Here is a 144,179-nt window from a genome sequence, read left to right as displayed (position 1 = left end):
GTCCCATTTTCCCTTTTGTGAGAGCTTTAGGTAATTAAAATAAATTTTTAAACTCTCATTGGACCTTTTAGTCTTCTGGGCAATAGAAACCAAGCAAGTCATTGGGATGTTGGATGCTCAATAGACCCCTTGGTAGACTGTCCAATAGTCTTCTAGGGAGCTTAATTTCTATTGGTTCTTTTATCAAGAATTTTTAAATGGATTAGATTAATTTTACTCTAGCCTAATTCTCATTGGTCCACCTTTATGGCCATCCAATAGGATTTGAGGGGAGATTGGGGGCAACTGGGTTAGGAGCCTGCCATATGTCTATTCTTTTCTTTGTGTAAAGGGAGAGCTTGGGAGTGTGTGTGTGTGTGTGTTTCTCTCTCTTCCCCTACCTTTAGGGCTCGCCCCCTCCTTCCTAGGGTTGATGTGAAGAGAAGGAAGGGATTTCCTCCTTGGAAGGCTGAAATTATCTTATTAATAGTCCCAAAAAAGAGAACTTAATTGACATTCAAATCCAAAGAAAATGTGAGACTTACAAGTAATATTAAGGAGGATTTACTTTCAAGCATTTGTAAATACACAATAGGAACTTCTAGGACTTGTCCCTAAACACAAGGCATTTTTAGTGAGCTTAAAGCTCTTATTTGTGGAAACAATTGCACATCGGATATCACATTCATAAGAGACACTTACAACATGCAAACATGACACCTGCATAATGCTTCCAGGAATGTAACATCCATGTGCATCTTGGTTGATAGATTCTATTTTCACCTTCCACTTTGCATAGGTATTTCCATCGTAGGACTTTGAAAAGATTGTAAAAATGGCACTCTCCTTGGTATCTCCATCTAAGAAAGAATTAAAGACATACTATTGTTGCACACCTTGAGGAAACAAGCCATATCTATAGATGGTGTTCTCATGCGAGAGGATTCGAGATGAGCCCATGATGGAGACTTTTAAGAGGGCTCACACTCCGTTGGTATTCCTTATGATTATCCACAAGGCTTCTTAGTGCTTCTCTGCTATCTAGGCTATCTTGAGTTTTATTTTTTGTTGTCCTCCAAATAAATGGTTAGAGAAGGATACCCTCTGCTCTTTTCAGTAGAGAATGGCATAGATTTCAATAACAAATAGCTTCTATGCTGATTTAGCTTTCAAAGATCACTTTCTTCGACATGTACTCACCATCTTTGTCCCTAGTGCCTCCAAAAGATATCAATGTCTTCCTTTTGTGCCTTATAAATTCTTCAATTTGTTCTCTTATGTCCTTGTCTTTACTTAGGTAAGCATTTATGAACTTTTCTATAGTGAAGAGACCCAAGCCATTCTCAACCCATTTTCGAATCTTCTCGAGATTTTTGTTACATGTGTTGTGTTATCAATTATTGGAGGATGAGAGAGAGAAACTTGTTACTTGGTTGGTGGCTTGCTTTGTATAAGAAATTGTTTATCTTGCAAATTTAATGTTGAAGAGGTCACCTTGTCATTATCATGGACATGCTTCTCTTGAAGTAAGAAAATCTTCGAGGTCAACAATTTCTCTTGTGTCCAACTATACAGTGCAACTAGGTGTCCGGGTATGTCCACTCCCAAAGCTTCCCATGAAGGCATGAACATATATAGAAGACTGCTTTCGTTGATGCTACTCTTGAGTATTGTGCATGTGTATCGATCGAAACCTAAGTAGCCTTCAAAAAATTGAGTAACTTCCCTTGCATTCCAAGGAGTGATGCCTTCTAAGCACTCCTTCTCCATGTTTTGATGAAAGAGCACGAGGTTTGTAAGAGAAAATTACTAGTTACGCACACTTCTATTGGAGGCATGTGAACAATTGTAATAACTATGGCATCTCTCTCTCTCTCTCTCTAGTAAAAGGTGAAGACAAAGGCCTTGATTCAGAATACCTTAATCTATTTAGGGAAGAAGTTGGGCTGCTATCTATCCTTTAACACTAGTTCTATAATTCGACACTTAAGTGTCCTGAGACACTAAAGTGTCTCGTTTTCCTACCAAGTTTTGGCAATTTATTTGTCAAGCTAGAAAGAAGTTTTTCACACCTTGCTTCTACCATAGGTTGGTTATGAGGGAAAGAGAACACTGGATTTTTCTCCATGTCAAAATACAATATGTATGGAGAGAATTCTGGTAAGTTCCAAGTCATAAATTTTAGTAAAATTTCAAGCTGTTTTGCTTAAAAAATCATAAATTATTATATATTTTTGTAGAGATGGCCTTTTTTATGTTTTAGTGTTACAAAACGATGGAATGCACTTCAAAGTCAAGTTTCCAAGTCACATGCAAGTTATAGACATAATTTCATACTTGAGCACGTGCTGAATAAGAGCATAATTTTGGTCTTCCAAAGGTCCCTTCATGAAATTGGTACTATTCTAGTGCAGTTTGACAACTACAAATGACTTTATATGTTTAAGCCAAGAAACTACATATTTTTTGGGCTCCCTAACTCAATCAAATCTCGTTGCTTGTACTCTATTTTGAATTTGTTATCGTGCAAAAACTCTTGTAAGTCTTGAGTTCTCCATAATAACATTGAAACCAAGGTTTTAGGCACCCCAATTGTGTATGTACCACGTACTTTGATACATTTAGTTGATCTATGTGGAAAGTTTGATATAGTTTGAAGTTTTGAATGCTTATGTCTCAAGAATGAAAATATCAAAGTTTTCTCTAATGCAATTTTGAATATTTAAAAGTATCCAATTATTGTTGCATACCAAAGCCCTTCTACTTGACACCTTGAGTCCTCAATGGAAAGGGCAAGCAATGTATCACTTTCTAAAACTCACAAATACATCAGAAATATATTTTTCTTTTTATACAACGATATGCTTGAAATGACCATCTCATATACATGGAAATTTCCATTATTTTATATACTCCAAAGTTATTTTTTTGCACATGAAACTTTCAATTATCTATAGAAAAATTGTAGAAAAGTCACCTAAAATTTTCTACAAGGCCGCTTCAATTTTTCTTGAGCTTATAAAGTCGATTTCTTCAAAGCATCAATCGTAGTCTTACGAGGGTTAACTTGATGAGTATAGTTCTATATCATGGTAGGTTCTAAAATGCAAGGTTATATTTTAAAAATACCCTCTAGCTAGCATATCAAGAGGGTTTTCTTAAATAAACCGTATAATGCAAGTAGCATTTAATTTAGATTTGTAAAAAAAGGACAATTAAAACTCTTGTGTTGGTACCAAACTAGTGTTGTATGTGAACCCGTGAGGCTCTTGATACCCACCCTTTATATATATATATATATATATATATATATATATATATATATATGTGTGTGTGTGTGTGTGTGTGTGTGTGTGTGTGTGTGTGTGTAGTGGATTGGTCTCATAGGTCATTTTGGCCTTTTGAAGGTATTAATATATTATTTTATTTCATCTCCCCCCAAGTGCCCATCCTTGTTTATATACCTCAACTATGTTTAGTAGAGTCGACTTGTATGTCTTTTTGGCCTATGGAAGATGTTAATATATCATTTCATTTCATCTCTCTCTCTCTCTCTCTCTCTCTCTCTCTCTCTCTCTCTCTCTCTCTCTCTCTCAGTTATGGAATTTTCCTCTTATAGTTTATCGAGTAGCTTCGTCTTTTATGTTAGAGCAAGGAGTTTTGTTATGATTTTCTTACAATGTGGCGGGCAAGAAGTAGTTGGCAAGCATACAGCTAAACCTCTACCAATGTTATCAACGATTATTGGGATTCGAAAAAAATAAGAATGTGCAAAGACTTTTGGAACCCACAGAAAGAGTGGGAGATTCCAGTTAAATGCCCCAATAGTTTTTGTGCCATGTATTATCGGACTTTTCGAGCCTCCTTGCATAGTCAAGAGCAAAACAAAAATTGGAATGAGATTACCAAGGAATATCTGTTCTTATGCTCACATTGTGCAACAAATATCAAAGTGCCAAGTAGAATGGTCAAAGTGAGACAACATTGCAATCAATTTGAATAGGCTTCATCTTAGCAATGTTTATTATGCCCGTAACTTTCATGTTTTTTAAAGGGGATCCTCGAAACTTTGTACTAATGTGCCATTGGGATGGATTTCAAACTGCTTCAACCAAGCCAACATATAGTGAGGTTGTTGAAGTGGTGGTCCTTAACGGTGGCAAGAACTCAATTATTGGACCTTTGCCAGTGCTATTTTTGCCACTCAGCTTAATGAAGTTAGAAAAGAAACATGGCGATATTCTTCCATACCTTTTAGAGCCTTCATTATGTGAGATTGAGTTGGCTTTTGTTGATGGGTTCTCCATCAACTTTAATTATCCACCAATTGCCATATTTAACAAACCTTTGGACATAGCATATCATTCTTGAAATCTAAGGGCAATTCTCATGTCATGGACAAGCGATCACCCCACCCAATGTAAACTACGGTGTTTGAAGGATGGGGGCAAGACCAAGTGTAGACGGGATAAGCCTCCCATGAAGAAAATCACTAAAGGGGTGTGCATTCCAAAGTACGTATACACAAAGAATATATATATTGCCCGCTATCCACCAGAAAAGAGGACTGCAATAGAGATTTTTGAAGCTATAAGACTTTCAAGACAAAAAAAAACAAAGGAGGAGTATAACACTACTCCAATGCAGGGTTAACAGGAGAATCACCACTCTGGAGGTTTTACCATCTCTATGGCTTTGCCATTAGTTTGGATCTTGTATGTGATGTGATGCACATTCTTGCATTGGACATTTTCAAGAAGTATACAAAACAAATATTTTTAAAGGCTAGCAATGGCATGAAAACACCCATCACTTATGAAATAAATGAAGCTACTGCTTAAATTTCTCGAGCAATTTGTAGAAGTGGACGATGGCTGTTGCATGCTACTAGACACCACAATAATTTTATTGCAGAGCATAAAAAATTTATTAAATGGTGTTTACCACACATTTTAAATAATGTTCCAAAGATTGAGAATACATTGAGAGATGTGGGAATGATTTTGGTTGACATAGCTCATATCTTCTACAACTACACACGTACTCATGGTTGGACTTTGTATACCCTCAATGCTACACAAAAACTACTTTCAACATGGAGAATTATTATGGATGAAGAGGGAGGAGAGATTGTTTCTCCTCTAGAGCATGTGGTAGGTGTGTATGCTTCTATTGACCACAAATATAATAAGCACTCCTTATATTACATGGAGACCTAAAATAACGTCAATCTTTGTATATAGGTTTTGGGGAGTTGTTTGATGACATAATACGCCGTAGTAGCCATGATGGACTTTGGTGCTACCATTTTGAGAGAAATGTGTTCGGGATTGTAGAGATTCCAACAAATAACAGGTTCAATGAGTTAACATACACTCATTATCACACTTGAGTGCTTTTATCACGAACCTCACAACATCTAGATATTGAGAAGGATGGATTTTCAACTTCAGAGAGGATACTCTCATGCATACATGAGACTCTTTTATTGCCGTAAGGTTTTTCTAACGCTGGCATGGAACTAAGAACTTGTCATTAGGAAGTGAATGGGGTATAGGAGGGCCTCTTTATTTGGCAGTTTAAGGAAATGCTTAAAGCTTAAGCCAAGTTTGACCAAGCCTAAAAGAGAGGGCAAAAAGGCCTATGCTGAGATTCTTAAAAATGCCATTTGTATATTTTGTATTTTGAAAATAGGCTATTTTAACCCAAAAGAGAGGTGGGTAACTGAATTTTAAAATGTCTTTTTCCCATCTCTCTCCTCTCTCTCTAACATATAAAACACTCTCTCACTTAGTTCTCATTAAAAGAAGCACTTTTCAGCTCCCCCTTGCCAAAAAAGCAAATTTTTCATATTCTCTCACTACATTCTCTCTCTAAAATGTGAGCCAACTCTTTCTCTTTCCCCCCTTTTCTCTCTTGTCACTTCCACCTCCCAATCATTAAGAGGACATTCTATGCTACCTACATCTGATAGAAAGTGCAGATCCTCCAAGGTTTCCGATCTACTCTCTCTCCCACTCTCTTCCTTTAATGTATTTCTCTCTCTCTCTCTCTCTCTCTCTCTCTCTCTCTCTCTCTCTCTCTCTCTCTCTCTCTCTCTCTCTCTCTCTCTCTCTCTCTCTCGCTTCTCCCACTCCAACTCTAGGTGAGAGCAATGGAGAACTCCATTACCTCTGTGTGCAGTAGCATTTCTCTCTCTAAAGCTCTCATGATCAAAATTTTGAATAAAGCTCTCATGATCAAAATTCTGAATTCAAAGGAGATTGAGCTACATTCCCTCTCTTTCTTCCCTCCACAACATAATCCTTTTCTACTATCTTTGAGTACTCTCCACTTTTTCCCTCCATAGCTAGCTTTTCCTGCTTGCAGCGGTCACCATTACACATTCTCTATCTATTTAGCTTGATTAGCTAACAAAAATGTCATTCAATCTCCCTCCACTGCAAGACATTACTAATAGGCCAAAACGATATCAATTAAATGTTGATTTGGAGCAGGAGTACGCTATTGTGCAACTTGGCACATCGAATCCCAATTGTGCAAATCAGCTACAAAGCATTGGGTGTGAGGCAATCAACTTATGGGTTGATGGACACATTTACCCTGGTGATCCAACGACTAATGCACCACTACCCTTTTGTAATGTCACTGAGCTTCTGCGTTATATTGGAGATGGAAGAGACAGACTGTTTGGCTATTGCTAGAGATTGTATTCAACTTTTGTCAATGAATGGGAAGCAAATAAACATCTCTTGGCTGCCTATTCATCATTGGAGCATCATTGCAAGAGAAGTCTGTGAAAGATCTACAGGAAGTTAGAGAGGAAGCCAATAAGAAGATGAAGCAACTGAACGATGAGATGGCAAATCTCAATGAAAAATTACAGCAACAAAAAAAGAGCAGGAGTGTCGACTAGACAATTATGTTCAACTACAACACACTTCATGGAATATGTGTCGGCAAATCGATCATCTCACACACATTCCCCTTGGCTACCACATTCATAAGTGCAAGAGACAAGAAATATCCTTGCTATCCTCAAGTGGTGGAGCTCAAAAGAAACATGTTCGTCAAACTCGATAAGAATACGGATGCAAAATTTTGATTTCCTACATGTTCTGCAGGTTGGTGTAACGCTAATTCAATATGCAGAAACTTGACTTGAATGATGATGGGAATCGATCCGATGCTCAAACAATTGGATGTGCTTTGCTGCATCATATCATCAAGACAAAGGAGTTGGTTGAGATACTAGATGATCCATCAAACGCTTGCATTGCTAATGTTTTGTGGCAGAAGTATTTTAGTGAGCTAAAGAGCATTGTGTCGCCTCAAGAGATGATCGAGGTGTGTGACAACACAAGAATAACTTTCAAGGCCTATGAAGCTTTGTATAGAAGTGTCACACTCGGTCATCGGACAAAAGGTTTGTTTTGGTTTTTTCCAACGCCTTACAGTGTCAGTGTTGCAAAAAAGTGCACCAATAATGATGTTGCAAGCTTGTTGGGCGGATTTTAGTATGTGAAGGATGACATGCCATTAGAAGACAATAAATTATTCCACTACAACGTGTTCAACAATGTGTATGTTGACTTGTTGAAGCTCCAAGAGTCAATGATAAGATTTTATGGGTTGACACAAGAAGAGAGTGATGGGAAAATGATATTTGTTATGAAGTTGGATGAGTGCCAAGTTGTTAAAGGTCAATGGTTCGAAAGGGTAAGCATTACGTTGATGAGCAGGGCCTTGGTGGGTGTCAATGTGGAGCTAAATGCCAATGAGAAGGGAAACACTTGTTTAGGTGTTCAGTCAGAGAAAAATATTTGGTGGCTGGCAGCTTTTCATCTCCCACATGAGACACATGAGACTCTAAAATGGTATTTCAATCACACCGCAATCATTGATATCATTTGGCAATAGCAAGAACGACAGAGATTGCATGTTTCAAGTCTTGGAACGTTCCAAGTTGAGTGGCATTTGGTAGGAGACTTGAAAACACTCAAGTATATGTTAGGGTGCAAGCAAGGTGTAATGACCCTCTTTCCATGCATTTATTGTTTCCACAGTAAAATCTCAATAGGAACTGAGGGCACAGGTGCAAAGGTCAGCAAGTCAAAAGGTGCTAGGGGTAAGGGAGGCAAAGTTACAATCAACTCTGCAAAAGGTGTACCCACTACACAAGCAGTGGGTAAAGCACTACAACAATGGTTTCAAGGTATCCTCAGTTGTCACCAGCAAGTACCCCCTAATCAAAACATGGATGATCCAAATTGGGATCTTATTCTTCCAATACCACTGATAAATGTGTGTGTGTGCACCCTTCATGCCCGTTTACAAATTCTTGATAAGTTGATTATGCTCCATATTAATTATTCTTGGAATATGGAGCCTGCAGAAAGAAGAGAAAAGTGTATACAAGAACTCGAATCTATTCAATTGAGCGTTGGTCTACATGGGGGTGTAGTTGAGCTATCAAAGGACAAGAAGGCATCTAGAAGTACACAAGATCGCCCTAAGAAAGTATGTATGGGTGGTAGTAAATCTAGGCATTTGCTTTCAAACTATTCTGACTCCTAAAGTCCCAATGAGTTTCAGTTGTGAAAAAAGGTGTGTGACATTACCACCTACAAAGGTAATGAAACAGCCATAGGAATTAAGCATGCTCGTTTGTGCCAGTCTACTGATGATATTTTTTTGTCTTCTCAAAAAGGCAAAGCTAACCAATGATGATATATCCATCCTAAAGTTTGTAATTAATAGTTTTACAGCACAAATGGTGGATGCTTGGGGGGAGACAAACATAACACATTACATGGTGTGTTGAGCATTTGATTTTTTCAATCGAAATACATTTGTACGCGAAACTAAAGTTTGTTTTTTTTTCATCACATTCTTTTTACACATAGTGCATTTTTTCTAGACACTTACGGTTTATTAGGCATTTGGAGAAGCCAAGGAATGGAGCGCTCACACTATCAAGCAAAAGCAGTGTATTTTAAAAGTACACAACATGGAGGTGGAAGAAAAAAGAGCAATTCCCTTCACGAGATGTTCAATTGGTTCTATAGAGCTTTAGCAGGGAGAGAGAGAAATAAGACTAGAGAACAAAGAAGTTTGAAATATAGAATAGGAAAAGTGGTTAGCTTGAGGCGATCACAATCATATCATGCTTCGAGTGCAAAAGATCGATTCTAACGCTGATTGGAGATAAGGCAGCGTGATGGCAGGCATTGGGTGGAATTTTATTATTTTTTTGACACTAATAATTTCTATTGTAAACATGTATTGTCATGCAAAGTGATTTGTAAAGGCAGCAATTATTAATCCTATGGGTCAAGTTTTGTCTATTTTGGAGTCTTTTTTAATTTTGAGTGATTTTATTGAGTTTTTTTTTATTTTTAACAAGTTTAAGTACTATATAAGTCAAAACTCACAACTTAAAGTTCATTTCTTGTTTGCACATTTTAGAAGATTCTCTCGAGCCCAAACATATATGCACTCATATCTTGCACAACATGGACGATACACAAGAGCACACCACCATGCACAGCCATGACCCCACCACCACTGACAACATTGAAAATCCGCAACCAGCACCTCATACAAAATCTATCACTTCAAATCCACATCCTCAACCACAAGTGGATAACCCAACACAACAACCAGCTCCAAACACCCAACCGCTCTCGCAACCTTTGACTACAGAGGATCAGAACAGCATGGTGATCTCCAGTCACTACATCATGCGAATCGCACACCTCTGCCCGATCTTGGACTATTCGTAGATCTAAACATACCAATACAAGAAACAAGACCTACAGCTCAAGCAACGGCAGTGCCTGAAGCTCAAGCAACAACTACTACACCGTAAAAAATTTCCCCGCAGATCAAACAAAGGGTGATCAAAGTAAACCAGGTGATCATGCTCCAATAGCACGAGATATCAAGAGAAGGAAGAGAATGAGAGAGTTAGAAAAGGAAGAGGCAGCTGATAGAGAAGCACAGAGATTGCATGAAGAACAAAGAAGGTAGAGAGAGAAGGAAGAATGGTAGAGAACCGAGGCTGAGAGAGCCCACTTGGCTAATTTACAAGCACGAGCAGAGGCGAAGAGGAGAGCGTAAGAGGATAGAGCTCAGGCCGCCCAACAAGCAAAGGTGGGAGCTCCAGACCTTCAAAAATTCCTCAGAGAGCAAAACAATGCGCGAAATAGAAAAAAAACAAGCTCACACGATAAGAGCAACAAGCCCAAGAAGAGAGGAGGACAAAGTACAAAAATGACCCTCCTCAATGGGCTAGACAAGCAGCTCCTCCACCACCACCAATAGTGCAGAAGAAATGGTGATGGAAGCCTGGCACGGTTGCTCTACGTGAGATCCAAAAATATCAAAAGAGCATCGAGCCAATAATACCAAAGGCAACTTTCTCTCGGGTGGTAAGAGAAATAATGGACTAATATTCGGATTCTGCTACATGTATCCAGTGTGTAGCTCTATTGGCCTTACAGGATGCCGTTGAGGACATTTTTGTGCAGTTGTTCCAAGATGGCGTATCTTGTATGGTGCACGCTAAGCGAGTTACTCTAAAAAATACAGATCTAGCTCTATCGATCAATCTGAGGAATGAAGGGTGCCTCCATCAGAATTAGTTTCCCCATGTAACCTCTGTTTATGAGATTTGAAATTTTTCCATATAATATGAATGAATTGATTTTCTACCATTCGGTGTAACTGTAATAGCTAATTGTATACTTTCTGTTGTTGAAGTATTTGAATTAATCAAGTTGTTAGATTTCACCTCCTCGATCATCCAAGCACCCGCCGGATGTGGGACGGCAATCGGTGAACATTTTGCAAAACGGAGCCATTTTTGGTGCATACGGAGCCTCCATACGCACCCGAAATGGCTCTGTTTCGCAAAAATGTTTACCGATTGCCATCCCACGTCTGGCGGGTGCTTGGATGGTCGAGGAGGTGTGAACGAATTGAAAAAAGAAGATTTATTGGCCAATATGTGCTATAGAAAAAAAAAAAGAATAGGAAGTAACAAAAAAAAAAACAAAGGACAAAATTATTGTATATTGCTTTGGATATTACATCATGGCTGCTTGGTTTTTTTGTAAATTACATCTGTAGGTATAGGGCGAATGACAGACTTGACATAAAAGATTTTGATAATATCCTCTGGGTTTGTCACCCCTTGACCTAGGCTTAAGGCACAATGGGAGAGGATTGACCCAGGGTGCTTTCGTGTAAAGGCATACAATGCCGCCTCCCGGTCCACCAAGATACACTTGTGAGCATTAAGGGTAAGGGAACCTTTAGCAAGGATGGCACTTAATGCTTTGCACTTGAATAGCTTCGCAAAACCATACTTGGAAAACTCTTTGTGAGCAACTCGAAGAACGGATGGCCCCAGATGGCCAAGGTAGTGCTACAGGGAGCTATCTCTACTCACAGGAACGTTGTGTGAACCTCCAGTACACATTGCAAACTTATCAACATGGTATGCATTCTGCAAAACATTTTAAACAACTTCAACACTTGCTATAGGGTACAATAGACTATCAATAAGGTTAGAAAGTGGCTACCTCAGTTTATTCATCCATCTCTTCAAGAGTTTTTCTTGTGATTTCGATGCTAGAGCAATCTTCTCCACCCATAATGATCAACGGTTTGTGTGGATGAAAAGCGATTTTTGGGACGCTTTCATAAAATGAGGCACATGATTTGATTTCCATACGTGTATTTGCCACAATTTGTACCAAATTGTTTTCGTTTTCACTAGGGAGGAATGGGAGGCTTGGTGGGAGACCTTGGTCTTCAAAGTCAATTTGAAAGTTGACCTTCTTGCTTTCCACAGGGATCTTTCATGCCCGCATAGATAGCAAGCACTGAGAGCAACTCATCTTCTCTGAGTCCCAGTGTCTTTGCAATGTCATCAAGGAACAAGAAGTGACAACCATCCACCACCACTGCATGCAAAGTGAGAATTTGGAGGTCAGGAACTTCCTCCAAGATCTTGTCTCCCTCCATCATCCGATCTTCCTCCCTAGTGGAGTTGGGATCTTGCAGGAGAAACAAGTGCCATAGATGCTTCAGCCTAATCATCAACCTCTTCAATAAATTCATTTGATTCCTCCACAATAGTTACAAGAGGTTTTTGGTTGGCCTTTTTGTTTGATTTTCCCTTCTCCGTGTCCTCAAGCACAAGCAAGACCAGAACCATGTCCCAAGATATGAATTGGGTGCCTGTGCACCCCATGCCCAAGTCTATGAGGTCATCCTCATCCTCTGTCCTATAGTCCTGCTCAGTAATCCCTTTTATAAACCTCAACAAGCAATAGTGAAAGTTTTTGTCGGCCGCATAGAGGTGTCTTAGAAAATCCACTGGCAATCATGCCATGTCGGATCCCTCGAAGACTATTGCATATTCTTCCATGTGCTCCAGCATGTAGTCAAGAAATATTTGGAATCCCTCTACATGAAGGTTAGCAGTGGCATAAATGTCAATCGTCCCCTCAAAAAACGCTGACTAGTTCATGTGCACGATCTTCAAGTCCTATCTTCTGTAGTTGTGTGAGAAGTGCATCAGAAGATATTGCCATGGGTCTGTTTGGGAAGAGAGCTGAAACCTAGTGTTTTGTGAATGTGCGAAATGAAGTTTAAAACCTAAAAAGTCACTTTTATACTCAATATCACTTTTTTAAAGCACTTAATTAACGTCAAATTAACTTAAAACTATAATTATAAACAAAATCACGTGACAAGCCATTAATTGAAAGACACCAACATTGAAAGTATTCATGCTCCAAATTAAAAAACTTGCACATTTCAAACAAAATCTTGAACAAATTAAAAATAAAAAAGAGATTCAAAACGCCATATGTATTAATGGGAGAAAAATTGCTTCAATTACAAGCTTTACATTAATACATCATGGAATCCAATGTTTTCACATAAAAAGCTCTTCTCTTTTTTGGAACGAACAACCTTTTCATTGACTACAAAAACATACTGATTGGGCAAGGTATATCTAAGATTAAGATACTCACGAAGCTGACTGAGATTCCAGTTGTTATTCACCGAGATGTCGTACACTACATTGTGGTGGAGGCATATTTGCATATCAAGTGATTCTCTAGGAGCAACATCAGAGTCTAGTGCCTCCCATTCTCCCTTTGTCAGCTTTCATCTTCTGTAGGGAAAGACAATTGACAAGCTTTTCTTTGCAATATGGTATTTGCACACCACATTCTCAACAACTACAGAGCACTTGATTGTATCTCCTTGGTGGTTGACCACCTTTGTCTCCCATCCAAGTGCAAGGAAGCCATTGATCACACTTTCTCATTTCCAAGTCCACATTGTGGGTGTCCTGTGAACACTCTATAGTTTAAAGATAAACACGAACACATGAAGGGACATAAACCAAGTTAGGAAAGCTTTGTGGGAACTATAGGTGCACTTCATTGTTGAATGCACATTTGTCTCAATTCTCCTTTTGGTTGTTGTGGTCAATGCACTATCAGGCTTAGGCCATTCCATACTCTGCAAGGTTGGGTAGATGAACTAGAGAATTACCATACCCAGTTTTCCTAGGTGTTACATAAGTATGGTTATAAAAAAAATGACCTGTGAGACAAACTCCACGGATGGACAACCAGCGTAGAGCAGCTTGCCAAGGTCAACATGGATGGCCTCAAAAGTTCCTGTGAAGGACTCTATTGGCTCTCACTCTATAAAATCGGATGGGAATACATATACAAACTTGAACAAGCAATGAAAACCTTATAGATATCAAAGCAATATATACAGTATAAATAAAAAATATGCAATCTAAAAACTTGACAAAGGAGTGAAATTATAGTTGCAAGAAACGTCAATGGAGCCATTGCTGTCTCTAGCTTCAATTATGAAGCAACATACACATGTTGCACCTTTGCAAGTCGCTTGCCGTCATGGGTTTGCTTGAACATCATGATCCTTCCCTTCCAATGGTGTGCTCAAAAAGCCATGTGTCTCCTTGAGACCTTGTGTGCACCTCTTGAGCTGGGCTGCATTGTCACCTACATCAATTGTTTGAACTCCATCGTCACCCCGCTATCGTCTTGTACATCGCTGCATGAATGGAGTCAATGACACTCCTAGGTTGTCGAGTACCTAATGATGCCATGGGGAATAGTGGCACAACCTGCAGACAAACACTTATGATTAGACATTGCACATCCATGCTCTCAGCTGTATAGAGCAAGATTCTTGACGGTACACAAAGATGAAGGATGCAACTTACTGCTATACTATTCCACCTACTTGTTGGCTTAATGGGGAAGATAATGTTGTAAATCTTGCGAGGAAAGTAGATCCTCTCTAGAGAGAACAATGGAGAAGGACCAGGATACCTGTTGAGGAAAGAAAGAGGGATGATCTAGCAAAAGGATATCTTGCAGATCTTCAGATTTAAGTAGATGTGTTTAGTGAGGGTCATGGAGAAATGGAGAACTTCTGCTTGAGGAGAATCCAGCAAACTTGAGGAGAATGCAGCAAGCTTGAGAAGGGAAAGGAGGCTCAAACTTCTGCTGCAAAGCTTTTGGGAGGAAAAACTGAAAGGAAGGAAAGAGACGCAACTCTTGCAAGGTGAAGTGAAGAGAAGTGAGAGATGATACAGTAGAGAGAGAGGGAGGGAATGATCAACATGTTTTTGGAGGGTCCCCTTTTTAGGAGAGAGGGGGGAAGAAACTGACAACCACTAGCGAGAGAAAGGATTGATTTTTACTCAACTATTTAGAGAAAGGTTCAATTTTTTGAATTTATAAGAGATTTTCACTTTATATTTTATAAAGAGTACAAGTTTGACCACTTACTTTTAGGCCCTGTCATACCCACCTTTTTAGTCCCCATGGCATCCACTCATTTTCCCCTTCCATAATCTCCTTTTTAATCCCATGGCAAATAAAGAGCCCCCCTTAGGCCCCATTCCCTTCCTAATGTGAGAGATGGCATCTGTATGTTGTGCTTACCAATTGCATCCTCTGAAGGTCAAGCAACACAATTATACAAGAGTGCTCAAAGGATTGGCCAATGTCATTGCTTGAGCATGATTTAGAGAAAAGGAATTGCTCTACATTGTTTGAAAGCAACAAAAAGGGCTCTTGAAGGCTCAAAGATCATTTCTTTGAAGATTTATTGGGGCCAACAATATATTCATCTAGAGGGATTTTCTTACTCAAAAGTATCCATATGCAACGAGAGACATGAAGAGAAAGACAATGTGGTGATTACTTTAAGCAAAAATACAAATTTAGGACATCAAAATAAAGCAAGGGGTGTATGCAAGATCATAGGTTTCTTGTCGCAAAAGCACAAAAGAGGCATTGAGTTGTTCTTGATTGGGGAGTTTATCAAGGAAGCAATGGAATTGGTGCTCTTCAACTTGATAAGGTCACTAGAATGAGAGTGATCAGTGATGTAGATTTTGCTCGCAAAAAGAAGTGTCTTTAATAACCAACATATGCCATACTACACAAGTGCTTCTTCCTACCCTTGTGCAATACCCAAAACAAGGTGATATATGAAATGAGCGACACCATCTTTTGAACTTGCTTGCTACAACCTGACAAGTTTGGATGTCCATGGTCATGGGTGGAAATAGGGGATGTAGTATTGGTTGTAAGAAGCTCCTCCATGTCTACTCCATCTTTTGAACTTGGTTGCTACAACCTGACAAGATTGGATGTCCATGGCCATGGGTGGAAATAGGGGATGTAGTATTGGTTGTAAGCAGCTCCTCCATGTCTACTCCATCTTTCAAGCTTGCAGTCATGTTTAATATAAGTGCATAACAAAAAGCAACCGAGCTAGGGTTTTTGAGGAGATATCCAACCACATATTATTGGAATGCTCAAGGAGAAAACAAGTTGCAGGACTTGGAAACATGTTTGGAGGGGCTTCATGGATGGTCTCAATTCAAAATGCCAATGATGCAAATGCCATGCCTACTTGTCTCAATATAAGTGCAAAATTAAAAAAAGTCAAGCTAGGGTTTTTTAGGAGAGATCCCCAACCACAGGTTATTGGAAATTTCAAGGAGAAAACAAGTGGAAGGACTTGGAAACTAGTTTGGAGGCGCTTCATGGATGGTCTCCAATTCAAAATGCTAATGATGAAAATGCCATGCCTACTTGTTTTAAGAAAGTAACAAGAAATTCTTGATAGGGACACTCATTGGAGTGCTCAAAATTTTGACCTTTAAAGACTTTGTCACTTTAGAAACCTCAGTTCAACGAGTGCTTTTGTAGATAGAAAATGGATCATGCTCATCTAGTTGAAAGCGGCCCACATTTTGTTTGACTTGTATTTCTCATGTTATGTTTATAATGGGGAGCCATTTCTTGAAGCATAAAATTAAGTAGCCATGCTTATAGCTTTGGTGTCACATGAGCCTTTTAATTGTACTCTCTCTCTCTCTCCCCCCCCCCCCCGCGAGAGAGAGAGAGAGAGAGAGAGAGAGAGAGAGAGAGAGAGAGAGAGAGAGAGAGAGAGAGAGAGAGAGAGAGAGAATGGTATACTACATATGGGATTTTGGTGCTATATTACAATTAAAAGGCTCATGTGACACCAAAGCTATAAGCATGGAGTAGACATGGAGGAGCTGCTTACAACCAAGTTACCATACCATGATTTCCATACCATCATTGCAAAACCATAACCATAACTTGATTGCTAAACCATGACCAAAACCTTTGTGCCATACCATAACCATAACCTCTGTGCCATACCATAATTGCAAAACAAATCATAATCACAAACGGAATGAAAAACCATAAATATAAGCACTACAAAACTGTACATGCAAACAATCATTGAGTAAGATTGTATAAAAAAGACCACAGCTACAAAAAAGACTGTATGAAGATGACTAAGTAACACTGTATCAAGACGACCGTCATGGTAATGCCTTGTAGTCGATGTCCTCTCCCTCCTCCTGCAATTGGGTCAAAAGGGCCACAAGTCCATGCTTGTACCCATACTTCTCCTCTCGGCGTGTCGGAAGGCGCTTCACGATAACTTCCTACAAAATTATGGTCTAATCATGAGATAGATATTCAAACTTTATATATATATTCAACAATGCAAAGCATATGTATAATACTTACAAACTCATGTCGAAGTGTGTCGTAGCCTCTACTCCCAAGATCTGACGCTCCAACAGACTCCAAACGTGCTTTGGTTGCATCTCTCTGCTGCTGAAATCTTTCTAGATTGTCTTGTGTCTCTCGTGCAATCCCCTCCCACTCCTCTATGTCCAACCATACCGGATTCGGACTGTGGGTGTTGTACCTGCCTCTCGCCTCTGACTGACAGTGTGACATTGTGGCTTTCACCACACCCAAAATCCAACCATTCAAGACTTGATCGTACCCCTCCATCGGCATGTACTCTCTGTGAATGGCCTCGATGATGTAACTCTTTCTTCCATCGTCAAGATTATCCCAAACCTCCATCACACAGTGACTAAACTGAACTGTACAGAGCTATCGAATCCTCTATCGCATGGCCTTTCTGACCCTATCCACCACAATAGTCTCATCCCTCCTCTTGTACATCTTGCTAGGATCATGCTCGTGTGATCTCCAAGGTGTATGTGGTGTGCCAATCAGTGAACTATCTATTGAAGAGAGTGGGGGACACTCTCTTGGTGGTGTGGATGCATCAGTAGAACCACTATCATAGAAACCACCACCTCTAGAAGGACGCCTACCTCGTCTCGAGGATGAACCACCCATCCGTGTAGGGGGCACACTCAACTGAGGTGCGGGGCCAGTCGGTGTAGGGGCCACACTAGTCCTCGGTGTAGGGTCGGTTGTAGTAGGTCTAGAGGAACCTGTTGCCCAAAGGTTCCGTGCCATTGCGATCTGCTTTGGAGTGAATTGTGTCAAAAAGAGATCCATCTACTCAGGTGACATGCCAGTAGAAGTGATAGGAAAACTAAAACTAGGAGAGTATGGCTCATCGTCATCGGCCATGGCTACAGATACACAAATAACACCCACAAAATACGTTAGTCTACAAGAGAAACACTTAATCGATACAAATAACAAATAAACAAATCGCCAACACAAATGAATGAATCTAAAGTGTATTGTAGACTAATAAAAAAAGTTTTACAAAAGAGTTCCTAAAAAAAATCATTAGTTAATCTCTCGTCTTCTATGAGATTTGATGCACCAAAGATGCCTATCTCAATCTGTACTTGTGCATCTTCGTATTCAAACCCTAGTTCTTTGTTGCTCTCTGCATCAGCTTCAGTATTTGACACTTCATCTCTAGGTTTAGGCATATGCTCATCACTGATCTCCAGCTCAAAATCCAAACGTATATCATCCGTCGGCCCTGCACTTTGTTCATGAATCACCTCTTCGACCTCAACATCCAATCCTTCACACACTTGCTTGCTCCGTGGATCAACTTGAACAACATAGAGCCAACGCGGTTTAGGCAGATCATTTTCATCATTTTCTCTCCATAGTGGATCTAGTGTGAACACAACTTGTTCACAATGCTCCAGAAGTACAAATGTATCCCGCCCATTTGTCCACACCCGCCTAGAGTTCACTTGAACCAATCCACTCTTGTCTTTGCGCACGGTTGCATTAGGGCCGCTGGTAATAACTCTGCATCACTTGATATCAAAGATAAACATATCAAACTTTCTAAAGCTAATCTTCAAGATGTCTTGGATGTAGCCAAAGTATTCAAGTTGGCTAGTCTCTGTCTTCTCATCTCTCACACTACTCCTACTTTCTTGGATGAAGCTTGCCCTAACACCATTGTCGAAAGTGACCCTTTGTTCATCAATCCATTGTACTCTGAAGTGTTTCCTATGCGACCAAAAAGCTCCATATTTGTGGTACTGCAGCCACAAAATTGAAACAGGCTTAAAGTTATTAAAGTAATGTTATCATGTGGAGCTCAAAAAGGAAGTTGTGAAAATATACATGCCAATCGTAACCCCTTGACATCTCCTCTTTCTCTTCAATAATCAACACTCCATTCCTCTTTGCCTCTAAGATTTTTGCATCTAACCACTGCCCAATTGGAAAGTCAGGCAATTTCTGAAGATGATATAGAAAAGGAAGGTTTCTAGTGGCACGGCTGCACTTGAATTGCTTGAATTGCAAGCGATCTGTCAAGTGTTGTTGCTTTTCCCCTTCGTACCTCTCTAGACACTTTTGCATGATGTCTGAGTTGAGATGGAAAAATCTCATAACCTTTTCTCACATTGTGATATCCATCTTTCTAACAATGCCTTGTCCCTGCAGCTCGTCCCCTGTCACCTTTGCGTTGACCTCAGTAGTCCACATTCGGGGCATCTCTGGATCAATTGAGACCAAAAAATCACTGATGAGGACAAGAGACTCTTGTATAAGCCATCCTTTGGCCATGCTACCCTCGGGGCAAGCCCTTTGATGAACGAACCCCTTTAAGGTCTTCATAAATCTCTCCAAGAAGAACATCCACCTGCTATGGACTACCCCAGCAAATGCAACTTCATCAACCACATGCACAAGTACATGCATTTAGATGGTAAGAATGTTTGTTGGAAAGTACTTCTGCACTGTGCACAGTGCTTCAAAAGCATTTAAGCATGTTGAATCGATGTTGTCTTCTCTTATCTCTTTTGAACTGATCCAACGTACCAACTCACTGATTTTGTAGATTTTTCTTCTAATGTCATCTGTCAAACAATCCTTTATGGAAATTGGTGAGATAAACTGTAAAAAATTGTGTCAATCGTGGGACTTAAGACCACTAAAATTGTTCTCGTAAAAGCCGTTTCAAATATCGCATGCACCCAGTGGGAGTCTTGAACAAAGATACAGTCTTCTTCACTTGTTGCTCTTCTGTCCGCTCAAAACCCATGGTCCTTTTGGTATAGAAAACTTCCCATTGGGTTTAAGTTGAGGCCACATCTTTGGCATTCAACCCACAGCCTATAGGTCATCTCTTTGGGCCTTGCTCTCCCTTTTTCTACTGATGGTTTTCCATATGATCTCCCCCACATTCTTGAAGATGTGCATTGGGTCAAGAAGATGATTAATCAGCAGGTCACTCCAGTACGGGAGTTCATGGAAAATAGAAAGTCTTTTCATTCCAGGTGGCATGAAATCTCCCCTCTCTAGCCACATGTTTTTTCAATCGCTTGCTTTCAGTGGATGTATGTCATGTTTGCATATGTTTGGTCCACGTAGCTCATGTCCTTCAGGCAAAATCTACCATGCTCCTAGTAAACTGTCTTGCTCAAATGCTCAGAGTAGCGGAAGCCAAGTCGAGGACCACATTTCGTACATGCATGATTGCTCGAGTAACTTAAGCCTGAAAAAGCACAAATTTAAAGTGTTGGCATAGCCAGGAATAACATGACCTGTGTAAGGGTTTCAAAGTAGCTTATCTGAATACTCACCAAAGCCTAGCCAATTGTGCATGGTCCACATAAGAATGCCTTGCACATGTACATTCCGTCGTCCGGTTGGTTGGGACATATCAACCACATCGATTCCTGTCCACAAGATTTGGAGCTCCTCTATACGTGGTGCTAGATAGACATCCATGTTCTTTGCTTTGTACTTTCCTAGGACAATCAATGACAACAATTGATGGCCCTTCTTGATAGCTAGCCATGGTGGAAGATTATAATAAACCAAACAAATAGGCCACGTGCTCCATGACGAACTCCGTAATCCGATTGGGTTTACTCTGTCCATTGCCAGACCAAAGCGGATACATTGAGGCTCATTCTTAATTGTAGGCCAGCTTTCATCTATGTGCTTCCATGCACAAGAGTCAGCATGTACCCGCATCACATTATCTGTCGATCTAGAATTTGAGTGTCATGTCATCAAAGTGGCTATAGACTTGCACATGAACATGCTCTTTATTCTTGGAATGATAGGAAAGTGTCGAAGGACCTTTGCAGGGATAAATTTTCCTTGTGTGTCCTCTCTATACCTGTTTGATCCACAATTCGGACACTGTTCCAAATTTGCATACTCATTTTTACACAAAAGTATACAATCATTAGGACATGCATGTATTTTGTGATAATCCAAGCCCAAATTAGTAAGAAGCTTTTTAGCTACTGGACGGGTAGGGGGCATGTGATTCCCTTCTTGCAAGCTTTTCTCGTTGAGTAACCTATCGTTATATGAACATGTCAGCCCCTTGATCAAATTATTGAACCTCTAGCTTACAATTGATCATGCTTAGGATACAATGTATTTACATGAAAAGCTCTAAGACAGAGGTGTCGGACCACACATAGACAAACTGCAAATTAAGCATTGCCAAAGTGATACAGAGAATTAAGATTTTGCACCATTGTAAAGAGGCATCCGTGCAAGAGTTTGCATCATCCCACCCTCTTTATCGTTGCTATCATGTCGTTGATATGGGACGGGATGGATGAGGTTGGTTGACAATATTGCCTTGAATGATGTTGTCTTCTATGTTTTCAATGATGGGATCCATGTCAAAGAACACATCTGACATCTATTCCATCTCTGCTTGCCACATCAGGTATTGGTTGGGAGGACTCAAGATGAGTATTCATTTAAAAATCATCTTCTTTGGGATGAAGTTGGAGCAATATCTACTTGCGGAGTTTGATCTATTGTCTCCGAACCATGAGATCAATACGTAGGTCTTGTAGTTGCTCTATCGAAAAGAGACTGTTATTGCGTATATGTTGGTCGCATATTTTTCATTTTCGAAAGATCTAATGCTTACAATGCGCACAAGGACACACCATCCTATCATCCATAGTTTATCTACCAATGATGCAACAAATAATTAAAACACTCTAGTTGTTATAACTACACACTACTAACTACATGATAATACATGAAAACCTAACGTTCTCTATCTAGGGTCGATCCCTGCACACCTCAGTTTAGAGGTGCACGAACATTAGGACCATAGGGTAATAATCTTGTCTTTATTGGTCAGTGACTATATATTAAGTTTTTTTAAGTCTGTGTGCGCTTTTGAAGTCCGATTGCGTTATTTTTCTTCATTTATCCATTTCCATTTGCGATTTGAAGTAGACAAGACATTTCCAAAGTCCGTTTGTGTTTTTTCAACTATTTGCCGCTAGCTCTAACAACCTCACATTCTCTAGCCATGCCCGATCCCCGCAAACCTCAGTCTAGAGGTGCATGGAGATTAGGAGCACAGGGTCAATGACTATATATTAGTGTTTTTGAAGTCTATGTGTGTTTTTTAAGTTCAATTGCGCTTTTGAAACCTATAACCTATAACCTAAACCTAACCTATGACCTATAACCTATAACCTATAACCTAACCTAACCTATAACTTAATTTAACCTAGCCTATAACCTAACCTATAACCAAATTAAACCTAACTTATGACCTCACTTATAACATGACCTAACTGAAGTCCGTTTGTGTTTTTTGAAGTATACGAGTCAGTTTTGAAATTTGTTTGGTTTTTTCTACTATTTGCCGCTAGCTCTAACCTAACCTATAATCTAACCTAACATAATCTATAATCTATAACCTAACTATAACATGAACCTAACCTTTAACCTAAACCTAACCTATAACCTAATCTAACCGAAGTCCGTTTGCATTTTTTGAAGTACAGAAGTCATCTTCGAAGTCCGTTTGCGTTTTTTATTTATACTATTAATTTGTCGCTAGCTCTAACCTAACCTATAACCTAAACCTAAACTAACCTAACCTAACTTAACCTAACTTATAACCTATACCCTAAAACTAACATATAACCTAACCTAACCGAAGTCCGTTTGCATTTTTTAAAATACGCGAGTCATCTTCGAAGTTTGTTTGTGTTTTTTTTACTATCAATTTGCCACTACCTCTAACCTTACTTATAATCTAACCTAATCTATAACCTAAACCTAACCTAACATAACCTATAACCTAACCTAACCGAAGTTCGTTTGCGTTTTTTCTACTATTAATTTGCCACTAGCTCTAACCTAACATATAATCTAACCTAACCTATAACCTAAACCCAATCTAACCTAACCTATAGCCTATAACCTAACCTATAATCTAAATATGACCAATAACCTAAACCTAACCTATAACCTACCCTATTCGAACTCCGTTTGTGTTTTTTGAAGTACACGAGTCATCTTCGAAGTTCATTTGCGTTTTTTCTACTATTAATTTGTCGCTAGCTCTAACCTAACCTGTAACCTAAACCTAATCTAACATAACCTACAACATAACCTAATTTATAACCTTTAACCTAACCTATAACCTAACCTAATCAAAGTCCATTTGCGTTTTTTGAAGTACAAGAGTCATTTTTGAAGTTAGTTTGCGTTTTTTCTACTATTTGTCGCTAACTATAATCTAACTTATAATCGTCACAATCTTGCATGGTGAATGGTGTGTATTCTAATCCAACCATTGCTGTCAAGGTGTTATCTTAAATAGACCTTCCTTTGATGAAACCTTGTTGGCGAGGAGTGACACCCTTATCCAAAGTGGGATAAAGTCTTAGGGCAATTGACTTGGCAATAGTTTTATAAGCTACTGACATCATGGTTATGGACCGCCAATGTTTCAGTTGGGAGCATCAGATTTTTTTTCAAACCCCGACAGAGGCTCCTCAACATCATGTAAGCTAGACACAGCCAAAGCATAACAATCTGATGCATAAGATGCATGGTGAGAGCCTGAACGAGTACGACTAGACAGAGGTTCATCCAATTTACTATCACGCAAAGTGTGCACCAACCATTTTGGCATACCTCTAGCCTGCTCATTTTCAACCCTTTCCTCATCAAGTACATCATGTACATCTGCATCAATAATAGGCTAATCTGTAACATTTTTAGAAACCCCCATAGGCTGTACATTTGCCTCATTGGAACTTACATTCGTATTTCCACCACTGAAAGGAGGCAATAGAGTGTCATAAATGTCCTCTGAGCTTACATTACTGTCTCTAGTACATGACAGCAAGGACTGAAGAGAATCTTCCACAAACACTACATCCCATGAAACCAAAATACGTTTTGTTTGCGGATGATACAACCTATAACCTTTGCTTTCAGCACTATAACCAACAAAAATACATTTGACAGCCTTATCATCCAATTTTCTGCGTTGCACTTGTGGCACCAAAGCATATGCCAAACAGCCAAAAACACGCATGTGCTCAATAAAAGGCTTTCTATCATGCCATGCTTCATATGGAGTAATAGGCTGCTTTTCGTAGGACACCTGTTAAGTACATAAGTGGCACACATAATGGCCTCAAGCCAAAAAGTATGCGGCAAAGCTTGACTTTTGACCATACATCGTGCCATTTCCGTCAGTGACCTATTTTTCCTCTTAGCAACACCACTTTGCTAAGGTGTATAAGGCACTGTACATTGGTGTTTTATCCCACGACTAGCCAGAAATGCATTAAATTCATGAGACATATACTCCCGCCCTCGATCAGAATGGAGGGTGCCCATAGTACATTTGGAGACATTTTCAACCATAGCCAGAAATTGTTTGAAGCAGATAAAAACTTCGGACTTTGCTTTAAGCGGAAATACCCATGCATGCCTGGAGTAATCATCAATGAAAGTCACGAAGTAAAGGTAATTGCCCAAGGATGGAGTTTGCATGGACCCACAAACATCACTATGCACAAGCTGCAATCTGCATGTGGCCCGAACTGAACCATCCTTTGGAAACTTAGAACGCTGCATCTTACCCAAAATACAGCCTTCACAAACATGTTTGACAGGTGCTTCAAGAGGCGGCAAAGAAGCAACCATATCAGATTTCTGCAAACACAGCAAACTGGCAAAATTCAGATGACCAAAACGTGTATGCCAAAGTTTTGCATCTAAAATAGCCCTTGAATCTGCAAGAGCATTTGCAAAATTTTGTCCACACTTGTCATACAAAGTGAGCTTATAGAGCCCACGACACAAAAGGCCAGAGGCAACAATTTCATCACCAAAACTGAGATCATGAACTGTACATCTGTCATCCACAAATTTGACTACAAGTCCAAGTCTAGCGAGTGTGGATATAGACAAGAGATTCTTCTTGATCCTAGGTACATAAAGTGTATCAACAAGTGTGAAGGAACTGCCATTAGCAGCAGTAAGCACTGTTGGGGTATAAAGCCCAATGTGGTCGCCCAGGTAAGTGGGCGGGCCACCAGGTATGTACACATATTCTTTTGTAAAAACCTAATAAGAACTCACTATGATCTACACATTTCAGTAGAGCAAGTTCACCATATCGTCGTTCTCTTCTTCTCGCACTCTCTCTCGCGTCGCACTTCCGCTCGTACTCCTTCAACTAGTATCAGAGCTCAGATCGAGGCTCGGGGCAGCACTGCAGGAGGCTAGAGTCACCAACTCAGATTGGAGTGAAATTCGACAGGCAAAGACACGGCCCCAAATCTCGTGAGATGGCCCGAAGGCCTCGGTGTCGTCAGAATTTCATTCTGAGGTCATCTCGGCCACCGTTCGGCTTCGACAAAGGTCTGCGCAGGCCATTTTCGACTATGTGGTCTCGACGGGTGCAGATCCGGCTCTGCAAATTTGGGGTTTTCGGCCTACGACTGCAGGTGCTGAGGATATCGACACTCCTAGAGTGTTGATTTGTGGCTGTCTACACATCGAAGGACGGCTCACAGTTCTTGGAGGCGTGTCACATACGACACGGGCGCATCTACACACAGACTGTAGGTGACATCCACTGGTTCATCAGGTAGCTTGTGTTTGCTGCTTGATATTCCAGATTTCATCCTGACATTGCAGGTACTTCCACATGGGATGTATTGTCAAAGATGATGTATGTCTGTTGAGGGTTTGCTGGCTGTGAGTCACGCAGCAAACAACCGCCGCAGCGATTACAGCATACAGTGGGAAATTTGTGGATGTATGACTTTGTGGGAAGTCTATGTACTGTCAGGTTTACTGCAGCCTTTGTTGAGGGTCGAGTGAGGTTTTATTGAGCTGGGGGATTCTCGAATGTTGAGATCCTTTCGGTAATACAGGTCTTGGAGCGATCCCTCGAGCACCCTTAGATAGGCAGCTAGGATGTATTGACTGAGAGTTAGACAGTTGGGATTGCATCTTTGCTTTACTGCCGTTGAGGCATTGTCGCAGTCTATGATTATAGGACAGTGACAGGACAGTGAGAGACAGTACAGGTGCAGGACAGGTTTACCCGCAGCTTACAGCGTCAGAGAGACAGTGTTTTTTGAGCTGTTTTTTGGTCTTTTTTTAGTACACCAGAGCCATTTTACAAAGGAGACTCTGCCAAAATTTCTGCAGAATCTGAAGCTTTCTTGGTTCATTTGACAGGTTGATATTGGTTCAGAGGTCAGTTTACAGGGGAAACTCTACCGAATTTTTCCCAGAAAAGTAAACTACTGTGAAGCGTAGCTATGGCTGGATCACAAGAAACTGCTCTTTACAATATCAAGAAGCTGGATGGAACAAAGGTGGAAAGAGGAATTAGTCTCGTAGCAAGTCCTGCAGTGCTAAAAGCAAGAGTGACATAGAATGCTACCATTGTGGCAAGAAGGGTCACATGAAAAGAGACTGCAGAGAATGGAAAGCAGAAAAAGGCAAAGAGAAAGTTGAAGACCATGGTGAGAAGAACAAGTCCTCAGTGAAGATTCAAGAAATAAATGTGACAAACACTGTTGCAGAGGATGACAGTCTAGTGTCAAGAGACATCTACTTCTTGAAGAATACAATGGACTCAGCTCTTCTTACAACATCTGATGGAAATGCACTGAGTGACTGGATTATAGACTCAGGGGCATCACTTCATGTGTCTCCAAACAAGGAGTGGTTTACCTCTTATGTGACCACTAAAGATCATGTTCGGCTAGGCAATGGGCAGACATGTGAGATCTTAGGTGTTGGAGATGTTCAATTGAAGTTTCAGAATGGCTCTTCTTTCACGCTGAAGAATGTGAGACATGTTCCCTCAATTACAAAGAGCTTGATCAACACAGGTTTACTTGATGATGCTGGCTACGTCACCACTTTTGGACAAAACATGTGGAAGATATCCAAGGGTTCTATGACAGTAGCACATGGAGTAAAGTCTGGAGGACTTTACATGATTTATGTATCAAATGTCTCTAAAAATGTAATCAATGTAACCGAGCAGCCGAACGTTTCTTTGTGGCATAGCCGGTTAGGACATATGTCCAAGAAGGGAATGGAAATCTTGTCTCGTTCTGGTTATTTGCCTGGATTTTCATTTAATGATTTTGAATTCTGTGAACATTGTCTGTATGGTAAGCAAACACAGCAGCCACATAAGCATAGAAGCAGTAGAAGAGATACACAGTTGGCACTTGTTCATAGTGATTTGTGTGGACCTATGCCTAACCTATCTCTAGGGGGAGCTTCTTACTTTATGACATTTATAGATGATTACTCGAGGAAAGTATGGGTTTACTTTCTCAAGCACAAGGATGAAGCGTTTAGTGTTTTCAAGATGTTTGTGACACTTGTGGAGAATCAGAGTGGCAAGAAGCTTAAATGCTTATGCACTGACAATGGTGGAGAGTATGTTTCAAAGGCCTTTCAGGACTTTTGTGAGTCAAAAGGTATAAAACGTGAACCTACTGCTCCTTACAATCCTCCTCAAAATGGTGTTGCTGAGAGGATGAATAGGACCATACAAGAGAAGGTCAAAAGTATGTTGTCTAATGCACAACTGCCAAATGGGTTTTGGGCTGAAGCTGTATCAACAGCTGTTCATCTTGTAAATAGATCTCCTAGCAAGGTTTTGCAGAAGGATTCAGTGCCAGAGATGGTATGGTTAGGCAAAATGCCCTCATACAAGCATCTCAGAGTCTTTGGCTGTGAGGCATATACTCACGTTCCAAAGGAATTTAGGAACAAACTTGAGCCAAAGAGTAGAAAGTGCATCTTTCTAGGCTATGGTAATTCTGGTGAGATGGGGTACAGACTTTGGGATCCCGAATCCAGAAAGGTTTTCCTCAACAATGATTTTCACTTTAATGAATCCAAATATCATTCTAAACCAGAGAGGGTTGAGGAGATTAGAAGAGTTGTCTTCCAAGAAGATGGACCTGCACGTGCAAGACAAAATGTCAGGGCTCAAGAGGAGCAAGGACAGGATAGAGTGGAACCACAGGTTGTGGCTAAGCCTGAGCCACCTATTGTGCGTAGATCTGGACGTGTCACGCGACCTCCTGATAGGTTTGTTCCATCTATGAACTATGTCATGTTGACTGATTGCAATGAGCCTTCATGTTACAAGGAAGCAGTGCAAATGAAGGACTCCAGGAATTGGCAATTGGCCATGCAATCAGAGATGACAGCTCTGCATAAAAACCAGACATGGAAGCTAGTTAAATTACCACGGGGCAAAAAGGCTATACCCTGTAAATGGGTTTACAGGTATAAGATCACCGCTCATGATAGTCAGCCAAAGTACAAAGCAAGGCTTGTTGCCAAGGGCTTTAAGCAAGAACAAGGCATTGACTTTGATGAAGTCTTCTCTCCGGTGGTCAAGATGACTACATTGAGATGCTTTCTTGCATTGGTTGCCATATTAGATTTGGTGTTGCACCAAATGGATGTCAAGACAGCGTTCTTGCACGGTGATTTAGATGTGGAAATTTACATGCAGCAGCCAGAAGGGTTTGTTGAGAAAGGCAAGGAAGATTGGGTATGCCAGTTGTTAAAGAGTCTTTATGGCTTAAAACAATCACCGAGGGCATGGTACCATAAATTCCACAAGTTTATGCTTTCTCAAGGCTACAAACGTAGTGAGTTCGATCACTGTCTATATACAAAGAAGGCTAAGGATGGTAGTTGGCTGATCCTTATTTTGTATGTGGATGACATGTTGATTGCTGGCAAGCACTTGGAAGAAATTTCAGCTTTGAAGTCAAAGATGGCAAAATCGTTTGACATGAAAGACATGGGTGAGGCAAGTCATATACTTGGTATGCACATTGAGAGAGATAGATCAAAGAAGTTGATTTGGTTATCTCAAACAGAGTATATTGACAAGGTTTTGCAACGTTTCAATATGGAGAAGGGAAAGGCACTGAGTGTTCCATTGCCACCATATGTGAAACTTAGCAAACAAGATTGTCCTTTGTCTGAGGAAGAACAGGCTGAAATGGATAAGATTCCATATGCGTCTGCAGTGGGTAGTTTGATGTATGCAATGATTGCTACTCGCCCAGACATTGCATTTGCAGTGGGAGTAGTAAGTCGATACATGTCAAACCCAGGCAAGAAACATTGGGAGGCAGTGAAAGGAATATTGAGATACTTGAAAGCTACAAAGAGTATGCGTATATGCTATGGGAGTCAGGAGCTAAGTGTAAAGGGTTTTACAGACTCAGATTATGCAGGTGACTTAGACAACCGAAGGTCTACGTCAGGGTATGTCTTTACATTGGCTGGTGGAGCAGTATCATGGCGTTCTAGATTACAAGATTGTGTTACTCAGTCTACTACAGAGGCTGAATATGTTGCAGCATCAGAGGCATGCAAAGAATCAATTTGGCTTAATCGACTAGTAACAGACTTGGGAATCAAAGAAGAGATGACTGTGTTATATTGTGATAGTCAAAGTGCTATACAATTGGCTCGCAATCCAGTTTATCACTCAAAGACAAAGCATGTGGATGTGAAGTATCATTTCATCAGGGAAATGCTCGAGGATACGCAACTTCAGCTTGTCAAAGTTCACACCACAGAAAATCCTGCTGATCTACTTACAAAAGGACTTCCCTCAGAGAGCTTTGCGCATTTTCGCAAGCAGTTAGGTGTAGGGTAGTACATCACTTCTCTACATCTCTTGTATATTAGCTTGTATAGTAGCTTCTCTCACACTTAAAGTACCACATTGGACTTTAAGTGGGAGGTTGTTGGGGTATAAAGCCCAATGTGGTCGCCCAGGTAAGTGGGCGGGCCGCCAGGTATGTACACATATTCTTTTGTAAAAACCTAATAAGAACTCACTATGCTCTACACATTTCAGTAGAGCAAGTTCACCATATCGTCGTGCTCTTCTTCTCGCACTCTCTCTCGCGTCGCACTTCCGCTCGTACTCCTTCAAGCACAATCGTTCCAACTCCCTGAACCGGATAAGAGGCATTGTTGGCACAAGTGACTGAATTTCCATGAGGGACAGACTTGAGAGAGGTAAACAATTCACGATGTGAGGTAATGTACTTTGTAGCACCACTGTCGAAATACCACACATGTGAATATGCAGCAACTGACAAGCATGCATTATGGACAGCAGGATTGTAAGTTCACTCTGCGCTAAAAGCCCATTCTACATCAACATCAGCATCACAGTCTCCTTTCACAGAAGACTCAACAATGGCTGCATTTGTAGTGGAACCAGCATTTGTAGTGGAACCGCCCTCTTTCTTCTTAGCCTCTTTGGCCTTCAACTTAGGACACGACTTGATCAAGTGATCATTAGCTTTACAATAATGACAATGCATCTTCTTTTTGCCCTTATCACCAGAATTGCAAGACGAAGTGCTGCCAGCAGAAGCATTAGGAACAGAAGTTTTGTCACTCGCAACAGAACCATAAGAAGTGGCTGCATTGCTATTACCACCCTTTCTTTGAGAAGCAATAAAAGCATGTTCAACTGCACGCTGTCTTGTCCTGTTTTATCTGGAAAGCGACTCTTGCAACAGCAATGTGCATAATGCACCAAACTTGACAACTTCTGGATTTCCTTGGGTCATAAGTCTCCAAGTACTAGTAAAAGTCTAGTAAGAATTTGGTAATTAGGCATCAAGAATAGTCTGCACAAGGAAACTGTCTGAAATGACCCCACCTGCAGAAATAAGCTGCTCATTGATATCCTTGACACCAGCAAGAAAAGTGTCCATATCATCTTCCTCATGCATAATCTTCGACTCCAGCTCTTTACGTAGCAATGCAATTTTAGCCCCATTGCGGCTTGCATAAAGATCTGCTAGAATATCCCAAGCCTGTTTTGCAGATTCTGCTGAACGAATGTGAGGAACAATGGTGCGCTTCACTGACAACACAATCAATGCATGAGCCTACGCATCCTTTACATCTGCCGTAGGCAAAAAAACTCTAACAGCAGCAATCCTTGCAGCAAGACCTGCAACATCCTCAACATCGCCTACTTCCTCAAAACCAGGACGTACATCAATGTCCTGCACAATGTTCCAGACGTCCTTTGACACAAGAACATGTTGCATCATATAAGCCCACATAGGGTAGTTGTCCCCATCCAACCTGTCCTCAGCAACAAACATCTTGAACACATCCGTGTTGTTGTTGTCAGCCATGGTAAATGTTGCACCTGATGTGAAAACTGCCCTAAAATAGGAAAAACGGAGCGGAAACAACACATGCTATATAGCACATGCAAACCGTAGAAGACTGTAAGGCACCTGTTATGCAGAAAACGGCAATGACAGAAACTCTGCACAAAATGACAAAATAGCCCGTGCATCACTACCTGTAGTGGAAACGGAGGCCGAAATGAGCCCAAAGCAAAAACCTGCTAACCCTCACCAAAGCTCACTGAAATCGGAGAAAGTGAGCAGGCGTGTACTGGAGCAGCTGGCGACTAAGCCCGGGAGGACACAACCTGCTCTGATACCAATTGTTGAAATTAGGGTTGCAGAGAAATGCACACAGCTTGGAGAAGAAGAAGGAAGCTCAAGGTACACAATAGAGAGTGTGTTACTTAGTGTGCAATGGAAAGATAGATAGCCCTAGAGTGATGGGTGTATATACAATGCTCAGGGGAAAAAACCTCCTAAAGAGGGAAAAAATGTCCCGGTGGTCCTGTGTGTTCACACACATCACTACCACATGTATATGGTAACAATCTATATGCAAATGAATTGAAATTTTCATTTTATTTGTAATTTGTTTAGTTTATTGGTTTTTTACATTTCAAATTGTCAAAGTAAGATTTATGTAAACTCTAGTGTTTATTTTTAATGTTTTAATAAAAAAATAATTGATGCTTTATATGTTTTGTGCAGGTCAAACATAAAGGTGCTCATTTGGGTGGCCCAAATGAGCACCTTTATTTTTTATTAGACGCATAACGGTAATGACAGTGGTAATAGCAGCGGCAATAATAGCAATAATAGTAACAGTAATATCCGCGACAATATACGCGGTAATTATATGTGTGGATATATACCCGCATCTATTACCATGTGTGTTACTGCCAAACCATTGCCGTGGATATTGCCTCTGATATTACCGCCTATGCAATTTTTTCTCTCTTTTTCTATTTGTTATGTCGCGGCAAATATAGTGGCGGTTCTTGAGTTTTCCTCTTATAGCGTGATTCTTGTTTTTGGAGTTTTGTTTTCAAGAAACCTCCTACATTGCTATTAGGGAGGGAAAGCTCTTACCCTATTTACAAGGGGGTCTATTCCGTAGATCAAGTTGTGGACTCTAACGGCAATCTGGTTGACTTTTTGTTGCTAGGAGAATATACAGGTTGGGCAATGGATTTAAAGTGCTATGAGGCTTGCTATCAGCATGTGTTTATAACATACAGATTCCATGTAATAATAATAAAGATACTACCCAAAGATTTAGAGATTGGGAGCTGCCCAACTCATCGGCTAATTAGTGGACCTCTCCTTCTATCAAATGCTCCTTCGAGAAATCTCTATCCATACTAGATGGAACAAGATATGGGGACTGACAAATAGGCGTAATCAATGGTGATGCAAAGAATCAGCTATACTTGGAGTGATGAGTGTGCATTCAAGCATAAAGCCTTTTTGTGGAGAATCTTGACTGGAGCTCTTCTCATAGGAAAATTTTAGCTAGAAAAAATGTAATGAATGGGCTTTGCATCAGGTCTAAGAAATTGGGAGCTATGAAACACTCTCCTAGACTACTGCATGCTATGGTGGCAAGTTGTCTAAACAACTAGATTCAAACTGCTCTTTGATCTCGTCCAATCAGAGGAATTGGTCTGCATTTATGCTTATTGCATGATAGAATCTGGATTATCTCTTTTATTTGGCAAGCTAGAAATGCTGCAGTGTTTGATAAGCATGATGATTCCTCTCAGATACCTTGGGGCATGTTAAAGCAAAAGTTGATGGAGGATTTTGTTTCATTGCCAAAATTTCTACAAAGGCAGATGAAACAGTATATAGTACAAGATTGTAATATAAAAAGAGATTTCCAAGAGAGAGAGAGAGAGAGGAAACAAGACACTCTCTCAAAAGCTGATTCATATTGAAGAGAATAGAAGTTACATATATAACTGATTCATATTGACACCAAGTTAGTAAAGTGGACAATATATAGCTTCAAAAGATTCATGATTTTCATCTAAGCTGGCACGTAATGCAGCAAGTTTCGATCTTGTACAGCACGCTCCAAGTAGCCACGCTCCATTAATGCATCAATACGCTGCTTTACAAAACGGTTGTCTTCCTTCAACTTACCGCCAAGCTGTTGCAAACACTCCCCCACCAACTGTTGGTGTGCTACGACCTTACCTTTTTTCATGATTCGCACCAGACACGCGTCAACGGCATATGGTCTCTCCTTGAATTGATCCACATGATGCCCTCAGAGTATCTTCTTCTCTGCATCTAAAGCTGGAAGCGGAGGAACCCTGATTATGGTTTGCCTCTGCGCCACGGGGCCATCATGAGTACAAAACTCGGCATTGAAGTGGAAGCAGTCCTCAGGCCGCCCCAAGATATCGCTACAATTGGAGCTTATACATGCACTAGGGCCGGCTGGATGTTTGGTGAGGATCTCTAGCTTGGGACACGACAATGACTGCAGTAAGCTCTTGAGTGTCTGCTCGTCATCGCCATCGGCCAGATTTAACTTTCTCTTGATTTGCGAGTACGTCAGCTTTTCTGCCGAATTGAAAAGCAGCAAAACAGCGACCTGGAGCGTACTAACTACAAGCTCGACCCTCCTATCTGTGAAGTTTCTCACAACGTGGCACGAGCCCAAGGAGTGAACCCAGCTGGTGAGCTTGCGGCGCTGTACTTGCGTATTGGTCTGGTAGAATTCGTGAAAGATTTGAGTTGCCCTGGCCATTTCGGGAGGCAGGCGCAGGCTATTGAAGCATTTGTATTGAGGCCAATGTCTCGCAGACAGGATATTTACCCGCAGGTCCAATATATTATAATTATCACTATTCGGGCCGAGTGGTGAGGAGATAAGTAGGTCCTTTTCCTGCTGTCCCCTGTGGTAATGCCGAAACCAAGCCTCATTCTCGATGGCCGAGGCCAAATCAGAAAGCATGCGCTCCATCTTGAAAGTTAAGTGTGCCCCAAACCGTTTCCTTATTTCCATGACAAACTTGAGCTCCTCATCTAACACTGACTTGATCTTCGTACTCTTCGACTGAGGGGACAACACCTGGAGCAGGAGCCTTCGGGCCAATTTTGTTCTGTACGAGGCTGAGAACAACTCCAACTCGTCGCAGAAGGACCTCCTGCAGGCCAGGAGCTCTAGCATTCCCTCCGTCCATTCATTGCTAGTACGTCGCTTGAAGATAATGTCGCAGTAGGTAGCCAGGAGCTCGGCTGCGCCGGCCGTAAAAGGATGACTACCTGTGTTAATCACCCCTTTGTTGCAAACGACGTCTTCAAAGGCTTCCTGGAGGGCCTTAAGAAGGAGTTCGCTATAGATTGGTTCTACGTCCAAGCAACCATAATTAGCGATTTGCTTGCGACACTTCTGCTGCAGGTCCAATAGGTCGTGCACAAAGATGAAATTCTGGGATGTTGGTGACGAAGTGCTAGGAGACGCTCCAACTGCATTAAATTTCTCGAGCAGCGCAGAGGTGGCATTGGCGACTTGCTCTCGGAAGGCGCACACTATTGGGGCAAACACCGCAGACTGAATACTCCGCATCAGTTGGCTGATAAGGCCGTCGATACTGTCGGCTGCGATTTCCTGCATGTGAAGGTATGCAGACAGACAAATATCTCTCTCTCTCCTAGCGCATTCCTCTGCCTTGTGCGCATACGGTTCCCATGTAGCGCTGATCATTTCTAGCTCAGCAAAGAATATAGACGTGTCCTTGACAGATTTTTTATGGAGAGCTAAATATAGCTGCTCTTGTGTAGCGCCACGATAGTGCTCCACAGCATCCGCCAGGAAGCCCTCGAAGGTGATGCCGGGAACGTCAGGAGCAGACTGCTGCAGCTCAACAAAGATATTCAAGGCCTCCTTCAGAAGCGCACCTTCAATGTGCTCCCCGCTGCGCGCTCTGCAGACAAGCGAAAGAACTGCTCTCCTTACGCAACGTAGGGTTTGCTTGTCCCGCAGCAGCACGTTGTCGAAGCAGAGCATCGCGGCTTCGGCCACATTGGGCTGGTTCACATTCTGCTCGACATATATTAAGAGCCCGTCAAGATAGGCGAAAACTTTTGCTATTGCCCTCGCAATGCACTGTTGGTGAGTGTTGCGGAGCTTGACTAGCTCCCTGAGCAGTAGCTCTTCATCATGTAGTGAGGCGTTTATGGCAGGCAGGACGACGTTCGTCATGTAGTCCTCCAGAAACTCTTGAGACCTGCGGTAGAGCTGGCTTGTAGCCAATATTGCATCGGTGCAAATGTTGTAGACGGCTGTATACAAATGCATCAGTAGCGCCGGGTACTCATCTGGGGGCTGATGATTCTTTCCCAGGAACATGAGGAGCTTCGGCACCTCTTCTTCGAGCATACCCCACGCCTCCTGCACACGCGGTGGCGTCCTGCACTGATCCATCTACCTGCACTGCACCGCGTGGTCGAGACGATTGAACTCTTCCTAGTTCTTTTTCTCTGTCATCTACGTGGACAATCTGACCGTCGTTAAACATTGCCTTCACAGATGTGGCCGACGTTGCCTCTCAAATTTAGAATTTCCCAAAATGCCACTCGTACATACTAGTAGGTTATACAACCTTTGGAAAAGAAAAGAAGAGGCGAATCAAGAGAGATGCTTTTGAGGAGGCGATTTCAGTAGCGCGGAGAGAGAGAGAGAGAGAGAGAGAGAGAGAGAGAGAGAGAGCGCATGCACTTCCCTTGGAGTTCATGGCAGGCTGAAGCGCAGAAGGGAGGTATACGGATGCAACATGTGGAGATCATATCGAAGCAGCCCTTTGGAGCAAGTAAGCCGGGCGCTGAAGTGGTTACGGGAGTAGCAGTATGGTATTTGTTATATTGGAGAAGGTTTGAAACCGAAAAACCCTTTTGTAAGGGTAGGGAAGCATTCACTTGAGAGGAGCGAAGGAATCTGAGAGACAGCATCACAGCAATAATGAATAAAATAAAGGATGAGCCAGTAGGATTAGTAGGTGGTACGCATTTTCAAAAGGAAAACATAGGGCGAATCTTGGAAGATCCTTTGACAGGAAAACATAGGGCGAATCTTGGGAGATCCTTTGACGATTAAGCAAGGAAGGAAAAAATAACGAGGCCACGTGGCATGCGAGCCAGGTAGGGAATGTGGACTCAGAGAGTCAGACAAGGGGGGTGGACGACGACGGAGCACGGCAGCAAGTCACCGGAGCTGATAGCTGGCATTGTAGGTGGCAGGGGACAACATCAAGCAGTGGGGTTGAATGGCGGCAGTGCAAGTCAACGGAGCTGATAGCTAGCATTGTAGGTGGCAGGGGACAACATCAAGCAGTGGGGTTGGATGGCGGCAGTGCAAGGAGATGGGCGAATGGCAGGTGGCAGCAAGGCGACGGGAGGGCGTGGGACAATTCTTTTTTTTATAATTCTAAGGTATTGCGTCAAACAACATGGGCCTACGGCTTGTTGGTTTAGCTTAACGTCTTAAGGTCTAACGACATTACGCACTGCGTTCAAAACCTCGTTAAGGCTTTTAGAAGGTGAAGAGGCCTTCGACTAAAGCTGGAAGCGGAAGCATCTCGTTAATGAATGAATAAAATAAAAGAAGAGCGAATAGGAAGAGCGAGTAGTAGTAGTGATGTTTTAAGATTTTAATAAGCAAGAAGATTCCCATCGTCCCCTTGCAGGCTCCCTATATTCCCCCCCGTCGCCTGCATCGTCAGTCCTCCCCTCATCGTGAGCACGCACCCATCTGCATCCACTTCCTATCCTTTCCCTTTCTTCCCCTTGATGTCTAGCTTTGCCACCAAACCTGACAAGCTTGCTGCCTTGTTTCTAGCATGGGGTTCCCCTCTAGGAGAGTCTTGTATTATATATCTACCTTAAAAAATGTAAAAACTTGTCTTTTTTTAGTTAAAAGACTTAGAGTTTACTCTTCTCAATGAGCCTTCAATGAGCCTTGAGGTTAATAGGTCGTGACTTTAGCTTAACATGCTTACTTCAATGAGCCTTGAGGTTAATAGGTCGTGACTTTAGCTTAACATGCTTACTTGACTACTAAGATCAAGCTGAAGTTTTTGGAAAGCCTCAAACTCATAAATGCTTATCTCTACCAATCTACCAAGGTGTATAGATGAAGCAATGAGAGATATAAGCAAAAACAATATTACTACCACAAGTGTAAAGCTTAAGCTAAGAGGGAAATCCCAGCTTGGATTTTGTACTTCAATATCATGTATTGCCTACGGTACTAGAGTCCTAGAGGTTCCTTGTGTAGGCACTTCTCTTTGAGAAGCAAAAAATATTGGACATACAAAATAAGCACACACGCCAAATGATTTCATAAATTTATGTCAAAAAAAAAAAGGAAAGATGAAATAAAGAATAATTCTATGGAGCTTCAAGAAAACAAACTTAAGCTTTTGGTTGGAGGTATAAGATTTAGTTAGCTAATCAATCTTGAAAGACACAATTAGAGAATCTTGAATTTAAATAATTTTCACAACTTAGCTAGTACTACTAGAATAACTTTTTCAACCCTTAGTCATAACCAACTAACTTACAGACTCATCTATAAGTTCAAAACTCTTTGAATAATTAATTTTTCAAAGTGTAATCTATTTGTATTTATTAGTAGTGTAACATTCTATAATTATTTTCACTTAGTCATTACCACAAATGTTCCTTGCCTTCCACTTATACTTGAACGCCACATGATAATTGAGATTGCTACCTCATCAATTTAATTTAACCCCATGAGATTCTGCGAGCTTGTGTTCATATTGTGCCCATAAGGATTAGTAGGGAATGCAACAAAAAGCATTGCATGATTAAAATAAGGATTACCATATGTGACCACTTATCCCTTTTATTAGTTCTCTCTTCTTCCTATCCTAGATGAACTCTTATGATTTTTTCAGTACTCTTTCCAACTCGTAGCTCTCACACATTCACTCATGTGTGATTTTTTTTGCCCTAGCCGGGCAGGTACCATCTCTAGATTAGGGACAAGGAATGCCCCACCCTCTGAAATTTGAGCATATCTGTCTCTTAAAAATTGTTGACGTGTCAAGCCACTAAATAACGGAGCCAACATGCAAATCTGGGTCGAGGGGCATAAACCCTAAGAAGAAGCAGCAAAAGAAGTAGAAGCAGCACAAGGAGTTTTACCAGCTTACAAAGTCTTAGTGGCCTATTTTTAAAGAGGAGTTCCCACAAAGAAACACAAGCACCTACACTCTCTCTCTCTCTCTCTCTCTCTCTCTCTCTCTCTCTCTCTCTCTCTCTCTCTCTCTCTCTCATGTTGCTATTTTGTTCGTGAGCCAACTCGGTAGTACCCAAATGAGGGTGAGGCTCAAATTCAAGTTGGAACCTCAAGTTACAAACCATTGCGGATGGATCACGGATCATTTTGGACCCTTGCGGACCAATTTTCAACAATACAAACGGGTGCAGATCGATTGTAAATTGTCACAAATTGGTTATGGACCTCTAGTGGCCATGGACCCAATGTGGAATGGTTGTGAATTGATTGCAAAAAGTTGTGGATGGTTTTCAACAAATTGTGGACCCTTTGCAGATCCTTGTAGATCGACTTTTAACAATCTGGATTGTTGTGGATCAATTTTTGATTGCACCAAACCCTTACAAAAGGATCAGAATTTGTTCTAGACCATGACACATTAATCTAGACTAGTCTTACAAATTTCGATCGACGAATCGGGACGGATTGGTTTTTAATGATTCGAATTGTTGCGGATGGATAAAAGTCAAGACAAATAAAATTTGGGATCGGAATGCAAAAAAGATTTGAGACAAATAAAACATTAGGACCGAAATGCATTAAAAAGGGGATTAAAAAAAACATCATCAGGACACATTAAGACAGGTTTTTAACTAGAGTGGTCGGTGTATAGAGAAAATATTTAAAAAGAAAATTTGTTAGAGAATCTAAAAAAAAATCTCTATTTTTTTTAATACAACAACTTGCCCTTTAAGGGTAAGTTAATTAAATAACATTTCAATGCTAGCACTTTCTCCCTATCTCGCTAATGAGTTTATGTGTGTGTGTGTGTGTGTGATCCTTGTGTAATCAGTCCTCTTGATTAATCTCTTCACCCTCACTTTCTAATCTCTCATAAGCATTCACTAATCTTAAGTTGTGTGTCTGTGTATTCCACCCTCTCTCTCTCTCTCTCATGTTGCAATATCATGTATTGGTCTCTAATTTTTCATTAGTCTCACCCTAATAGATGTAATCATTTCAATCCTCTCCATCCATTCATTATGACTCTATTCAATAAAGTAACATTCTCTTTAATCACATGCTAATTGCGCAATTGGTCATTAATCACTTATTTATTACATCTTAATTATTGCTTATTCACATCTTAATAATCACTTATTTCTTCAATCTTGTAGTGATTGCTCTTTAATCTCCCCTAAGCACTACTCAACATTCAGACATTCACGGTTCTTGGTTCAAGCAAGGTACCAAATACTAGAGTAGCGATTCTCTAATCATTATTGCAATTTACAATATAAATCAATGAACAAAAAGGCTATTAGATTACTTAAAAAACTAATAAAGATTGAAAGGTTGCAAATACTTACTTGGTTAGTTGTTAGGTGTGCCATTGGTAGTATGAAAAAGCTTGTTTTCTTTCAATGATACTCTAGCTAACAATCAACACTAGACCATTAACATTGCTGTTTTGATACTCTAGCTAACAATCAACACTAGACCATTAACATTGCTTAGGATAACACTTAGCTCTTTCCTTTGAGCTATCAAAAGAGGCTCAAACGCAAGTGCAAGCCTCACCTCTCACTCTTATCAATACACATGGAAGTAAGCCACAAGGATTTATGAAGCAATGTAGATCTCTTTTTCATGAATCATATGTTTTGGATGTTGGCACACGTAGAATTATGAGGTGTAGATGAGGCTCATAGTTAAGTTGGAGCCTCGTTTTTTCCTATGAAAACCACACCTACGAACTACAAACTACGTAAGTCAAGTTTCTATAGATGTTGATGTGCACATACAAACTAGTCCACCAAGGTGGCAAGCACTTGCATGTGGTTGCCTTACTTTAATTTTCACGAGTCTTGGTTTGAACTTTGGTGGAAGGTTTAAAAGTCTTAATTGTTGGTTGGCTAAAGTTTAAGTTTGGAGTTGTTAGGGGTTTGAATTTTGAAAGTGCTTTGACATGATTTGCAACAAATTGGGAAAGTAGAATTTAATTGTTAAAAGTTGATAACTTGCAAATTCAGAGGAACCTGAGATTGAGAGTCTTCAATATTTGGTCAAGGTTGTGCAATAGTCAGGCTTTCAGTCCATAGAAGAATGCCTTGCTGGGAAAGAGGACGGCTACCAGTAGATGATGAAGACGAGATAGAAGCCTCCACATCTAACGTCGTTGCAACAAAGATATTAAAGAAACAAAATATGATACTCACAAACGATGGAGATGTAGACAATGAGTTTTTGGATGATGATGACCTAGTACAGGTTGAAGCTCCAATATGAGACATTCAGGCTAAGATTGTAGGTATGGAGGTTACAATTAAAGCAAAAAAGGCTTTGAAATTCTTTGAGATTAAGAAGAAATATTATACTTTTGGGGTGGATGTTACCTTCAGCATTGATACCATACGCTGGTTTCCTACTTTGTTAAACTATGTGTATAGAAAGCTCAATGCCAATTGGATCAAGATTTTAACTCATGATTTTATTGAGGACAAAAATCAAGAGGAGATATTGGATATAGTGATGGCCATTATTCAAAAAGATCACTTACCAAGGTGTTCAAAGAAGCTCTTGACAAAGTTCAATATTCAATCATTTCTAGCCAACACTCCATTAGTGTTGTGAAGCGCTTGCAAAACTAAAGTTTTGTAATCCAAAGGTGACTCCTCTTTTGTGATAACAATTCAAATTGACAATGACGGGAGCAAAGCGAACCCCGACGGTCTCTAAAACACCGGGGACCGAATGGTGCGCCTCGAGCCTGTCATAGTAAAGCAAACATGGGGCACCACCTAGCTTCAGCGGCTAGAACGCAAACAACACACCACCATAACAAATTTTTCATCCAAGAGAGATGGATGCTTGGGAGTATTGATGAAGAGGAAAGGGAATGCGATCGAGAGAGAGAGAGAGAGAGAGAGAGAGAGAGTGAGGGAGGGAGGGGGTATAGCGGCTTAGTACTTAGGCACCACAAAATGATGGAGAATCCACACACCCTTTACACATACACAAGCTCACTCCAAACACAAGACTAGGTGGCGATTCCGCAAGAAAACATACTCACAAAATCTCAAGCTTTATTTAGAGAATAAGGCGATGAAATGGGGAGCATAGGGTAGGGGAATGAGAAGGGAGAGAGTGGTAGAGCACATGGAGGATAGGTGGGAATTGATGGCGAAGATTCGCACGAGAATTATGGCCATCATCCTTCATGTAGTTGCCCTTCATCTTCCATAGCCCAAGGGTGTAGAGGTCATACTCAAGACGAGCATGGTGATTGTGATTGCGGTGATGGTGATGGTGTGGGTGTGTGTGTGTGCACTAGGCACACACAGTGCCTAGTGTACTCTTTGGTGATGTTGTGTGTGTGTTTAGTGTGATGGTGACCCCTCTTTATATAGGGGAGGAGGGGGGAGAAATTCTAGAATTTAGAAATGAAAAAATCATTATCTACATAGGCCATGTGACTGTGGGCCCCACTTGTTTGGCTGTGTGTATATGTGCCAGAACAGTAGTCTCATGAGAGAGAGACTAAGAGAGAGAGATGGGTTGATGAAAAAAAGTGAGAGGTGACATGGAGAATAAAGTAATTACAAGAGGGGAGAGAGGGGAGTGTGTTTAGAGGTGAATCTGTGTGCAAATGTGTGTGAACACAAGAAAAATCAGGTAACCACCGGGTGGGGATGGGTCTGTGGGCACCTTTTTTCAGTGAAACTGAGTGTGTGTGAGTGTGGGGGAGGTTATTTAGCTACAGGAGAAGAGACATGGCGCCGTTTAGAGAGAGAGGGGGGTATTTGGGTCATGGGATATGATAGGAGAGAGAAAGGGGGTGTGGGGTATACTATTTTGGAAGATAGGATAAGTTGCATGTGAGTTAGGGTGCATTATTGGTGATTTAGAATGCATTATTGGTGAGAGGTGGGGTAGCTTGAGGGAAGAGAGAAAGGAGAAAGGACAAGGGGAAGAGAGAGGGGGTTGACCTTTTGGGTGGAGGAGAGGAAAAGGGACACACGGTGGGGCAACAGTGAAGAAAAAGGAGGCAAGGTGGGGATCGGCTGCCCCGTAGGCATGAGGTGGCCTATTTTACCTTTCTCATATATTTACATGATCGTACTTTATTTTTTTTCTTTATTTTTCAATGCCTTTTATCACTCCCTCCCTAAGAGGAGGTTTCCATGGGGTGGGGACAAGAGAAGAGGGGTATGGGAGGTTGGCTTGTGAAAAGCCCCCATCATTAGCCCTCCCCTTTTGGTTAGAGGCATTCATGCCTCTAGCTCATCTGTTTCTTCTTCGGCTTAGCTGTAGGATCTGATATCGAGTTGCCTTTTGAACTAGCCATTCCATTTGGCCATTGGTGAGATTTCTGGGATATTCATGAATCTGTAACAGGTCCGGGTGATAGCTTGTTCCTTGGAATAGTGTCGGTTGATTAAAGGGGAAGCCCATGGCTTCCAGAACTTTGTACCAGTGTCCTCCTGGATCCCAAGTGAAAAATAGGATCAATGTCTGCAGTGTCCGAACAATAAAATTTGCATGCCAAATTGGACCAAATTTGTAACCACCAGTAGCGAGAGGGGAAATGAGCATCTTGGCTCCTGCAAAGACAGAACTGAAAATTATGATTCCCAAGAGTGTACCAAGAATCCACCATATATGGCCGCCTTGTTGGTGTGGTGAGCTCAAGTTGTCTTCAGAATCCTGCTTACTGCCATGACTAGAAAAAACTGCAAGCTTATCATGCTTCTTTTGGGTGTGCTCAAACATGTCAGCTTCCTTTACTGATGCTAATAGCAAGCCACCTACCTTGCGGCTTAAATACAAGTGTAAACCACTTACCTTTCTCCAAAGAGAGGATGCAGTATTTGTAAAAAATTGTACCAAATTGCGAATGAGGTCTTCATTTTTGCATTCCATCAGGCTTTTGTCTATCCATGGCTCCTTTGCTCTTATCTCCATGCTGATCTTCTCTCTATATGTTAGAGCGGCTAGCCATAGCCATAGGTCTGATGCATCCCATGCAAACACAATGCTGTGTTGTGGAGGAGTTTGGAACATCCTTAAAAGGTTGGCGGCATATTGATCATCAAACTTACTCTGAACACCCTCACATAAACTGGAGGCATTACCCATCTCCAAGTTTATAACACCCTTCAGTAGACTAGAGGCATTACCCATCTCTAAGTCTATAACACTACACAATAAAGTCTTGCTCGGCTGCCAAGCCTCTGGAGCAATAGCCAACTCCAAACCTTCAGTCATACTTACCTCTTCGTTATGGTCCTTAAGTGAAACTGCCTTGATGCAAGATTCCTTTAGCTTGCTACACTGTCCTGGGTCCATGGTGGTGCACAGGCTTCCGTTTTCAAAGCCCTCCCCGTTGCTTGATATGTTGTCCATCTTCTGCAAAGCCTTGCTAGCAGGCTGGTTTTCCTCTTCTCTTGTATCTTTCATGACCTTTGCATTCCTCTTACTCTGACGAGGCCTAATCAACACTTTACACCTTCTTACCCTTACTGCCCAATGTTGTCGATTCATGCTTTGGTGCCTATTTCATTCAAGGTTAAAGATGTACTCACATTTGTAACACAATTTTCTTGACTTTCCTCCCCCACCTGGGTAGCATCTTTTGATTCTTTAACCTCTTGTTCCACTGCATGAGTTCTTTGAATAGTTTTCTTACTTGATCCTTCTTCTGTTACACTCATCTTGACCTCTTCTACAAGACCAATGATACTTGGTGTGCGGGTACCAATTGGTGGTGGGCGTAGGATGATTGTAAGTGGTGATTGTGGCAGACGTAGAATTTGTGTTGGTGGGGCTGGTGCTCGGGGTGGGGGTGTTCTTTCTCTAGGGGGTGACAATTGGTTCCTCCTACCTCCTCTATTATAGTTTTGTCGTGGTTTGGGACAGTAGTACATACCGTGACCGTCTTCTCCGCAGTTGTAGCAATGATACTCCCTGTTTTGTCATCGTGCTCTTCCAGGGTCTTAATATCTTTCTTGACTCCTCCCTTGCTGTATTAAGTGGACATACAAATTCTCCAGTTGGTCAATAATATGGGCCAACATATCTTGTTGGTCATCTCTTACCCCAAGAGCCGGTGGTGGTGGTGGAATGGTGGTTGTCATAGTTGCTGGTCGACGCGATGTTCCTGCTTCTATTGACTCGGTTTCTTTGGCTTTCATTCGCAGCTTCTTGTCCTTAAGGCGAGCAATCTCAACGGTTAACTCGTACGTAGCCGGGAATCTACCTTTCACCTTCTCCTTGAGAAGCGGCCATAAGCCATGCGTGAACCTATCTTTTTTTAGGAAATCGGGTGAAGCTTTCCCCTTTGCTAGTGACTCAACCCACCGTTCCCACAAATCCACAAATTTGGACTCATAGGTGGCATATTCTAAAAGACCCTCCTGCTTCAAGTCTCTCAACTTATCCCACAACTTTTCTGAAGTGGTACCTCCCCCAAAGCGCCTCTTAAAAGAGGTTTTTAAGGGTTCCCAATCATCATTGGTTTCTTGTGGAAGTGCATTGTACCATGATCTAGCTTCTAGATTCATGAGATGCTTAAAGATTGTAACCCGGGATTCATCCGTATCTTTGTTGCTCACTATACATGCTACTTCAAAGTCATCTAGGAAGTATGTTACCAAATCCTCCCCCTTCTTTCCTGTAAATGTTGGAAAAGCTACACTTGCCATGATTACTGAGAGAGAGCTAGAAAGACACACTGCTTAGCTTGCAAAAGTTTTTTTCTTCTCTACAAGGATGCGTGTATACCCTCTTATACTAGGACATAGATTAAAACTTCAAACGGTACATTGCCTTGTACCAAAGGTAAGACAAATGGTTGATCTGATGCCAGAACCTCAAAAAACCGCTCCCCACCCGGCATGGTGTCAATGACGTGCTGGTAGTGAGCCTTCAAGTCCAGTTTTACCTTGATTGAGCGTACACGTGTTGGTATGTGTGATTTGTCTTGAGGTAGGTTGTACTGATTCATGTGAAGCTTAGACGTGCTTAGTCACTGTCCAAGCTTGTGGGAGAGGGTGGTGTTCTTTCCTGAAACAAACTCAGTAGATCCCTAGTTTCTCTAGTGAGAGTGTGAGCCAATGCTTCCGTTATCTGTGCTGCAGCATCAGGTGCGACTTGAAAACTGACTGTGATAATTACCTCGGTGACTTGAGTTACCCGATTCTCAAAGTAGAAAAGTGTTGATTCTCTATTGTGCAGAGATCCTTCCATTTTGTTGTTGTTGGTTGGTTGTAGGTTGTGGAACTGGTTTCAACCTTCTCCATCTTCTTCTTGGCACTTGGCCTATGTATATCCACTTGGTTTGGCGTGTTGGTTGACTCTCCCACTGCAAATCGATTATCGTTACGCCTGGCACTCGAGCTTCGATGGAGATGTGGAGTTCATCTAGTTGTGCTTGGAGCTCTTCTTCTTCTGTCGTCCAGTTAGCAAATCCTGCTAGCCATTCATCCATTCACAATAGTTTAGGGGTTTTCGTCTTGTAAACTGAAGGGTTTCATGAAAAGATCCTCGATGGGCGCACCAAATGACGGGAGCAAAGCAAACCCTGAACCCCGACGGCCTCTAAAACACCGGGGACCGAATGGCGCGCCTCGAGCTTGTCATAGTAAAGCAAACAGGGGGCACCACCTAGCTTCAGCGGCTAGGACGCAAACAACACACCACCATAACAAAGTTTTCATCCAAGAGAGATGGATGCTTGGGAGTAATGATGAAGAGGAAAGGGAATGAGATCGAGTGAGAGAGAGAGAGAGAGAGAGAGAGAGAGAGAGAGAGAGAGAGAGAGAGAGAGAGTGAGGGAGGGGGTATAGCGGCTTAGTACTTAGGCACCACAAAAGGATGGAGAATCCACACACCCTTCACACATACACAAGCTCACTCCAAACACAAGACTAGGTGGCGATTCCGCACACCTCACATGGGCAAAACATTGCAAGAAAACATACTCACAAAACCTCAAGCTTTATTTAGAGAATAAGGCGATGAAATGGGGAGCATAAGGTAGGGGAATGAGAAGGGAGAGAGTGGTAGAGCACATGGCGGATAGGTGGGAGTTGATGGCGAAGACTCGCACGAGGGTTATGGCCATCATCCTTCATTTAGTTGCCCTTCATCTTCCATAGCCCAAGGGTGTAGAGGTCATGCTCAAGACAAGCATGGTGATTGCGGTGATGGTGATGGTGTGGGTGTGTGTGTGTGCACTAGGCACACACAATGCATAGTGTACTCTTTGGTGATGTTGTGTGTGTGTTTAGTGTGATGGTGACCCCTCTTTATATAGGGGAGGAGGGGGGAGACATTCTAGAATTTAGAAATGAAGAAATCATTATCTACATAGGCCATGTGACTGTGGGCACCACTTGTCTGGCTGTGTGTATATGTGCCAGAACAGCAGTCTCATGAGAGAGAGACTAAGAGAGAGAGATGGGTTGATGAAAAAAAGTGAGAGGTGACATGGATAATAAAGTAATTACAAAAGGGGATAGAGGGGAGTGTGTTCAGAGGTGAATCTGTGTGCAGATGTGTGTGAACACAAGAAAAATCAGGTAACCACCGGGTGGGGATGGGTCTGTGGGCACCTTTTTTCAGTGAAACTGAGTGTGTGTGAGTGTGGGGGAGGTTATTTAGCTACAAGACAAGAGACATGGCGCCCTTTAGAGAGAGAGGGGGGTATTTGGGTCATGGGATATGATAGGAGAGAGAAAGGGGGAGTGGGATATACTATTTTGGAAGATAGGATAAGTTGCATGTGAGTTAGGGTGCATTATTGGTGAGTTAGAATGCATTATTGGTGAGATGTGGGGTAGCTTAAGGGAAGAGAGAAAGGAGAAAGGACAAGGGGAAGAGAGAGCGGGTTGACCTTTTGGGTGGAGGAGAGGAAAAGGGACACACGGCGGGGCAACAGTGAAGAAAAAGGAGACAAGGTGGGGATGGGCTGCCCCGTAGGCATGAGATGGCCTATTTTACCTTTCTCATATATTTACATAATCGTACTTTATTTTTTTTCTTACTTTTCCAATGCCTTTTATCACTCCCTCGCTAAGAGGAGGTTTCCATGGGGTGGGGACAAGAGAAGAGGGGTATGGGAGCTTGGCTTGTGAAAAGCCCCCATCAACAAGATCGAAGATTTTTCTCAATTCCACTCCAAAGATCACATGAGATATCTCCAAGGATGCTAACATATCGGTTGTAAAGTTCATGTAAAAGGAGTCATCCCTTGATCCATTTCTACAAGCTCTCTCTCAATAAATTGCACAGAAATATTTGAGTAAATCTCCACAAGGTGTCAACCTTACCAAGTGGAAGTTCCATCTACAAAGGTACTATTTTATCTATTTGAATATATTTTGATGGGCATGTGATTATTGTTTTTTGTTACATGTGGCTCGACTTTAACTTTGAGCCTTACTTAATTATTATTTTTTAATCCAAGCATTGCTCTAGCATTAAATCTCAAGTACAACAAATCAGACTCAAACTTAAAATCAAGCCTTTATTGGTGGACTTACACATGCATCCATTATAGTGGCTGAAACAATGGAAATAATCATAAATTTGTGACATGCTTGTAGGGGTTTGTTGAAACCGGTGAGCACACACTATAGGAACGATTTCTCCAGAACGACATGCATTCACTTCTATTGGATAGGGGGAAAGGGGAACACACATGGACCCCAAACAAATTGTCTCTCTATAGTCCAAGATAATCATTGCACCCCAATCCACTAGAGTTCACCTTCAAAACTCACACAATCAATAGCAGACCACATCAAATTTTGCCTACTTACAACCGTGCAATAGCACACACCATTCTCTCTTTCTCTCTCACACCCATATATGTTCCGGGAGACCCGCACACCTCAAACACCGGCACCAAATGCTTGGGACAAAGCAAAGAGAAGCAGGGAAAGGGGGAATAAATGGTACCAAAATCTAGTACTGTCACTACAACACAACATGGAGATATCGACGCGCATATATCGACGAACTTAGTGGGCATCGCTATACGCGTCGATATATGCGTCTCAATGTACGTCGATATAAGCGTGGAAAGGCTTCGCTTCCCACGCGTATATCGACGCTTATATCGATGCGTATAGCGACGCCAAAATATTGGGGGGAAAAAGCGAAACCCGCGAGCAGCAGGGGCCATTTTCACCGTGCTCTGCTCAAATCTTGGCCTCCACCTGCTGCGCAGGTATTATGCCCCCCCCCAACCCCTCTCTCTCTCTACATCGTGTGTGTGTGTGTGTGTGTAGGAGAGAGAGAGAGAGAGAGAGAGAGAGAGAGAGAGAGAGAGAGAGAGAGAGAGAGAGAGAGAGAGAGAGAGATAGATAGATAGATAGATAGATAGATTTTAATATCGTCCTCGGAGGTCAAATATGACCTATGGGACCAAAGTTACATGTGATGTAGTATGTGTATGGCTGATGAGTGACTCTCGATGCTCCAAAATTGTAGTGATGAGAGTCGCAATGGAGAGCCAACACTTTGGCTGGGAGAGGAAAGTGTGTAGGTCTAAGTTATGGCTGAAAATGTGAGAGAAGCAAGTTCGGATGTGATCAAAAGCTGAGCACTCTAGTAGTGTGTGGTACTCAGACTCTCGAACTTGCAGTGAGCATAATGTGCACAATCGATTTGACTCTTCTCCATTGCCCCAACGCCCTATCTCGCATCGAAGGAAATGGGAGCTAAGCCGAATTGCTGCGATAGTGCGTATCGCGGACAAGGGAATAGGCTCAAGCATGTAAGTGTGAGTACGGTTTCCTCTCTCAGCGAAGAACATGGTTTTGTAGTTGGGGGCAATATAGGTGGTGTAATGTATGAAGCGTGACCCACCGGATTTCTCCCAAGCCGTAATACATTGGCGTTGTAGAAAAGCTTCATTCACTTGAGAGTCAATTGAAGCATCATGTAGCAAGTGTAATGCATCCCATCTCCCAAACCACTTCTTTATGTCTTGCATCCATCCCGTGCTCAAGATCTTGCTTTTATGCATCTTTTGAACTTTTTTGCTTGCTTCCCATGCAATTGTAGGAAGTCGATGTGAGGGGTTTTGACGCATCTTTATCATGTACTCCACAACCCTTTCCATGCCCATAACCTCAATTGGAAGAGATCCCGACTCAAGAAGTAGGAGCATATATGGTGTTTGTGTCTTAACTTGGAGAAAGTTTGTAAGAAAACGCTTTTGGACATTCTCAAACTCTTTCCAAGTAGACTTTGAGATGCTCCCGCCCCACACTTCAACTCCATAAAGAAGAACCGGTGTCACCAATGCATCAAAAAGATACTTCTTGAGAACCCAACACTTGATGTTTCCCGCATTACACATGTTCTCAAATGCATAATATGCTCTCTTTCCCGCTTCCAAAGGACGCATAGCACATTCATGCCACTTGTGATTGGATGGAACCTCAAGGCCAAGGTACTTAAAGCTCTCAACAACTTCAAGTGTCTCGTTGTTGTACACAATGCATGGCTTCTCCTTATGGTTGGTTTTCACAAGCATAACCTTTGTTTTGGATTCATTTACAATCAGCCCACTATGCAAGCAAAAGTTCTCAAGGACAACCATAAGCTTTTGTGCATCTTCTAAAGTGTGTGCTAGAAGCACTACATCATCCGTATACAACAAAAGCATGATTACCGCATTGCAAATAGTGACCTCTTCAATGCCTTCTTCTTGCATAAAGTCAAGTACCATTTGTTCCAATTGATCGATGCATAGACCAAATAGAGTTGGTGACAATGGACATCCTTGTTTAACCCCAATAGTGCTTACAAAAATTTCTGAAATTTCTCTTCCCATGCACAATTGACAAATCACCTTCTCATAGATTCGAGAAACCGCAAGCATAAACTCACTTGGCACTTGGAGTTCTTCCATCCTTCTCCACAAATTGTTACGTGGAATCATATCAAAGGCTTTCTTAAAGTCCACAAAACAACAATACAATCGCTTGCCTTTCAACCGACTTTCCTCCATGAGAACACGAAGAGTGAAAGGCATACCATGTTGAAGTGCAAGGTTGAACATATCACACATCCACTCATGGGTAAAATCTTCCGTCCATTTGATCATCTCCGGCTTGATACCTTGAAGATCTCTCGCTTTGCGAGTGGCCAACTTTTCAAGCCCACCGCATACATCCTCAATAGTAAAAAAAGACGGCATACATGGGAGTGAACCATAAAATGGCATTTTTTCAGTATTTTCTTGCTCATATAATTGCCTACAATGTGTGTACATATCCACTAGACTCAAGTTACCAAAATTCTCAATCCGATTGCCTCTCAAGTTTCTCCAAAATCTTCCACATGCATGTGCCTTTTCTTGGACTTGAAATTCTTGTTGCTTTACTTCCCATCTTCTTCTCTTCTTTTGAATCAATGCCTTGTATGTATGCAAATGACTTTGATAGTTGTCTTTGTCCATAGTTGCATCAAGCTTTATCAAGGACTTTCGAGCATCTTGACATTCTTTATCAAACCACCTTTTGCGTGATCTATCTTTGTTGATACCATGGAGATGCTTTATGGCAAAGCATTCTTCCGCACAAGAACAAATAGCTTTTTTGAAAGCTTCCCATTTAGTTTCCAATGGTGCATCACATTGAAGCTTTGTCATCCATAATTTTTGCTCAACCATTTGAATGTACATTGGTGCCCGTTTGAAATCCATACATAGTGATAACTTCTCTTTCCTTTGGCTGAGATTATCATGCTTAGTTGCTTCTCCACATGAAAGGTCAATACATAAGGTGCGATGGTCGGATTCCGGGGTCCATTGACCAAACATAAAACTCTTTATGCGATACATGATGGCTTCAGAGAGTAGCATATAGTCAATCACACTATCCCCATTATGTCTTCTACATGTAAATCCATTGGTTCCACTCCACAAAGATACACCATTGGCAATGAGCATACCCGTGCTATTACACATGTGTAAAAGTAACTTTCCATAGTGATCCGGCTCTTTCTCATCCATTGAAGTACGATCATACAAGTGAACTTCCTCCAACTCCCTTGAAATGTATGTCATATCAAATTGTTGAGTATCATGTTGCAATGTTTTTGTGCGAGCATTCATATCCCCAAATACAATAACATCACCTTCACCTTTGAAATAAGCAATGTCCTCTTCCAAATCAAAAAATGGTTGATCTCTATCCATGCAAGCATAAAAGGGAGAATCATGATGAGGAATGTAGCAACCGGCTACAAAAATGGGTGCTCTTTTTGGTGTCAAAATTTTCAGCCATACATAACGTTTGTACTTGTCATCTTTCACAATTGATACAAAATCTTCCAATCCTTTCTTAACCATACATGCTAACCCTCCTTGTCCTCTTCGTTGCTTGAGATTCTTTGACCACATCAATGAATGTACATTGTAATCCTCCAAGCCGTCAATCCTTTGTGTATCATGCTCCCAAGTTTCAACAAGAAGTACAACATCGGCTTTGCTTGTTAGTTCATCAATGCCAACCCCCGCATTCCATGGATATCCATTACAATTCCAAAAGCATATTTTCAATCGTAACTCGGTCTCATAGGTCACGCATCCCTATTTGCTTGAGAGACTTGCCTCCTCCTTGGGCACATTTTCTTCATGAGAGATCTCCTTGTTTTTATTATTCTTTTCCTCATATGCCTTGCGACGTATATTTTGTTGCTTAATAGTGCGATCTTCACATACAAAACATTTTGTATCCCTCAAATAGATCCAACTATTATCAAGGATAATCTTTCGCTTGGTCTCATCCGGCATGGTGCATACAATTGGCTGTTCTCCCGAGCGAGGAGCTCCTTGCTTCCCCACTCTATGTGCTCCATAGACCATAACTCCGGACATGCCAAAGTGGGTTTTGAAGAAATCTTCAATAACAATGGCAAGAGAAGGAGGTGTCTCTAACTTCTCTTCGAGAATTCCACGAATAACAATGTTCTTGGAACGTCGCTCCCGTTCCTTCAACTCCTCCACATCCACATTCTCAACATTCTTTGTTTGAACCATAGCTTGCATGAGTGAGGAATTAGAAACCACATTGCTACCACATACATCAGCCCAAGACTTGTTTGTGCATACATTTTTCATGTCGCATACATCCCGGCTCATAGTGTCAAATTTCTCCTCTTTCAATACATGGTCATGCTCTACTTTGCTCATCCGCTCCTTCAAAGCATTCAAGTCCACAAGAGAGCGTTTACATTCCTTGACTTCCTCTTCAAGTTGCATCAAACGTGTTGTTTGCATCTTAACTGTCCTCTTGAGATTTTCATTCTCAACCACAAGTACCCTTAGTGTGCCATTCTCCATTGCAAGTGCTTGTAAGTCTTCGCCTTGTTTGTTTACGGTCTCTTGCAATGATACCAAGTACGCCATGATCATGGTTTTCGATGTTGTTGGTTGGGTGGTTGTGTTGCTATCTCCACACTTAGGAGATTTTGGATCACTTTCCACAATGGTTGTGGATCTTGTTGAAGAAGAAGAACCCTTGCGAGTGCCGGAAGACATTGTATGTAAAATAGGAGATGAGAATCAATTTTGTTGAACCTGTTCACTTCGGAAATGCTGCTATAGAAATGCCTTCCATCTCTGAAAATTTATGTCTTTACATCAATGCGTAGAGGACTTCGTGCTCTTCGATTGAGGCTATAGATCACCCAAATCGGAGTTCGGATGAAGAAGTTATGATCAAAAGAGTGGACTGCTGTCTACTAGGTCAAAAAACGGCTGCACTGAGAGAGAGAGAGAGAGAGAGAGAGAGAGAGAGAGAGAGAGCGGTGTGTGTGTGTGTGTAGGAGGGAGAGAGAGAGAGAGAGAGAGAGGTGTGTGTATGTGTGTGTGTGTGTGTAGGAAAGAGAGAGGGAGAGAGAGAGGGAGGGAGAGAGGTGTGTGTGTGTGTGTGTAGGAAATAGAGAGAGAGAGAGAGAGAGAGAGAGAGAGAGAGAGAGAGAGAGAGAGAGAGAAATGTGTGTGTGTGTGTGTGTGTAGGTAATCAAAGAGAGAGAGAGAGAGAGAGATAGAGAATTAATGTATTCTTAGGAAATTAAAATTAAAGAAAAATAATTAAAGAGAGAAATGAAATGAAATGAAATGTTATATTAACGTCTTCGAAAGACCAAAGTGACCTATGAGACATGAGACAAGAAAGTTACAATGTGATGGATCTGATACAAAGTCAGAGTAAGAAGATGACAAAATAAAATATTATGGAATCCTAAACTGCTGGGTATGGTCTAAACGGTTAAACCAGCTAGCTAGTATAGGTAGATCATAGGAGATCCAGCAGCTGTCGCTGGCAGATCTCATCAATCTCCTCCATGGTCAATAGTCTGACCGGGCATTATGCATGTCGAGCCAAAGTGACCTAGCTAGATCCTCTGATGCAGCCTCTGTCGATGTTGCATGTGTAGTCCTCCGCAGTCGTGGACGTCTAGATGTCCCTAGCTCAGCCGCTCGTTCGATCAGTAGAGAGATAGGGAAGTAGAGAGAGAGAGAGAGAGAGAGAGAGAGAGAGAGAGAGAGAGAGAGAGAGAGAGAGAGAGAGAGAGAGAGGTAAGTAGAGAGAGAGAGAGAGCGATAGGAAATAGAGAGATAGAGAAAGAGAGTTATATATATATATATATATATATATATATATATATAGAGAGAGAGAGAGAGAGAGAGAGAGAGAGAGAGAGAGAGAGAGAGAGAGAGAGAGAGAGAGAGAGAGAGAGAGAGAGAGAGAGGTAGGGAAGTGAAGAGCGAGACAGAGAGAGAGATAGGAAAATAAGAAAATAGAGAGATAAAGAGAGATAGCCGTACTGGGGAGAGAGAGAGAGAGAGAGAGAGAGAGAGAGAGAGAGATAGCGAGAGTGAGATCGAGAGAGAAATTTAAAGAGAGATCGAGATCGCTTTTTTGAGCAAGAACCATGCAAGGCTTCTGAATCTTTCTCAAGTTGCTCATCCATCTTCACATTATCTTCTGGCTTGGACATGGAAGCCCCGTCCGGTTTACAATCAGGTAGAAAACTTTCATTGGGCTGAGAACTTCCATGGCTTGTGCTTTCATCAAGTGCGGCATTGGAAAGCTTTCTCTGACAGGCTACCTCGGAATGGAGGCAAGTGGGTTCGTAGACAGAGAAGAAACTATAGAACTAAAAGAGGCAAAGGGGTTTTGTCTGCTACATGCATTGCCATGTACACCTGGGAGTGCACGTATGTGTCTACCCATATAGGATTTGACCAATAAAGACGAGATTTTGACCCGGTGGTCCTGATCTCCGTACACCTCTGGACCGAGGTGTACGGAGATTGGGCAAGACTAGAGAATACGAGGTAGTTTACATTGTGAGGAGTATATTATATATATATATATTAAAACAACATTCATAATCATTGTAGATGGCAACGTCATCAACTAACATGGAGGAAAAGATTGCATGCTCGTGCACGCTCTGCAAGTATCAAATCTTGCGCAAGCGTAGGATATGTAATGAGCATGTGCACAAGTACGGAGAGTTTGCTAGAGAAACCGTACAGAATCTGCGATACGACTCCTACGGAATGAGCATTGATTTTCGCGACATAGCACCTACATCTGAGAGAGAGAGAGAGAGAGAAAAAAGATTATGCGTGAAGGTCCGACCAATATAGAGCCATGGATGGAAGCAAAAAAGGGCTTATAGACAGAAGACGACGGCATGGAGGAGATGCTGGATGCCTTCTTCCAGACAAGCGAGGAGAACGCGAACGAAGCAGCACCAGAAACCGTGCACCTATCTCCTGAAGACATGTTGAGGAAGTTGGCACGTCAACCAATCTATGAAGGTGCCAAAATATCTGTGCTTCGTACTTGTCTGGAATTTTTGAATCTTCAGTCAGTGTACGAGTGGTCAGATACAAGCGTCACTGCTTTGTTTAGGTACGTAATTTACAAAAGAGATTTTCCGATTGCAACGGTGATGTGCTCGGAGAGCTTTTTAATTTAATGTGGCTTAAACAGGTTATTGCGGGAGCAACTTCTCCCGGCTGGCAATGAAATGCCCCCCTCTAGGCCAGACGCAAAGCAACTTCTGACCTCAGTTGGCTTGGACTACAACAAGATTCATGCATGTCCAAATGATTGCATTCTTTTTCGCAATGAATTCGCAGACTGTTTGTCGTGTCCTAAGTGCGGAGCAATGCGCTACAAACAAGATGCAGTTGGCGAGACAGTGCCAGCTAAAGTGTTGCGGCATTTCCCTATTATTCCTAGGATAAAAAGCATGTTTCGTTGTGGTTCCATTGCAAAGTTGATGCGGTGGCATTCTACAAATAGATCCATTGACGCAACATTTAGGGTGCCCGCTGATTCGTAGGCTTGGAGGCACATTGAAGATACCTGGCCACATTTTAAGAGTGAACCACGCAATTTGCGTTTGGGCATGGCAATGGATGGAGTCAATCCATTTGGCTTGAGAAGCTCGTCATGGAGCACTTGGCTTGTGTGCCTTATCAATTACAACCTCCCGCCGTGGCTTGCTATCAAGAAGGGTCATTTGATTTTAAGCTTGATTGTACCTGGTAAGTTCAAGGCAAAAAAAATGAATGTTTATCTAGCTCCACTAGTTGATGAGCTCCAGGAGTTATGGCATGGGATCGACATAGCAGATGCGGTTGAACCGGTAGGACAACAGCATGCAAGGATCCATGGACTTCTTATGTGGACTATGCATGATTGGACAGGATACGGAGAAGCTTCTGGTAATGGTTATTGATTTACAAAATTCTCGCTATTCGCAAGCCCTTTGCCTTGGCCTGATTCATGCTTTGATATATGCAGGACTAACAACTTCGGGATACAATGCATGTCCAATTTGCGGGCAGTCTTTGGATGTCAGATATTCTACCTCTCTTCGAAAGAAAATTTATCAAGGCCACCACCGTTATCTTCCAGATGGCCATCACTTGCGCGAAGGCCAGCTTGGTCGCATCAAATGTCGTCCTATGCATGTACAAGAGTGGCGTCGCCGATGGGAGCAACATGTTCCAGGAATGAAGCGTTTGTCCATTCTCCATGCGTTGCCGTACTGGGGTGATCTACTAATTAACCATTTGCTGGATCCAATGCATATATTCAAGAATGTGGGAGAGCTCCTCTGGAAGACAATCATGGGAATGAAAGACAATCGAGCTTCACGAGATGATTTGCATTCGGTTGGAAAGATGCTAGAGCTATGGCCTTTCACCAATGCAGCTGGTCAAACAAAACTTCCAAGAGCGCCATGGGTATTGCTAAAAAACGAAGAGCGACAAGTGAAAAGGGTGATTTCAGAGTTCAGGATGCCAACAGGATATATGCAATGTCTCAAGACAGCATTCACCGGTGACGATCAACTGTCAGGGTTGAAATCGTACGACTGGCATAAGTTCTTGCAATTCATTCTTCCAATTGCGATCAAGGGGTGTTTAACGGAGGAAGTGCGGACCTGCATATACAAGATTTCAGAGCTAGTGCGGTGGATCTCTTCCAAGGAGATACGGGAGGAATCTATTGCAGTCGCAAGGGCTAACTCCATTGAGGCAGATACAGTCCACAACCGTTGGATGTTCTTTCTAGAGCGGTTCATGAAAACACTTAAGGGTTTTGTTCGCCAAAAAGCGCGTCCAGAGGGGAGCATGGCAGAAGGATGGCTGGTGCAAGAGTCTCTTGTATTGACGACCGAATTTCTATCCGTTTGTGACTAGAGGCTTACCCTTGCAAAAATGGCTTGAAAGGTACGAAGAAGAGAAAGAGAGATGCAATTTAGAGCGACAAGATTTCAAGCGAAGTCGAACGACTAGAGGCTTACCCTTGCCAAACTATCTCGCTCCTCTACCTGAATTTCCTACAATGGCATGGTTGGACAAGACAGTGAGAGCAGCTCGACAGATCAGAGAACCCATATCTCTAGAAGAGGAAGAGCTGGCTATTGGATGTGACTGGAAGTATCATACATACATGGCACTGTGGTCGCATGGAAAGCATTTTAGAACACAACAAATTGACAGCAGAAGAAACACGTTTGACAGTGGGGTAATGATTAGTTTCATGCAAAAGAGTAGGGCCAGTTCTAGAGACACGAATGAGAGCACTAGCAACCTGGATTACTGTGGTCTGGTGTCAGATATCCTGAAAGTAAGCTTTAGGCGGTTTGAGATGTTTTTGTTGGATGTGAAGTGGTTCAGGGTGATTACTTCTGGTCGCAATGCAACAGTACGCAGAGATGGAAACAAGCTTGTGCAAATAGATTCTACAAAGACTTGGACAAATGCGAGCGACACATTTGCTCTCCCCGAACATTGCGAGCAAGTGGTCTTTGTACCGGACCCTCGAGAGCGACAATGGTGGTTTGTGGTTCAGGTTGCTCCAGGAAATAAACAAGTATTTGAAGGGCAAGATCTCCTGGAGGAAATTCAGTCAGACGACGTCCATACTAGTGTGACATTAGATGAGATGGATGAAGGTATGGCAGAGGAAGCTGACAGATATATGAGGGATGACGCAGACGAGCCAGAATTGACACTTGTAGATGAAGATGCAATGGATGAAGACAATCTGCCAGAACGAGTTGGGGCAGAGTTATGTTTGCAATTAGAGATAGACGATGATACGGTGCAAGATCTTATCGATGATGCCTCACTCGTCGAGGCCTAGGCCTTTAAGTGTTTGTGTGAAGACTTTGATTCAAAATTAAGCTTAAAGTTAATTTAAACAACTGTGTTCTGACGCTTTATTTTACTTTCTTTGTGCAGGTTCATTTAGTATGGCAGACGAGATTCCAGATCCCGCTTCCATGAGTGCAGATGCATTCATGGGATTCGTTACATGGATGACGCCTACTCAGATGGCAGAGGCTTCTCAATACTGGGTAGCCAGAGGCACGGGTACTACGCCTCCGGGCTTCACACCCGAGGGACCTACGCCTAGGGGGGGGACGCCTACGGGGTTCAGGACGCCTATGGGTACGACGCCTTCTTCTCCCATCACGGCCGCTTCAACACCTAGGGGTGGGGCAGAGGCGGGTACGTCCTCATCTCCGCAGCACAGGCGCACTCGCCGATCTCGGGGATCGTCAGGTGGAGATGGTGGTTGCTTTGGAGGAGGGTCCACAGATGCTTCGACCCTCCTCACTCACGACCCCCGTCTTACCCAGGCACACCTCTCGACACACCTCTTGGCACACCTCGGACACCTTGGGGGGCACACGATCCTAGTGCCTCCAAGATCTATACTGTATGGGGAGATGGTTCTGTTGACATGGATAGAGTCGGCACTGAGATGCGACAACGGATTCGCCAGCTCGTGGAGCTGCAGTTTTCAATCAGCATTCTGACGTCTTGGGATCAGCAAGACAAGGAAAAAGTCACTTACATAGTGGAGACCATCTTGAGAGAATACCAGCCTGCTCCGGGTTCTTCCGTTGTTTCGGCGTGGTGGATCAAGGGTGTTGCACGGGACACCATCAAACATCGATGAGATGCAGCTCGACAAGCTTTCAGGACCGGCTCGTCGAAGCCTTCGGGCATCCCACAAGAGACGTGGCTGCAGATCAGGGAGGATGAGCGAACAGCGGCCACGTGGTTCAGATAGCAACGTGAGGCCGCGCAGGTATGACAGATGACTAGGGGGACATCTCATCTTGGTAGCGGAGGCTTCGACACCTTTCGTTATGAGTTTGTGAGGTTCTAATCCAATCTTAACTATGGCATTTTTTTAAACGCGATGAATCATGTATTCTTATTACTTTGATTTTTGTATAAACACAGAATCTTGCGATGCATCGAGCTCCATCACGCGAGGAGGAATCAGATGGATATCGCAAAGGTATCTATGAAGTACTGAATGATCTTGAAGCTTCAGGAGAGTCTGTAGACTGGGAGGCCTTACAGTCTCGCTGATCGCTTGAGGTGAGACGTTAATATGTGTGAGTTGATTTAATTAAGTCAGTATGTGTGAAGTAATATCAATACTAATTTTTTGAGTTGTCGTATGTGCAGGTTGCGACACCTAGTCATTAGTGGACCAGATTTCATCTATATGCTTTGTGAGATACAGACACGCTTCTGTGTCTCTTTTTTGTACAAACAGTTAGTGTTCAGACAATTATTGTTTCCCTTATGGTTATGATTATTGTCATTGTTATGGTTATGGTTATCTGCATTATGGTTTTGATCAAAGTGGTTATAGCCGGTTATGGTTTTAAGTTATGGTAATGGTTCGTTATGGTTATGCTTTTAAGTTGGTACGGTTGTCTTTCATTGGCCTTAAATCTCATGTTAGATCCTACATGGATAGCATGTAGGAGGCGTATACATGATATGGTTTTTTTTTGAAAAGTTTATGTAAAAACAAAGGGAACTCTGCCAAAATTTCTGCGCGCGAGAGCATGGTTGATATTTTGGTGTTGCTCGCTTTCTTGGGCAGAGGGTAGGAAGTCTGGCTGTGGCTGTGTCCATCTTTTAACTGGGCACAGGCCACGCTACCTGCCCTCTGCCCAAGAAAAAAAATTTCTGCTATGGTCGTCGCTATATGCCCGTCGCTATGCCCGTCGCTAATAGCGAGTGGTTTCATAACGATGCGTATACCGACACCAATAGCGACGGGCTGCATCGATTTATTCATCGATAACACCTATTTTTGTTGTAGTGCGTTTGCTTCAATTATGGCAAAAAACACCTGCTACAACAACCGTGAAACTTGCTTCATTAGGGAATTTGGAAGGTCATTTGGAGGGCCTTACTGAGAAGAGAGAAAAGGAGGTGCATCCAATGAACAACAAGCCAACTTAACATAGAAATGGGAAGAAATAAATCAAAAAATACAAAAGAAGGAAAACCTCATTTTTACGACGTTTATGGTATCCATATGTGGGCCCAGGGTCTGAATGTAGTTAAGGTACTAAAAGACAGCTACAATAATGTATCATACTCCCGCCACCAAAAGCTCTTCCTCTATTAACCAAACGTTCAAAACTGAATTTCCCTCCATTGTAAGCAAGTTCATGCTTTCTTCTACCACTCAGAAAGAGCCATGGTTTCTTTCTTCTTCTTCTTCTTTCCACCCTAATAGCTCTAGGGGTTGTTGTGCTCTCTCCGCGGCCAGCCTCGCCAGTAGTCTCCCAAGGAGGCCAAGTAGCACCATAAGCTCTATAACTATCTCAAACTCCATCAATATAGATAGTCAATGGCAACAATAGACAATATACAAAGATTCTTGGGTTCTTAGGCAACCAAGAAGGAGGAATAGGTCCTCAACAACAAACCTATTTCATTCAGTATGGAAAGCATGAGTGCTAGATTTCAAAGTGGAGGTGGGCAAGAAAACTTTTAAGGAGATTTTGGTACAGCATGTCTATAGTCACTCCAATGTGATTGCTAATGGCGGAGATGTCTCATTGGCTTATCATCCACGATGGAACTGTAAGTGTGTTCATAGACTTCCATCTCTATTCTTTCTTTCATACCTTGTTGTTCTCTTAATTTCTTTTTTCTTTTTGAAGAGTTAGAAAGATATTAACAGAGGTAGATCAAGTTCTCATAAGTTCTAAATTCTATTCAGTTGTTAGACTAGGTGGTCTATTACGTTTTGTTGTTGTGATTGCAGATGTCTATCCTTCATCATCTGAGGGAATGGGAGCTAGTGGAGTGTACTATAGGTATCATCTCTGTAATCCACACTGACATTGGTGTTCTATAGTATGATGGAAGAACTAGCAAGAGTCTTGCAAATGAGGGAATTTTCTTCTATGAGCATTTCTACCAGCTCAACCAAAAAAACCAAAAAGGTACTTTGGTTTAACTCCCTCTTCCTACCAATTGGAGCTGTATTGAGTGGCCGGTCCCGGACACCAGAGTGTGTGAAGCTATCACTAGAAGCAAGTTTTTAAGGGATGTGTAGAGGTCTCTACAAAATTTAGTGCCCACTAAATTGGTAAAGATTAGTATTTTTTGTCCTATAAGTTTATTTGTGGAACTATCTCACACCTACCACATATATGTTGCAAAGACAATGGTGGCATGTAACCCTCTAGATGCTTGCTTCTGTGACAAGCTTCTTGATAAAGGGTGGTATGTTAAAGAGGCGCACGGCATACATTTTGAGGTTGCACTAGACACTTTGGTGGCCAAGTACATGATCGGCACACAATCCCTTCTCATCTCCTTTTGGTACCAGCACTCTCAAATTGTTGCAGGCTAATCTAAGTTTCTTCCTATTGATCAAGAGTAGGTAGGCCTAAAAAACAATGGTGTCATAGATGTGGAGGTATTTGACAAAGAGCTCAACCTTGTGACAGTGGTCACAATAAGAGAGCAATGCAACCTTCTACAACTTCGGCATGACATATTGGATGAGACCGCGAAGAACGAGCCCTCACAGTTCTATTTCTTAATTGGTGGACGCAAAGTAATGCAATGAAGGGCAAAAGAGATTGTCTGTCGAGAACTAACTGGTCGAGTCCAAATCGTGCCAATGTAACTTGAATGAATTCCGTTGGGCATAACTTCTTCTTTACTTGAAATCAATATTCATGACTTTCTAATTTGCAACGTTTCTTGCAAATTATATCTTTTGTTTCAATTGTGAGATGATTCCCACCATTTGGTTATATCTTTATTTCAATTGTAAGATGAAACTGTCTCGCTACCTCTCTCCCTTTGTTAGGTGGAAGTGTGATTACTATATATTTTGAACAACATATGCATAGTTTTATGTATAATCTCTCTCTCTCTCTCTCTCTCTCTCTCTCTCTCTCACACACACACACACACACACACACACATTTCCATGGCACCATATTGAGAAGTACAAAGAATCATATTAATGTACATAGTTAGCATTTCGAAGAGTATTTATAAGTACAAATTCTGAAACAGTCAATGGACTGAAATACAAATTCTGGAGATAAGGGGTCAAAATGTCCTCTAGATAAAAGTCATGCTCATGACCTTCAAATGAGGGTGGGGAGAGAGTGGTGCCCGGTGGATTTAGCAAGCCCTTATGGGGTGTGTCATCTATCAACAAAGTGTTGATATCATCATATGGGACTTGGATTAGAACAAAAGGTTTATAGTATAGGAATACATCTGGTTTGTAGGGTGGTAGTGGCTGCCAATGAAAACACACTCCTTCTGTGAATACAAAAAATCAAATTACAAACGTTCAATTCTCGTTACATTGCAAACCATATTTACAAGGGATTGAGGTTTCTCTGCTACATAGAGAACCATATCGCAACCCGAAACCTTGGAAGTAGAAACTGTATAAATTCCTTGGTTCTCGGATGCACAATGGCTCTGTGATTGCCTATCCTAAAGCTACACAGGTTGACAAATTCTGTGTGGGAATCATACGGCTTCCGAAACAACAACAATTCGTTGACGTCCAAAATAATTAGTCTTTGCAAACATTTTGTAAAACAAATAAGTAGTTACACAATAGGTTGACTTTCATATTCTTTTACATTGGATATTACCAGAACAATCATGTCAATGTCTAGCGAAGGTCCATATCGGGTTTGTCTGCCGTGGTGAAGGTTGTCTTGTCTAGTGCTGACATCCTCAAGCTTGTTCTCACCAGTCCCTTGTTCTTTTGATGTTTGAGACTCTTGTGTATCCAGTGTTGAGGGCTACATTGCACCTAAATTAGCTTCTAATGTGCTATGATTTGTCTGTGTATCAGGCATAAATGACTCTTGATTTTCAAGCTCAACAGGTGGAATTGTGGCAAAGGTGTGCTCTGCTTGAGGGTTAGGGTGTTCTTTCTTAGCCCCTCCCTTTGCATAAACTTCTTCCTTCTAAAACCCTCCAAGCGCAGAGGGAGTTTTAACATTTATTTCTTCCTCAGCCCCTCAATCTGTGTGATCTTGCTCTTGTGTGGGCTTCCCCTCAGCTGGAATTTTCTCCTTGTCAAACTCTCCTTCTGTAGCATTTCTCTTCTCAGAAGTTCCTCCCTCCTCTTGCTCGTGTCCTTTCTTAGCTACCCTATGAAATTTTTTTGTTGATGTCCCTCATCTTTTATCGTTAACTTTACAATGTGGTCATCCAATAGGATCTGTTCTGCATCTATGCTCACGGGATATGAAATTGAAAGCAGATGCTTGATTAGGGTGGCACGGTATCGGTGCAAATATTGTACGATGTACTTCTCCAATACACTCTGCAAAAGAAAAAACCAAAACAAAAAGAAACTGAGACACATTTTTGTCCAAATAGTCATAATGTTATAGTAATGCTGTGCAAAATGCCTACCTTTGAAATGAATGGATTTAGTGCAAAAAAGCTATGCAGTATATACTCAGCATGGAGGAGGCACCTCCATCCACATGAGTTGGCATCCGTTTGTAAAGGCACCGTGACTTCCTTAATTTTTTACTGTACAACTCTAGATTTTTCACATGGCCTTCCATATGTGTGCAACAGTCTTTTTATGCATCTGCAACAAGCAGGAGGAGTTGGTATGAACCCAACATAATAACTGTCTCCATACTTTATCCAAAATAAAACCAATTTATAATTCTTAATACTCATAGTATTAATTCTGGATGTGTTCCTCAAATTGAGTTCAGTGTCCAAACAGATGGCTTGTCAAGTTCAATGCAAACGAGGCTCCACTGGTGGTTGCTCTCATATGGAAAAATTATGGATGTTACTTACAGCATTGGACAATGGGAAATTCACTTCTCAAATGTGCTAATAGGGGTGTTTTTCATTCTGAGAAAGACAGAAATCTGGGGATCCAAGATATATATTTCTGCACGAATTTGTGCAGGTAGTTGGCTCTCGATCAAACTACAAGACAGTTACTAGTTCTTAGTCTCTAGCCTCAAGGCTGAATAAAAATATGTTGAAGCTAGTGAAAGCATCTTATGTCAGGAAGATATAGACAATTGAATCTGTGATTTGAGCATCTAGATCCTCCAATATATATTGATATCCATAGAATCTAATGCAAGTCTTCTTATACCATCTTCTAGTTGTATATCTACTGTTAATCCTTCCTCCATGGACGATAAAATTTTGTTGTTGCTGACATCAATTTTGTGTGATATAAGCTGTTAATCTCTTCTTCTATAGCATTTGCTACCTTTTCCTTCTCTTCAGTTTATTCATTTCTTCTGCACACCGGTTTTCTTGCTTTGCCCTGGCCCTGGTATTCACATCGTGGGTGACTTCTACAATCTTCACCTCTACATGTGGCCTTGATGGAGGAATAAGAAAAATTTTCTTCATTTTATTGTCTAAAAATTCTTTGGGCTGGAGTAGTTCCACCTTACTCTTTTCAAAGTTTCACTTTCCTTGTCTATAATCGTTACCCTGTGTGCATGTGCTACAACAACAGTTATGTCATTAAAATATTCTAGCAAAACATATTATTTTGCCTCTTGTACTGCCAACAATGCACACCTCGTGGTCCCAAAACATGCTTCCTCACATATTGACTTGACAAGTCTTTGGAAGGAAAGCTTTGGTACTAAAAGTTCAATGCATTTCTAAGCCTTCCTAATTTCTTTGAACAACTTGATGTGTCTTTTTAGACTCTTCATCCTTGGAGCTTTCAAGGTTTTCATGGGCTTTTTTGGTCTCTTCTTTTTACTAGCAGATCTTCCTCATGCTTTTGCAACCAAACCTGGTCCTTTGCCTGCCTTTCTTGCAATCGCCTTTGTTCTTGCCATTTACCTATAAGCCAATCTCTCTCTCTCTCTAACAATCTGTGTGTGTGTGTGTGTGTGTGTGTGTGTGTGTGTGTGTATCTGTTTTAAATCTTACTTAATAAGACATAATTGAACTTTTACATTCAAAAGACAACTGGCCAAGGAACAATGCACTGATTTGTACAAAAATAACTCAGTATCAGAACTATCTAAGTACAATGATTGTAAGAAAGAGATCCTCTTTCAGTGGGGTTGGTAGTAAAAAACTTCCTCGTTCTTCAGTGGATATTTCATAACAATAATGTTGCTTGCCAAAGAAAAGAAACCCTCCAAGATAAGATAGAGTCCTTACCTGCATCCATCCAAACAAGACGACAATTCAGTTAGCCTTGGATGTGTTTTACAGGTATCAATGGACCATATCAGTTGTTATCCATGTCCATCTTACAGAATTTAATTACTTTAGACAAGCTTTGGGTTATTAGATTTTTTAGCAGTTTTTTCATATTCCTTCTGGAATCAGTGGCACAATTTACCTTCTACTCTGAGTGGTGAAGTCTACCAATAATCAAGAGATTTCTTTAGAAAATTTTTAAAGAATAGTGAAGTTTACTTGTGAAGCCATAGCTTGGTAGCTATGCTTGAGCCCATAGTAGCAACCATAAACATACTAATCAATAGAGTATAAAAAAGACTCCATTTTTACCAAGTGTAACCACATTTCTCAAGCCGTATCTCGGTATTTATGTCCAGTTTGAGGGTACCAACCATATACTTACCTTCAACCTCCTAAGATTTCTCCATAGCTCGGTAGCTATGCTTATACTAACAGTGGCAACCATATACTTACCAATCAAAAATAGAGTATCAAAAAAACCATGTTTTAAAGTGGAACTTTATGTGATGAGCCAAGAGGCCAGTTTTTTACGCCAAAGTTGAGAGTATATATACTTACCTTCAAATCTTCAAATTTAGCATTCAATATAATTCAGCAGTGTTCAGCCTTGTTTTTAGCCAAGATTTTTCAAGTTTCCATCGTCATAGGTTCTAGATGGGTTAAGATAACCCCAATACCTTCTCCTCATATGAAATCATGAGGGAAGGTATTATGCAGAAGTCCAAGAGTTTCCATATTTCTTAAAACATAAAAGCCAGTCGTATCCTTGTCGATGTCAGACAGAATTTTATAAAAACAATCCACAAGCTTTTGAAAACCCAAGGTTCCATTATCATCCCATGTGGTTACTAGCCTTTGCTTCAGTCCAGAGCTAAAAATGCAAGAGCTATATACTTACCCCTTTTCCTTTTAATCCAAGTGATTATTCATCATAAAAAAAATCGTAATGTCTGGTTATTGTTAGGCCTGCAAAAGGACGACGAGTGTCAGCCAAAACAGAGCCCAAAGAAGACCAGTGTTGGCTAAAAACAGATCCCAATAAAAATCCTGTAACGGCAAAAATAGCGCCCTTTTCTTTTATTGCAACAAATTTTAGTCAAGTCGGTAAACAACAATACCTGCAGCGGCTTAGGTCAAGCCAAGAGAACTAATAATGCATAGTTCTTTCTCTTTAAAAAGCTCAATCGATAGCAAATCCCCCAAATCCTTCTCCTAAGTCCCATTAGGTGTCCTTTGATTCAATCAGAGAATGCCTTGCTACCCTATCTAAGGATTACAACAGTTTATGCAAAAAGAAAAACCAACAGTGCGAAAAGAACCTGTATATGGTATTCTCCTACACATGGAAAAAAAATCCTTTCCTATGTTTATATGTAGTTAATGAGTTCGACAGTTCCTAGTTACTTTCTTCCACATAAAGCAGCAGAACACCCATTAATACTTAGTATATGCCATGGTATTACCTCTATTCCTTTTCATTGCCTGGCTCAAGAGGAGCCAATCAATCCCAAAAAAACCAGTCGGTCTCTGACAGTAAGTCATAACGAAGGCAAAAGAGAGTTTAGGTAAACTATAGTACCTGAGGAGTTTGAGCTGCAAGCTCCATAGATTTAGGAAGTTCAAGTAGTAATGACACAGAGCAGGATTAACCACAACAAAAAACTGAATCTCAAGCTAAGTGAGGGCTAAGGAGTGGCCTCACCTTAGTATTTATAGGTTGGTTTGCACGCCTCCTGAGCGCCCGAAGTGAAAGACAAGCGTCAGAAGACATTATTGCCTGGGGAGAGAGCGCCAGTACACGGTCCGAGGGTGGAAGGAGCCGCCTTCCTATTGTAATGATAGTTGAGGATTTCCTCTTGCTCTTTTAAAAGAGTCCTTATTATTTTGTCCCATACCAAAGTCGGTGACATAGTGTAGCAATGAGGGCCCTATTTTGCCAAGGGGGGGGGGGGGGGGGGGGGGGGGGGGGGGGGTTTCTTTTTTATGGAAAAAACCCATATGAGGAGGAGAAAAATAACTCCATAGTATTTACCACTGTGTGTGTGTGTGTGTGTGTACCCGTGCTAACCCAGGCACCACACACAATGGGTCGGTAGTAGGCCCATTGTGTATGGGCCTACTACCTTATGAGAGGGATAAGACTCTCTTTTTGGAATAACAGTCCAGGCCAATTGTGCCTAATGAGAGCTTGAGTGATGGTATTACGGATCTGATTGCAATTAAATCCATTAAGGAAGTATTTTTTAATAAGTACTTAAATTTCCTCCCAAGCCAGGGATGGTGAAGGAGAAGAGTAGCAGATTAAGTACAGAAGGCCAATACAGGAGCAGATAGAGGATTTGTAGGGCCTATTGCTATTTCTTTTGATGAATTCTATGTGTGGCAATTTAAGAAGATCCTTTTTCCAGATAAATCTCAGGTCATATCCACCTGTAGATGGGGAGTGAAGGGATATTGAAAGGTTAAGAAAGTGGGCTGATTTGCAGAAGCTCCCAAGAGTTGAATCCTCCGAGATAGAAGTAGGCTCAATTTTTAGGCAATGGGGGTATATTTGATCAATCTCTGATGAGAGCAATCTGTTGTTGATACTAAGTATGTCATATATATACCTGAAGGTGTGTTTGAATAGTGGGAGATTTTTATGGTTAGTTTCCATGTTTTTAAGACACCATTTGTACTCAAAGAAGGCTAAGTAGATGTTACACATAAGTGGTGAGCAAGAGAAGCCCATCGGGATTCCAAGACACTGATTATAGCAGCCACCACCTGCTATAATAGTACAGCTGTTTAACAACCAGAAAATGTAGGAGCAAAGTTTTGCTTCATCAAAGTGTAAAGGGTTTATGGATTAAGATGCTAGAATCCATCTCGGTTTCTTGGCAAGAGAGATAAAGAGATTCTTTCTTTTTTTAGCATTGGTAAATGCTAAGTTAATGACCTTGGCTAGTACTGTCTTAAGGCCAAGATCTCCATTAAGTGGTATGTTTTCGTAGCATTGTGTGATATCAGCTGTAAAGATGTGAAAAATATGTTGAGGAAGGTTGAGTGTGACTTCTGTGGCATTTTTTGTAAGCCAGAAGGGATTGCATTGGATATTAAGGAAATCCTTGCAAATTTTTTGTTTGTCTGCACAGATGATTTCAAATTCTGTGAGAATAAGATCAAGGCAAAGAGTAATATCTTTGGTGATATCTGTGAAGATACAATTAGAGGCATCAAATATCCATCTCAATTTATGTTTGTGGATTTTATAAGTAGGAAATAGTATTGGTAACTTGGTGTTACTGATAGTGTAGCCTAGCTGTCCTAAATGTTTGGAGATCTTGTTAGAGATATCTTGTGGTGATTTGTTGGTATGATAGAATTCTTTTCCTGTTACTCGTTCCCGTGTAGCTTTCCAAGGAGTTGTTTACACATAATAGTAGGGTAGTTCGAGCTTTTGTCAAGCCCTACTACTAACCAATTATCTGAGATTAGTTGAAAGTTGACGGCTAACTGAGGTGTAAGCCAAGAACTAACTAACTTCTTTAAGTCCGGTAGGACTGTCATCTCCAGTCGGAGAGCACTGACAAGGTCAGTGAGGCAGCTAAGTAAAGATGTGTTAGAAGCTGGACACACCCCACGGCATCTAACTACTCGGCGGACTATTATTTTTGTAATTATTCATTCATTGAGGAAAACCCAATTTTTCACCTTGTAAATATTGGGACTTACAGAAGTTTCCAGATTGTATCCCAGTTTTGATAGTTAGATTCAGTAGATGGTTGATTTTGTAACTTTAGGGTTTGAGAAGTTGTAAGGTATATATACCACTTTTTGACCTTAATGAAAAACCTTTTGTCATTTTAAACAAGTCTTAAGTCTGCGAGTGAGCGTATTGTGTACGTGAGAGAGAGTGTGAGCTTCGTCTTGACGCTACGTGTGCTACGGTGGTCGGAATCGAGTGCGGAGAAGTGCAGCGTGTTGCCCCCGACTAGAGCTACGAGCCGATACCAACATTGCGCGCGTACGGTCCGTCTTTGGGAGCTCCTTCTACGAGATTCATCGGTTGTTTGGGTGAGCATACGTTATTTGATTTCGCATTGCAGCATATCCACGCGTTCACATTGAGTAGAGCTACACATTAGGCACTTCAGATTTTGGAAACAAAGATCTGTAGATTTCGGCCAGACATCCTACGTGTTTCTACACCGGGTGTTTTGGGTCGTGATTTTGGTTCATAGACCTTAGGGAGAGCGGCCTATAGGTATTAGTAGGGTCTCCTTCAAGTTCTATGGTGTTTCAAAAGTGTTTGATGGGTGTTCGGCTATAGCAAGCGTTGTAAGAAGTATCCTCTTTTGCACTCTTGAAGACTGTGACTTAGACAATTGGTAGGGACCTCTATAGGAATTAGTTATGAGTCGGTCGAGTGTAGGTTGACACCTTATGCTTGCTTCCACGCGCCTGCGGGTCAAGCTTCGTCCTTAGCGGACATTACTTGTTAGGTGAGTTCTCGCTGTGTTGACGTCCGTCGCGGCGTACCCGTCCAGCATTGGCGCTGCTGCCAGGGACGAAAACCTTAGGTAGGTGACCGAGACTAATCCTTGAGGATTGGGATTTTTGGCTTACCAAGAGTCTCGCTTTACCTTTAGATAGGATCAGAGGGTGGAGGACTCTCTAGGTCTTAGAGGGAGTCTAGGAAGCGTGTATCTGGCCTAGATCCTTCGACTTAGGTAGAGGAGGTAGACTTAGGTAGTTTTAGGTAGTAGTCGAGTTCAAGAGTAGGAGTTGGGTGGTAGAAGTGGTGAGAGGAGAGCTTGAGAGTCTGGAGAGGCCAAAAAGGAACCAAAAACACCATTATCACCATTTCTTCACGATAGGTAGGAGTAGAGTAAGTAGGACATCATGATTCAGATCTAGAGCATTTCATACATGTACACTTGCTTGGTAGAATCATTACAAGTTTGTAAAAGATGCAAAAGTGTGGTTGAAAGCCTAATTGAAGTCCAAAAGTTACTGTGAGTGTTTCTGATAGGTCTACAGAGCATCAAGGGCATTCCTGTCAGAAAAAACTTTAATTTTAAGCCAGGAGATCCTACGCGTAGGATGTCTACAGGCCAATCTGGGAGGAATTTTGGGATTTTGAGTTGACCAGTGTATTCAGATGGTAGGGTTTACCCTAATTTCAACTGGAAAATGGAAATTTGGCCATCTCTTGACAGGATAAGGCCAGATAGACTGAAATTGCTAGACATCCTACCCAAATAGTGCCAAAACATTAACTTGAGACCAAAACCATAAGATGGCTGCATGAGTGTGTCTTGCATGATATATTGAGTGACTGAAAGGGGTTTCACCTCATTTGGGTAAGAAAATTGGGTTCAAAGTGGACTTTAGCACTTTTGACTGAAAAAACAAAAACAGCTGAAGTTTGGGACTTTTGACATCCAAATCAAAATCTAAGCATACCACAAGGATACTGACATCAAGGGGAAGCTGTGGAACAAATCTGGGGTCAAACAGGTCAAAAAGACATACTACGCATAGGATGTCTTCTGAGTGATTTGGGACTCCAAACTGAAATTTGAGTATACCAAGGTGATCAGCAACTCAAGGGGAGCTTGAGCCTTTAGTTTGAATCCATTCTGAAGAAAAAGACATACTACGTGTAGGATGTCTAATGCAAGAAAATAAAGCCAGAATTTGACTTTGAGCATTGTAAGGTGTTATATAGCCTAAGGCAAGCCTGCTAGTCAATTTTGGTCCAATTTGGAGTTGATTAGACTGATCAATACCATCAACAGGCCGTTGGAACAGATTTTTGACTCATTGACCAGCTTATAGAAGTCCAAATCAAAAAGTAAAAGCAGCTGTAAGCTCAGCACAACAAGGGAAAACAACAGTGCAAAAAATCCAGGCAAAATACAGCAGGAGACATCCTACGCGTAGGATGTCTATTGGGGCATACTGCAGAGAAAATTTGACCTGGCCTAGACAGTGAGGTTCCATTTGGCTTAAGGGTTCTAGAACTTCTTTCCTAAGTGAATTTGGACCTTGGTTGCCCATTTGACAAAGCAAAGACTGAATTCAGACTTTTTCGCGTAAATTGGCCAACATCAGAGAGAAGTACTGTTTCAGATTAGCAACCTAATCCAGAACATCAACAGTGTATAAAATATAGTAGTGGTTGAGATTAACTCTCCAGTTATACCAATCATTACTAAGATAACCTCTAGGAGATAAATGATTTGATTCAATTGCCGAAATTAAAACTCTTGTATACAGGTATATTCAGCAACAAAGCAAGAAGTTGTGCAGAAACTGATCCGTTGCCAGGTGAGTGGTTGAATTTGGGATAAGTTGCATTGATAAGTTTGATGAATTTAAGATCAGGAAGATACATTGTTAGAGACCAGAAGGTGGCACGTGACCAAGGTAGCTTAGTGTCCACCGAAGAGAGTGTAACTTAGGCAAGGCTAGATCCGCTAGCACCGATTATTGAGGAAGGTAGTGATACTGACACTTCTTCAGACAAATCTTTCTTCATGATGGGTAGTCAACAGCCAGGAGGTTTCACCTATGATGGACCTATGCGAGAAGGAAGCACCTCCCAAATCCTTTGAATGATTTCAGGCTTACGGTGATCTTCCTAGAGGGAACGAACTCAAGAGGAGACCTAGTCTATTCTGACTATCGAGGCCGCAAGTGCATTTGTATCGAAGAGAGGCCAGCACAAAGATTGGAGATAATCCGCGTGTATGATGATGGAGATAGATTCCGAGACGAAAAGGGGAACCACTATTTAATAGTTAGCAACCCTGAAGATTACAACAGATATGGAGATAACGTGGCTAAAGGGAAAATGGTTTCAAAAACTCAAGAGCCGCCACCAAACATTGATCGGCCCAGAGCTATTTTTATGTATGATAAGAAAACAATCAGGATTCCAACTTATAACGAGAATGCGAGAATCTACAAACACGAGAGCGAGGGTACTGTCTCTTACTTTCGCAGCAAAGAACCATACGTAAACGAACTAAGCAAAGACAAAGTTCTTTACTTATTCTCTTATGAAACTGCTACGGGGAAGGGCATAGTTTTTGTTGATAGATATGGGCGAGAATACCAGCGTATTCTTCTAGAGGAAGTAGAAAGAGCAACAGGACCAGGAGCATTAGCATATGCCCCTGGGGAAAGGCGAGAGCCACCAACACACCAAGCAAGTCAACGAATCCATTTTCGGATGAGTATGACACTACCTCACGTTCCGCCCGACCTCAAGCATTCAACAACCAAGACCAACCAGCAAACCAGCCATCATTGCAGGCATGGCTTCGACAAAGTGCAACAATGGAACCAGACAAAAATCGAGATGGTTATCAAGCCGCACGAGGGCTCAGGGATTTGCAAGAACCACCACACTATTCAAGGTATCAAGCAGAGAGTAAACAAAAGACACAAGGGTCGACCGAGCTTGGAAGACCACCCATCGAACGAGTTCGAAGAGAAGAACCACCTCCAGCGAGAACCGTTAGAGATTATGGCTTAGGAGCACCGTTGGGAGAGGAACCAACCTATTACAGAAGGTCTGAGGAGGTGTATCGACTTGGACGGGGTGATCCTATGATGAGATTTGTAGACCATCGCAGAATTAGACCTTCTCAAGTGCAAAAATGGGTAAACAAGAAATACACAGGAAACAGAGACCCACGAGATCATGTAGCAGCCTTTGTGTGTGTAATTAGAGCCGAAGAGGTGTTAGATTTTCCTACCCAATTTGCAGGGTTTGGACTAACCCTAGAGGATGATGCTGCAACTTGGTTTGACTCTGTGGAGCGTAGAGACTTTGAGTCGATGGAGGAAGTGTTTGACGAGTTTATTGAGGAATTCTCTCAAAGGGGAATAGCTCATAATACTGTCTCACAAATCCATAAATTCAAACAAAAAGATGGAGAATCTCTACGGAAGGCAGCCCTAAGACTAAAAAGATATGTTAAGTTCTGTCCTGTTGAAGAACTGCCAACTCAGTCCAGACTTATGCTGATATTCATCCAAGGACTAAGGAATGCAGATCTCCAGAAAGACTTACATATGAAGAGGAGCACGACGTTGAATGAGTTGACCAAGGAGGCTTTGTACCTTGTGGACAATTGTGCGGTCTACAAAGAAGGGGAGTTCAAGGACCTTGATGACGATTCATCTTCACAGCAAAGTGGGAGCAAGTCTTCAAAGACAACACTGAAAGGAGAAATAGCGGTAAACCAGGAGCAGCTCGTAGATGAAGTCCTAAAAAAGATCAACTTGTACGCCAAACCCCAGGCTAAACAGCCCAAGTGGTGTGCTATTGAACAAAAATGGAAAAACCATGGGACCGAGGAATGTTATTATAACAAGGGATATGTGAGGGAGAGACCTTACGCTCCCAAGCCCCTGTAGCTTCCCCTCAAGTTCCACCGATGCCTAGATATCAAGCAGGCAACTTACCAGGACCTGTAGGTGTAGAAAGACCACAACCGGTGTTGGGGCAACAACCACCCCTACCAGGTTTACGACCAGTTGGTATAAGATACACACCAACGGTAACTAAATTAGAAGAAAAGGCTTTGGTGCCTATGCATGCATATTATGAATATCCCAATGGATATGCGGAAAACCCTGTCTATTATCCACCGAAAGAACCCTCGACACCAGAACCATAGAGCATGATAGGGAATCGAGGACCTCCAATTGCTGCACAGGCCGCAGGAGAAGGAAGATATAGCTTAGATGAACGAACATTGTTGTTCATAGCCAATGGAGGCATGGGCGGACAGAGACAGGCTTACCAGAAAAGAGGGGCTCAAGGAGCACCTCAACAACCCAAGGGCCCCTATTACAAGTGTGGCAAAGACCATTGGCTGAGAGATTGTCCTCATGATGAAATCATTAGAGTCAATGTGTATTGCCCAGAATGTGGAATTACTCATTTGATTCTCGATTGCCCTAAAAACCCGAGCAAAGGAGCAAAAACCACCTTGAACCTGTTGGAAACAGTACCTTCCAGTGGAGGATCGGAAAATGAAACAATCATACCTATTCAGGCGGTAACACGAGCACAAGCCCAAAGAAGGACGAACGAACCCATAATAGAAGAACCAAAAACAGATGCCGAAGGTTCAGAAACGAAAAATCATAGAAGCACTTGGAAAGCGAGAAAGGCGCGTAGGAAAGCCAAGAAAGAATGAGAGCAAACAACCCTATCCGAGGAGTTGAAACATACAAAGAACAGATTGGAGCGGTTAGAAGATCTAGCTAGCCTAAGCTCACACACCACAACAACCATAGCACCCAAGGAAATAGCAGAGCCCAAAAGTGCAGGATCAAGAGGATCTGTACTAGCAGACAAGGTAAATGAGCAGCTGGATGCACTTCTAAAAGCTTATGAAGCTCGACTTAAGAAAAACCAAACCCAGGAGCAAAGGTGGATGACTTATCCATATACAGAAATAGAAAAACAAAGGTTGGATATGTGTAAAAAGATGATCAAGACGGCTCAATCATTGATGGAAGACCCGATGGGTAAACCGGCAAATTGTCATGACGCACCAGCTCCAACCCCTATCCAACCAACATTAGATAAACATGAAGAAATAAAGGAAAGAATCACTAATGATTATGAGTCCAGAGGAGAGCCTATCATAGTGCCAAATACCACCGATGAGGCAAGTGACAGGGTCCATCCTAAAATATTGGCAAAAATGGGAAAGGACGGTAACGGTCTAGATGATCTGTGGAAGCAAATCATGGAGGCCAACGAGGCTAATAGGATGAGTCACCACATGAATAGCACGAGAAAAGAAAAGAACGTGATCTTACCTCCTATTGAAGAATTTGAGGCAAGATCACAAATGAACTTTGAGATACATTCACAAGGGGGAGACCAAGGATCTATTAGTTCGGGGCACAGCCAACCAGACTCTTTGAAAACTTTACCCTCTTACCTGGGAGAATATGAAGCTAAGTCGGAAGTGAAAGCACTCCCATCTCAAAGACTTTCTTCTAACAAGGTGATGGATTCACAAGGATTGATTGAGCTGTTATCCACCCCGGTGGCATGCACAATCACGTTAGCTGAACTCCTAAGGTTAAGGCCAAACATGTGGACCACAGTAGGAAAATGCCTAGAAAAATTTGGAGTGAAAGATCCCACCTTGAAGCTACAAGAAGGAATCGGGGAGTTGGACAGGCCTAACCTAAACACTAGGCCGGTACCATTGAATAAGGTTGGAGAATATTGCGAGGGAGAAGACGGAAACACCACGCTACCGGCAGAATTCCAAGGAGTAGTTTCCAAAGCTATTCTTGACAGTGGAGCAGGAGTTGCTATCGCCACCAAGGAAATCTGGAAAAAATGGGGAAAACCAGCTTTGAGGGCTACCAGAATGAAGTTGCAGTTGGCAGATGGGTTCATGGAGAAGCCTCTAGGACTCTTAGAAAAAGTAATTGTCACTTCGTGTGGAATCGAGTACGAGCATACATTTGTAATAGTCGATTTTGACAAAAAGAACAATTATGAGATAATCTTGGGACGACCATTCATGCGACAATTGAAGATGGTCCAAGATTGGGGTTATGACCACATATACCTCAGACATGGCAACACGACAACTAAAATACACCTGAAAGACCATAGTTACAAAGATGTAAACCAAACACCAGTGGAAGAGTTTGATTCGGCTACAATAGCAGGATCGAAACTACCAGCATGGTTAGGGCAACCAAAAGAGCTATGGATGTGCGGAGCTTCACATTGTGGAAGCTTAAGAAAAGAGGAATGCGTCTTAGAAAGATCAATTGAGGACAAGGAGTATATTCCGGAACCTTTCCCTAAAGATGCCTTGGAACCTCTAGAATGGGAACACATACTGGAAACATTAGATGTCTGTACCATTACCAACAGTCCAACAACAAAATTTAGCGATAAGGATGGCTACGATGTGCTACCCTATTACATGGTAAGCGTTGTACCAGAGAAAGATGCGGTAGAACCCCCAGAACAAGAAGAGTTTTACAACTCCTCTGAACAATTGGAAGTAAATGATGAGGCTGATAATGAGTGTTCAGACACCTCAAGTGAGCGTGGGAATGAAGCCGAGAACATCAAGTTTTATTATTTTTCTAATCAATACCCTAGACGCCAAGAACGCTATAGGAGGAAAAGAGCAGGAAGGAAAGCAAGAGAGAACCTGATGCCCAGGATAAAAGGTAAAACTCACTATTTGATGCTTGTAAAAGCAGAGGATTGTGTAAAAGATCAAATATCAGGAAAATTCTTAGAAAATCAAAAAGAATGAACGCAAGAAGAAATAAAACAGGTAAGAAAATTTAAAACCGAAACAAAATCACAAAAATCAAAAAAAGAACCAACAAAAGACCAAGAGTGGACCAAACTGGAGCGTAAACAGAAATACCAAGAACTGAAACGGTCTTTGAGAGAGATATGGACTACAGAAGAAGATAGTGATGGTAAAGGGGAGTCAGAAAAGGGCAACATGAACGTACCAGCACACTATTGGAAATTTACTATCCAAGATAGAAAAATCATCATGATACCACCGATAAGGGAGAGAACCAACCAAGAATCTTACGATGGGCCTAAAAATGCAAAAAGAATAGACCTCGCAGAACCAGGTGAAAAGCCTCAGCCGGTCTATATAGCTAACGATTTAGAGCCTGAGGAGGAAGCAAAGCTAACACAACTTCTCACGAAGTATAAAGATGTGTTCGCTTGGTCTTATAAAGACCTCAAAGGAGTTGATCCATTGATATGCCAACATACAATTCCTTTGAAATTGGATGCAAAACCTAGCAAACAACGTCCTTATACATATAATGACACATTTGCCAAACGAATCAAAGACGAGATTGATAAACCGATGGAAGCAGAGTTCATCTATGAAATTGAACATATAGATTGGGTGTCACCCATTGTGGTAGTTCCCAAGAAGAATGGAAAACTGCGGGTGTGTGTAAACCTCAAAAAGGTGAATGCAGCAACCATAAGGGATGATTATCCCTTGCCAATTACAGAACATGTCCTTGAGCGAGTGGCCGGGAAACGGGCTTATTCCTTTCTAGATGGGTTTTCAGGATACAACCAACTGGCAATAGCAAGGGAGGATCAACACAAAACAACATTTGCCACAGAATGGGGAATTTATGCATATCGAGTTATGCCATTTGGCTTAACAAATGCACCAGCCACTTTCCAGAGGTTAATGACTCACGCTTTCAAGGAATACCCAAGAATATTCTTAGAAATTTACATGGATGACATGTGTGTACATTGTCTTCTGCGAGAGGAACATATTGACCATTTGCAAAAGGTCTTTGAAAAGTGCAAAACATATCGAATCTGTCTGAACCCGGAAAAGTGTGTATTTATGGTTAAGCAAGGACGAATCTTAGGACACATTGTCTCAAGAAACGGCATAACCACAGACCTAGACAAAGTCAAAGTCATTGTAGACCTGCCCATGCCTACTAATGCGAAACAAGTGCAATCCTTCATGGGGCACTGCGGATATTATCGAAGATTCATATACATGTATGCGGTTATCGCACAACCTCTGTATCGTTTGCTAGTCAATTTCGAATGGACCAAGGAGTGTGAAACCTCATTCCAAAGGCTGAAGGAAAACCTTATATCAGCACTTGTACTAAAGGCACCAGATTGGGAAAAGATATTCCATGTGCACATTGATGCTTCAGCATATGCCATTGGAAGTATTCTAGCTCAACCTGGAGACGGAACAATGGATTTTCCAGTTTGCTATGCGAGCCGACAGTTAAACAGTGCAGAAAAGAACTACACAACCACCGAGAGGGAAGGGTTAGGAATGATTTATGCTGTAAAGAAATTTCGGCATTATTTGCTTGCAAACAAATTTGTGTTCTTCACGGATCATCAAGCTCTTTTATACCTAGTAAATAAACCTTGCAATACAGGGAGAATCGTACGCTGGTTTATTATATTGCTAGAATTTGACTTCACAGTGGTGGTCAAAAAGGGTAAAACCCATCTGCGAGCTGATCATCTTTCAAGAATATACAACGGGGAAGCTCCTCAAGGGGTAGATGATGACATACCAGATGCTTATCTTTTCAACATTAAAATGGTACCCAAATGGTCTCAGGAAATAGTTAGCATTCTCTCCTTCGGAAGTGAGTTTGATAATACAGGATGTAGATCCAAACAGCAAACAATTCGAGCAACAAAAAACTTCCAATTGATAGCAAGACGGCTGTATCATCTTGAATCTGACCTAATCCTACGATTATGTATAAATCCGGAAGAATTCGAGTGCTACCTTGAAGAGGCATATGTCCAGGGTTGTGCATTTCATTGTTCGACAGTGAAAACACACCAGAGATTGAAACAGTTAGGGGTTTATTGGCCAACTATGTATGCGGACACACATTCTTATGTTACCAATTATACAGTATGTAGTGCCAAACAACCAGTGGATCACGCAACTTTGTATCGGGTGAACATAGCACCTGTATGGAGTCAATATATCATTGACTTCCTAACCACTAGAACGTTCCCTGAGAACATTACAAGAGCACGGGAAAAAGCTATAGAGGTGGAAGCTCGTGACTTTCAGTTAATTGGAAATCAACTCTATAAGCGGGGAAAGGACAATCAACTTAGAATATGTGCAAGTGAAAGCGAATACCTGTTGATTCTAGAACATGCACATAGCGGAGTAAGTGGAGGCCATTTTTCGGGCGATAAGACGGCAAAAATTGTCTTAGCCACAAGAATTTGGTGGCCTACATTGCACATGGATGCCGATGAGTTTGTAAAGTGTTGTGATGTGTGTCAATGCACCAAGATACCAATAAAAAGAGATGAGATGCCATTAAGGCCAATGATGGGGGCAAGGGCATTTGCAAAATGGGGCATTGATTTTGTAGGACCTATATCACCCCCTGCATATCGCACCCATACCCAATATATTATTGTGGCTACGGACTATCTCACAAAATGCGTCGAAGCAAAAGCAACACAGAAAGCTGATGCACGCACCACGGCTCAATTTTTGTATGAGAATGTTTTTGTACGTTACGGGTTACCAATAGAAATTGTCACTGACCGTGGAACACACTTCCTCAATGAAGTCATTGAATATCTACTAGAGGAATTCATGGTCATACATAGGAAATCAGCACCATACCATCCACAGGCCAATGGGCAAGCTGAGGCCACAAATAAAACACTATGCACGGTTCTCACTAAAATAGTGTCAGAATCAAGAACCGATTGGGATCAGCAGCTACACTCAACACTATGGGCATATAGGGTAGCTTACAAAACATCAATAGGAACAACACCATACAACATGGTGTTTGGGCTAAATGCTATACTACCCATAGAGTTTTTAATCCCAAATCTACGAGTAGCAACAAGCTTGGAATGGACAGGGCATGAACTCTCTTCAAGAATTAATGATCTTGAGAAGCTAGATGAACTCCGCTTACGAGCTGTCGTTTCGATCTATGCTAAAAAGAGAAGACAAAAGGAATTTTTTGACAAACATGTGCGTACCAAAGAGTTCAAAACAGGTGATTACGTACTTGTTTATACCTTGAAGCAACATGCCAAGAAACTTAAAAACCGAGGGATGGGACCATTTGTGATTCATGATCTATCACAAAGTGGAGCTGTCAAGCTTGCTACATTAGCAGGTGAAGAAATGCCAAACTGGATTAGTGGGTGTCGGCTGAGGAGATACCTTCTACCCCTCACACAGGAGATGCTCCAACAAATTCATCAAGGAAAGCAAAGAATGAAGGAAAAGGAGAGAGTACGGGACGAAGCTCAAGCCGAAGCACAAGAACGCATTGCAAAAAGACGGCTTCTGCGACAACAACAACAGAGTAAACCACCATTGAGAAACAATGCCATTCGACTGATGAACTTGGAGGAGGAAACAGTAGAGCCAATAATTACAGTCAAAGTGGACAACAATCAAGTTGAATCAACAGCCTTGTTTGATTCGGGTGCTCAAGCAAATTTGATCTCTTACGGATTATACCAACAGCTCAAAGTCACAGATCAACTTCATCCTACCCCCCAAGTGCTGGAAAGTAGCACATCACACCCATTGAAAACATTAGGATGGATTATATTGCATGTACAGCTACATCAATATATTTACCCACACAAATCTATGTGGTGACAGATGAAAGCACACAACACCCAATGATACTAGGGCAACCTTGGCAAAAAGCATACAATGTCCAGATAGATTGGAAAGCAGAGGCGGTCAAAATTCAGCACGAACATGAACAACAGGTGATAGCTTTTGCTCAGAAATACCATTATGATCAACTGCAAGCCATGCAATCACTGGCAACAAAGACAAAAGAACAAATACCATCAAAGACAACCATGCAACCTAAGACCAACAACCACGTAAAAGCCAACACTGCTAATCACAGACAGTTGAAGTCACTGGCCACAATGCACAAATCTAGGTTACCAAAACAAGGTAAACAAGTATGGATGCAGAAGGATAGAAATGCCATGGCGGGAAAGAAACAATGTAACAACCGGATTCCAACAAAGCAGACGGTGCAACCCAAAACCAAGGTCATAAAACAGATATGGATCCCAAAGAAAATGCTTAGCCATAACCCAAATGTCACTCACATTTGGATAACAAAGCAAAAGCCAAAGGAAATCTCTACGGTACAAGCAACAATGGAAAGCAGACATCTGCAGGTCAACAAGGAGAACAGATATATGTGGATGCCGATGACAGACAAACCAGTGGCAAACAAGAAAGTGCCAAACCATCTACAAAAGTTGGCAGCACCAAACTACCAATGGAAAGCCCAGGCCATACGGCCCATAGCTATCACATCCCAGCCAATTCTATCCTATGAAACAGCTACGACTCCATCAAAATTGTCGGCAAAGAAATTGCCTCTTGCCAAATAGACAATTAAACAGAGAGCAGTAGAGTTACAGCTGCTACTTGCAAAGAAAGCAGGAAGCCTCGACGGCGAATGCCAATAAGCATTTTGCTTATTCCCTTCTCTTGCACAACATTAATTTTTCCATGCATTAACGAGTATGCATAAAATAGGGCCACATTAATCGGCTAGGCATTAGCACAACTTTTTCAACCTATGCACGGCACATACTCCGAGGCGAAACCTTGTCGTCCGGGAGGACTCCGACTAGGAGGGGGGGAGGCATTCTCAATGCGGAACCAATAACAGAAACAACAAAAGAAGGGCATGATTTTCGACTATTTTAAGGGTTGACGTTTGATTGCAGAATTTTTTGGAGTAACCCAAGTATATATGCCCTTATATAGCATGAAGCTACAGGTATAGGGGGCCAAACGCCAAATCAAGCCCCTAGGTGTGTGTATATAAGTAGAAATAGCCATTTTTCAGGCAAAATATTGGTAAAACGGAGAAATCCAACCATAAAAATTGCATGTGAGTGTATATAATGTGTTGCGGTGATGTTTGTGATCTATTCTGAATTTTGGAGATTTTCTGGGTTTGATTTGCTATTTTCCTTTTAATTTTGTTTTTCGGCAGAAAAACTTCAAAAATACAAAAAGCAGGTGGAAAACAATCGTAATGAAAAACAAAAAATATGGGGAGGACTAGTGACTAAAGGACAACCTATGGTACAGTGGGGGTGCAATTATGAGACTAGAGCGGAAAGGGTGTTTTGGCCAGGTTTTGACCGAAATGACAAATTTTTGATAAACAGGGCAAATAGAGTCCAAATCAAGAAATTTTTGAGTCTAAACCGCATCTTGCAGGAAGATAGGAGCACATGTCAAATTTCATGAAAAGTGGTTCGGGGACCTCCATTATAAGAATTTTTCACCCCATTTTTAGCTCATTCTCACTATTGACTTTGTGGAGAGAGCTTCTGCCACCTAGAGCGGATCGACCTTCCAACAGCTTGTACGACGCGCACGTCTACCCAACCAGCTCCAGACATGAGAGATAGGCTCACCACCTTGAGCTTTTCGCGCATGTTTGTCATTATGTCACGAAAACTAGCGTAGAGGTCACACACAAAGCGAGCGGTAGAGACCTACAGGTAGAGACAGCGGCCTAACGGCTAACCCGAAATCAACAAGACTTCATCGGCAGCTTACCCTAGTCTAGGAGACCAGTCTTGGATAGCCAAAGGCAGTGGGAAACCATCGGGAAAAACCCTAATTCCCACAAACCCGCAAGAGGCCACCAAATGGGAAATCGACGAAACGGCGACCAAATGCTACCAAAATTTATGGTAGGAGCATCTCGACATGCTCGACAAGTCCATATGACCCGCATGACCAAAAAGTAACCCGAAGCGGCACTAAACCTCAGAAATGGCATCAGACACACAAAGCGTCAAAATGCACTTGCGGCCAAACCACAAATCCGTTTGTCACCAAACTTCACGAGTGGCTTTCCTAGACCATCAACAACCAAGTCCTATGGTGGTAGAACACCACAAATCATCAAAGGTATGTAAATGCAACCACGGGTGCTTCTAGAGCGACAAATTTCCAAATGGAGCTCCAGTGAAGCCAAAGTCAACAAAAACCATACGGCAAGGATCCCCAAGGGATTGGGAAGCTATGGAGACCAACATCGAGAAATTTCATCGCCAAAAAACTCTCCAAAAGTGAGAAAATGGCTCGAAGGCTCTAAAGTCCACACAGGGAGTTATACTCTATCCATTTGACTTTTTTGTTGAAATTAAGCTCAAAAGGGACTTAGGGGGGGCAAAGGGCAAGCACTGGGAGCACTAACACTGAAAAAATCATCAGGATACATCCTACGCGTAGGATGTCTCAAAGGCACTTTTTGGCACAAAACCCAATAATTTTTGTCATGCACATGTTCTGAATGACATTTACAAGCCCTACACCAAGTTTCATCACATTTGGACCAGATTTGACCTCATATGCATGGAAAAATGCAAAGTTAGGGCATAGAGGCAACAATGGGCCATTGACCTACCAAATCTTGTCCAAATCTCATGAAACTTGCACAACACATTCACATACAGATCAGCAAACCATCTGTGTGGTCAGGGAGTAAAAATGATGAATTAGACATCCTAGGTGTAGGATGTCTAATGGACATTTTTGGCATGGAAGGAAAGTTTTGACATTCTAGATTTAATTACCTCATCAGCAAGAGCCCATATGTCAAGTTTGAAGCCATTCTAATCACTTTTGACCCCCAACACCTTCAAGATACACTTTTTGATCCCAAAAACACCTCACAGAGTCCTACAAGCATCAAATCTTATCCAAATTCAGATCCAAGAACATGGCCATGTTCCATAGGCCAAGGACAACCCATAGAACAAGTTTCATGCAATTCTGATGAAAAAGACATCCTACGCGTAGGATGTCTTCAGCATAAATTTAGCCTTCTATGTAAGAAATGACATCATAGGAGCCAATACCATGATGCAATAGGCCCATATACCAATTTTCAACCCATTTAGACATCAATTGCTACCCATGATGGACAATCTACCCAAATTGTGACCTAAAGCCTAAATCAGTCCAAAAATCCACTTTTTGTCATCCAAATTCAAATCCAAGCTTATAACCATGTTCCATGAGCCTTACACTACCTGCATGTCAAGTATGAACCAATTCTGAAGAAAAAGACATCCTACGCGTAGGATGTCTAGATAGAATTTTTTGGGCAGATTTGCACTGTGAGCACATGCACAGCTTCACAAGTTCCTTTTAAGCTATAATTTCAATTTTCAAGTCATTTGGATAAGTAAAACTCAGTTTAGCAGCTGATATGGAAAAAAGGCTAACTTTGGATTGCTGAGTGCAACAGGATCTATGGCAGCCTCGAAGTCACCGGCAAAGAAGAAGAGAATGACAATCAAAGATTATCTGGACGAGGTGGAACCTTTTGTCATTCTAGAGGGAACACTTAAACCCACCAGCACCTGGATACAGGAAGATCTGTTAGAGTCAAACGACCTAAAGATCTACCAGGGGGTGTTCAAAGACAATGAAGGCAATGTAATAGAGCTGCCAATGCTGCCAAGAGAGCTCAATGAATTTGTCCGAAGCAAAATGGCCGGCTACTTGGAGAAAATTGACCTCCATAACTACTTCGAAGCAATACCAGCAGGGGTGGACGTCAAAAGAGTATGGGAGTTTGTAACAAGCATCAAAGAGGATGGGGTGGCCAAGGTGACAGATTTGCACGGCAGACCCAATAAAAAGATCATAATCACAGAGCGGGTTGTAGCCCATGCACTAGATCTATCCAATCAGGGAGACAGTGTGACAAAAAGAAGGGATGAAGTCAAGGTGTACAAAGAGAAAAAGGCCAATTACACCTTTGAAGACATCGCCATCCCAGAGGTGGCGATCATGAGCCAATTGTACAACCAGTACTTCCACATGTGCACGAAGAGGCCACAGAAGCACAGGATGCCACCAGGTGCAATTGCCACAACGTTTACTTGGGCAATGACAAAAGGCACCCCAAAGATAATCAACTATGCGGCATACATACATGACAGCTTGGTAAAAATGGGCAACAAAATTCCAACCTACATAGTGCAAGGAGAAATTATAACCAAGGTAATTTATGCAGCACTACACGCCAAGGGAAGGTGTCCTGACCCCCCATCTCAGAATGATTGGCTAAGGGTAAAGGAAAACAAAGAAGATGAGCCACAACGAGCACCAAGGGTGGCTACAAGGTTGAAGAGACGGCTAGAGCCAGTTGCAGAGGAGCAACCTGAGCAGAAGAGAGCAAAAAAAGGAATCTGCTCAAGTTCCGGCCAAAGAGACAAGATCACAAAAAGCGGCTAGACTCGAGAGGCTGATGGAGAGTTTCCGAGCAGAAAGAGCCCTCAAGGGTGATTTAAACGAACTATGGAAGCCATCTCTCGATTCTATGTCCGGATCATCCAAAAGAGTGCAGAGGGACCACTTTGAAGACTATATCAAGAATTTCAAGATTCTTGATGCTGCAGTGGAAAACATTCCCCATATCCCTTTCACCAAGGAAGAAGTGGAGCAGATAAGACAGACATTGCTAGATGAGCAAGAAAGCCAAGAAAGGGAAAGAAAAACGAAAGCAGACAGAGACTTTAAGGGCAAACCTGTAGCTTTACCAGATAGCCCTAAACCTAGCCCACAGCCATCACCGCCACCATCACCACCTCCTAGCAGCCCTCCACCAGAAGATAAGGAGGCTGAGGACAATCAAGAAGAACACCAGGATGAGGAACAAGAGCAAAGAACATGAGCCCAAAGAAGAGGCCAAGCCTGCGTCTCAGAAAAAAGAACTAGATGAGGCATATTATGCATTTTTGGACCTGCTAGCTGCAGGCTATACAAGGGAAGAAGCTGCCACAGTCGCATCCGACTTGGCGAGGACAGGGCATAAAGAACAGATGCCAGGCATCTGTTTAGTTGAGCTAAAGGAAATTGCTACCGACACGGTAGACCTGCACCCGCCCTCTAATGATTGGGACGTGGTGATGACAATGCTAGCAGGAATAAGAGCACAATCTATGGCATCAGACGAAGAATTGATAACTCTAAAGGCCACCGAAGAAAATACCAAGATGGAAAGGGATACTCTGCAGGCACAAAGCCAAGGACAAAAAGAGAGAGAATCTGACCTCCAGGCCAGCTTGGCAACGGCTCTACAAAACTGCCAAGCAAAGGAAGAAGCAAATGAGGTAGCAGCAAAAAGATTACAAGCAGCTGAAGAAGAGGTCTGCAACTCAACAAGTCATTGCGAGATGCTGAAAAAGAACGGGATAATCTGACACTCCAGCTAGCAGAGGAAACCAAAGAAGTAGAAGCCATGAGGAATGCCAAGGAAAAGGCGGAGATAGAACAAGAAGCCAGCCTGGATGAAGTCCTTGAGCTCAAGGACCAATTAAAAGTCAAAGATCAAACCATCCAGAGGCTGCGAGCATCACCTGCTAGAGTTAGAGCTACGAGCTCGACTCAAATCATTTCCGAGAGTCAAATATATGAGGAGCAGATGCAAGAACTCCAGAAGGAGCTGACTCTTGAGAAGAAGCAAAGGTTGATGATGGCTGAAGGTTCTATTGCAATGCAAACCAGAATGAAGGGCAACCAAAAAGCCCTACAAGAAGAATCGGAGAGCATAAAGATAAAGCTAGAGGAGGCTGAAAAAGTAAACGCTAAACTCAATGACCTCCTCATGACTATGGGGGAGAAGCCGAAGCAGAAAAGCAGACACTCCTCAAGCAAATTGAGGAGTTGAAAGGCCGGCAACAAGCAGAAGCAGAAAGCTCAGGGCCAGCTGCCAATGAGAGCATCGACCTCGACAATGTGGCAGATCTTGTGGACACACCCAGGCTAGAGGAAAGCACAGCAGGACCCTCTCAAGAGCCATAGGATCTAACACAAGAAGAGGAGGAAAAATTGCATAAGGCAATAGAGGCAGAGCTCAGAGAAATCACAAAAGAAGCCTTGGAATGGGAACAGAGGGTTTTCAAATCTATGAGAATTCAGAAAATCGACGCCAGCAATCTCAGGCGTGAGTGGCTTCAACCCTCTCTCCCATATCCATTGCTGAAATATGAGGCGACAACAATAAATAGGCGAATCAGAGAGGAGCCAATGGTCCCTCTCTACAACGCAGACACCTCGATGCCAGAAGGAGTAAAGCTCATAGTGGATTCTCAGCCAAAGTGGAGGAAGGCTTGGCTGACCAAGTACCCACAATACCTAATCCACTTGGTAGAGGCACCTAAACACATCAGAGACAACCTCAGCTCTTGTCCTCTACCAAGGGTTAGGACGTGGAAAGCACAAGAAATCTTACAAAGAAGCCAACCCACTTGGCTGAACTACCCAAAGCTGTCGGGCATGAAGGCAGGTGAGAGAATAAGTATACAATACATGGTGAAAACCCTAACGGTTGTTCAGTGGCTCACCTGACCTTACATGCATTATGATGAGAAAGATCTGTAGAACCATCCTAGCAGTGTTCGAGACCTTCAAGCCAGGCCAGGTGACTGACAACATATTCTTCTTCCAGGATACATACAGATGTGCTTATGATATGTCAGGTCAGCCGTCCAAGGAGGTGATACATGCGTTGTATCAAAGAATTATGTTTCTACCATCCTATCACCTCCAGGCTTTTGAAGAAGCATTCTACACGGGGTTCTTCACCATGCATACAGATATCTTTGGCCCAACAATGCTAAATCTACATGCACTGTACGAATCACTGCTAAAGATGCGGGAGACCATAAGATGAAGCAAAGGATAAAGGCCATGTCGGGGACGACATGAACAAGGGGGGGGGGGGGGGGGGGTGTTAGAAGCTGGACACACCCCACGGCATCTAACTACTCGGCGGACTATTATTTTTGTAATTCTTCATTCATTGAGGAAAACCCGATTTTTCACCTTGTAAATATTGGGACTTACAGAAGTTTCCAGATTGTATCCCAGTTTTGATAGTTAGATTGAGTAGATGGTTGATTTTGGAACTTTAGGGTTTGAGAAGTTGTAAGGTATATATACCACTTTTTGACCTTAATGAAAAACCTTTTGTCATTTTAAACAAGTCTTAAGTCTGTGAGTGAGCGTGTATGTGAGAGAGAGTGTGAGCTTCGTCTTGACGCTACGTGTGCTACGGTGGTCAGAATCGAGTGCGGAGAAGTGCAGCGTGTTGCCCCCGACTAGACCTACGAGCCGATACCTACATTGCACGCGTACGGTCCGGGTTTGGGAGCTCCTTCTACGAGCTTCATCGGTTGTTTGGGTGAGCATACGTTATCTGATTTCGCATTGCAGTATATCCACGCGTTCACATTGAGTAGAGCTACACATTAGGCACTTCAAATTTTGGAACAAAGACTTGTAGATTTCGGCCAGACATCCTACGTGTTTCTGCACCGGGTGTTTTGGGTCGTGATTTTGGTTCATAGACCTTAGGGAGAGCGGCCTATAGGTATTAGTAGGGTCTCCTTCAAGTTCTATGGTGTTTCGAAAGTGTTTGATGGGTGTTCGGCTATAGCAAGCGTTGTAGGAAGTATCCTCTTTTGCACTCTTGAAGACTGTGACTTACACAATTGGTAGGGACCTCTGTAGGAATTAGTTAGGAGTCGGTCGAGTGTTTCTTCCACGCGCCTATGGTTTGAGCTTCGTCCTTAGCTTACATTACTTGTTAGGTGAGTTCTCGTTGTGCTGACGTCCGTCGCGGCGTACCCGTCCAACAAGCTGCTAAGGCAAGGTAAGGGTTTTTTGGATAGTTTGGTATGTGATTCAGTCCTTTGGCTAGGAGCTTACGTATTGTAGCATTGCTGATAATGTTGAGGTTCTGAGTACATACATGGTTCCCACATTATTTAAAATTCCTACAGAATGAGGAAAATTGAATGCATGTACAGTAAGGGATTGTTTCTTGTCTAAGAAAGTCATTGTTAAGAACTATTCCTTTTATAGGATGATGATATCTCCATCCAATGAGAATGTTGTCAAGTAGTTTATGATTTCCAAAAAATATGTCAAAACACTCACAAAAGAGACTTTTAGGTGGGATCCAATCGAGAAGAATGTTGTGATAAAGACAGTATATGTAGGTAGCACAAAATTCGAATCATCTTTGCTGAGAACTTTTCTTCCACATGGGTTTGTAGACACCTGCAATATTTTTAAGGGTTAGATTTCAGGGAAGTTTCTGATAGCAGAGAATCTGCCTCTCCCTCTAGTAAAGCTACGAGACTTTCCTCGATTAGATGAGGAGCTAGGTGTAAAAAAGGAAGTAAAAGAGTTGGGAGTAGCTAAAGAGTTAGCTCTTTTAAAAGCAGGAGATTCATCCTCTTCAATACACGGTTTTAGCAGATTAGTGATGTATTTGACTCCTTTGTAGTTCACATATGTGGTGAGGTAAAGACCGGGTTCCTCAGCTTTTAGTTCTTTCAGAATATCATGCATCAGTCCTCGAAAGATGTTAAAGGCAATTTGTGCAATCACAATCTACTTGGCCTGTCCACCTAGCCATGAGCAGATGAGGGATAGATGAAATTCTATTGGTTTCTCTGGGAATAACAGTTCCAAATGGTTGAGGATAAACCATATAGCATGGTCAAACCACATAATGCTTGATTCACCGGTAGCTTTGGGGTCCAGAAATCTGCAAGCACATTTGACATAGGGGCGGAAGATATTCCAGATAGACTCTGTGTAGAAATCTGGATTACTTTTAGCAAACTCCATGCTACCCTTAGTACGTATGTACAATCCAATATTTGAGGGGCATTTGGAGTGATCGATTAGGTGTAGGTTAAATGGGGCTTTAATCAATTCACCTTTGTCCAAGAATTGTCCACCCTTTAGAATTTTAAGTTTGCAGTCTTCCACTGTTGATGCAGGGAGGTTGGCCAAGTATACCCAGGTTTCACTAAGAATCGGAGCCAAGAAGGCTTTGTTTGGTAGAACCCAAAGTTGATGGTCTACTCCGAGAGATTCAATTTCTATCTGTCTTAATGGTAAGACAGGAAAGACTTTTGAGATTTTAGGGACCATCTCAAGGAGATTAACATCATTGAGAGAGCAGAGGTTAGATTGAAACACTTTTACTACCTCTAGAGCAGCACTATCCCGACAGAAGATGCCACCCATTGAAGGGATGTCGGGGGTATTTGGGGTGCAAATAAAAGAGGGATTAAGTCCACAGAGTTTTCTAAGGAAATTTGACAGCTCAGCTCCAGATGACGAGAACAGGGCAAGCTCTTGCTGATATTGTGAAGCAAGGACGGGAAGTTGGGAAATGTATTGGAAAAGCAGAATTTCACCTTCTAGTGGGTCTTTGTCCAAAGATGCTAGAATTTTTACCCAATCATTAAATGATAACATATGCAAGACCGAAAGTGTTTTGTCCGAAACTAGAGCAGAATCATAAATAAGTTGTGAAGCATCCAGACTGCTAATACATCTGAGGACTAGAGAGGAGGCCACAGAGAGTGGCTCCGAGGTAAGTTCCAAACCTTGAGATAGGGCAAGAGTCTGCAAAAAAAAAGTGAGGTCAGGTTTATTATTTCTTGCCATAGTATGTGATATATTTGGCTTTCCTAGCAAGGGCAGCTAGGGTATCTTTTGTTGCATGGTCTTTCATGAAGAGCTTGATCTGGTCAAGGATCTTTGCGTGATTCTTAGGGTTGTGATTTGTACTCATGCGAGCTGTCAATCTATAATGTGAGCAGTCTTGAAACAAAGTTGATATAAAGATTAGCAAAGTGCCTACGAAGTAAAGTCTTTTTTGGTCCTACAACCCTTCAACCGGCTGAGTCAGAGAATATGGTAGCCGTGAGCAGGGAACCAGAAGAGAGTCTAAAAAGGGCCACCTAACAGCAGCCTACCAATGAAGGATTTAACAACTGTGGGTCCAATTTAGAGCTCTATTCTTATGAAAATTTCCTAGGCCAGTATCCCGGTTTCCCCGGAGAGGGGAGACCCTATGTATAGGATGTGTGTGTAGCTGTTTTAAATTTTACTTAATAATACATAATTGAACTTTTACATTCAAAATACAACTGGCCAAGGAACAATACACTAATTTGTATAAAAATAACTCAGTATCAGAATTATCTAAGTACAATGATTGTAAGAAAGAGATCCTCTTTCAGTGGGGTTGGTAGTAAAAAACTTCCCCGTTCTTCAGTGGATATTTCATAACAGTAATGTTGCTTGCCAAAGAAAAGAAACCCTCCAAGATAAGATAGAGACCTGCATCCATCCAAACAAGACGACAATTCAGTTAGCCTTGGATGTGTTTTACAGGTATCAATGGACCATATCAGTTGTTATTCATGTCCATCTTACAGAATTCAATTACTTTAGACAAGCTTTAGGTTATTAGATTTTTTAGCAGTCTTTACATATTCCTTCCGGAATCAGTGGCACAATTTACCTTCTACTCTGAGTGGTGAAGTCTACCAATAATCAAGAGATTTCTTTAGAAAATTTTTAAATAATAGTGAAGTTTACTTGTTAAGCCATAGCTTGGTAGCTATTGATAGCCGTTTTTCGGCTTTCCATAATTGCCATAGTAAGCTACCTCACCCTATCAAATCACTCAAACACTATGGCTATCCCTACCATTTCACTATATATAGGCGTGTGTGAGTTAGGGAACTTTTCCCATATTTTCTTAAAAACCCTCAGCTAGCTAGTCACTGGGCTAGTTGGGCCAAAAAAAAAAATTAAAAAAAAAAAAGTACATTATGGCCCATTTGTGTGTAAATATTTCATTGTATATAGGGCCTAAATAAAAGGATTTTTCATAATTATTGTGGTATTTATTTAAATATTTCTACCTATGGTGTGTTATTTATGCTATGTACATTGACTCACCATTACCATATTTTTTCTTATCATTTTGCATACTCTTTATTCCATATAAAAATAATTTCATGCAAGCTTCTCTTATTTTTTGTGTAACTCCATCCCAACAAAAATCCAAAAAAACTAGTTCTATTTATGTGTATATTTTTTCACTATTGTGATTTTTTCCTTCCTACATATATTCTCTATTACTCTCATAAATTAGACCACCAAAAATATTCATGATTTTATGGTAGACTTATAATGAGAGAGATTTATTTTTACCCCTTTATATTTTTCCACCTATATTATTTATATTTGACATGTACATATTTTTTTTAGACCCCTCAATATTTGATTTTCTTAGCTGTACTATTCACTTATATCATGATCTCAACAATATCTTCAATTATAGACCTACCAAATAAGGTCAAGGGTATGTGGAATGCATGCATGCACCATGGGGGGCTCACTCTTGGAGGTATTCAAAAGAATCACCCAAAGAAGGACCTCACATGGACTTTGTGCAGTGGCAAAAAACAGTCGGTTTTGCTGAATTTTTAAAGATCACATGCTCCCTGAATTTGAAAAGGTGATACAAAAAAAAGTTGTAGCTCGTGGGCTGAACTTTCACCTCAAATTTTTTCATATTTTTTTGAGCTACGAGCTGTGAGCTATGATTTTATTGGTGGACCCCATTTTGCCCATGCTATGCAGCCACACTCCCTCTTCCACTTTACCATTTTCCTCTTTCACACGCACCTCTCCTCTCATCATCCCCACCTCTCTCACCACTCCTCTGTGCACCCTACTCACCTTCTTCTCAACCTTGAAGAATAAGAGAAACCATGGTGAACTCATGTCTCCTACACACACTTCCATTCCAAAATTGACCACCTAGTCTCATTTTTTCTCTTCCATATTACCCATATTTATAAAAAAAACCACAAAATTCAGCCTCTTCTCTTGAAAGACAGCATCATGGTGATTGATTACTCATGTTCACTTACCTTGGCTCCCAAGGAAGGTCAAGAGTGGAGAAAAAACGTACCGTCAAAGCTAGTGGACCGTCAACAAGCGTCAAAATTGACCCTACTCAAGACACTTGGAGCATCAATATTGTAAGAAATCCATATTTTCTTACCTTAAGAGTTTTTTCTTCCTTATTGTATCCTACATGGATACTCCCATTGTAAATATCTAATTCCATTTGTAAATCAATAAAAATACTAACTCTACTAACTTACTAACATCAACCTACTATGAAAAGTCCTATCACCTCCACTTCTCTCCTCTCTCTCTTCTTCATCTATCCCCACCAACTTCTTGATAATTCCAAGCAAAAGAAATTAGATAAGTGCTGAAAATCTAACCCAACCATGGTTAGAGGAGTAACCCTAGCCCTCAAAATTGCTATAAAAGGAGGGTGTAGCTAACACAAAAGGGAGAGCCATAAGCAAGAGCACTATGCTATAGCTTGAGAAGCCAAGCTCAACCTCTCTAGAAGGAGCTTTTGAGTGGAAGCTCATTGTCTTATGCATATTTATGTGTTGTATTAGGGGTGATTAGCAAGGGAACTCTATGCCATTGTAAGAGAGAGTGATCATTCAATTGAGAGTAAGAAATCTATCATTTCTCCTACGAGTGTAAGCCCAACATTTGGTGAATCAAGGAGGGTGGATTTGGACTAATCTTGGATAATGTCTCTCTTCCAACGTGAAGTAATGGACAACAATGATGTGTAAGTGTCTTGGTGATTTTTTTAGTTCTTGATAGCTTGTGTCTGGGTGTTGTCATCAATTTCGCCATAAATCCCACATATTGTAAGAAGGCGACAGGGTGGAGAGGACTCCCTTGGCCTTAAGACAGTGATTGGGGTGGCTTTTCTTGTGATGTGTTGTGGTGAAATTTACTCAAGCTATGTTGAACAAATACTAATCTCACTTTGATCGGTCATGACAGATTTGTAAGAAGGTATTAATGCAACAAGCACCCCCTCCCTCTTCTCTCTCTTTCTTACATATATAATTGTGTTTGGTTGATCCTTGCCGATACATTTCAAAGTAGCCCGAGCACTCTCTCTCTCTCTCTCTCTCTCTCTCTCTCTCTCTCTCTCTCTCTCTCTCTCTCTCTCTCTCTCTCTCTCTCTCTCTCTCTCTCTCTCTCTACGCGTCCTAGTTCGCATCCAAAACTAGGTGGTGCCCCAAATTTGTGTAGGGTTAGGCTGCGGGTTTGTGTGTGTGTTTGTTGTTTTTTCCAACCCCAACCCAATTGAGCAGCACGGGAGCCTAGAAGGGTGCTTAGAAGCCACTCTTCTTGATGCCCGCCCCAGACCGCCTCACTATGCTTGAGCCCATAGTAGCAACCATAAACATACTAATCAATAAAGTATAAAAAAGACTCTATTTTTACCAAGTGTAACCACATTTCTCAAGCCGTATCTCGGTATTTATGTCGAGTTTGAGGGTACCAACCATATACTTACCTTCAACCTCCTAAGATTTCTCCATAGCTCGGTAGCTATGCTTATACTAACATTGGTAACCATATACTTACCAATCAGAAATAGAGTATAAAAAAAAACCTTTTTTTTAAGTGGAACTTTATGTCATGAGCCAAAAGGCCAGTTTTTTACGCCAAAGCTGAGAGTATATATACTTACCTTAAAATCTTCAAATTTAGCATTCAATATAATTTGGCAATGTCCAGCCTTGTTTTTAGCCAAGATTTTTCAAGTTTCCACCGTCATAGGTGCTAGATGGGTTAAGATAACCCCAATACCTTCTCCTCATATGAAATCATGAGGGAAGGTATTATGCAGAAGTCCAAGAGTTGCCATATTTCTTAAAACAAAAAAGCCAGTCGTATCCTTGTCGGTGTCATACAGAATTTAATAAAAAAACAATCCACAAGCTTTCGAAAACCCAAGGTTCCATTATCATCCCATGTGGTTACTAGCCTTTGCTTCAGCCCAGAGCTAAAAACACGAGAGCTATATACTTACCCCTTTTCCTTTAAATCCAAGTGATTATTCATCATAAAAAATTTTGTAATGTCTGGTTACTGTTAGGCCTGCAAAAGGAAGACCAGTGTCGGCAAAAATAGAGCCCAAAGAAGACCAATATTGGCTAAAAACAGAGCCCAATAAAAAGCATGTAATGGCAAAAACAGCGCCCTTTTCTTTTATTGCAACAAATTTTAGTCAAGTCGGTAAACAGCAATACCTGCAGCGGCTTAGGTCAAGCCAAGAGAACTAATAATGCACAGTTCTTTCTCTTTAAAAAGCTCAGTCGACAGCAAATCCCCCCAATCCTTCTCCTAAGTCCCATTAGGTGTCCTTTCATTCAATCAGAGAATGCCTTGCTATCCTATCTAAGGGTTACAACAGTTTATGCCAAAAAAAAAACCAACATTGCGGAAAGAACCTGTATATGGTATTCTCCTGCACATGGAAAAAACATCCTTTCGTATGTTTATATGTAGTTAATGAGTCGACAGTTCCTAGTTACTGTAGACATGTAGTAGTGTTAGTGTGTATACGCGCTTCACTAGGGGCACTTTTCTCCCACTGGGTTTTTCCCCCTGGACATCCGGTGTGAAAGGACACCTTATCTCTTAGGGTACATACAACTATTATTCCAATACAGAGAGAGAGACTACAGAGATCTCGTACACAAGCTCTGTGTCTTCTTCTTCTCCATCTTCTTCCTACTCTGAGTTGCTGTCTTCCTTCTGTTTCCTGTTTCATCATCTTCAACAATTGGTATCAGAGCAAGGTGATTTCCAGAGCCTCTACTTGCGTTTTCGCGTTCGCGCGCGCAATCGCAGTTTTCAGGCAGTTTTCGGAAAATTTGTTCGTGGGAGCATCCTCGACGTTCTGGGAGTATTCTAAGCAGGTGACCTGCGGTTTTACCCCCCTTTCGACGCCGTTCGAGCCCTCAGAATTTTGTTCTGAGCAGCGTAGCAGAAGTTACTTTTCGGAGGCGTTTAGATCAAGAGGGTGTGCTTTTTGACAGATTTTCTTCAGGTAAACAGTTCTTTTGGGAAGCAGCTTGTCTTAGCTTTGTGCTTAGATTTTGTGTAGAGTTTTTCTTGGATTGGAGAGGAGATTTGTGAATCTCTTGGAGGTTCTTTTGCTCTCTTGTGTGCATCTACAGTATGGCTCAATCTACGGAGAAAGAGATTTTTGGTGCGTTTACATCCGAAGACAAATTGGATGGTACCAACTATAGTTAGATTGATATCCGCATGCCGTTGTGCACACTAGTCCAAGCCATTGTCATATATCATTTTGGACTGCCATAACATTACATTTCTTCTTTATTAGGCACAGGGACACCAAAACTCTCTCTCTCTTTCTCTCTCTCTCTCTCTCTCTTCCTTTCTGTACCCTGACTCTACTTATGCTCCCTTGTTTCATTCCCATATATGTCTATCTATTTGTGAGAAAGTGGCATTATGGCACGCATATGAAGTTTTGCTAATAATAGAATCATCTTCGCTCGCCATTGTGCAAACTGGACAAAATTACGGTCAATGGTCATTTTGTCTTATGAAGTAGTCCCAATAACATACCATTTCCTCTTTAGAGCACACACACACACAACTCTACTCTCTCTCTCTCTCTCTCTCTCTCTCTCTCTCTCCTTTCCATGCCCTTAATCTACTTCCCTCTCTATGTCTCTCTTGCAGGTATATGTAGAATTTGGGTTGATTTGATGGACAGCAAGGCCCTCAGTGTTGTCACCTTGTGCAATGCTCTTCTGAGCTGTGTTTTTTGTCTCTATCTCAATCTCTCTCTCTCTCTCTCTCTCTCTCTCTCTCTCTCTCTCTCTCTCTCTCTCTCTCTCTCTCTCTCTCTCTCTCTCTCTCGATGAAGTATGTTGGTTGAATCTTCTTTTTCTTCTTCTTCTTCTTCTTTTCTTTCTCTCTATGTCTCTCTCTCTCTCTCTCACTCACTCTCATGTGCTACAATAAGCATGCCAATGGATGTTGTACAACCCATTAAGTGTGAAAATGACCTCTGTATCAAAATTATATGATGCAATAAATACCCGCTAGCTTTTTGACACGTGTAAAGCATGTAGTTGTTATTTATCATGCATGGCCGCAACGGTAATATGAAAGATTAGATTATGAGAGAGAGAGAGAGAGAGAGAGAGAGAGAGAGAGAGAGAGAAGGAGAGATACACTTAGGTAGAGGTCCTACACACAGAGAGGGACAAATGGAGAGGCAGGCACAAACGCGCGAACACAGAGAAGAGAGAGAGAGAGAGAGAGAGAGAGAGAGAGAGAGAGAGAGAGAGAGAGAGAGAGGGGGGGGGGGGGGGGGGGGGGGAGAGGGAGAGGGTGGTTGAGAGAGAGAGAGAGAGAGAGAGAGAGGTACACAAAAATTTGTGAGAGAGTAGAGAGTGAAGGCTTGAAGTGTGCCCAAGGTACCAATGAGGTTTTCATCTCTGGAAGGTTGCCATGCCAAGCCTAGGAAAAGGTAACACCTACTGTTTTTTTTTCTTCTACGTGCGGTTTGATGTAAATATTCAAAGAGAGAGAGAGATGATAATTTTCCTTGTCTTATGGCGTGCGTACGGGGGTTGTTGGTCTGTTGATTTTCCTTCGAATGCCATAGAGCACAAAATGGGTAGCAAATCATGGAGAGAGGGAAGTAGGGACTCAAATACAAGGAGATTGTCTACTAACCTCTTTAAAATTCCAACGTGACCTATGAGACCAATCTGTCACACACACACACACACACACACACACACACAGAGAAACAAAACTTTGTTGTTGTCCTATGGCACGCATATATGAAGTATCGGTTTGCCGATTGTCCTTCGCGTACCGTGGAGCATATAAGGGGTAGCAAAACAAGGAGAGAGAGGAGTTGGCACTCAAATAAAATGACATGCTTTATTAACCTCTTTAAAATGCCAACATGACCTATGAGAGCAATCTATCGCACACACACACACACACACACACACACACACACACACACACAGAGAGACCAATAGCTTGCAATTTATGAGAAATGTGTTATAATATTTAATAATAAATTTCAAATGCTGGTGTGTCTATGGTGTGTAGTTGAAGCTTCTTAGTCGCAATATTTACCTAATATTGTTTGTATTATATTTGTCTTAGGTGAAGAGGAAGCATAAGGGAGACCACCTCAGTTGTTGAGAGGCTCTTTAAAGAGAGATGTGGACTTTGTGCAGGCCAAAGATATATTTCTTGGAGATGATGTTATGGGGACATAGAAACCCGCTAATGACTCAGAAGCATCATAACATGAATAAGTGCATGTTGTAATCTTGAAGCTTCAAGTGACTAGCACCAAAAATAGAGACATTGATCTTTCTTCTGCCTGTGAGACATCTACAAAATGTAAGCAGGAAGGGGTGAATGGTGTTGAAAATCCTACATGTGTGGATGAAAGACTGTTTGATTTGCAGTATCTACAGGAGGTGCTGAAATGTTCGATGAGCTCTCTTCTATCTTCAATGCCCCATTCATTCTTGATGACCTTATAGCTCAGCACAGTAATTTCCTAAAGTCTAAAAGAGACAAGGTTGAGCTTGAGGTCGAAAGGGGCAAGGTGGTTCTTGCTGACATGGTGATGGTGCACTTAAAAGATTGTGATTCCACAAGAAGGTCATACAATAAGTACCATCAGTTTCCTATCATCTATAGACCCTCATGGTGTCCTATGCACGAATGAGATTGCAAGCTAATCAAAGAATCCTTTGGGTTCCTTCTATTCTTAAATTCTCTATTTGCTAATCTCTTGAAGGATACTTCAGGTTAATGGAGGAGGAGGATCTACCACCCAATGAACAAGATGATGAGGACATGGAGTCCGATGAGGTTCCCGAGATTGAGGAGGATATTAATCTTGAGGTGGAGGCTAAAGAGGTCCAAAGAAGCAAAATACTTCAAGTTAAAACATCTGAAATCATACTACCTTTATATGTGTCTGTCTTTAATAAGAAGTAAGCCACATTGATGCTTCAATATGGACTGCAAGAGTTAAAATTTGGTGAGACATCATACATTTTCCTCCATGACATTCAAAGTATATTTTCTTTAAGGGAGGACTTGCACTTGCCACCATCTCCAAATTTCAAGAGGGGAAGAGTGGATTTGTATCTGATGACAACAGCGACAACAAGGTGATGGAAACCTCCAGTAGCCCAATGGAGTGCCTCAAACTCTGCTTTGACAAGGGAGAAAAGTATAGAGAGACATTCCTAGATGCGGCTACCTCAGAAACAACCTCCAGTACTCAAGAAGTAGAGGATTGGTTTATGCATCCCACACAAGGGTCCACAAGGTCAGTGGACCTATGGAAGGATGACTTATATATGCAAGATCAAAGCTACATGGTAGCCCCTCCCCCCCCCCCCCAAAAAAAATAAAAATAAATAAATAAATAAAATAGCTATCATTGTCTTTCTCTAACTCATCCTTTTGTGTACAATCATGGATTACTGAAAAGGATGACTACCTTCACTGTAGGACAAGAGAGTATCGTGGAAGGGATGCAGCACTAGGACAATACCTTGCCAGACTCTGTGAGGCACCCATACTAGTCTTTTACAATGGAATGTCCCAAGAGGGAAGTACTGCAACGTTCACCCTCAAGATGCTCTCACATTTTCTAGGTGGACCAATGCTACCACAAAATGCAGACAAAATTATCCTCGTCCATAAAGTTTTTGCTACATAATGTTTTGGATACTGTCGAGGTACACTGGTGGTCATGCAGCTTACTATTACACATACACAGTAATGGCACTCACTTTGGGGAAACAAAACTCAAATGAACTCTTAGATTATGGCAAACATTTAATGATCCAATACAAGGGTAATGTGCCAATAGATATCCACTATCTATCATCAAGTTGAGAGACTTGTGACTTATATTGTGTCTATTATATCATTAGGCATCTCTTGTACATGTTGTGACCTAAAATCAAAATCTCTTGATCCACCTATGGTAAACATATTGCATTGTCTCTCTCCACTTTCTCTTGCCTTCACAAGCACTGGATTTGTTGAATGCCTCTACTCGTTTCATTTTCTTTTTTTGCAAATGCCTAATTGCGTATGCTGTTGCCGAATAGTCCAATACATGTTTTTCTTGCATCCGATAAAGGATTCTGCAATAAAACCACTGAAAAAACTCTTTTAAACTGTTTGCCTTATCTCAATAGCCACCATGTTGTATGTGTCTGACATATGCATTCCTGACCATGTAATGAAACTTTTCCAACCCTTGGGTGTTCCATATGCTTAGGTTTCCATACTTTTGAATGAAGTATGGAAAAGAATGAAGTATGGTAAGTGATTAATAAATGATGTGTTGCAAATAAAACAAGTTGTCAAGAATTTTGAACATCCTTTTAGTTCTTTTCATTTAAAAGGGTGCTTTAACAATACCATGTAATGAGTAATCCAAGTTTCAGTCCACGATGTCCTAAATGCTTTCTTTAGTAGCTCAAGGTTCTCCTTAAACTTGTTTAGATCATTTTGTGTCCACTCATCTTTGTCACACATCTAAAATAGCACATCAATGGAACGCCACACTTCACCCTTGGCATTGCGAGGTGTGGGCTCCTAGTCCTTCATTGCCATATGGAGATTTTTCCATTGTTGAAACTCAATTTTGCTGACATAAATGGATTGATATATCCTTCCATGCTTGGTTATCTTCTTATCTTTCACGCCTGTTGGTTTTGATAAAAAACGATGTGCCTTGACCCCACTAATAGATGGTTTACAAGGTACTTCTTTATCATTGGTTGACCTTTTATCATCCTGGTGGATTTTCACATTGCCCCCATGGAGACCCATCTTTGACAAAACCAATTAAAGCGCCTCTACCGCAACCTTCTATTCTTTTGAGTTCTTGATTGTCCAAGAAAACCCAATGTACAAGTACACCAACTTATCCACAATTCTACAAAGAGCATGCATTGTACAAATGTGGACATTGACAAGTGGAATATCCAGAACTGGGTGGAAATTAGGATCTTCATTGTGGCGAGTAGGAGCCTTTCTCCACCATTTTGGGTCCATCATCTTTGCAGGCTCCAACCATGGAACCTTTACCATAGCACCCATTCCACAATTATACATACACTGTAGTGTTTTAAGGTCACCTTCAAGATGTCATTAGACTTGAAAATCTCCCCTCCCATTGACAACTAGCACCTTTCCTTGATTCATTTGTTTATCAATGATATCAGGGATAGGGGTTTGATGGAATGCCCAATATAAACTGTCGTAGTATTCTTTCTTTACCTTCAAGATTAAATCCGCATGAGACATGAAACTAAATCTGAATTTAAATCTCATAAGGGCTCACCAAAGATGAACAAAAGATGAAAATGGAATACTTAAAAAGCACCAAGCCACCATATGTTTGTTTTTGATTGAACACTGAAGTATGAAGGATCATCAGTGAGGCATTTTGAAAGAGCCATAGTCATCAATGTTATTGTGACTCATTCTAGCTTCTTGTCTTTTAAAATCTCACACTCATCTAGCTTCAAACAAAATGCAAAATGCCACCTATCTCTTCAAATGTTACATTATAGAACTCAACCATTCTAGTTTGCAACAAAGTGAGGTACATGAAGATATTGTTATACTCATTGTAGGTTATAGTTGTTCCTTGAAATCTATAAATACCATCAATATGAAATGACCATCTAATAAAATCTATATGTGCATGGTTGAGTTGAAGTCTCTGTTTTCAAACAATTGCTGCTATTGGTAGAAGTTTAGACTTATTCCATTCTTCACAAAAATGGAGGAGATAGACTGTTGAATAGTTTAGTACCCTCTCTTACTCACGCCAAGAGATTCAAGTGTGGGCCTGTATTTCACTACCAGGCACTGCACTCTTTGTAATAAAGTGGTCAAAAACATCCCACTGCAAAACCTTATACTTTTTGTCATGAATTATATCCTTTGCAAGACCATTTGTTATCAAAGGCTTGAACTGCTTTCCTACATTGGCCTTTGGATCTATGTTTTCTTTGTCTGGATATACAACATGTCTACATAGAAAATATAACAAAAAACATAAGAAAAACTATGTATAGATGAAATGAACTAAAAGGTTCACAATCCTGACCTCAATTCTTGGATTATTTTCTGGAGACATCCAAAGCCTTCAAGGTTTCAAGATTCTGTAGTCTCTTCTTTCGCACACGAGCACCTAAGCATGTATCTTTCCTTTGTAAGTTCCACACTTTTTCTTGCAAGACTTGTATTTCTTATGTGCACTACAGAAGGGGTTTTTGGTCCCTACAATGCAAATTAGAAAGTCGTAGAATCTCCTTTGCCTAATGGTGAACTATGCTTTTCTGAATTTTTGATTTCCCAGTTAGAGCTTTGTAGTAGCCAAGTAAACCATTATGTCCATCACCTGCAAAGGTCAATAAAGTAGTGGGATTTGCAAATGTAGGAGAGGAATTGGTCATAGGATTCAAAGGATAGAGTGAGCCATTTGTCCATAAATCTATGTGTTTTGCTCCCTCTACTCTGAGTCTTTCTTTCTCCATGGGTGTTACTATTGTGGTTGTTTTACTTTGATTGCATAAAGGCTCAACATGTAGATTATATTTATGTCGTTTATTGAGAAGATTTAAGGGGGTGGATGAAGAATCCATAAATACATGTTCCGATTCAAATCACATGTAGATTATATTTATGTCGTTTATTGAGAAGGTTTGACGGGGTGGATGAAGAAGCCATGAATACACAGCCAAGAAAATCAAGAAATGAAAGAGTATAATGCCATTACTCCCTAGACTCCCTACTCCATACATTGTATAGAGAAGAACTTCTCTCCTATATGACGAGGTGCATTCAATATAAGTGAAAAGGGACATTTCATCAATCATTATGGTTGTTATGACTTTGTCGAAAGAATCCACTTGGAAGTACAATTTTTGAACAGTTGATAAGGACATGTTTTCTTTATACCACACCAATTTTCTAGAGAGAGAAGGCAAAAAATTATATTTTCTTAGAAGGCCCTCCAAATGACCTCCAAAATTCCCTAATGCTATAGCTCAGCTGCGATGGCGCAAACATGACGAGCGCAAAAAAACCGGGGACAACTTCAGCTTTGCAGCTATGCAGCTCTCCTCGCTGAGAGCGCATCAAGAAAAACCTATGTTGGCATGTTTGATAGCTTCAAAGCAGTCCAAAGTCTCCACCTTCTACAGTGTCAAGAGCTCCTCATTGAGCTCCGCCTTCTCCAGAAGAAAAGACCCCCAATTGGCAAAACATCGCTTCTATAGATTTTCCACAATGCACACTATCTTTGTAAATGCCATCGAGCTTCAAAAAACATATGTAGGCACATCGATTGAGATAGTCAAACCGCTTCAGAACCGGTCCCCCCGGCAAAACTTCAACTGCTAATATCTTGACATCCAGGAGTCCAATCGATGATCTGAACAAACTGACATGCTCCATATGATGAGCTCTACACATCTATATGCTGAAAATCACTTTGTCCACCTAGCACCACATGCCCTGTCCATCTCAGATTTGTAATGCACTCCACTTTCAAACCTTAATATCTTACACTCTATAGCTTTGTTTGACAAGCCATCTGGACTTGCTCCTTCAACACTTCAAGCCCTACATCCCCAAGCCAAAAACCAACCTTGTAATCATTCTTCACTTGCCACCATAATTAGTCCATTCTACATCTGATCTAAGAAACCACATAAATCATACATTTTTGCTACCACTTGCCTGCTCAGGTCTTCCCATCTACTTTAGCATCTTGCCATGCACCTGCAAACATATGCCCTCTGCTAGGGTTGACACACTTTGGCTGCACCATCATTGCCCAACCCCCTTGTTGAACATTCATGTTCAACCAAAAAAACTTCTTTATTCTTCTACCGGCTACAAAAAGTAGCAAACACTACCATATATACAAGGCCCTACTCATGTCTGCTAATGCCAAACCTCAAGTGGGTTGCCCCACCCCTTCATCATCACATGTCTTCCAACTAGATCAAAAGGCGAGTCACCTGCTTTACTGTACAAATAATCGTCAACCCCTCCTAGGTCAAATAGGACAATCTGATCCTCACACTACACTTGCAATACCTTACCATAAAGCTTTTCACAACCATCAACCTGATTTCTCCAACCACCTTCAGCCACAACACCATCATGTAAATCACCATACAAAACAATTTAAGCCTCACCCCCTCCCAACCATATAAAGTGAGGCTCTCCATATAAGAAACCTCCTCCAGATAGCACTATGTTTGATCCACACAATCCTCCACATCGGCCTCTATTGGCTTATCCATAGGACGCTACTCATCCACTAGCGATAACTTATCTTTTGAAGGGGCTAACCCTCGCATCACCAATATTCTGGTCAAATCTCTATCCACAAGCACTTGCACACCTTCATCCACTTCCAAGTTCTCAACATCTACAATTGGTTTTTGCTTTGCTACCTCTTCATGCACTTGCTTCAAAAAAATAGACTTTACCTCTTCCAACTGCTTTGGAGGGCCCAACATCTGCTAGATCTCTTGCACATTGTTTCACTTGAACAAGAGGCTTATCCTCGTTGACAAGCTCTTCCACCACTAGCATAAGTACTCTACAAACTTGAAACCTCGAAGGAGCATAATCCACCATTGACTTTACCTCACCAGATTTTGCGCTTTGGAAAATTAGCACCGCCTTTGTTTGAACCATAGAACACCTCGCTACCGCTAAAACAGGCACATAATTTACAGGCTTTATCAATCCCAACTCTAATTTTTGCTTCACCTTTTTTCTCTTCACTTTGGCCAAATAAACCATATCTTCATAGGTATCCGCACCATATTTGACCTTTTCTTTGATCTTTGGATGCAAGCACTCGAGAAACATCGAGAACTTCAGTTATTGGTTTCCTTTCACCCTAGTATCAACCTCTAACTACCTCTAACATGCTTCAAAGTGCTCAAGAAAAATGAAAAAATCTTTACTTGTCTTAGCATACCGCCTTCAGCTTTGCACCAAACTCCGTCGGAGTAATGACCTTTCAAATCTGCTTCAAAAAATGATCCTGCAACTCTTGCCACAAACCTCAATCATCACACTTCAGATCATCAAACCATATCTTTGCACTTTCGTGCATCAGCAACGGTGCCGTTTGCAACTTTTTCACATCCATCAACATATACATTGATAGCATCCCATAATTCAAAATCTGCTAACCAATCTTTAGGGTCTTCAACACCTATAAATATGGGGCCAAATCTTGGCTCCATCATCTCTGTTATCTTCAAAATCAACCACCAAATACTTTGACTAACTGCCAACCGCTTGTCAACTTCAAGCACCGCTTCTAATTTCACATCAGAGCATCTGCGTCCTCCTTCGTGGGGGCACTAGAAGATGGATAGAGGGAAAGGGGAACACACCTCAAAAATCCACACCCCAATCCACTAGAGTTCACCTTCAAAACTCACAAAATCGACAACATACCACACCAAATTTTTGCCTATTTACAATCGTGTAGTGGCACACAATGTTCTCTCTTTCTCTTTCACACTCATATAGGTCCGCAAAGACCCGCACATCTCAAACACCGGCACCAGATGTTTGGGATAGAGCAAAGAGAAGAAGAGGGAAAAGGGGGAAGAAACGACACCAAAATCTGATATCGTTTCCTTCAATTATGGCAAAAGACACCTGTTACAACAACCTTGAAATTTGCTTCTACAACCTGGCTCCGTCGGCACAAACACGACAAGCGCACTTAAAATTTGGGCAACTTTGGCTTTACTGTTGTGCGGCTCTCCTTGCTATGAGTGCATCAAGAAAAACCTCTGTTGGCACCTTCACTAGCTTCAAAACAGTCCAAAGCTCCACCTCCTCCACTGTTGGGAGCTCCTCGTTGAGCTCCACCTTCTCCAAAAGAAAAGCCCCCCGGTTGGCAAAAAATCGCTTCCTACAGATTCCACACAATATACACTATTTCTGTAAATGCCATCGAGCTTCAAAAAAAATATGCAGGCACATTGATTGAGGCAATCAACCACCTCAAAACCGGGCCCCGGCAAAACTTCAATTGCTAATATCTTGACGTCCAAGAGTCCAATCGATGATCTGAAGAGACCAACATGCTCCATATGATGAGCTCTACACATTCATACGCTGAAACTCGCTCTATCCACCTAGCATCACCTACCATGTCTGTCTCAAATCTGTAATGCACTCCACTTTCAAACCTTAATATCTTGCACTATGTAGCTCCGTTTGACGAGCCATCTGGACCTACTCCTTCAGCACTTCAAGCCCTACATCCCCAAGCCAAAAACTATCCATGTGATCATCCTTCACTTGCCACCATAATTAGCTCATTCTGCATATGTTCTAGGAAACCACATAAAGAATACATCTCCACTGCCACTTGCCTGCTCAGGTCTTCCATCTGCTTTAGCATCTTGCCATGCACATGTAAACATACAGACCACTGCATGTGCCCTCTGCTAGGTTCGACACACTTTGGTTGCGCCAACGTGTGAAAATTTTGGATTAATATATCGATGATGTATACAAATGGCCAACTACAAAACACAAAGGGAGAGACTCAACTAGAGTCCCAACAAAGGTGCTAAATTTTTTACTATGAAGGGTGATAAATTCAACAAGAACTTGGAACAATAACATTGGAGCCAGCATTTTTTGGGTGTATTTTTGGGACTAGAGAAGAATGAAGCATTGTACAAGAGGCCCTCCTTGATAAGAAACTTTTTCTTAAGAACAAAAAATGTACTCTGTAGAGTATGTTTCTCTCTCTCTCTCTCTCTCTCTCTCTCTCTCTCTCTCTCTCTCTCTCTCTCTCTCTCTCTCTCTCTCTCTCTCTCTCTCTCTGGAGCTCTTCATGGGAGCTCTAGAGATAGACTCTATGCCCAAGCTCTTGGCTATGGATGAAAATCCTAGCCAAAGAAAGTTTGTTCTTCTCCATATATACTATTGCATTACTAAGCTATGCTAAGAGTTTTCCCATGAGCAAGCGTACACGGATGATCAATTCTCTTGCTTGAAAATACTTCTTTTCACCCTAAATCTATCTAAGGCTCAAAAATACTTCGTTTCCTTGGTTTAATCTACAAAAGAGAATTATACAACACGTTAGCTACACAACGATCATAAAAAACTTTTGAAAATTGACGATTCTCAGAAGAAAACGCAAAAAAGAAAGAAAATCTTGTAAATGTAGATCAACGAAAGAAAACGCAAACAAAAAACCTTGAACACTAAATCCATGGCGGTGATGGCGAGTGCAGCAGGATAACCGTGCCCAACAAAACAGAGAGGGGGGGAAAGAGGGGTTAAACGCATTTTTGTGAGCCCTTGGTGCAACCAAAGTTGGTCGAAGCTAAGAGATGGTATATGCCAGGCAGAGGCAACAGTCGAGTGCAGTGTAGAAGGCTAGGGCAGGTGCTAAGGCCCTAGGCATCCAAAGGATAGCGGGAAAGTATGCCTGATGCGGCTTTTTAGGCCAAAAGTGCAGCGGAATGGTCCAGATGGGATGGCTGATGAAGATGTCGAAAATGCCAAGTCAAAGATTGTAGAATGTAGAGTTCAGCGTGCTCTAGAAGCCGGTCCAAACGGCTCGTCAAACGGAGCCCCAATGCTCTAGATATTGCAGGTTAAAGAAAGAGTGTGTAGCAGATCCCCGACAGGGTGCGCAGTTCGGGACACGTGGCCCAGGCTGATGCCAGTGCATACGTGTGTAATGCTCAAGTTATGGAGCATTCCTCTCTTCTCGGATTGCGAATCGGAGCTCTCGATAGCAAGTTATGGCCATTAGAAGATTTTTCGAGGGCCGTGTCTGAGCCCACTTGGCTGCAATGGAGGGTGTGCCATCTGGCATCTTTTGGGTCTTGCCAAGATTCTCGATGGTAGTAGGCATCATGTGGAGCTAGCACGAATCGACGGTTCATCAAATGGACACTTGGTCATCAAGAGACGGCAGGATCGAGTTGGGAGCCCGAGACAGTGAAAGATCGGCAAATAATTTTCGTGGCCTCGAATCTTGGACACGGGGAATTTTAAGTGCGGTGAGTGTAGGGGATTTCAAGGTCAATGACATGTTCTATGGACCAAGTTTTACGGCTTGACAAACTGATATGGGGGCAGAATATGAGAGCCAGGTAAAGGAAGACCAAGAAAGTTTTTTTTTAAGAGGTAAAGTGAAGCTTTTTAGAGCCTTGAAGGGCCTTGGCACCGAGGGCTACCATGTGGCAGGCTGGGAAATCCCACATGCGGAATGCAAGGCCGCCGGGGATGTGATATAGGCCAAGCGGCCACCCCTTTGAGACTATGGAAGCGAGAGAGGGGAGCTCTCTCCTTGTTGGATATGGCGGCGAGCGCTAGCAGCGCTGCGTTGGCCGAACGCGGCCCTCGGGGCAGTTTCGCGGTGGTTTTTGGCGAACCTGGTGGCGCGCGCCCGTGCGGTGGTGGGAACCGGCGAGTAGTGGTGATGATGTGGCCGCCCGACTGGGAGCTGTTCTCGCGGCCATTGGTGTCATAAAATCTAATATCTAACCAACCCAAATGATTTTCTCATATTAAATTGATCACTTAATGTGGGAGAATAAACGGGAACAAGTGTTAAGATATAGATATGTGCTTATAGATCTATCTCAACACGGGGCCAATAGTAAAGGGGCCGAAATGGGAGATGGTCTATCAAGAGCAAGGCTCAACAATGGAGCATAAGACCTTAGGGTTAGCTTCATTGAAGACCTCCAATAATGTGTGAAAAAAGTCCTTTGACCTTAGGTAAGCTAGGGCTGAGCTTGAGGTGGGAACCCGGCCCAAGCTCGAGGTGCTTGACCTGCTTGAGGTGCTTGTCGTGCTTGAGGTGTTTGTCCTGCTTGAGGTGCTTGACTTACTCCATGCTTGAGGTGCTTGACTTGCCGCTTGATTAAGGTGCTTGAGGTGCCTTGACATGCTTGCCTGAGATGCTTGTGGGAATACCCCCTAGTCCAAGTGCTTTGTCATGCTTGATGACTAAGGTGCTTAAGCTCCTAAAGTAGAAAAGATCCCTACAAGGAGGGGGGCGAGCCTACAAGGGGGGGGGATGAGAGAGAACACACACTCACACTCACAAGGGAAGCCCCAGCTTGAAGAGGTAGCAAGGACACATGTCAGGTCCCTACCCATGTTACCTTCATGTGTTGCTTGAAGCCTATTGGCTAGGCTTCAAAAGGGGTCCAATGATAAATTACTTGAATTATCTAATTATTTTTGCATTTATCAAGTCCTCTCTCTCAAAGGGGAAAGGGGGACACTTGTCCCAAGGCTATCCCTGTTGCTTGTAATAGGCTCTGCTTGTGATTGGCTAGGCCTGGAGGGGTCCAATGAGCTTCAAGCATGAGCTACAAGGGGGGGTCGACCCAAGCAAGCTAGGGGGGTGCTTAGGGGGTATACTCACCCACACACACTCACAAGCACTCTCATTGGTGCTATGCAAAGTGCAAGAGCTCCCTCTCCAAGCAAGTAGAGGTTGAGAGCCTACACCAACACTCTTGGCTATGGAGTGCAAATCCAACCAAGAGCATGCTTCAATGATTGAGCTTGTCATCTCCTTCTTCTTCCTTACTATGCTATTATGTATGCTAGCTCAAGAGTTATGATAAGTGAGGAACTAGCTCTTTCTCGTATGAAATGTTTCTTCTTCCTCTTCCTTACCCTCATTCCCTGCTAGCTCTCTCCACCTTCAAAGGTGTTTGAGGTCTTGGGACTGAGGCTTGGTATAGTTAAAGCTTTCTTCAAGTTTAGGTTATGCTATGATGGTGATGCATGAAGATTTCCATCTTCATTGCTTCACCTAGGTCACAAGGAACACAAAGAATGTATTGTAACAAGTCTCTCTTTATGGGAGAAATCATAATACAAATGCCTATTGGAGGGGGGACCGGCTCCACATAAATCCGGTCCTCAACTGTTGTCATGTTCTCTAAATTCTCTCTCTTGCAAAAGTATTTTCTATGCCAAGTTAACTAATTGCTATGATTATGTTGCTATCTTCAATTATGTCTACCCGCTATGCTCACAAAATCATTTCTTGAAAGTATTCTCATTAAATTCCGCTACTCTCAAATTGAATAGGCAAATTCCATTACATTGGTATCAGAGCATTTGGTTTCTCTTTTCTTGCTTAAGAAGAGAGGTCCTTAAGTAGCCTATAAATGGTTGATGTTGTTAATTATAATAGAGTAAGTGGAATTGGGATCTAATATCAGTTTTGTTAAGCCCACTATGTGGGGGATGGTGCACACCTCGGGAGCTTTGGACTTAATAATGGAGTCTTTTTAGACTTGCCTACGGATTTACCATTATTGAGCCATAAGAAGTCCGAAAGGAGCTAGCCCTTGGCAATTCCGCTATGTTAGACCTACTCCTCTACTCTCTATAATTAACCACTTTGAGCCGTGGGTGTAGATACTTAAGAGCCGATTTTCAAAGGCTAAGAGGAGTGGCAACTAAGGTTTTGTATTGCCAAAGCATACACTAAGTATAAACATAAATTTTGTTAACATGGCTGACAATAATCAAGAGAGTAGAATGAACATTGATAGCTTTGATTTTGCACATGAAGGTGCTAATGATGATGCTCCCATGTTTGTGAATTATCTCGTCACTAGGTTGCAACAAGCTATGGGCAAACCTGTTTTGCAAGCCGAAGTTACTCAACAACTTCGTGCTTATGGAATTTCCCTTCCTCTCCCAGAAGAAAGAGAGCTTAGGAGGCCTCTTGAAGAGACCCCCAAAAGAAGACTCTCTCCCATTCGAGAGGATGAATCCAAAGAGAAAGAAAGCAATGACAGTCTAAGTTCTTCTGAAGATGTGGCTCCACGAAGACGGCGGTCTAGACGATCGCCTACTCCTCCCAAGAGAAAAAGAGCAACCTATAGTCCTTCTCCTCATCACTCTGAAAGGCAAGAGAGGAAACAAAGGAAGAAAAGGGCTAGGAAGAGGTCACCCTCTTCTCCTTCTTCTTCACCTTCCTCCTCTTCCGATGAAAGCTATGGCTATTCTTCTAGAGAATACAAGAGGGGAGGACATCGCAAATCATTTCCTCCATGGCGAAGGTCACAAAAGCTAAAGAAGTTCAAGGAGGGAGGAAAGAGTATCTCTTTTCTCACCTACGATGGCACCTTTGGTGCTACCGACAAAGTGTTGGCCTTCATCCAGCAATTTGATGCGGCCTTTGGGGACGAGGGCTTCACAGAGTCCTCCAAGCTACGCCATGTAGCTATGCACTTCCAAAAATCAGCTCGTCAATGGTGGGCTAGCCTTCGTGGCAATGGAGAAGCCCCAAAGACATGGAAAACTCTACGAGTTTCCATCATGAAGCAATTTCTTCCAAGTGATACTAAAGATAAAGTTCTTACCGAATGGCGCGGCTTGAAGCTTCTCTCTCATGAGTCTATCAACAAGTATGTAGACAAGTTTTGGGATTTACATCTCAAAGCTACTGTCTTTCAAAAGATAGACTTTGCCGAGCAACGACAGCAATTCTGTGCGGGATTACCTGAAGAGATGGCCGAATACATCAACTCTCAACGGCTCGGTACTATTACCGAAGCAATCCACCACACCATGGTTGCTTCACGCATCAATTTCCATCAAGGGGCTAGACGTAATGTCAAGCCCATGGAAAACAAAGATAAAAATGATGCGAAGGGGAAATCCAATGCTCAAAATAATTCCCAAGGCACTTCCAACAACAACAACAACAACAACAACAATCGGTCCAAGGAGAAGGGAGTTTACAAAGGTAAAAAAAAACTCTCTCCTGAAGAGCTTGAAGCTTTTCGCAAGAACCATAAATGTTTCAAGTGTGGGGAGGAAGGACATGGCTATCGTTCTTGCCCCAAGAAGAATATTCGCAATGAGATTCCCAGGGCTTCCACCATCGAAGCTCCAAAAGAGGATGCTCATTGCAAAGGATCATCACTCTCCTATGCTTGGGGAAAGGTAAGAGAGCATGATGCCTTCATCTTGTTTGACCCTGGCTCTACTCTCAACTTCATATCAATAGAGTTGGCCACCAAGTTGGACATTCAAGCTTTTGAGATGGGAGATATAGTAACAGCTGATGCAGCTTTCAAGGGACAACAAGCCTCCGTTACTCCCTTGATTGGGAAGCTGAGGCTTCATGTCCAAAGCTATGTTGACAAAGAAGATTTCTTCATCTCTCCTCTCCAACATCAGGATGTTATCCTAGGGGCACCATGGTTTGATCGCATGGCTGCCAACATGAAGTTCCCTGAAAGGAGAATTTACTTCACCTACAGGGGAAAGAACATGTATATAGATGCTAGTGAGCGTGGTCGCACTATTCCACTTGTAAATCCTCTTTCTTTTGATAAATCAATGAAGAGCTCCGTTTCTGCGTACATGATTTATGTCAAAGAGTCTCTAAAAGCTAATAATGTTTCATCAAATGAAAATGATAGGAATCAAGAAGAGTTAGACTTGTCTACTTTTCTAAAAGGATTCCAAGATGTGTTCATTGATGATATCCCTATGGACCTACCTCCAAAACGAGGGGATGATGACCATCGTATTGAGCTCCTTCCAGGAAGCTCACCGCCTAACAAACCTCCTTATCGAGTCTCACAAGCTCAACAAGAGGAGATTATGAGGCAAGTACAGGAATTGGTAGACAAAGGGATGGTGAGGCCTAGTTCCTCTCCCTTTTGTTCTCTAGTCCTTTTAGTGCAAAAGAAAGATGGTACATACCGTATGTGTGTGGACTATCGAGCACTAAACCATATCACTATCAAAAACAGATTTCCCGTGCCTCGGGTAGAAGATCTGTTTGATAAGCTACAAGGCTCTACCTACTTCAGTAGGATTGACCTTAAGAGTGGCTATCATCAAATAAGGATAGTGGATGAAGATATCCTAAAGACCGCGTTTCGCACAACATTTGGTCTTTATGAATATCTAGTCATGCCTTTTGGCTTGACTAATGCACCAGCTACTTTCAATCGTCTCATGGAGAAAATTTTTAGACCATATCGTAAATTCACTCGAGTGTTCTTTGATGATATCATCATCTACTCCAAATCTTTGGAGGAACATAAGCAACATCTCCAAGTGATTTTTCAAGCCTTGAGGGAAAACAAACTTTTTCTCAACCAAAAGAAAAGTGAATTCTTCCTTCAAGAGATTCAATATCTAGGTCATATTATCTCTGACGATGGTATTTGTATGGATCCATCAAAGTTAGAGGTAATAAAATCATGGACTAACCCAAGGAATCTACATGAGCTAAGAAGCTTTATTGGTATGTGTGCATACTATAGACGCTTCATAGCAAAATTCTCTCAGGTAGCAGGACCACTACACGACTTAACAAAGAAGAACGTTAAGTTTGTATGGACTGATAATGAGCAAAATTCTTTTGAAAAACTCAAAGAGAAGCTTACTTCCCAACCAGTCCTCGTGCTTCCAGATCTCTCAAAACCATTTGAGGTCCAATGTGATGCTTGTGGTGATTGCCTTGGAGAGGTTTTGCTTCAAGAAGGGCATGCCATAGCATATGAGAGCCGAAGGCTCAATACTGATGAACGAGTCTTGGGCATTTATGAGAAAGAGCTTTTAGCTGTTCTACATGCCCTAGACACATGGAAGCACTACCTATTAGGGACTCCATTTATCCTACGAACCGACCACCAAAGTCTCAAGTATTTCATGACGCAAACCAAGCTTTCCGACAAACAAATGAGGTGGGCAAATTTTCTTTCGCAATTTAATTTCCATATTGCTCACATAGCTGGTAAGCACAATCAAGTTGCCGATGCACTTTCACGACGACCAAAAGTTAATGCGGTGTCTATAGCTACTCACAATGATCTATCCTCTATGATAGATGAGTATGCTAGTGAACCTGACTTTAGAGACATAATGTCAGCCCTTGCTTTGGGGAAGAAAGAGGAACCATTCACCTTGCAGGATGGTTATCTTCTCCACGGCAATAGGCTATGTGTTACCCATTCCCTTCATGAGAAGGTTATGTATGAATCCCATGCTCCTCCATATGCAGGGCATAGAGGTATTCAACCTACTCTCCGAGGAGTAGAGACGTATTTCTATTGGCCTACCATGAAAGTGGACATACAAGAGTATGTTTCAAAATGTGTAGTATGCCAAAAGACCAAGTATGATAGAGGGAAGCAACCTGGATTACTCCAGCCATTGCCTATTCCAAATTCACCATGGGAGAGTATATCCATGGATTTCATCTTTGGATTGCCCAAGTCTATCCATGGGAATACAGGAATATGGACAATAGTCGACGGGTTTAGCAAGCAAGCACATTTTATTCCTGTCAAAAAGACTATTAAGGCACATCAAATGGCAACTCTCTTCATATCTCAGATTTTCAAGCACCATGGATTACCCACATCCATCGTGTCAGATAGAGATCCTAGAATGACCAGTAATTTCTGGAAAGGTCTCTTTGAAAATCTAGGAACAAGATTGAATTTCTCTTCGGCCTATCACCCACAAACGGATGGCCAAAGTGATAGCCAATCTTACGATACTCGATCTACTCAAGACTTATGTTACCGAAGTAGATCAACGCTCACAATGGGAAAAGTATTTACCTCTAGTAGAGTATGCCTACAATAATACTGTACATACTTCTACGGGGAAAGCACCTTTCGAGATCATAGAGGGAAGACCTAAAAGTCCCTTGCTACTCAAAGTACATGGGAAGATCTTCGCCGCCGATGAGTATAGCCGTGACCTACAAGAATCTTTTCAAAAGATTAGGGAGGCTATAGCCATCTCTCAACAAAGGCAAAAAGTTGCTGCTAATAAGCACAGAAGAGCCTTAATGTTCAAAGAAAATGATTGGGTCTTACTCAAATTTCCTAAGGCTCGATTAAGGCAAACGACGGGCAAAAATCCTACGGGCCATCAAAAGTATTATGCTAAACTAGCAAAAAGATACTATGGTCCTTTCCAAATCTTGAAGCCCATTAATGAGACGGCTTATCAACTCAAGTTTCCCAACCATTGGCTTATACACAATGCCTTTCATGTAAGCCTACTTAAGCCTTACAAAGGAGAGCCACCAACTGAACCAATTATTGAAGACCCTCCTGAAGTTGAAGACCAAGAAGAGGTGCTACAACCCGAAGCTGTCCTTCGGCATGAAAACAAGGTACTACGACATGGTAAGATAATCCGACGGTATCTTATTAAGTTCAAAAATTATCCTTTTGAAGATGCTAAATGGATGCAAGGAGTACAACTTAAGGATAGTATGAACCTTGTCAATGCTTACAATGCTACATTAGAGTAAGCAAATGTACAAATTTCTTTTAAATGCCTCATGTTTTTGTCTTATATGACTAGTCCTCTTTTTAATTGTGCACAAATTTAACTAGTATGCATGCTTAGAATCATGTTTGTGATGACGACGTCTCTCAAACACCAAGTAGAATTTGTCACTCTACTTTGGGAGAATGAAATGGACTAAAGAGCAGACATGCTTGCGGCAGCTATGTCTCCCAAGCACCAAATGGATTAGTCATCCATCTTGGAAAGATGTCGTAGGGTAAAAAAGGGATCCTCTACCCGCTAAGTACGATTGACTAATGACTAAGCCTTTATCTCTTCTACCTCATAGTCGAGGACAACTATGATTTCAAGAGAGAGGTAATGTCATAAAATCTAATATCTAACCAACCCAAATAATTTTCTCATATTAAATTGATCACTTAATGTGGGAGAATAAACGGGAACAAGTGTTAAGATATAGATATGTGCTTATAGATCTATCTCAACACGGGGCCAATAGTAAAGGGGCCCAAATGGGAGATGGTCTATCAAGAGCAAGGCTAACCAATGGAGCATAAGACCTTAGGGTTAGCTTCATTGAAGACCTCCAATAATGTGTGAAAAAGTCCTTTGACCTTAGGTAAGCTAGGGCTGAGCTTGAGGTGGGAACCCGGCCCAAGCTCGAGGTGCTTGACCTGCTTGAGGTGCTTGTCGTGCTTGAGGTGTTTGTCCTGCTTGAGGTGCTTGATTAAGGTTCTTGAGGTGCTTGACTTACTCCATGCTTGAGGTGCTTGACTTGCCGCTTGATTAAGGTGCTTGAGGTGCCTTGACATGCTTGCCTGAGATGCTTGTGGGAATACCCCCTAGTCCAAGTGCTTTGTCATGCTTGATGACTAAGGTGCTTAAGCTCCCAAAGTCAAAAAGATCCCTACAAGGAGGGGGGTGAGCCTACAAGGGGGGGGGATGAGAGAGAACACACACTCACACTCACAAGGGAAGCCCCAGCTTGAAGAGGCAGCAAGGACACATGTCAGGTCCCTACCCATGTTACCTTCATGTGTTGCTTGAAGCCTATTGGCTAGGCTTCAAAAGGGGTCCAATGATAAATTACTTGAATTATCTAATTATTTTTGCATTTATCAAGTCCTCTCTCTCAAAGGGGAAAGGGGGACACTTGTCCCAAGGCTATCCTTGTTGCTTGTAACAGGCTCTGCTTGTGATTGGCTAGGCCTGGAGGGGTCCAATGAGCTTCAAGCATGAGCTATAAGGGGGGGTCGACCCAAGCAAGCTAGGGGGGTGCTTAGGGGGTATACTCACCCACACACACTCACAAGCACTCTCATTGGTGCTATGCAAAGTGCAAGAGCTCCCTCTCCAAGCAAGTAGAGGTTGAGAGCCTACACCAACACTCTTGGCTATGGAGTGCAAATCCAACCAAGATCCATGCTTCAATGCTTGAGCTTGTCATCTCCTTCTTCTTCATTACTATGCTATTATGTATGCTAGCTCAAGAGTTATGATAAGTGAGGAACTAGCTCTTTCTCGTATGAAATGTTTCTTCTTCCTCTTCCCTACCCTCATTCCCTGCTAGCTCTCTCCACCTTCAAAGGTGTTTGAGGTCTTGGGACTGAGGCTTGGTATAGTTAAAGCTTTCTTCAAGTTTAGGTTATGCTATGATGGTGATGCATGAAGCTTTCCATCTTCATTGCTTCACCTAGGTCACAAGGAACACAAAGAATGTATTGTAACAAGTCTCTCTTTATGGGAGAAATCATAATACAAATGCCTATTGGAGGGGGGACCGGCTCCACATAAATCCGGTCCTCAACTGTTGTCATGTTCTCTAAATTCTCTCTCTTGCAAAAGTATTGTCTATGCCAAGTTAACTAATTGCTATGATTATGTTGCTATCTTCAATTATGTCTACCCGCTATGCTCACAAAATCATTTCTTGAAAGTATTCTCATTAAATTCCGCTACTCTCAAATTGAATAGGCAAATTCCATTACAATTGGCCCCTTTTTTAAAGGCAATCCCCCCCCCCCCAAATAACGACATCGGCTATTGGTAGCAAGAGGGGACGGTCCCGCGGAGGTTAAACATAGAGAGAGAGGAAGGGATTTCGAGGGCGACAGAGGCCATCCCCAGCAAAGCCATGTGGGCAAAGCTAAGCAAGTCCAAATGGGCCCAAACCAAGGGATGTCCGGGCAAAGGCAAGATCAAATACACCAAAGAGCAAAAGGGGGCAAGAGGTATCGGATAAAGAGAGAGAGAGAGAGAGAGAGAGAGAGAGAGAGAGAGAGAGAGAGAGAGAGTGTTAAAGTCAAGCATGTGGAGTAGTGCAAGGTTGAGGCCACAAAGGGTAAAAATGGAAGATAAAAAATAAAAAATAAAAAAGCTAGGGGGCAATAGCGACATCGCTAATGCCCCCCCCCCGCCCCCCCCCCCAAGTTCAAAGAGTGAAGAAGAGAGAGAGAGAGAGAGAGAGAGAGAGAGAGAGAGAGAGCAAAGCGGTGCCCCCTTTCCCAAAAATGCCAATTCAAGGTGCCAGGTGGACCAATTAAATTATAAATTCCCAAATTAAATGCCCCCCTATAAAAGTCAAAAATGGATCAAATTTGGGGCTTTTTTTTCTTGGCCTTTGGAACTGCCGTTTTAAGCCTGCAAAGTGGAGTTCTCTAGCAAACTAGCCCCTTTGTAACTTTTGCTTGAAAATGGTCATGGTGATGGAATTGTGTATATGTTATCTGAAGTGCAATCAAGCCACAGTTGCCTCCCGTGCTGTTGTTTCCCCGTCCCCCCTTCTCTTTCTCCTGCTTTCATGTCCCTCCTCGGTGCCGGCTGTGTGAAAGTGTGCGCCCTCCCCCGGACGGATGGTGCTTTGAGTGAGAGAGTGAGATTGAGTGGTTGTGTGCATGTGTAAGGGTGGAGACAGGCAATGATAGTAGGTGTATCTTGTGTGGTGGTTTGTAGAGTGTGTGAGCAGTGACAATTGAGCAGGCAGTGGTCTGCTAGTGTAAAGTGTTTCTTTGAAGGTGTTTTCTGAGAGGATAGGGGTGTTGTGAATATCCTGAGCTATAGAGAGGCCCTTTTGTTTGTGTTGGGCGTGTTCCCCCATTCCCCCTCTCCATCTTCTGGTGCCCCCACTGAGGAGCACACTGATTGCTCCTAGTTAATTAAAAAGAAGTGTTTTTTCGCGTTGGAAGTCATGGCAGCTAGAAGCTATGGATCGATTTTCAGAGGAGAAGAGATCCCTGACAAGTGGATGTCAGATTTTGAGCTGTACATGCTATCGTTGCGTATGCCGAATGAGGATAGCAAAATGCATACTTTTCCTTTGGTGATGCGTGGTAGAGCTAAAGCATGGTACGATGCATTGGAAGGTGAGCCGAAGCAAGCATGGCCGGCTCTACGGGTGAGGTTTCTTCACGACTTTCGCAAGGAGACTTCCCCATTCGAGATGGATGCCAAGCTGAAGGCGCTTAAGCAAGATGTAAGTGAAGACTTCAATCTGTTTTTGGGTCATTTTGAAGAGTGTTGGGTAGAACTAGCGACAGCCATGCAATTGGCTAATGGAGACTCTTTCAAGCTAGAAAATTCATGGCGTGTCTGCATCCCAAGGTGAGGGAGAAAGTTGATTTCGAGAGCCCAGAAAATTACAATGGTGCGGTAGCCATTGCAGGGTTGAAGAGCAGAAAGATAAAGAAGGGCGTGTCAGGATACGAGACGATGGCCCATGTTCAACCGCAGAGTCCGAGAGAGGCCGCACATGAAGATAATCATGGAAACTGAGGTGTAGCTGTTGTGCCACAAAATTGGGTGTGCACGGTCCAAGATTTGTTTGAGCATTGCAGGAGTTGCGGCTGAGTTTCATGGATAGAGGACAGCCAAGAGGAGCAAGAGGCAAGGCAAGGCCACTGCCAAGTAGGTGTTATAATTGTGGAGAAGAAGGCATTATGCACCCGATTGTCCTCAACCGCAGAGAAAAAGAGGAGGTATGTACCCACTTTTTGGTAGAGGTCAAGGTCAAGGACAATACAATGGTCCAAGAGAGCAAGCGGTGGAGAATCCTGTGCAGCTAGCTACGCAAAACGGAGGTGAGGTCCCAAGAGTAAACATCATAGGGGTGGATAAGCAGGATGTCAAAGTTTTGGCCAATAAGAGAGCAAGAGCTGAGAGGGAGACAGAGACAGAGCGGGAAACTAGAGCTCGCAAGGACAAAGAGATGGTGTACAAAGGTAGAGAGCAGCCTGAGCCTAGCAAAAGAATGAGGCATCGCAAGATCAAGCAAGCGGATTTCCAGCTAGGACATGGCTATCTTGAGTACAATCTGGTGAGTGATGTTCAAAATCAAAAAGCAAATATTACGTTTGGTCAGTTGTTAGCTTTAAATCCAAAGTTAAGAAGGCAGTGGTCCACAAGTGTTAGCACCAGGCTTCCAAGAGCTAAGGGAAAGGTGCAAGCAGTGCAAAACATGTCTTTGAGGGTAGGTAGCCCCACTGATGTTCTTCCGTTGGTAGATGCAATTATAGAGAAGAGAATGCAGTTACAAGCCTACATAGACGGTGGAGCACAGGTTTGTGTCATGACGGAAGCAGCCATGAAAGAGATGGGAGTCAAGGCAGTAGTCAAGCCAAATGTATGCATGAGGATGGCCAACCATACTAAATCCAGGTATCTAGGTGTGGCTCAAGATGTGAAGATCAAGGTGATGGGCATAGAGTGCCTAATAGACTTTTTTGTGATGAAGGCAGAAGATAATTCTTACCCTATCATTTTGGGTAGGCCATGGCTTTTGGAAATAGGAGCAAAACAGGATTGGGAGAGCAAAGTATTCACTTTTCCTGACAAATAGAAAGGCAAACAGGTTGTACTTGATTTGAAGACCAAGGAGAGCAGTTCTCGTCCTAGGGCAGTTAAAGACGAGCGTGACATGACAAGCTATGAGTACAAGACCGAGACGGGCTATGATGAAGGTTACACTAGCACAGAGGAAGAGGAGAGCGAAGATGACATGTTGAAGATAGATGCAAACTTATTTGGGGTCACCATAGACGACTCTCCACCTAGAGAAAAAGGTATGCAGCCTCAAGCTCATGGTTTAAGCATAGAGGAGGTTTCAATCATGTTGAGTGAAGACTTAACCGAGGGTGAAAAGGAAGGCTATGTTCAATTGTGTGAGTCCTATCCAAACCTGTTTGCGATGGAGTACAAGCATTTGCGAGGTGCAAAAGGGGTAGAGCACAAGATTGTTCTTAAGGAGGGACATAAGCCTAAAGCATAGAAGCTGAGAAGACTAGGAGAAATTCAAAAGGAAGCCCTTTGGTAAGAGATCAATAAGTTGTTGGAGGCAGGCATCAGATATCCTGTGAAGGAGTCAGAGTGGGTCTCACCAGTGGTCATAACCCCTAAGAAGAATGGGAAATGGAGAGTGTGTGTCGACTACAAGCCATTGAATGCCACGACCAAGAGGAATCACTACCCCTTACCGTTTCAAGATGAAATCCTAAACCAGGTGGCTAGGCATGAAAAATACTCAATTATGGATGGCTTTTTGGGGTATTTTCAAATAGGGATTGCGCTTGAAGACCAGTTGAAGAGCACATTCATATCTCCATGGGGTTGCTTCTCTTATCGCAGGATGCCATTTGGATTAGTAAATGCATATGCCACCTTCCAAGGTTGGATGAACAGGGTATTTGGTCCATACTTGGGCCGTTTTATTAGGGTCTTCATGGATGATATCGGCTGCTACAGTTCAAGGTTGGAGCACCTATCAAAGCTCCAATTGTTCTTTCAAAGGCTTGATAAAGAAGGAGGACAGTTAAACCCCAAGAAGTGCAAGCTAGCGCAGCCTCGAGCGCAGCTGTTGGGTCATGTGGTGTCGCAAAACGGTATAGAGGTTGATCCCGAGAAGGTGAAAGAATTGGTGTTGATGGAGCCACCATCAGATGCTCAAGGTTTGGCTTCATTTGTTCATAAGTTGAAGTATTTGTCACGTTTCTTTTGGATGCTGTCGCAATATGTGCATCCTCTTCAAAAGAGGGCTCAGCAAGTGCATGGTTATGAATGGGATGGAGAAGCTCAGGAAGCTTTTGATAGAGTCAAAGAGATTTTATGTCAGTTGCCAGTGGTGTGTCCTCCCAATCAAGAGGACGACTTTTATGTGTCTATGACGGTGGGCACAGTTGCTATTGGAGCGGTTCTACTGCAAAAGGCAGTGAGAAGCTACAAGCCGATATACTTCCAGAGCATGGTGATTAGCCTAGGAGAGGCTACTTACACCGAGGTAGAGCAATGGGTGATGGCTCTCGTCTTTGCCTGCAGGAAGTTCAAAGTCCATTTGATTGTGCGTAAGTTTTTTGTGTTGACGGCTAATAATCTATTGCCAGAGGTAGTGCTAAATTTGAGGCCAGGAAGGAGGATTATGAAGTGGGTGTTGGAGCTGCAAGAGTTCAAGTTCGAGCTCAAGGTAGATCACACGAGTCGGTCTCACCTGGCATACATTCTCATCAGCAAGGCCATCGATTTGCCGGCCTATCCAAGAGTGGTGCGAGATGAAGCTAAGGAGGAACCCGACTTGGAAGATGCTTTTACTATGTGGTTCGACGGAGCATATCGAAGGGCAGTACAAAAGGCAAGAGGAGGTGTGGTGATACACAACCCACACGGCAAAGCTATATTCTCAAAGGCATATGATCTAGAGGATGTCCACACCAATAATGAGGTGGAGTACCTCACTCTGCATTTGGGTCTTAAGCAGTGCATAGAGTTCGGCATTTCAAGGTTGGTGATGAAAGGAGATGCGCTGCTAGTCATCAAGCAACTGTTAGGCCAATGGCAGCTAAAGCACGATTCTTTGAAGCATTGGTTTTTTTCCATCAAGAAGATGTTGAAGTCTTTTGAAGAAGTCCAATCAAGCATGTGAGGAGAGAGAAGAATCAAGAGGCGGATCAACTAGCTAGCCACAAAGTACAGGTGCATGTTGCAGGTCTATATGTGGCCCCATCCACTTATGCAGGTAGGGAGACTCTTAAAGAGATTGAAGGCTTTTTGAGTACAGGGCAATGCTCAGAAGGTTTGTCCAAGCTGCAAAAGAGAAGAGTGGTGCAAAAGGCCCGCAAATTCACACTGGTAGGTGAGGATCTCATGAACTATGGGCGTGACGGAGTGCTTAGAAGGGTGATGTACAAAGAAGAGATAGGGATGGTGCTGGAGCAATGCCATGAAGAGAGCGGACACCAGGGCACAGATCAAGTTCTATTTTGAGTGCTTAGAGCAGGCTTTTGGTGGCCTTCCATTGTGAAGGACGTGCATTACTGGTGCAAGACGTGCCACGAGTGTCAGACTATAGGTGAAAGACGACTGGTAGCGGAGTCACAAGGTGCCATCATCTCACAAAGTGCTTTTGAGAAGTGGGTTCTTGATGCCATAGGCCATCTCCCAAAGTTTACAAGTGGTAAGAAGTACGTGGTGGTAGCCATTGACTACCTTACAAGGTGGGTCAAGGCCAAAGCAGTGAAGGAAGTAAATGCTAATGTAGTGGCTCAGTTCGTGTTTGATAATATATGTTGCTTTTTTAGTGTTCCATTGGTGTTAGTTTCTGATGGTCTAGTCAAGAGTGCTAATGGTCAAATCATCAAGATGTTAATGAAGTATGTATACAAGGAGGAAGCTGAGTGGGAAGCAAATCTAGAGAAGTGTATGTGGGCGTATAGAACGTTTAATAAAGTGGCTACAAACTTCACTCCATTCGAGCTTGTCTATGGTAAGGAGGTTGTGTTGCCAGTGCATGCACAGCTAGGTGCTTTAAAGGGTATGTTGCGTGTCAATTCCACTCAACAAGAAGTTCTACAAGATCGGAAGCTAGTTTGTAGGCTTTGTAGATGGATAGAGAGGCGGCGGCAGACTATTATGTGAAGCAGAGAGAGAGAAGCGGGTTGCCAAATTCAATCACAACCTGCCGGACAAGAAGATAGAGGAAGGAGACCTGGTCATGAAATACGAAAGCTACCTAGATTTCACATTCCAGAAGAAGTTCAAGAAGAAGTGGACAGTTCCATATAAAGTGAAGACGGCCTTTCTGAATGGGACGTATCAACTGGTAAGAGCAAATGGAAAGCTTCTTAGAAACAGGGTGAATGGTGTACGGCTCAAACTATATTTTGATAGTAATCTAGTGCCTGAAGTGCAGCAAATTATAGTCAAGGGGGGTGGGCAACCCACCTAGAGCATGCAGTGTGCGAGAAAAAGTAGATGAAGCTTTTGTACATAGCCTGTACATACAGTTGTGGTTTTGTGGGTGCTTTTAATCATCAGTTTGGTGTGCCAATTTTAAAGTTATGTGCATATGCTTTGGGTCGAACATAAATGTTCGACGAGGGGGCTGGGCAATGATGGTGCAGCCAAAGTTGGTTGAAGCTAAGAGATGGTATATGCTAGGTAGAGGCGACAGTCGAGTGCAGTGCAGAAGGCTGGGCAGGTGCTAAGGCCCTAGGTAGCCAAAGGATAGCGGGAAAGTATGCCTGATGCGGTTTTTTAGGCCAAAAGTGCAGCGGAATAGTCCAGATGGGATGGCAAATGAAGATGTCTAAAATGCCAAATCAAAGCTTATACAATGTAGAGTTCAGTGTGCTCTAAAAGCCGGTCCAAACGGCTCGTCAAACGGAGCCTCGGTGCTCTAGATATTGCAGGTTAAAGAAAGAGTGTGTAGCAGATCCCCAACGGGCAGGGCAGCTAGGGACAGGTGGCCCGGCCTGATGTCAGTACATAGTGTGTAGTGCTCAAGTTATGGAGCATGCATGTCTTCTCGGATTGCGAATCGGAGCTCTAGATAGCAAGTTATGGCCATTAGAAGATTTTTCGGGGGTCGGGTCTGAGCCTACTTGGCTGCAATGGAGGGTGTGCCATCCGGCATCTTTTGGGTCTCGCCAAGATTCTCGGTGATAGTAGGCATCATGTGGAGCTAGGACGAATTGATGGTTTATCAAATGGACACTTGGTCACCAAGAGGCGGCAGGATCGAGTTGGGAGCCCGGGACAGTGAAAGATCGGCAGATAATTTTCATTTTTTTTGCGACCTCGAATCTTGGACACGGGGAATTTGATGTGCGGTGAGCACAGGGGATTTCAAGGTCAATGACCTGTTCTATGGGCCAAGTTTTACGGCTTGACAAACTGGTATGGGGGTAGAATATGAGAGCCGGGTAAAGGAAGACCAAGAAGGTTTTTTTTAAAAGAGGTAAAGTGAAGCTTTTTAGAGCCTTGGAAGGCCTGGCACTTAGGGCTGCCACGTGGCAGGCTGGGAAATCCCACATGCGGAATGCAAGGCCGGCAGGGATGTGATATAGGCCAAGCAGCCACCCCTTTGAGAGTATGGAGGCGAGAGAGGGAAGCTCTCTCCTTGTTGGCTATGGCGACGAGCGCTGGCAGCACTGCGTTGGCCGAACGCGGCTCTACGGGGCGGTTTCGCGGTGGTTTTTGGCGAACCTGGTAGCGTGCGCCCGTGCAGTGGTGGGAACCGGCGAGTAGTGGTGATGACGTGGCTGCCCGATTGGGAGTTGTTCTCGTGGCCATTGGCCCCCTTTTTTAAAGGAAACCCCCCCCCCCCCCCCCCCCCCCCCCAAATAGCGACATCGGCTATTGGTAGCGAGAGGGGACGGTCCCGCGGAGGTTAAACATACAGAGAGGAAGGGATTTCGAGGGCGGCAGAGGCCATCCGAGCAAAGCCAAGTGGGAAAAGCCAAGCAAGTCCAAATGGGCCCAAACCAAGGGATGTCCGGGCAAAGGAAATATCAAATAAACCAAAGAGCAAAAAGGGGCAAGAGGAATCGGATAGAGAGAGAGAGAGAGAGAGAGAGAGAGAGAGTTAAAGTCAAGCATGTGGAGCAGTGCAAGGTTGAGGCCACAAAGGGTAAAAATGGAAGATAAAAGATAAAAAATAAAAAGGTAGGGGGCAATAGCGACATCGCTAATGCCCCCCCCCCCCCCCCCCAAGTGCAAAGAGTGGAGAGAGAGAGAGCGAGAGAGAGAGAGAGAGAGAGAGAGCAAAGCAGTGCCCCCTTTCCCAAAAATGCCAATTAAAGGTGCCAGGTGGACCAATTAAATTATAAATTCCCAAATTAAAGGCCCCCCCTATAAAATTCAAAAAAGGATCAAATTTGGGGCTTTTTTTTCTTGGCCTTTGGAAGTGTTGTTTTCAGCCTACAAAGTGGAGTTCTCTAGCAAACTAGCCCCTTTGTAGCTTTTGCTTGAAAATGGCCATGGTGATGGCATTGCAAGCTTGTGTATATGTTTTTTGAAGTGCAATCAAGCCAGAGTTGCCTCCCGTGCTGTTGTTTCACCTCCCCCCCTTCTCTTTCTCCTGCTTTCATGTCCCTCCTCGGTGCCGACTGTGTGGAAGTGTGTGCCCCCCCGGACAGATGGTGCTTTGAGTGAGAGAGTGAGATTGAGTGGCTGTGTGCATGTGTAAGGGTGGAGACAGGCAGTGGTAGTAGGTGTATCTTGTGTGGTGGTTTGTAGAGTGTGTGAGCAGTGGCAATTGAGCAGGCAGTGGTCTGCTAGTGTAAAGTGTTTCTTTGAAGGTGTTTTCTGAGAGGATAGGGGTGCTGTGAATACCCTGAGCTATAGAGAGTCCCTTTTGTTTGTGTTGGCCATGCTCCCCCATTCCCCCTCTCCACCGCGTAGAAACTGAGTGACTCCTCTAATTCTTCCCTCTAAATTTATTATGTGCATGCATTTAAGAGAGAGAGAGAGAGAGAGAGAGAGAGAGAGAGAGAGAGAGAGAGAGAGAGACCAAAAGAATGTGTCACCTGGTGGGTGAGCTCCACCATGCTCACGAGATAAATCATTTAGCTATGCAAGACGTGACAATAGAATATATAGAGATAGAGGTAGATCATTAATGCTCTAGTGAGACACATCAAGTGTTGTCAAAGTCTGTGGAGGCAGAGGTAGAGTTGGTCTGCTCCTCCCTGGAGACACATGCAGACATGACAGACATGGAGTTGAAATGCCCATGCTTGAGGCTAATGAGTTGATTATAGGATGTATGGTTCCCCCATGGTTCCACCTATGGGTGAGAGGTACGTTGCCATCCCAATGTAAGTGATGACACATCCATACATGATGAGTAGACTTGATGATGAAGTACATGCAGATAGCACAGGGGAGGCTAGGAGAGCCAGCTTTTTGCAGATTTTGATAGTGTTTGGGCATCTCATGTATGACCAACTAGTGGTGAGGCCCGACCTAGCAGCTGTAGTGGAAGCATTTGCACCATGGATTGTCAGTGATTGACACTAGCATGATGCATGGTGGAGTTTTGTAGACCATACAGATTTGTCTGCGGAATTTACATGCAGGCTCTAGCATGGATCCTTAGAGCCGATACGACTGCATGTAGGTCAACTAAGGCAGCCAGTGGACATAGGTTGAGAGAGTCTCTCACCTATTTTTTTGTACATACTAGTAGTTTAGCTAGTAGGACCCACTTATCGGCACATTCACCTTTAAGAGGGAGACATTGTTGGGGTAAAGGCCAATGTGTAGAGTTTGCAGGTGATGGAGAAGGTAGGAAAGAAGACTACGCACACACATCAAGACATGCACACACACAATCGTTACCCTGCAACAGCCATTCAACGTGCTGCTCTCACTCTTCTTCATTTTTAACTATTATCCAAAGTATATTTACAACATAGTATAGTGAGTGTCCGACCGTCCATAGCACAACGGTCATATTCTTTAACATCATATTCTTTAACACTCCCCCTCAAGCTCAGAATGAGCTTGCATATGATGGATTCCCAATGCTTCACAAAAGTAGCAAAGCTTCTCCTTTGTCACAATAGATAATGACACTATCAAGATTTTCAAAACCAAAGTCTACCATAAGTACTCTCAACCATGACTCTTCACATGCTGCAAAGCTGCTCCACAATATTCAACTTCTATACTTGATAATGCTACAGTTAATTGCTTCTTGCTACTCCAACTTATCATACCATTGCCAATGGAAAATGCATAACCACTTGTAAATCTTCTATCCATAAAATCTCCTGCCCAATCTGCATCTGTATAACCATAAAGACAAAGCTTCCCATTCTTTTCATAAAACATTCCATAACTGACAGTGGCTTTCACATATCTCATAATCTGTCTCACTGCATCAAGATGACTTTTACATGGCTTTTGCATGAATTGACTCACAACACCCACTGCATAACTCAAATATGGCTTGTTATTGTCAAGTAAATAAGACTTCCAACCATCTTGCGATACATAGTGACATCCTCAATGTAATGTCCATCATCAATCAGCTTCACATTTTGATCAAGAGGTGTATCAACCGGTTTGCACGTTGTCATTCCATACTTCTCAAGCATATCCAATGCGTATTGTCTTTGTATCATCCAAATTGTTGATAAAGTGTCGACAATTTCAATTCCCAAAAAATATCTCAACTCACCAAGGTCCTTCATGTTGAATTCTCTCAACAAACTCTTCTTGACATGCAAAGTTTTCTCATCATGACTTCCAGTGAGAATCAAGTCATCAACATAGATAACAATAATGACTATCTCTCCATCAACATGCTTTAAAGACAATGAGTGATCAGCAGTAGACTGTTTAAATCCAATCTTCTCAAGAATCTGGTTATCTTTTCACACCAAGCTCTAGATGCTTGCTTCAAACCATACAATGATTTCTTCAACTTACACACATAGTATGGAAACTCTGGATGTTGATAACCCTCTGGCTGTATCATATAAACTTCTTCTTCCAAGTCACCATTCAAGAATGCATTATCGACATCCATTTGCCGTAACTTCCAACCGAACATACTTGCCATTGCTATCACCAATTTGATTGTTGTCATCTTTGCAACTGGACTAAATGTCTCATCATAATCAAGACCTTTTGTTTGTGTATAACCTTTAGCAACAAGCCTCACTTTGTATCTTTGTACACTACCATCTGACTTGCACTTGACTTTGTATACCCATTTTGAACCAATTTCTTTCTTTCCACTTGGCAAGCAAACCAAATCCCAAGTGTCATTCTTCACAAGAGCATCCATCTCATCATCCATAGCTGACTCCCATTCTAATTTTCCAATTGCCTCTTGAAAACATGTAGGCTCTTTATGTTGCACATGTGAAACCATGTATGCATAATGTGTACGCATGTAACCATTGTATTTCAATCTATCAACTAGATAACGCATCCTCTCTGATCTTCTCAATTGTGGTGCACTCTTCTCTTCAACTCTTGCATATGGGGGTATATATTTCTCAGCATGCTTATTGCCAGGTGTCCTCAAATGTGGTAAATTATGCTCTTCATCAAAGCTTTCATCACTAGAACTCTCCTTAATCACTTTCTTCTTGCCTTTCTCGTCTTGCTTCTTATCTCACAAACGACCACTCCATGGGTTGACACTTCCTGTACTCTCCTCTCCCTTATGTGGTCCTAAAATAGTTCTTGTTGATGGTCCTGGCTTATCAACAACATGACACACATTCTTTTGCTCTTCATACTCATCTTCTATCATCACTGGTTTTGATTTATACCATGGTTCATGCTCACAAAATCTGACATCTCTACTGACATGAACTTGTCTTGTCGTAGGATCATAGCACTTGTAACCTTTCTTTTCAACTGGATATCCCAAGAGTATATACTTCACTACCTTTGGCTCCATCTTCTTTCTTTCTTCCTTTGGCACATGAACATAGCAAACACATCCAAAAACTTTCATGTAGGAAATTGTTGGCTTGATCCCATAAACTCTCTCATAAGGTGAAATTTCATGAATGCCAGTTGTTGGTGTTCGATTCATAATGTGTACTGCTGTATGAACTGCTTCAGCCCAATATGTTAATGGCATATTCATCTCATTCATCATGGCTCTTGCAATCTCTGCTATAACTCTATTCTTTCTCTCAGCAACTCCATTTTGTTGTGGTGTGTATGTGTAAGTAATCTGTCTTCTTATGCCTTGTTCACATAAGTAATCAAAACTGTGTGACATGTACTCTCCCCCTCCATCTGTACGTAGGCATTTAATTTGACAACCAATCTCTTTCTCAACCATAACTTTGAACTCCAAGAATACCTCAAATGCCTATGACTTTGCCTTTAGAAAGTAAATCCATGTCATTCTGCTGTAATCATCTGTGAATGTGATAAAACATTGACAACCATTCGATGTAGCATGATCTCAAGGTCCCCAAATATCTGAATGAACAATTTCCAAAGAACTTTGGCTAATTCTCCCCCTCTTTGGAAATGGTAAACGAGACTGCTTTCCAAATTGTCAAGCTTCACAAACATGATCAAAATTCAATCTACCAAAATTTGGTAATCCACGTACAATTTGATTTGATTGCATATGCTTTAATCTTCTAAAATTGACATGGCCAATCCTCTTATGCCATAACTTTGCCAAATCATCTTGAGTGGCTGATTTATTTGGATACGTACCGCTATGTAAACATGGATCTCCAGCTTCCAATGAGAACAAGGGACCTTTCTTTCTTCCACGTGCCAATATCTTGCCTGGTTTGACTTTGTGAAACTCCTCTATGAAGCAGCCATAACAATTAAAACAGACTTGCAACCCTTGATCTGTCATTTGTCCAGCTGATGCTAAATTCTTTGTGATTGAAGGCACATATAGAACATCTCCCAATGTGTTGTATGACCCGTCTTTTTCTAGAAATGGAACTGAACCAACATGCGTAATCCTATGCATAGTATCATCACCTATAGCGACAAACTCATCCTCTTCTAACTTCTCTTTTTTGTCAAACCATTCACCATGATATGTCATATGATTTGTGGCACCACTATCTAAATACCAATCATCTGTATGATGTGGCTCCACCATGCTTCCAACAACATTCTCCATAGGAAATAAATGTCCACTCACTCTATTGTCATATATATTTTGATCATGACGATTGTGTCCAGCAAAGTTTCCTCCATGTCTGCCATAACCTCGCCCTCTTCCACCATGATCACGATTTTGATTTAGCCTTGTGTAACATTCTCTTTTAAAGTGACCATAAATGCCACATGTGTTACAGTATCCATCTCTTTCAGGATGTACAAATCGTCCACCTCCACGTCCACGATGTTGAGCTCTCCCCCTGCCTCTATGGCTGTAATCATTGTAACTTTGACTTTGTTGGTTTTTCCATTGACCTCTTCCAGCATTGTTTCCACGACCATAGTTTCCTCTTCTACTTCTAATGTTTCCACAACCTCTAGAGTAAAAAACTTGATCTCTGGAATTGTTTTTTGATGTAGAAGGACCTCACTTGCCTAACTTCACCTCTTCTTGCAAACAAAGGTTCACTAACTCTTCAAAACTAGGCATGTGTCCTCGAACAGATATAGGTGTATGCAATTACTTGTATTCTAGTGCCAAACCATTCAATATCACTGAAACTAATTCATCATTTGGAACTTCACATTAATGCTCGCAAGATCTTCCTGTATTTGCTTTATCTCTGTCACATAATCTGATATGGATCTATTTCCTTGCCATACACAATGTAACCTTTTCTTCAAGTGAACTTTTCGTGGTTCTGTAGTATTGAAGTTGTTCATCCTTGCTAGTATCTCCCATGCTTCCTTTGGAGATTGAGCCTTCTTCACATGTGGTATAAAGAAGTCACTAATGCATAGTGAAATCCAATGGATCACTTTCCTTGAATTCTTGACCCACTTCTTGTAAGCTTCTACTCCTGCTTGCCATGTTTTATGTGCTTCAACATTCTCTCTGTTTGGTTTCAAACCAACCTCGGGACACTCTTGTTCACCTGTAATGTAGTCCCATAAACCTTTGTCCATGATAAAGTTCTCCATCTTGTAAGACCATATGTTGTAGTTCTCTCTGGTTAGCTTCTCTCCAACAATTGTGTGACTTGAGTTGAACTTTCTGCCATCTTCACTCTCTCAATTGCTTCCAAAGGATTTGACAAAATTTTGGCAGAGTTTCATTTGTATTTGGACAATCTCTCAAGTGACAATCTCAACCAAAGTACTCATAAACACTGACAGAAAATCTCTCACTGCCAAGGGAAAATCCATTGACTCACTTTGCCACAGACTGACTCAATACTATGCATAAATACTCTAAAACAATGTCCACATGGACCTGTATGCAAATGCAATCCATACGCTATCATGTACCACATATACATACATCCACCTTCATCCCATAGTCGTAAACGACATATGAGGTCTTTAGCGGGGCCAGTCGGGGGTTTGCTTCAGTACCTAATCCACCTTGTCAAGGTACGAAAGCTCCCAAGGCAAGGCTTCAAAAAAAACTCACTCGACCCTCACAAAGGCTGCAGTTTCCAAAATACATTAACCACATATCCATACATAACCACAAGGTACTCAATCTAACAATATAACCACCTCAACTTCTTCCCACAACCTTTCTTACATATGCGGTTGTCCATAACGGACCCACAGCAACCAAACATAATCTTCGATAACACAATATCATGATGCAAAAGCTCTACGTCGCTCTCCAAATCCTCTGTAAATGCTGAATTCTTCACCTGTAACTTGTAAATCTACTGTCAAGTGCAAAACTGGAAATCTCCTATGCCTATATGAGCTAGCTATTTTCTACAGAAATTTAAGTATTCCAATGCGTTCGGAATGCCCAATAACATAAAGATAGACTCTTGGATCACTATATTCCGAGTTTGGGTGAGGGAGTTATGACCAAAAAACCTCTCTTTTTGGTTGTTTTCCAAATCTACGGAAATCTGTGTATTGACTGTAGCTTCTTAAACTGAGCTCTGATACCACTTTGTAGAGTGATGGAGAAGGTAGGAAAGAAAACTACGCACACACACCAACACACATCAAAACACACACACACACACACACAATCGTTACCCTGCAGCAGCCATTCAACGTGCTGCTCTCACTCTTCTTCATTTTTAACTATTATCCAGAGTATATTTACAACATAGTGTAGTTAGTGTCCGGCCGCTCATAGCACAACAGCCATATTCTTTAACACAATATGCCTTGCCCGATTGCCCAAGCTATGGATGTATGCCCATTGACCATCACCTTATTCTTGTCCATATACCAAGAATAAGGAGCATCTCACTTAGAGGCTGACTCCACCTACACACCTTGCACTCCTTTTCCTTCATCCCCTTTTGCACTGCACGGAACTCTCCACATTCTTTTTTGACCAAGCCCAACTCCAGCTTCCGTTTCACATTCATGCTCTTTACTTTAACAAGATACACCATATTTTCATAGGTATCTACACCGCACTCCACCTTGTCCCTGATCTTTGGATGCAAGCACTCAAGAAACTTCAATAATTTAAGTACATGTTTTGTCTAACACCCGTAGCAATCTCCAATTGCTTCCAACAAACTTCAGATTGCTCCAAGAAAACTAAAAACTCTTTACTTACATCTTGGTGTACCACCTTCAGCTTTGCATCAGCCTCCATCGGAGCAATCACCTTCCAAAACCGCTTCAAAAACTGACTATGCAGCTCCTGCCATGAACTTTGATCACCACTCTTCATACCATCAAACCAAATCTTTTTCCATCCCTGCATCAACAGCGGTACCATTTGCAACTTTTTTGCATTTGTCATCATATGCATCGCTAGCATCCATAACTCAAAATCTACTACCCAATATTTAGGCTCTTCAATACCTGTAAATAAGGGGCCAAAGCTTGGCTCCATCATCTCTGCCTACTTCATACTCAACCAATCGACCATCCGTCAACCGTCTGTCACCTTCAAACACCGTGTTCAATCTTCAAACAAGAGCATCAGTGTGCTCCTCAGTGGGGGAACCAGAAGATGGAGAGGGGGAAAGGGGAACACACCCGGAACACAAACACAATGCCTCTCTATAGCCAAGGATATACACAACACCCCTCTCCACTAGAGTTCACCTTCAAAACTTGACAAATCCACAGGAAAACCACAGTTTGCACACAACCATACGCACACACTCGCTGCAATACCACAAACACAACCAATCATCCCGCACTTCTTGATTCACTGCCTTCACCACAAGCACACAATCTCGCTTTGTCTCTCTTTACACAACCAACCTCGGGGGGGCACACATGCCAACACACGGCCAAAAACGCACACACAAGCAGAGAGGAGAAGGGGGAAGAGAGAATCGACACGAAAAAATGGCAATGATGGACTCACTATAACTTGAACAACCATGTACAACATGCTCCGAGCTGGTGCACTCCTCAGTGATCTCACATCACAATTAGAATCTATTGTGGCTCCATACACACACCATAGCTTCAACAACTACTAATCTTCAAACTTTCCATGGTCCTCCCGCACAACCACAGGGAAAAGAATGGAAAAAAACCTCAAATGGCCAAAAACCGATACAAAAACATGAGAACCTCCTCTTATAGGAATGGGCAAAAGCTCAAAAAAGAAAAAAAATTGGGCTATCTCTGCTCATACAATCCTCCTTGAGCTTCCTTTAGCATTTTACATGCACGTCACACACTTGGCAATCCCTTTTTAGTATATCTTGCATGCTCACCACATTGGTAAACTTTCCCTTTTTCTCTCTCACTTAGCATGTGAAGCGCCTCTTGGCTGGGCATTTGGAACTCTCTCTCTCTCTCTCTCTCTCTCTCTCTCTCTCTCTCTCTCTCTCTCTCTCTCTCTCTCTCTCTCTCTCTCTCTCTCTCTGCACTTGAGCACCACCATGGGGCGCCCCCAAGCACTAGTGCTAGCACAAGTGGGGGCTCCCCCTTACATTCACTTCAAACGTTTTGGGCCCAAGGCTGCGGAAACACTGGTGACCAACACGGCCTCATCATCACCATCACCGTTGGTCGTCAACCGCTGAACGTCTTTGCCCAGCACTTTCTACGCCAGCACCGTCACCCACAGACGCATTAGCAGAGCCAAGAGTGTCGCCCAACAAGGCCACCTGTGCGCTCCTTGCCACACTGTCGAAGCAAGGGACTTGCCAATACACCGTGTGCGAGCCACAAACGGCTCCAAGCACACAACAAGCCTAAACTAGCAAGCTCAAGAGAACAAAGGGTGTGTCACTCACCGCTCTACGCTCGCCTTCGTGGTGGATTCCTCGCCGAGATGAAGAAGAAGCTGCAGTCGTGCCGCGCTCAACCGCCTCGCCGCCGCCGTGCCTTCGTAATGCTCGATCGCACACACACTCTCCCTCTCTCTCTCTCTCTCTCTCACACACACACACACACACGAGGAGGTGAAGAAGAAGAAGATGGAGATGGAGATGGAGCAAGAGCACTCTTCTATTGCACAAATGAGAGAATGAGTAAAAATTAGGTTTAGTTGGCTTTTATAGGAGCTCACCCCATTCACACTTGGGCGCCCATGCTTAACCAACTAATCCCTTGAATGCCCAAGTTAAAGTGCGCCTCTCATCGGCGATCACTCTACCTTTCCCTATTGGACCGACAAGCCCGGTACCTAACTCTACCAAATACATAATACGCGTCCATCGTAGGTGATGGGGTGTCCGTGAGCCGTGAGGGTTAACACCGCCATTTCCAAGATCCTTAAGCTCTCCCATTTCCAAGTGATGTCCACAATGGGGTGCCCCTTGTAGGTCTTATACCCCTCTCCTTAGGCTTGCACTATTGCATATGGGCTCATCCAAGCTGACACATGGCCGTTGCTCGCAAATTGGACCCCAAAAGCCTCCAAAACCTTATCAAAAAACATAATAAAGAGCATCAAAAAAAAAAATTCCTCCAACTTCCATGACATGTCTTGTGGTGATCGGTGAACCAACCGCAAATTCATCAGAACCTCCTCCAAGCCTGCGTACCGGACTTCTTAGACCCCTCTTGCTCGCTCCGCATGTCAAACATATTGTGTATATATTGTCAAATACATACCTCTTCTCCTAATTGCGTATAGGATTTTCCATTCATTCCAAAATCTCCCACGTGTGTCGTAATGCCACTCTATGTAAGAGAGAGAGAGAGAGAGAGAGAGAGAGAGAGAGAGAGAGAGAGAGAAAGAGAGGGATCAACCCCCCACACACACAATCATAAGTCATATATGATATTTGATAAATATTCTATCGAATGTGTATTTCAAATACAATTTTTATCTTCTCCTAATGGCGCACGGGTGGCATTCCATTCATTTTAAAGACTCTCCTGTGTGTGGTAATTCCACTCTACATCATGCCATAATGCCACTAAATGTAGAGAGAGAGAGAGAGAGAGAGAGAGAGAGAGAGAGAGAGAGAGTGTGTGTGTGTGTGTGTGTGTGTGAGAGAGAGAGAGAGAGAGAGAGAGAGAGAGAGAACTTGGTTTGAATTTAGGATAATGGCAAGAACCAAGGCAACTGCAAGAAAGGCAAGGAAAGGGCTAGGTTTAGTTGTGGAGATAAGGGGAAGATCTGCCAACAAAAGAGAGAAAGCTAGAACTCCAATGAACATTTTGAAGAGGCAAAGAATGAGAAAAATGCAAAGAAGCTTAGGGTTGTTCAAGGAGATTAGAAAATCTCAAAAATGCATTGAGTTGAATGTACCCAAACTACCTCTTTAGAGGTTAATGAGGTCTATTTGTGAAGAGACATGCACATGCACAATGAGGTGGGAAAATATTACCTTGTGGGCCCTTCAGAGGCAGTTGAATATTTTTTGTTGCTGAAATACTTCAACGACATTTACTTTGTGGTTGTCCGTGCACACCAATTGACAATTATGGTTAAGGAATCAAATAACCCAATAATAGTCAAACCCAATATAGACCTTTGCTATAAGTAGGAATGGTTGTTCCGGTAATCGATGTAGTGAAATAAACGAGTCGTTCTAGTCTCTAACCACTTATATGTTCCACTCGATGTTTGTAGAGATTGATTATTTTTGACATCAATGGAGTGCTAGTGTTGCGAGAGCTATATATGCAAGATGCATGCAACTTGGGGTTGCGCACTTTTTGGGTGGACAATTGAAGGGTTATTGCTTTTCTAGGCACCAAGGATTTTTTGCCTTTTCTTCTTTCACGGCTCAAGGTTGTGATTTGGTCTTACAATGCAGCCCCAAAACCTCGAGTCAATGATGGCCATAGTTTGTACCAAAGCTGGAATTCAAAAATCAGAATTCAAGTTTGCGTATAGCCAAAAACACTGTGTTGTCATCGAGGGCCACTACCACCGTAAAAAATCCAATGTACACTTGTTTTACAAACCTTTTTCCCAAATCCATGTGCCCTTTGATACAACACTTTATTGATAGATGACACACTGCATACGGGTTTGCTTAATCCACCTAGCACAACTCTCTCCCCACCCTCCTTTGAGGGGCATCTTCATGATTTTAACCTAGAGGACATTTTAATCCCATATTTGCAAGAATTGTATTTCTCATGGGGATCACTTATACAAGAAATCACCTATATCATGTGTATTCAAAGGGTATTATAGAAACCATGTACTTACATGCTCTTAAATAATAAAACATGCTTTTTATTAAGAAACATACAGATTTTATTCCAAAAGGCAAAAAAAAATCCCCAAATGTAGATGTGATTCTATTAATTTTTGAAAAAAATACCTAATGAAAAACCCCTTATTTTGAATTCACATGCTATACTCAGCTTTTGAGCCCCCCCCAGTAAATATCTCTATAGACAACTTGATTATCCCTGTTGCATTACTTTTTTCCCACCCAGTAAGAAATAAAATTTTTAGGGGCCATTGTCCATGGTCTCCTTCATCATGTCATTTCAAAGCTGAATCAATCAAGAATCTTATCACATAACGAAGAATTAAGGGATTTACAGACTAACATAGTCTTAGCGATGTAGACATGGTAGGTGTGAAAAAACTCAAAAAATATACTAATAGGACAAAAATTTACAAGCTTCACCAATTTAGTAGGTACAGAGTTTTGGAGAGACCTTTGTGCATTATAGAGCTTACTCTACAATGCCTCACTCAATGTTGTGTTTGGAACTGGCCAAACCACAACATTCCAGTTGGTTGGTAGAGGAACCGTTATCGATGTTCCTTTTTTATTCCTTTGGTTGAGTTGTATGTAGCACCTTCATCTATAAAGATCTTGCTAGTTCTTCCCTCATATTGTGCAATACCAATTAGTCATATAATGCACTCTATAGGCTCCCATTCCTTATTTGTTGAACAAAACCTTTTTCTCCTTCTTGGTTGCATGAGAACCCAAGAACCTTTGCTTATCCTCTGCCATTGCCATTGATTATCTACAATGAGGGATTTTGAAACGGAAATAGATCTTATGCCAGAGCATGGTCTTCTTGGTAGACTCATGGTAAGATAATTTGGGGTGAGAGTAGAGCAACCCCTAGATCTTTTTGGGCGGGAAGAAGAAGAAGCCATGGTTCTTAGAGTAACAAGAAAGATAGCCTTCTAATGGAGGGAGAAAGTTTTGAAAGGTTTCTTATGGAGTGAGAAAGATAGCATTGTAATGTATAGTTTGGTCACTATATTTTAGTACTTGATAGCTATCAAAGCCTATTGGAAGCGGGTCCACATACTGAACCCACCAAATCTGTAAAAAGAAGTACCTTCTTCCAAACAAGACGAGATTCTACCATTTTTGTATTTTCTTCATATTTCTTGATTTGTTTCATCTATTTTCTATGATACATAGCGTTGATGCTCATTAGACATACGTTCTTTCTATTTTTCCAATATGTCCCTCTAAAAGACATCCAAAATCTCCTAATGTGACATCGTAGTAGCTCATATGTGTAGCCTGATGCTTACCAATGTCAAACATAGAACTACCTAGTAAACTAGCATAAGAGATAGTAGTGTTGGTAGTATTAGAGGTAACTACCATGCTATATAGCACTAGGAGCTAGATGGTTGGGTGGTTGATACCGTGGTACCCACCATTGGTACCTTGGTTACTTCCATTGGTTGCATCATAGATATCCTAATTGGTAGCTAGCACTGGCATGAGTACCTACTTGTGCTCTATTGGTTCTTTAGAATGTTTGTGTGGTAGCTACCAATGTTATTGGTGGCTTCCAAATATCTTGATAGCTTGAAGTGCTAGCTTGGAAGCTACTATTTCTACCTAGAGATCTATCATTATTAGGTTTGGAGATACCATTATTATATTTTTTTTTATATATACATTATTAGGTTGGGAGATACCATTATTAGCTTGGAAGCTACTATTTCTACCTAGGGATCTACCATTATTAGATTTGGAGATACCATTATTAGGTTTTTTTGGAGATACCATTACTAGGTTGGGAGCTACCACTATCCAAGGAACTACTATTTCTAGCTTGGGAACTACCATTTCTCTATATGCAAGTGTCAAGACAAAGCTTTCATTGCTAGCTAGATACCATTGCTCTCTTGGAAGCTACCATTGATAGCTTGGTAGCTCCTATTGCAGCATTATAGCTACCAATGCAATCTTGGTAGCTATGACTTATAGGTTGGTAGCTACCATAGATTGCCTAGAAGGCTGATGCTATCAATTCAAGCACTATTGCAAGCAAGTTTGGTAGCTATCATATTGAAATGGTAGTGACATGTTCTTTCTGATTTTGATGGATCACTCCCAATAATGTAATAGGTTTAATTCCTTATAAAGGTTAAAAAAGTTTTCCCAATGATTAATATGATCGCAGATCCTAATGATGCCAAAGAACTTGATCAAATGGATGAAACTTTCCAAGCCATAGTTTGTAATGTTGACTAGTGCTTGATGCATATATATTTTGAAGGTGATAGCACTTGAAGTGAAAGGCAGCACCATCTAACTACTCCCAATGCTCCTTAATGAATACGCCAATATCCATGCTAAATCATGAAGAAATGCTGAACAAAAAGGGTAATATGTGTTTTACCATTAAAAATATAGAAATGATAATATTTGTGGACATGCAATTCAAATGTACGTGATATGGACACTCTATGCAACTTGAATGTATGTGATGTGGATGAATATTGCAAGTTGGCTAGAAAACTATACATTGATTCAATCTCATTCTATTCCTTGAATGTGCAGTTCTATAGACCAAGTTGTGCCTTGTGAACTTACTCAAATGATCTCAAAATAAATTTTTTCTAAAAAATCTTCTTGATATCGCTTATGAGATAAGACTGTTTGTTTTGTTTTCTTACCAATTTTCCTATGATCAGTTTAAATGTCTTCAAATATCTTTGTTTTTGTGTGTACACTATTTGAGTCCTCTATTGGACATATCGGTAGCTTCTTTGTGAGTCCACATGAAGCGTATTCCCCCAAAAAATACTTCAATCCAAAAAGTTCTTAGCCTCTAGCCTTTGAACTCCCACAATTTTGTAAGGCTTGTGTAAGTTTGTGTGTGAGCACCACATATGTGACATCGATAGGCACACTCTTTTTCATGCACTCATTTAACAACTTTCCTTGAATGGTTTGAAGTGTCCCATAAGAATGAATTTGAACATTTGATTCAAGAAGAAGTGTATTGATTCAAAGCTTCCACACACAATAAGGCTTTAACTTCTCAAAAAGTGCTCTTTGGAAAATTTGTACCTCTGAGTGACTCTCTCTGAAGCCAAGATAGAATTCCACCACCATCAAACATTGAGATTATTGTCAAAAAGGGATTTTTTGTCGCTTACAATTTGACATCAACTTGAAGGCCATAGTATTATCATGCTAGCAATACATACTAGTTCAAGGAAAAGCAACAAGACCCTGGGTCTTTGGTAGCAAGTAGAACATTGGCATATGTATTGTGATGTAAACTATAGGTGCCAAGGGACCTCAATCCCTAGTAATAATAAGGGGGTTTCATCTGCATGCATGCAATGCTTCTTTTGATCCCATTATTTGTAAAATAGAGCTATCTTTTATAGAATCTCTCTTCCTTACATGCTCATGTGCTGCCAAACATTTTTTCCTTTAATGATTGATAGACCTACATAGAGTTTTCCGCTATATTACCCTAGAATGTGCATGGACACGTGAAGGCAAAATATATTGTGCATATGCCTACGTGTGGTTGTCACTCACAAATGCAATGGTACTTGTGATTGTTGTTGTTTCAATTGACATGTAGTGGCATAGATTTTCTTTGAATGGTCTCCAAGGAGCCTTTATGCAGCTACTATATTTGGTTTCTTACTTCTAGAATTCTCTTCACATTTTTGGTATTTTGCAACCTTGAGAGCATTGTGTGATCCATTGATCAAAATCTTATGAGCCTCAACATATTCTTGAGCTCCTTGACGTTTAAGCTACAACCCTCTCAATGCTTTATGACCTTTGAAGTATATGATTGTCGCTTTGTGTCACTCAACTTCACCCATTTAATGATTGATTTTCTTTCCTTTATCTTTTTTTGATATACATACTTCCCTTTTGTTTTATACTTCCTAATTAGATTATGTGTGCATGAGATATACCTAAGGGAGCCAATACATAAACACCACTGCTTGTGCAAGAAAATTTGCTGAAGAAAACTATTGAACGTGTTAAAAGAGCTCTAGAAGTGACTATAAGAAACCTATTGAGAGAGACCAATGAAGAAAATTTTGAGAGAGCTCAATAAAGAAACCTTTTGAGAGAGCTCAATGAAGGAACATGTTGAGAGAGAATAATATTGAAACCTGGTGAGAGAGCTCTAGAAGTTTCTATAGAGAAAGATGGTCAGCAACCACATAGGGAGGGTGTGTGTGTGTGTGTGTGTGTGTGTGTCAACAAGGAGGTGTCAAATAGGGGCATTCCTATCTCTCTCTCTCTAGTCAAACTTTGAGATTTTCCTTTATTATGGCTAGTAGAAGTCCCAAGGGTTGAAAAAGAGGTAAAATAAATATTGGGAGTAGTCAAAAAATTTGGTATTTCTAGAGATGGAGTATTGTCATCTTCAATGCAAGGTTCAAGCAAACCCATGGCAATTTTGACCCCTTTATAATTGTCATAGGTAGTAAGATATGTCCCAGGTTCATCTCATTTTAATTCCTTGAGAATATCGAGCATCATACTTTTAAAAGCATTGAAATTAATCTGGGCAATAACAATGGATCTAGCTTGTCCACCAAGCCAAGAGCAAAACAAAGATAGGTGGAAGTCTACAAGTTTTTCAAGAAAAAGTTTCTCAAGATGATTAAGAAGTTACTTGATAGCATGGTCAAACCACATAATGCTAGACTCACAAGATACCTTAGGGTTAAGAAATTTGCAGGCACACTTCAGATAAGGTCGATAGACATTCCAAATTGATTCAGTTAGCTAATTCCATGAGACCTTTTGTGCAAATATAAAGGCCTACATTAGAGACACATTTAGCTTGATCCACAAAATTGAGGTTGAAGGGGCCTTAATGAGTTCTCCTTTGTCCAAAAATGGTCCACCCTTTAGAATTTTAAGTCGGCATTCCTCAAAGATGGATGCATGTAGGCTAGCTAGGTAGACCCAGGTTTCACTGAGTATGGGATCTATAAAGGCTTTGTTGGGAAGAATCCAGAGTTGATGGTCAACACCAAAAGATTTCACTTCAATTTTCTTGATTGGAAGGAAAGGAAACACTTTAGATACTTTTGGGACCATTTCTAGAAGAGTAGAATCATTGAGAGTACAAAGATTATTTTGAAATTCATTATCATCTTCCAAAGTAGCATTGTCTTCACAAAAGAGGCCACATGTTTGTGGGACAATAGACGTAGCTGGAGTGCTAATGAAAGCAGGATTAAGTCAACAAAATTTTTTGAGAAAATTGGCGAGCTCAACACCAAAAGAAGAAAAATGAGCTAGATCTTGATTATATTGTTGAGCCAAAATAGACACTCGGGTAATATATTGTGAGATCATAGCAATGCCATCGTTCTTTGTCTAGATCATCCAGGATCTTGACCCCGTCATTAAAAGAAACCATGTGCAAAATAAAAGACTTATTTTTTACTAATAGGGATGAGTTATATATGAGTTTTGAAGCATCCATATTGCTAATACATCGAAAGAAAAAAGAGTTGGCAATAGAAAGGGTTTAAGAAGCTAATTCAAGCCCTTGGGAGAGGGATAAGGCTCGTAACAAAGAAAGTGAGAGATTAGTTGTAAATAAATACTTATTTAGAATAAGTGATCTTTTTGTTTTTAGTTTTTCTATTCAAAAAAGACCTAGTTCTAGAGGAAGAAGGTTTATGTAAAAGGTGGTCCTTTAAGTATTGCAAAATATTTTCTATAATCTCAGCATGTTTCACAAGGTTGTGGATAACCCTCATACGAGCAGTCCGTTTATAGGTAGCATGTTCTTGAGTAAACATATTAAACAATGGCAAGGAAACTTGGATTAAAATATAACCTAGCAAAGTCCAAAGAGTACAATAGCTGTGAGAAAGAATCCGATCTATAGTCAAAGACGAACCACCTAACACTTTCAAGCTAAACAAGAATTATAGACAATTAGTCAAAACACTATAGATCAAAAGTATTCTAAAGCCAATGCCCTGGTCCCTTAGTAATCCATGAGAGCCTTGGGTTTAGGACAAGTATGTTTTTGTATTAAACTAATACATATACACAAAAGAACATAAATGTTCAAAAGACACGTGGCTTTAGAAAAAAGTACAAAGATTAGTACAAAAATTACTCAATCTTAGATTCATTTTTATACATAACAATCACAATGAAGTATCATTCTAATATTTTTATACAAGACATAGTCGAGTATGGAGCCTGATATAGCCCTTGTAACTATTAGTCTTAAAAATGCACAATTGTAAGGCCCCCATTATGAGGAGAATCCATGGTGCGTAATAAAAATCACTCGTCGAAAAAACCACAAATTCACGCTATTCCTTTTTTACAAGTATATTATGGTCAGAGGACAGCCGAAAAGTGGTTAGAAGACGACGGGCGGTTGGCCGGTGGCTGATAGTCAATGACCGGTGGTCAATGGATGGAAGTCAATGGCCGATGATCGGTGGATGAATTCAATAGCTGGTGGCCGATTTCAAGGCGGACTTGTCTTCTCAAGGGCTGCCATACATGGGCGCATTGGAGAGTCCAACTTGGACTAGTCTACACAAGGGCGGCTACACACGGTTGCTTCTCATGAGAGAGAGCAGCCCATTTGGCCTATAAAAGGATGCCTCTTCTATACACAAAATGCATTGTGAAGTTGATACAACAAGGTGTGTGTGAGGTGGTGAGAGTGAAGCAAGGTATTGAGACAATATATGAAGTAAGATTCAAGGGTCGACAACTCACTATTGTGTGTTTTCATAAAAATTTAGATAAGCAATATTACATTACTAAATCAATTGATGTAAATAAATTTCCTACTCAAAAACTAGGTATATCATCTTGTCATGTCAACATTAGGTGAATACAGCCGCTATGAATTGAGATCGTGAGTATTCCAAGTTTGAATATTGATGAGGCAAATTTTTGGACCTTTGGTAAAATATCAAGGCTTGAAGTAGGTTTGACCAAGCAATATTACATAAGGAGGTTGATAGGCAACAATCATTTGCAGAAAAATTAGTTCACATTCCCTATTTAGCCAATCATGCAAGTATTATAGTAAGCCAATAGCAAAATCTACTATTAATTTCAAGTGACTAGTACAATCTCTACAACAGGTCATTCTTGGTTAGGAAACTGCTTTTTTACAGAATGCAAAGAAGCACCAATAAATATCCATAGTTTTAGATATGGTCTAGCAAGGTAAATGAATATAGTTATTACATAATGCAAAATTAAACCT

General features: G+C 41.8%; 1 protein-coding gene across 1 annotated transcript; it reads right to left on the bottom strand.

The window, feature by feature from the left end:
- Positions 1–33,614: 33,614 nt before the first annotated feature.
- Positions 33,615–35,780, bottom strand: LOC147426345 (cullin-1-like). Its single transcript, XM_086498201.1, has one exon. The coding sequence runs from the start codon at positions 35,778–35,780 to the stop codon at positions 33,615–33,617; it is 2,166 nt and encodes a 721-aa protein (XP_086354327.1).
- Positions 35,781–144,179: the final 108,399 nt, after the last annotated feature.

Source organism: Adiantum capillus-veneris, chromosome 24 (assembly GCF_014529385.1).
Source record: "Adiantum capillus-veneris isolate H3 chromosome 24, ASM1452938v2, whole genome shotgun sequence".
Classification (NCBI taxonomy): domain Eukaryota; kingdom Viridiplantae; phylum Streptophyta; class Polypodiopsida; order Polypodiales; family Pteridaceae; genus Adiantum; species Adiantum capillus-veneris.
This window is presented reverse-complemented; position numbering and strand designations above follow the sequence as displayed.

Coding starts and splice junctions, on each gene's coding strand:
- LOC147426345 (XM_086498201.1), bottom strand. CDS start 35,780: ATGGATCAGTGCAGGACGCCACCGCGTGTGCAGGAGGCGTGGGGTATG.